The sequence below is a fragment of the Aethina tumida genome, chromosome 3 (genome assembly GCF_024364675.1).
Source record: "Aethina tumida isolate Nest 87 chromosome 3, icAetTumi1.1, whole genome shotgun sequence".
NCBI classification, from domain to species: domain Eukaryota; kingdom Metazoa; phylum Arthropoda; class Insecta; order Coleoptera; family Nitidulidae; genus Aethina; species Aethina tumida.
In genome coordinates, this window is record NC_065437.1 from 1,671,148 (window position 1) to 1,773,436 (window position 102,289).

The 102,289-nt window shown below is 29.2% G+C and overlaps 5 protein-coding genes across 7 annotated transcripts; 1 reads left to right on the plus strand and 4 right to left on the minus strand.

Annotated features, from left to right (window-relative positions):
• The first annotated feature begins 19,089 nt into the window (after positions 1–19,089).
• Positions 19,090–20,007, plus strand: LOC109602691 (myosin light chain alkali-like). Its single transcript, XM_020019117.2, has 6 exons — positions 19,090–19,139; positions 19,243–19,270; positions 19,328–19,462; positions 19,519–19,689; positions 19,743–19,829; positions 19,885–20,007. Exons 1-6 carry the CDS (start codon positions 19,137–19,139, stop codon positions 19,947–19,949), a joined length of 489 nt encoding a protein of 162 aa, XP_019874676.2. The 5' UTR covers positions 19,090–19,136; the 3' UTR covers positions 19,950–20,007.
• Positions 20,008–21,798: 1,791 nt separating this feature from the next.
• Positions 21,799–24,890, minus strand: LOC109602677 (myosin light chain 1). Its single transcript, XM_020019098.2, has 6 exons — positions 24,672–24,890; positions 23,868–23,895; positions 22,438–22,746; positions 22,290–22,376; positions 22,157–22,210; positions 21,799–21,991 (listed from the first exon to the last, which is right to left on the minus strand). Exons 1-5 carry the CDS (start codon positions 24,672–24,674, stop codon positions 22,185–22,187), a joined length of 453 nt encoding a protein of 150 aa, XP_019874657.1. The 5' UTR covers positions 24,675–24,890; the 3' UTR covers positions 21,799–21,991; positions 22,157–22,184.
• Positions 24,891–28,378: 3,488 nt separating this feature from the next.
• LOC109602681 (uncharacterized) lies at positions 28,379–31,589 on the minus strand. Its single transcript, XM_020019102.2, has 4 exons — positions 31,431–31,589; positions 30,959–31,207; positions 30,715–30,908; positions 28,379–28,859 (listed from the first exon to the last, which is right to left on the minus strand). Exons 1-4 carry the CDS (start codon positions 31,474–31,476, stop codon positions 28,476–28,478), a joined length of 873 nt encoding a protein of 290 aa, XP_019874661.1. The 5' UTR covers positions 31,477–31,589; the 3' UTR covers positions 28,379–28,475.
• A 22-nt stretch (positions 31,590–31,611) lies between these two features.
• LOC109602680 (uncharacterized) lies at positions 31,612–33,810 on the minus strand. Its single transcript, XM_020019101.2, has 6 exons — positions 33,373–33,810; positions 32,983–33,322; positions 32,695–32,931; positions 32,298–32,548; positions 31,960–32,244; positions 31,612–31,902 (listed from the first exon to the last, which is right to left on the minus strand). The coding sequence occupies exons 1-6, from the start codon at positions 33,731–33,733 to the stop codon at positions 31,700–31,702; spliced, it is 1,677 nt and encodes a 558-aa protein (XP_019874660.2). The 5' UTR covers positions 33,734–33,810; the 3' UTR covers positions 31,612–31,699.
• A 637-nt stretch (positions 33,811–34,447) lies between these two features.
• LOC109602693 (uncharacterized) lies at positions 34,448–88,982 on the minus strand. 3 transcript variants are annotated; one of them, XM_049965050.1, is made up of 21 exons: positions 88,843–88,982; positions 69,882–71,392; positions 69,636–69,691; positions 66,090–66,274; positions 59,020–59,074; positions 56,919–57,433; positions 56,509–56,806; positions 53,038–53,217; positions 52,603–52,971; positions 52,437–52,550; positions 52,163–52,373; positions 49,945–50,122; positions 45,370–45,499; positions 40,476–40,850; positions 37,275–37,496; positions 36,876–37,216; positions 36,666–36,822; positions 35,721–35,930; positions 35,289–35,629; positions 35,067–35,226; positions 34,448–34,835 (listed from the first exon to the last, which is right to left on the minus strand). In XM_049965050.1, exons 2-21 carry the CDS (start codon positions 71,383–71,385, stop codon positions 34,758–34,760), a joined length of 5,679 nt encoding a protein of 1,892 aa, XP_049821007.1. In that variant the 5' UTR covers positions 71,386–71,392; positions 88,843–88,982; the 3' UTR covers positions 34,448–34,757. The 3 variants fall into 3 exon arrangements, with proteins under 3 accessions (XP_049821007.1, XP_049821006.1, XP_049821005.1); XM_049965049.1 differs by having other exon boundaries at positions 37,275–37,586; XM_049965048.1 differs by having other exon boundaries at positions 37,275–37,640.
• Between the last annotated feature and the right edge of the window lie 13,307 nt (positions 88,983–102,289).

A 102,289-nucleotide genomic window follows, 5' to 3' on the forward strand; every position in this document is an offset into this window, starting at 1 on the left:
TTTAGAAAAGGTTGTAAGCAAACTAAATTTTCAGTAAATGATAAAAAAAGAAACATTTAAATGTATATTTTTAGAGATCCTTAATGTTTTTCTTGTACCAATTTAATTTAAAATTGTTTGTTAAAAACATAATAGATTTGTCTGTTTAAAATAAACTATTAAATCTATATTTATCTGTTTAAAATAAACAATTCTTGAACATTTCTTGAATTTAAAAATGGAGATTTTAGAAAAGGTTGAAAGCAAACTTAATTTTCAGTAAATGGTAAAAAAGGAAATATTTAAATGTATATTTTTAGACATCCTTAATGTTTTTCTTATACCAAATTAATTTAAAATTGCTTGTTAAAAACATAATAGATTTATATGTTTAAAATAAATAATCCTTGAACATTTTTTGAATTTAAAAATGGAGATTTTAGAAAAAGTTGTAAGCTAACTTAATTTTCAGTAAATGGTAAAAAAGGAAATATTTAAATGTATATTTTTAGACCTCCTTAATGTTTATCTTGTACCAATTTAATTTAAAATTGCTTGTTAAAAACATAATAGATTTATATGTTTAAAATAAACAATCCTTGAACATTTCTTGAATTTAAAAATGGAGATTTTAGAAAAGGTTGAAAGCAAACTTAATTTTCAGTAAATGGAAAAAAAGGAAATATTTAAATGTATATTTTTAGACATCCTTAATGTTTTTCTAGTGCCAATTTAATTTAAAATTACTTGTTAAAAACATAATGGATTTATATGTTTCAAATAAACAATCCTTGAACATTTCTTGAATTTAAAAATGAAGAATTTAGAAAAAGTTGTAAGCTAACTTAATTTTCAGTAAATGGAAAAAAAGGAAATATTTAAATGTATATTTTTAGACATCCTTAATGTTTTTCTTGTACCAATTTAATTTAAAATTGCTTGTTAAAAACATAATAGATTTACATGTTTAAAATAAACAATCCTTAAACATTTCTTGAATTTAAAAATGGAGATTTTAGGAAAGGTTGAAAGCAAACTTAATTTTCAGTAAATGGTAAAAAAGGAAATATCTAAATGTATATTTTTAGACATCCTTAATGTTTTTCTTGTACCAATTTAATTTAAAACTGCTTGTTAAAAACATAATAGATTTATATGTTTAAAATAAACAATCCTTGAACATTTCTTGAATTTAAAAATGAAGATTTTAGAAAAGGTTGAAAGCAAACTTAATTTTCAGTAAATGGTAAAAAATGAAATATTTAAATGTATATTTTTAGACAACTTTAATGTTTTTCCTGTACCAATTTAATTTAAAATTGCCTGTTAAAATCATAATAGATTTATATGTTTAAAATAAACAATCCTTGTACATTTCTTGAATTTAAAAATGGAGATTTTAGAAAAGTTTGTAAGCAAACTTAATTTTCAGTAAATGATAAAAAGGGAAATTTTTAAATGTATATTTTTAGACATCCTTAATGTTTTTCTTGTACCAATTTAATTTAAAATTGCTTGTTAAAAACATAATGGATTTGTATGTTGAAAATAAACAATCTTTGAACATTTCTTGAATTTAAAAATGAAGATTTTAGAAAAGGTTGTAAGCTAACTTAATTTTCAGTAAATGGTAAAAAAGGTAATAGTTAAATGTATATTTTTTGTCATCCTTAATGTTTCTCTTGTTCCAATTTAATTTAAAACTGCTTGTTAAAAACATAATAGATTTATATGTTTAAAATAAACAATTCTTGAACATTTTATGAATTTAAAAATGGAAATTTTAGAAAAGGTTGTAAGCTAACTTAATTTTCAGTAAATGGTAAAAAAGGAAATATTTAAATGTATATTTTTAGACATCCTTAATGTTTTTCTTGTACCAAATTAATTTAAAATTGCTTGTTAAAAACATAATAGATTTATATGTTTAAAATAAACAATCCTTGAACATTTCTTGATTTTAAAAATGGATTGTAAGTTTTTAAATATTTTCTATTTAATTAGAATTTAAAAATATAATAATAATTTATTTAAATAATTCATTTGTTTAGTGGGAAGTGTAAACAAATCGATGTTGATTAAGTATCGAAAAATGTAAGATTCCATCGCAATTTACGTGGCGAATACATCAAAAATAAAGCGTACGCATCAACGTCCACCCTCCACCCACTTGACAAGTAACCAAAGGTGCAAATCGTGGTGCTCAAGCCGAGTGAGGGTGCGTACCAAGTCCACTTTGGTGTTCTGTTTATCAGGGTGGTGTAGTGTGTGTGAATTTACCTGTTACCGGTCGCACGAACGAACGAACGAACGGTCTGAGACGTTTTGCGTTGCCGGAATCGCGGCTACTGGCTACTGGGCCGGAGGCCCGGTGCACGGCGTCCACGGCGCCGACGCCCCATCGATCCGTGCGTCCCCGCTGTTTACTCCACTTTTACACCTTTCGAGTCCGGACGTTCCGGATTAATCGGCGGACATTTTTTAATTGCGTCTTGTTATCTGTTTCCACTTAGTTTGACTGTGGGTCAGTCTGACTTAACCCAACCTAACCTAACTTAAGCTAAATTTAAAGCCACCTCAGTAAGTCACTTTACTTATCTAAAATTAATCTGAATTACTAACCAACAATTAATAAATATCATATTATTGAATTTAGATATTTTAAAAAGTAAAAAATAATGGTTACATGTCATTATTAATAAGATACAATAAATCATATTATACACAGGAACACGCAGAACGAAAAGTTAACTCAGTGCCTGTCTATTGTGTTTTACTAAAAAATCGATGACCCATTGACATACAATTATTTCAGTCCAAATGTCACATTGTAACGACGTTTTCATTATTCTAGACTTTATTAATCAAGATCTTTATGATATCTTTGTGTGATTTTTATTTGTTCAAGACAAACACTGACGTGCTACTTTATGGATAATGACCCCTACAAATAAATTAACACATTTAATTTGTCATAATTGTGATGATTCTCTTTATTGTCACCACAGTTGAATAATAATTTGTCTTAAAAAATAATAAATGTTTATAAAAATATTTCTTGTGAATGTTTGAGAGTGTTGCCCATAAATAAGTTAACCCATAGAATTATGAAATAGTGATATTGTGTACCAGCAGCTGATATAAAATAATTTAAACAATTTATTTTATGGTTGATATTATTTTATACATACATTATTAAGATAAAGCCACCATTGTACTTTGGCAAAATTATATTTAATGATTACTTGAAATGCCACTGAGTAATTAATGATTATGTGACTGATACCAATAAATAATATGAGAAATAATATAAATAGGTAATATTAGTAATGTTTACATTTTTTTTAAATCGATTAATTTTATATTTTTTAGTTCAAATTATACAAAACAAATAAACATAAATATTATTAATGAGAAATTGATTAACGAATGTTTATAGGTATAAACAATAAGGTTTTTTATAATAAAAAGGTAGTTTTAGTAGAGAATTTTTAGTTAATTGTTCAAATTTATTTATTTAATTAATTATAAGTTTATTCAATTGAATAATTCTTCAAATTATTCAAATAAATTAATAGTCATTTTTAGTTAATTGATCAGATTTTTTTAAATTGATTAACTATATGTTTCTTTAGTTGAATAATTCTACAAATTACTCAAATAAAAAAAATAAATTCAAATATTATTAATCAGAAATTAAATTAAGTATGTGTATAAATATAAAAAATAAAGTTTTTTATAATAAAAAAGCAGTTTAATTTGTCATTTTTGGTTAATTCATCAGATTTTCTTAAATTGATTAATTATGTGTTCATTTAGTTGAATAATTCTTCAAATTACTCGAATAAAATAAATAAATTCAAATTTTATTAATCACCAATTAAATAAAGAATGTTTATAGATATAAAAAATAAAGTTTTTTATAATAAAAAGGCAGTTTTATTAGTCATTTTTAGTTAATTGATCTGATTTTCTTAAATTGATTAATTATATGTTCATTTAGTTGAATAATTCTTCAAATCACTCAAATAAAATAAATAAATTCAAATATTATTAATCAGAATTGAATAAAGAATGTGCATAGATATAAAAAATAAAGCTTTTTATAATAAAAAGACAGTTTTAGTAGTCATTTTTAGTTAATTGATCTGATTTTCTGAAATTGATTAGTTATATGTTCATTTAGTTGAATAATTCTTCAAATTACTCGAATAAAATAAATAAATTCAAATATTATTAATCAGAAATTGAATAAAGAATGTTTATAGATATAAAAAATAAAGTTTTTTATAATAAAAAGGCAGTTTTATTAGTCATTTTTAGTTAATTGATCTGATTTTCTTAAATTGATTAATTATATGTTCATTTAGTTGAATAATTCTTCAAAATATTCAAATAAAATAAATAAATTCAAATATTATTAATCAGAAATTGAATAAAGAATATTTATAGGTATAAAAAATAAAGTTTTTTATAATAAAAAGGCAGTTTTATTAGTCATTTTTAGTTAATTGATCTGATTTTCTGAAATTGATTAGTTATATGTTCATTTAGTTGAATAATTCTTCAAAATACTCAAATAAAATAAATAAACTCAAATATTATTAATCAGAAATTGAATTAAGTATGTGTATAGATATAAAAAATAAAGTTTTTTATAATAAAAAAGCAGTTTTATTAGTCATTTTTGGTTAATTGATAAGATTTTCTTAAATTGATTAATTATATGTTCATTTAGTTGAATAATTCTTCAAATTACTCAAATAAAATGAATAAATTCAAATATTATTAATCACAAATTGAATAAAAAATGTATATAGATATAAAAAATAAAGTTTTTTTTAATAAGAAGGCAATTTTATTAGTCATTTTTAGTTAATTGATCTGATTTTCTTAAATTGATTAAGTATATGTTTATTTAGTTGAATAATTCTTCAAATCACTCAAATAAAATAAATAAATTCAAATATTATTAATCAGAATTGAATAAAGAATGTGTATAGATATAAAAAATAAAGCTTTTTATAATAAAAAGGCAGTTTTAGTAGTTATATTTTGTTAATTGATCAGATTTTCTTAAATTGATTAATTATATGTTCATTTAGTCATTCAATAAAGAATGTTTATAGATATAAAAAATAAAGTTTTTTATAATAAAAAGATAATTTTATTAGTCATTTTTAGTTAATTGATCAGATTTTCTAAATTGATTTATTAAATATTCATTTAGTTGAATAATTCTTTCAATTATTCAAATAAAATAAAGTTTTTTTTTAATAAAAAGGCAGTTTTAGTGCTTTTTTACATAAATAATTCTTCAAATTGATCAAAGAAATCAAAATAAAAATTATCAATTAGAAATTAAATGTCAGAATATTTATAAATATTATTAACTTTCATAAAGTATATTAAAAAATAAAAAAAAATTAAGACAAAGTAAATTTTAGTAGTCAGTCGTCCTTAATTTACTGCCTCAATTAATAATAATAATAATAATAATAATCTATGGATCATTAGTTGAATAATATTTGAAAGTGTACAAACAAAAAGAAGAAATATTTGAAACATTTAAGACATATTAAGGAATATAACACGAAAATTTTATAATTTATGTTCATAATTGTTTGTTTACTTTTTATTGTTTGAAATTTCATCACTATATAAACAAACTAGTGATAATTCTAAAAAAAAACACAGACTATCTACAGTTTTCACCAATTTCGATAAGTCGCCATTAAAAATTAACATTAAAACTCATTTATAATAAGCTGCATTTAATAATTCACGTAACAACTATTTTTAAACAATTGATCCAGTCCATAAATAACGATGACCTCCCAAACCTTGACCCCAGACATTTTCAATTCCATTCTCTGTGATACATGTCTGTTGACAGTCTTCAATTACCTAATATTCAACTCAGGATTTAGCTCTGATTGTTTTGAAATTTATGTCGTACATTAGTCAAGGAGTATTTTTAACCAAACTAGTCTTGTTTGTTTCAGTTAATATAAACACTATTTTAATACTTTTGTTTGTTGCTAAATTTTAACAAAAGATTGACAATTTCAAGGAAATATTGATTCATAATTTATTCAAATAAATTTTATTACTTTTTTGAACACTTTTTTTCCTGCTTGGTTATTGTTAAACTCAAAAGTGAGGTTAAACTTTTGTTTGTGAAAAGTTAGGTTAGGTTAGGTAGAACTTTGGTTATGTTATTTTCTTTTTTCTATAATAATATTACTGCAAGTCACTTAAAGAAAATAATAATTATGAGTTATTGTAGGGCGTTCTATTTATACAAGGTGTTTTCCTACATTGATACTATTTAAAAGAGTGTTTTGTAATATGCTTAGTCACACTTGTTATATTTAATTGCAAAGGCAATTGATAGTTTGCCAAAAGTGAGGACCGAATCGTTTCTATTTATAATTTGAATGGCTGATTTTTACCTACATAATGATAATGCACTTTTCATTTCAACGATCCACTAATTATCTATTAATAAATTCAATTTCATAAACACAACATTCGATTAAAATTGAAGAAAGTGAGAAATTGTTTTCGTCGTGTCCATTAAAACCGATGAACGCACCGAAGTAAATTACGGTCCGCTGAAAACGCTCCTAAGCAATTATCAAATTTATATTTTATAAACAACAATATCAAGCCTACGATTGTCTCTGGATTCCAGTCTAATCCGTGGCGGCTCTCCCACACCGCACATTATATAATAATGGTTTATTCCGTCATCTTTCTCATATGGCACATTTTTCGGTCAATGGCTCTTCTGGTTTTTATTGTGCCGGGGAGCCGAAGGGAGACGAGTTCCACTTCACTGTTTTCAGATGAAAGGGACAAAGGGGCGAAAACTATAGTACGTTTGTTTTGAACGACAAAGTAAACTTTTCTAACTGATTAAAATTTTATAATATCTATCTTCTTTTTTTATTTAATTTAACTTGTACTAAAACCAGTGTCAAAAATAAAACATTAATAGTCTTGTTCTTGTAACTAATTAACTTGTTTACTCTAATTAGTTTACTAAATGAATCGATTTTTAGTGCTTTATAAGCTTCTTCTTAAATTGAATTGACTATAGTGCTTTATAAACTTGTTTTTAATGTGAATAAAGTATATTTTATGAATTTGCTCTTAAAACTACTTCAATTTGGTGCTTTATAAACTTGTCTTTAAAGTAAATTGTCTGTAGGGCTTTATAAACTTGTTTTTAAATGAATTAACTAAGACAACTTACATTTTATAAACTAGTTCTTTGCATGAAGAGATTTTTAGTGCTTTATAAGCTTCTTCTTAAATTGAATTGACTATAGTGCTTTATAAACTTGTTTTTAATGTGAATAAAGTATATTTTATGAATTTGCTCTTAAAAATTCTTGAATTTGGTACTTTATAAACTTGTCTTTAAAGTAAATTGTCTGTAGGGCTTTATAAACATGACTTTTAAATGGATTAATTATGACAACTTACATTTTATAAACTAGTTCTTTCCATGAAGAGATTTTTAGTGCTTTATAAGCTTCTTCTTAAATTGAATTGACTATAGTGCTTTATAAACTTGTTTTTAATGTGAATAAAGTATATTTTATGAATTTGCTCTTAAAACTTCTTGAATTTGGTGCTTTATAAACTTGTCTTTAAAGTAAATTGTCTGTAGGGCTTTATAAACATGACTTTTAAATGGATTAACTAAGACAACTTACATTTTATAAACTAGTTCTTTGCATGAAGAGATTTTTACAGTTTTGTAAATTTGTTCTTAAGTTGAATTGTTGTAGAGCTTTATAAACTTGTTTTTAATGTGAATAAACTATATATTATGAATTTGCTCTTAAAACTACTTCAATTTGGTGCTTTATAAACTTGTCTTTAAAGTAAATTGTCTGTAGGACTTTATAAACATGACTTTTAAATGGATTAACTATGACAACTTACATTTTATAAACTAGTTCTTTGCATGAAGAGATTTTTAATGTTTTGTAAACTTGCTCTTAAGTTGAATTGATTGTAGAGCTTTATAAACTTGTTTTTAATGTGAATAAAGTATATTTTATGAATTTGCTCTTAAAACTTCTTGAATTTGGTGCTTTATAAACTTGTCTTTAAAGTAAATTGTCTGTAGGGCTTTATAAACATGACTTTTAAATGGATTAACTAAGACAACTTACATTTTATAAACTAGTTCTTTGCATGAAGAGATTTTTAACGTTTTGTAAACTTGCTCTTAAGTTGAATTGATTGTAGAGCTTTATAAACTTGTTTTTAATGTAAATAAAGTATATTTTATGAATTTGCTCTTAAAAATTCTTGAATTTGGTACTTTATAAACTTGTCTTTAAAGTAAATTGTCTGTAGGGCTTTATAAACACGACTTTTAAATGGATTAACTATGACAACTTACATTTTATAAACTAGTTCTTTGCATGAAGAGATTTTTACAGTTTTGTAAATTTGTTCTTAAGTTGAATTGTTGTAGAGCTTTATAAACTTGTTTTTAATGTGAATAAACTATATATTATGAATTTGCTCTTAAAACTACTTCAATTTGGTGCTTTATAAACTTGTCTTTAAAGTAAATTGTCTGTAGGACTTTATAAACATGACTTTTAAATGGATTAACTATGACAACTTACATTTTATAAACTAGTTCTTTGCATGAAGAGATTTTTAATGTTTAGTAAACTTGCTCTTAAGTTGAATTGATTGTAGAGCTTTATAAACTTGTTTTTAATATGAATAAAGTATATTTTATGAATTTGCTCTTAAAACTTCTTGAATTTGGTGCTTTATAAACTTGTCTTTAAAGTAAATTGTTTGTAGGGCTTTATAAACATGACTTTTAAATGGATTAACTATGACAACTTACATTTTATAAACTACTTCTTTGCATGAAGAGATTTTTAATGTTTTGTAAACTTGCTCTTAAGTTGAATTGATTGTAGAGCTTTATAAACTTGTTTTTAATGTGAATAAAGTATATTTTATGAATTTGCTCTTAAGACTTCTTGAATTTGGTGCTTTATAAACTTGTCTTTAAAGTAAATTGTCTGTAGGACTTTATAAACATGACTTTTAAATGGATTAACTATGACAACTTACATTTTATAAACTAGTTCTTTGCCTGAAGAGATTTTTAATAATTTGTAAACTTGCTCATAAGTTGAATTGATTGTAGAGCTTTATAAACTTGTTTTTAATGTGAATAAAGTATATTTTATGAATTTGCTCTTAAAACTTCTTGAATTTAGTGCTTTATAAACTTGTCTTTAAAGTAAATTGTCTGTAGGGCTTTATAAACATGACTTTTAAATGGATTAACTATGACAACTTACATTTTATAAACTAGTTCTTTCCATGAAGAGATTTATAACGTTTTGTAAACTTGCTCTTAAGTTGAATTGATTGTAGAGCTTTATAAACTTGTTTTTAATGTGAATAAAGTATATTTTATGAATTTGCTCTTAAAACTTCTTGAATTTGGTGCTTTATAAAGTTGTCTTTAAAGTAAATTGTCTGTAGGACTTTATAAACATGACTTTTAAATGGATTAACTATGACAACTTACATTTTATAAACTAGTTCTTTGTATGAAGAGATTTTTAATGTTTTGTAAACTTGTTCTTAAGTTGAATTGATTGTAGTGCTTTATAAACTTGTTTTTAATGTGAATAAAGTATATTTTATGAATTTGCTCTTAAAACTTCTTGAATTTGGTGCTTTATAAACTTGTCTTTAAAGTAAATTGTCTGTAGGGCTTTATAAACTTGTTTTTAAATGAATTAACTAAGACAACTTACATTTTATAAACTAGTTCTTTGCATGAAGAGATTTTTAACGTTTTGTAAACTTGCTCTTAAGTTGAATTGATTGTAGGGCTTTATAAACTTGTTTTTAATGTAAATAAAGTATATTTTATGAATTTGCTCTTAAAAATTCTTGAATTTGGTACTTTATAAACTTGTCTTTAAAGTAAATTGTCTGTAGGGCTTTATAAACATGACTTTTAAATGGATTAACTATGACAACTTACATTTTATAAACTAGTTCTTTGCATGAAGAGATTTTTACAGTTTTGTAAATTTGTTCTTAAGTTGAATTGTTGTAGAGCTTTATAAACTTGTTTTTAATGTGAATAAACTATATATTATGAATTTGCTCTTAAAACTACTTCAATTTGGTGCTTTATAAACTTGTCTTTAAAGTAAATTGTCTGTAGGACTTTATAAACATGACTTTTAAATGGATTAACTATGACAACTTACATTTTATAAACTAGTTCTTTGCATGAAGAGATTTTTACAGTTTTGTAAATTTGTTCTTAAGTTGAATTGTTGTAGAGCTTTATAAACTTGTTTTTAATGTGAATAAACTATATATTATGAATTTGCTCTTAAAACTACTTCAATTTGGTGCTTTATAAACTTGTCTTTAAAGTAAATTGTCTGTAGGGCTTTATAAACTTGTTTTTAAATGAATTAACTAAGACAACTTACATTTTATAAACTAGTTCTTTGCATGAAGAGATTTTTAATGTTTTGTAAACTTGCTCTTAAGTTGAATTGATTGTAGAGCTTTATAAACTTGTTTTTAATGTGAATAAAGTATATTTTATGAATTTGCTCTTAAAACTTCTTGAATTTGGTGCTTTATAAACTTGTCTTTAAAGTAAATTGTCTGTAGGGCTTTATAAACATGACTTTTAAATGGATTAACTATGACAACTTACATTTTATAAACTAGTTCTTTGTATGAAGAGATTTTTAATGTTTTGTAAACTTGCTCATAAGTTGAATTGATTGTAGAGCTTTATAAACTTGTTATTAATGTGAATAAAGTACATTTTATGAATTTGCTCTTAAAACTTCTTGAATTTGGTGCTTTATAAACTTGTGTTTAAAGTAAATTGTCTGTAGGGCTTTATAAACATGACTTTTAAATGGATTAACTATGACAACTTACATTTTATAAACTAGTTCTTTGCCTGAAGAGATTTTTAATGATTTGTAAACTTGCTCATAAGTTGAATTGATTGTAGAGCTTTATAAACTTGTTTTTAATGTGAATAAAGTATATTTTATGAATTTGCTCTTAAAACTTCTTGAATTTAGTGCTTTATAAACTTGTCTTTAAAGTAAATTGTCTGTAGGACTTTATAAACATGACTTTTAAATGGATTAACTATGACAACTTACATTTTATAAACTAGTTCTTTGCCTGAAGAGATTTTTAATGATTTGTAAACTTGCTCATAAGTTGAATTGATTGTAGAGCTTTATAAACTTGTTTTTAATGTGAATAAAGTATATTTTATGAATTTGCTCTTAAAACTTCTTGAATTTAGTGCTTTATAAACTTGTTTTTAAAGTAAATTGTCTGTAGGGCTTTATAAACATGACTTTTAAATGGATTAACTATGACAACTTACATTTTATAAACTAGTTCTTTCCATGAAGAGATTTTTAATGTTTTATAAACTTGCTCTTAAGTTGAATTGATTGTAGTGCTTTATAAACTTGTTATTAATGTGAATAAAGTATATTTTATCAATTTGCTCTTAAAACTTCTTGAATTTGGTACATTGTCTGTAGTGCTTTATAAACTTTATTTTAATTGAATTAACTATGACAATTTGTGTTTTATAAACTAGTTCTTTACATGAAATGATTTATAGTCTTTTGCAGCTTTATCAACTTAGTTTTAAAATGAATTAGTTGTAATAGTTTGTAAACTTGTTCCTCAAATGAATTGCTTACTACAGTGCTTAATAAAAATGCATTATTTTGAAAAATTCTCCTTTAAAACTTTGCGACCATGACATATGTAAATGTCACCAACTTTTATTTAGTACAAAATAAGAATGTTATTTCAACTTAAACCTAAATTTATCAATGGAATATTTGCTTGCATAACTAAAGGTTAATAAATTCAATGTGTGCATCAATAAAAAATGAATTTTTCAAGTTTATCTATTATTCATTTGTATTAAATCAACTACAAAAATATAAATCCCAATCACGTGTGCAAAGTCATGTACAGCCGTCCCTTTCAACACCCGTTTACGATTTAATCCACACGATAAACCGTCACATTTATAGAATACTTTATGATGAATAGGTGTTATAATAAAATAAAAATTTATTTTCGTTCGACCTCAGCTGCTAATGGCGAAAATCTCGGTGGCAATAAAATATCTGAGCTATTAAATATTGTACAAGGGTCTAGTTGTTTTAGTGCTCGTTCAACATTAGATGACATCATGTAACATTGAAGCAAATTAACGTAAGCGGTGTGGTGTACGTTATTAATACAAATTAAATTGTTTGGCCGAATAAGTATTTTATTTATATCCACTTCCCAAGTTAATGTCATTGATGTATTACACTATTGTTTTATTAATTTTACTTAATATCCTAATTAATATACATAATGTGTCTTATGATGTAAAAAATACTAAAAATTGTTTTATATAAAAATAAATACGTTATATTCACATAATTATATTAATACCAAATAAATATTGTTCAATATTATAAACATAAAAATATATATTTATCACTCTATTTTAATAAATAATTTTATTGTATAATTATCTATATACGTCTAACTTGTAAAGTCAATAATGTTTTTCCTAAATATAAACTTTAATTATAATAAATTAACATATGCAGTAAGACGTAAAAATAACGATGACATAATGACTTGTTTGTTAACAAATTTGTTACGAACTATTGTTTTTCCTTTAGTCAAATTCATATTTCATTTTAAATACTTAAAATTTAAGCCAATTTATTATATTAATAATTAATAATAATACTAATTGTTTACTGGAAACAAATATAAATTGACAATTTAGTTAATTTTTATGGAATTTATTTCTTAATTTGAGTTTTTTATTAAAATTAGTAGATTAAGTCATACAAATGAATAAAAAAATTCATAACTTTATCAATTAAATTTATAAGAAATTATAATTTAGAAAATTTGTATGTTCAATATTTTTATTATTAATGTCAGTTTTAATATATTTGACAATAGAAGTAAAACAATTCATAATAAAGGAACAATAATTTAGTAATTTTATTAAATTTAAGATTTATTTATTCTAAAATTAATTTAAACTAATAAAAAAGTGAATTTAGAAATCTAAAAGTTTACAAATTAAACTTTTAAAATATTAAACCAAACCTAACTTGAACACACTAAAATTTAAAAAAACTTTATATAAAATAAAATATAAAATTATAAATAAAAAATACAATATTAAATTTGTCAAAATAAAAGTGTTATTTTAATCTAAAATGTGAGATTTAAATTATTAAATTCAGAAATATAACATTTGAGATTTGAAATTTAAATATATAATAAATTTATACAATTTAAAAGATATAAAGACACAATTTTCAATTTTATTAAATCAAAATTATTATTATGAAGTTTCAAAATTAAAAAAAATCTAAAATTATCAATTTAAAAATTACATTCAAAAATATGATTTTAAACATTTCAATGAGTTTAAAATATTAAACCTAACCTAACATTTTCTAACCTAATCTAACCTTTAACATATCCAAATTATCAATCAAGTCAAAAACTTTGTAATCTAATTTTATTTATTGATAGTTTTTTATATAATATAAATTTGTATAAAATTTTAAAATCTAACTCTTCATTTAAAAGTGAAAAATATTAAAATTACTTTTGTGAAATCACAGGTTTATTAAAATATATAAAAAATAAAATTCAATATTTTTAAAGTTAAATTCAATAAACCAAAATTTAAAAAAATGATTAAATAATTTTTATAGTAAAAACTCAATAATTAAAAATGTGAAAATTATAAAAATGTAAATAAAAATATTATTATTAAATCTAAAATGTGTTTCAAATTTGGAAAATATATTATTATTTTATTATATATTAATATTATATATTAATATATATTAATTAAAAAAGGACTTCAAAATTCTGAATTTAAAAAAAATTGTATTTAATATATGTGTGTATATAAAATTAAGAATAAAATATATGAATTTACAAAGAATAAAAAAATAAAATAACTTTATTAAATAAAAATATTATTATTAAGTCTAAAATGTGTTTCAAAATTGGAAAATATAATTAATAAAAAAGCACTTCAAAATTCTGAAATTAAAAAAAATTGTATTTTGTTAATTAATTTATTATATTTAATTTTATTTTCAAAATTTTGAAAAATATAAAATTAAAAAATTCAAAATTTTAACTAAAAATATAAAAATTTTAAAAATTTTGACTTTTATTAACCGAAAGTTTTATTATAATATTTAAATATATTATTAAATATTTCTAAAATTTAAGAATATTAAACTTATAATCATAAAATTAAGAATAAAATATATGAATTTACATAGAATAAAAAAATAAAATAACTTTATTAAATAAAAATATTATTGTTAAATATAAAATTTGTTTCAAAATTGGAAAATATAATTAATAAAAAAGGACTTCAAAATTCTGAATTTAAAAAAAAATGTATTTTGTTAATTAATTTATTATATTTAATTTTTTTCAAAATTTTGAAAAATATAAAATTAAAAAATTCAAAAATTCAAAATTTTAACTAAAAATATAAAAATTTTAAAAATTTTGACTTTTATTAACCGAAAGTTTTTTTATAATATTTAAATATATAATTAAATATTTCTAAAATTTACAAATATTAAACTTATAAATATAAAATTAAGGACAAAATATATGAATTTACAAAGAATAAAATAATAATAATAATTAAATAAATATTAAAAATTCCAAAAATTATATATTTTTTAATTAATTCATAAAATAATATAATACAATTGTTTATTGCAATAATTGGGTTTATAAATAAGTAAACATATAATTTATTTACAATATAATAATAAATACAATGATATAACAAAAAAACATTTATTATACACACATAAAAAGTTATCAAATTAACATATTTGGGTTTAAAGGTATTTTTAACTAAAACAACATCAAATATTTACATGTAAATAAACATCAGCTGAGTTGAAGGACTTGTTTATTGATAAATGATAAAACTTTCATATTATCATTTCAGCCTTTTTTATGACAGGTAAATTTATCACTTAATTACTATACCAACATGTAAATTAATAATGTTTTTATTCATGATTTTATAAAACATTTATAAAAAAAGTAACAGTAGTTAATTTATATAACAAAAATTGTTCTTATTGGATTATTTTTAAGAGTATCCTTATAATAACTAAATTATATAGAAATATAAGAAAGGTCCTCACCTTTATTGGAGGCTGTGTTTCCGGTGATCTTGTCCGGCAAGTGGTTGCCTTCGGTGCACAGGTCCGTCATCCTCTCAGAAACCCGGATCGATCGTTCAGTCCCAAACAAAAATTAAGCCACCAACCCAAAAATCAACCGTTGCTTGTTCGGCGATGCAACGTCGAATTCGACTTGCACACGATTTATCCGTTTCGTTGTCCGGTTCGGACGGCGTAAAAATCTCAGCGACGTCGACGACGACGGACAAATTGGCGAACGCACTTTGGGGTCCGACCGACGGCGCATCAACTCGATCCGGTCCTTTCGCGGTTTCTGGTGAGATGCTGGTTGCAGACGAGAGCGCCGATCGAAATCGCGGGAGATGGGATGAAAGTGGCGCATGCGCATCGCGCGGGGGCCGAAGGCGGAAACGGGTGAAACGTGACGTTTCGTGTCGTTCCGTGACGGCCGATTTTCGAAATTAATTTTGTTTCATGTCCCGATTATGGATTATGGTTCTCTGGAATAATATTTAATTTATTTTTGTCCCACGATTATTATGTTTGATACATCGATTTGGACCTGACATATTTTTTTAGAATTATTCAAATATCTTACTTCTATATATTAATTAAAATTCTTTATTTTTTATTAAATTATTTATTTTGATAAATTAAATTGCTTATTTTTAATTTTGTAAGATAATTAATTAATTTAAATTAAATGTTGAATAAATTTGATTTTGTGATTAATATTTAAAAAATGTAAATTTAAATTAAATATTTTATTTATTAAATTGCTTATTTTATACTATATACTATAGTACTAATTTTTAATTTTAAAATAATATTTTTAGTTAAAATTTTGCGTCAGTTGTTGACACGTTATTTTCATCGTTAGCAATTACTTACCATAAATAACTTAATTACCTTTTGATAGTGTTTTTTTGTCTAAAAATAGTCCTCTATCTAAGATTCACATCCGTACTGCGACAGTCTGGAACTTTTGGCACTGCTGTTTATAATAATGCATCCAACGTGCCAATAGTTGCTGAAATAATGACAAATTTAAGCACATTATTTATTATCAATATAAATAAACACTCTATTTTATTTTAGTGTTAAATGCATTAAAGTAAGACTAAATAAATAATTATAATAAATTATTGTTTAATAATTGGGTCAACTTTTAGTTCCAAAAGATTTTTAATATTAAAAATAAAAAATATATTTAAAATTATTAATTAATAAATTAAGTTAAAAAAAAGTATTTATTTTTATTGTATTTAAAATTTTATAACAGTAATTTAAAAGAAAATTGTTTTTTACATTTAAACATTGTTTTTTAATAAACTAAATTTAAATAAATATTAAATATGTTATTATTATTATTATTATTATTTTTATTCTGTAAATTATTATTGTTATTATATAATAATAAATAAATAACTTAAAATTATTCTTTAATAAACTAAATTTAAATAAATATTAAATATGTTATTATTATTATAATTATTCTGTTAATAATTATTGTCATTATTATTTATAAATAAGCAGAAAATATTTTTTTAATTATTATTCTTTAATAAATTTACATAAATATTAAGTATAATATTAGATATTGTTTAATTAATTGTATATTATTATAATTTTTATTATTATTCTGTTATCTATTACTGTAATTATTAGTACAGAACAATAAATTAATAGAAAATATTTTTTACTTAAAATTATTCTTTAATAAATTAAATTTAAATAAATATTAAATATAATATTATATACTGTATAATTATACATTGTATAATTAATTATATATTATTATAATAATTATTATTAATATTATAATTATTCTGTTAATTATTATTGTGATTATTAGTATATATTAATAAAGAAGCAGAAAATATTTTTTTTTAATTAAAATTATTGTTTAATAATTTAAATTTAAATAAATATTATATAATTTATTTTTTAATTAATTATATATTACTATAATTTTTATTATTATTTTGTTAATTATCATTTTAATTATTAGTATATAACGATAAATTAATAGAAAATATTTTTTTACTTAAAATAAATCTTTAATAAATTAAATTTAAATAAATATTAAAAATAATATTATATATTGAATAATTAATTATCTGTTAATTATTTTTGTGAATATCAGTATACAACAATAAATTATCAGAAAATATGTTTTTATACTTAAAATTATTCTTTAATAAATTAAATTTAAATACATATTAAATATAATTTTATATATTTTAATTATTCTTATAATTCTGTTAATAATTACTGTAATTATTAGTATAGAACAATAAATTAATAGAAATTTTTTTTACTTAAAATTATACTTTAATAAATTAAACTTAAATAAATATTAAATATAATATTATATATTGTATAATTAATTATATATTATAATTATATATTATAATAATTTTTATAATTATTCTATTAATTATTATTGTGATTATTAATATATATTAATAAAGAAGCAGAAAATATTTTTTTAATTAAAATTGTTGTTTAATAGTTTAATTAATTATATATTACTATAATTTTTATTATTTTATTATTATTGTAATTATTAGTATATAACAATAAATTAATAGAAAATATTTTTTACCTAAAATAATTCTTTAATAAATTAAATTTAAAAAAATATTATATATTGTATAATTAATTATCTGTTAATTATTTTTGTGAATATCAGTATATAACAATAAATAAGCAGAAAATATGTTTTTATACTTAAAATTATTCTTTAATAAATTAAATTTAAATAAATATTAAATATAATTTTATATATTTTAATTATTCTTATAATTCTGTTAATAATTATTGTAATTATTAGTATATAACAATAAATTAATAGAAAATATTTTTTTTAATTAAAAATTATTCTTTAATAAATTTAAATTAATTAAATAATAAATATAATATTATTAATATCGTATAATTCATAATATATTATTATAATTTATTTTATTATTATAATTCTGTAAATTATTATTGTAATTATTAGTATGTAACAATAAATTAACAGAATATATTTATTTAAATAAAATTTTTCGTTAATAAATTAAATTTAGACAAATATTAAATATAATTTTAGGTAAAAAATAATTAATAATAATAATAATAATAAATTATTTGTTTAAATTAATTTTTTAATGAAATATGTTTTATATATATTATATTAAAATTTTGAAAGTTGAAAAATTATTTAATACTCCTTTTTCCTAATGAATTGAAATTAATTAAATTAAAATAAAATATTGAATCTAAGAAATTAAATATTAATCTAAACTAAAATTAAAAAAAAAACTACTTAAAACAAAAGACATTTATATGTTGAAGTTCTTATAATGAATGAAAACATTCTGTACAATTTTCAACAATCAGTACTTTACAATTAAGCAAAAATTTAGAGAATGTGTATCAAATTTAAACAAATTAATTATGGAAGAAATACAAAAGTAATAAAAAACCCAATAAAAACTCAAGAATTTTAAAATAATTAATCCAATTCTCTGTTAAATTAAACTTAAAAATTAACCATTATATTTAAATTATCTGAACCAGGATGTGTTGGAGAATTAAAAAAAAAGACTTTCAGCAAATTTCTACGTACATAAAGTATGTATACATGAAAAATAAAATCGCATGAAAGTTTTTGATGCAGTGCAGTGGTATTGAATTGCCGTTTGCGATTTTTATAGATCGACACAGCCAATAGGCTTTGACATGCTTAAGATTTAATTAGATGCACCTTAAATGTGTGACGTGCTATATAAAACCAGAAGGGATCGTCACCGGGGACCTATTTTGTGCAACTCCGTTCCGCCGTCCTGACCGCTACTCAAAATGGTAAGTGCCAAATTTAGGTACTAATACGAACAATTTATCCATAAAATTATTTAATTAGACTATCAAAATTGAATTAATATATTATTAATGGTGTTAATTTCAGACGGATTTGAAACCAAAAGAAATCGAAGGTATGCCCATTTATTTTATTGATTTCTTTTATTTTAACTTATAATTTTTAACTTTAGATGCCGAATTCGCCTACAACGTTTACGGCAGCAAAGGGGTGATGGACGCTTTCTACCTACCGAAGCTCGTGCGATGCTTGAACCTGAACCCAAGTCTGGAAACTCTGGAGAAGCTGGGCGCCACCAAAAAGGAAGGTACCACTCTAAAACCCGATTTAGATTGTTTAATAAACCCTTCCCTTTGTTGTTAGGCGAGAAAGAAATAAAATTCGAAGACTTTCTGCCAATATTCAGCCAGCTGAAGAAGGAGAAGAAGGACCAAGGCTGCTACGAGGATTTCATTGAGTGCTTGAAGCTGTACGACAAACGAGAGGATGGAACTATGCTTTCAGGAGAATTGTACCACTCGTTATCGTCCCTAGGTAAATAATTAAGTAAATGCAAGTCACTCAACTACAAAACGTTTCTAAATTAGGTGAAAAACTGGCAGAAGAAGACATAGACGAACTGATGACCGATTGTCTTGATGAGGAGAATGATGAAGGTGAAATTGAATACACCCGTAAGTATTTATTTCATTTTTTAAATGGATATTTCATTGTTAATTATGTTTACAGCTTTTTTGAGAAGAATGTGTGAATTGGACCCCCCATTGAAACCTAAGAAGGGTGCGAAAAAATAAATTAAACATTGATTGATTGACTCTTACTAAGATATTATTAAATAAAGCAAGTTTAAGATGAATAAGGTTCTTTTATTTATTTTAATATGTTGTATTTTTATTGTGTCTATAATTTGGTATCAGTTTTATTATTTATTATCTGTAAAATAGCTTCTGTAAATTGTATAGAATGTTATTAATGATAGTTTATTACTTCATGATTAGTTTTCTCTTTTCTTAGTCCAACAAACTTTAATAAAACCATTTAGTAACAATTTAAATCAAATTGATAACTGATACAATTATTAAAGATTAAAAGTGTGGATGTAAATTTCAAATATTTGGAATTATTTCCTAATTATGCACTTAATTAATAACTATGAATAAATTTTAGTATTTATAAATCAAATAAATAAAATAAAAGTAGTTAATAACCTAATCTAACCTCAATTTTTTCGTTCTATAATAGTTTTGAGTAGATCACTTCCGTCAAAAACAAAGAAATTATTATTCTTAATGATAAAATATAAAATAAAATTCAATACAATAATTGAAACAATTTAGGAATCATTTAAAAAAATATATTTTTATTATTGTTTTATTGTTAATTAGGATATGTACACCTCCAATTTAATGTAACCAAACTATCTTTTATTTTATTTAAAATATTTATACTATACCTTTCTACAATCATTCATTTTCTATCTGTATGAATAAGGGTTTCTTTACAAAAATATGTTCTTGTATTTCAGTGGTTTTTAATATGTGTTACAAAAATAGCAAAGAAAACAAAAAATGTTCAAATAATTTTTATAGACACAAAATTTGATTTAAATCATTGAAGTATCTTACAAAATGTTTATATTTTTATTTTGAGCTATTTCTCTAGTCCTCCTGTATATTATGTGTTAAAATAATAAATTAATATTAATTTCAAAAATAATACAAAATTTTAATGTACAAAAATCAAATAAATAAAATAAAAATAATTAATAACCTAACCTAACCTCAATTTTTTTCCTTCTACAATAATTTCAGTGTTCATCTTTGACAGAAATAATTATTCTCAATATAAAGGTAAAAAGATAGAAATAATTAAGATAAAAACTAAACTAAACTAAACTATTTTGAGCTTTTGAAAAATAGTAAATAGTGTATAGTAAAAATGATACTAAAACGTCCATAACATGTAAATTATTGGTTGATTTTACTGTTCTTTCATTTAATTTACGTATTTTTATGATTTTGCGTTGTTTTTTCCATTTATTAATAGTAAATCTCGTGTAATTTTGAACTCCAATATGGCTCCTCCCGAAACATAGGCAACCAACATTACTTTTCTGTTTTTAAATATATATTATTTATTAATTTAAACGTATTAAATAAGTGATAATTGATGATTTTTATTAATCTAATTAGATGTTTTAACTATATTTAATAATGTTTCTGCCATAACAAGAATTAAGAACGCAGGAACAACTTAAGTTAAGTAGGCTTAACATCACAAGTATCTTTATGAATATGTTTGTAACTTTAATATCGATTTTATGTAATTTATAAGTGAATAACAAACTTAAATTGACCCAATTCAATAACTCGGTATGTTTTTTTTACTTGTTTTCACTTTATTTCTATAATTAATACTTATTGAAGGCAAAAAGAATTTCATTAGATTGTGTTTATTTTTAATAATAAATATAGTTTCAGGGACAAATTATTTGTTAAGCATATACAGTCTTATATACTTTTTATTTCATTAAAATGGAAATTGTCTCTTATATAAACTTAAAGGTATCAGAATATACATTTATTGAAATTTCTTAAACTGAACATAATATTAGACAATCTATAACGGCAAAGAACAAAAATATCAATTGAACAATTTATTGTTATAAAATAAATTAAATATACATAAATAAATATTCAGCTTTTTAACACTGGTGAATGTACATAGTGTCCTTAGATCTTGTGACTTCAGCATGACTTCTGGTGGTGGTTGCCGCCGATACGTGTGATCGTAAATTAGCCATTAATTAATAATTACGGCGGCGAATATCAGGTAACTGAAAAAACCGTCAAATTAGCCACAACCCCTTAACAACATTAAAACAAACAACGAAAACGAAGCGATTTAGAAAGCAGAAGTATTTTTAAAGAGAAAGCGAACATCAAAGCGGCGCAGTTAGATTGTTGCCAGGAGCTGCTATCTCCAAAAATATTTTACTTACTTAAAAATAAAAATCTAAAATTAACTTCTTACGCCATCAACTTTTTGAGGAATGCTGTAAACGTTTAAAATGGGTGTTTTAACATCTACTGCTACGACTAAATGATGTTGATTAACTACTTAGTGATACTTACGTTCGTAAGGGATGAAACCGTCATCATCTTCTTTGTCCATACAGTCGGCGAGGACTTGTTCGGTTTCTTGGTCTGATAATCTTTCACCTGCAACCCAAAAACGAAAAAGGTCAGCACTGAATTCGAGGTGGGTTGTTTGGGTGTTTACCAAGGGAGAGAAGGGTGTGAGAAAGTTCAGCAGCCATCATCTTGCCGTTCTCTTCTTTGTCGTACAACTTAAGACATTCCAAGAAGTCGTCGAAGTTGCCCTGCTCCTTGTCTTTCTTGCACTGGCTGAAGATGGGCAGGAACTCGTCCAGCTTCAACTTCTTCTCGTTCTTCTTCTTGGTGCCGCCCAGTTTTTCGATCGAGGCGAGGGTTGGGTTCAGGTTGAGGGCGCGGAGCATGTCACCAACGTTGACAGCGTCGACTGTGCCATTGCCCTCGAAGTCGTAGATGGAGAACACGAATGTTGCTCCTGCGGAATGCCATAATTGTGCAATTGTGTAAGCGGGAAATTGGGTCAGTGTTACGGACACCCGAAATTTTATCCCGCATCTAAACTTAGACGCTTTTATTGGCGGCTTTAATTATAGACGAGCCTCGCCATCGCAACCATATAAGTTCCCGCCGTCTAAATTTAGAACGGCCTCTCTCACCGACCATACTTCGGCACAATTAAAAATAACTGTGTTATCGGATATTTTTATCTTTTTGTGTTGCACGTTCAAACTGAAGGAATTTTACTTTAATTATGCCAATTTGGTCTTTCAGAAGACTAATTTCTCTCTGGTGAAGGACAAATATGGGAAGTAATAGAAGCAATGTCTTCTTCCTTTTATGGGAAACTTGATTCTTTTAGTTCCCACATTGTATTCATCAACTTGAATCATCACAAATGTAATTTGGAAGGTTTTGGTGAACAGTGGAGGCAAAGAAATTGATGATTTAATGAATTTTTAATGGAAAACACACCTGTACAATGTTAATTGGGTGTTTTAGAGGAAACTTAAGACGTTCTAAAGCTAGTTTTCACCAAAACACCAAATATGGGAAGTAATAGAAACAATTTAAGGGGTTAAGTCCTCTTCCTTTGATGTGAAATTGATTCTTTTAGTTCCCACACTTTATTCATCAAAAAAATTGCCTTCAATCAACTTGAATCATCTCAAATGTAATTTGGAAGGTGTTGGTGAACAGTGGTGGTAAAGAAATTGATGATTTGATGATGTTTTAATGGGGGAGACACCTGTACAATGTTAATGGGGTGTTTTTAGAGGAGACTTAAGCTAATTTTCACCAAACCAACAAATATGGGAAGTGATAGATGCAATATGAAGGGTTAAGTCTTCTTCCTTTGATGTGAAACTTGATTCTTTTAGTTCCCACATTGTATTCATCAAAAAAATTGCCTTCAAACAACTTGAATCAACTCAAATGTAATTTGGAAGGTGTTGGTGAACAGTTGAGGTAAAGAAATTGATGATTTGATGATGTTTTGATGAAGAATACAGCTGTTCAATGTTAATTAGGTGTTTTGAAGCTATTTTTCACCAACTCCCACCAATTACTTATTGACTGATAAAGACTTGTACTCACTTTCAACGTCTCTAGCTGCCAAATCTGCCTAAAATGATAAAGTTAAATTAGCCAACAATAATCAAGGCAAGATCAATGATTGATAATAAGTTTCATCAATCAGTGATCTTCTGTGACATATATAATAAATATGGACGATCACATAACAAATATAATCTAGAATAGTCCAAACTACTAGATCGGATCACGAGTGCAACAAAAAATTAGATATACAGGTTGGTTATACATCTACGGAGTTGTAAAAAATTAGTGGTAGAAAAAAAAAAGGTTAATAGTCCCAAAAAACAAAAGACACTCAGCTTGTTGAGCGAGACTAACTAATTAAACAAAAAAAAAATGTTAAAAACACAAATGAATGGAATATTGATATGAGGTTTCTGTTTTGGACTTAAGTAGTTGGTTATTGGAATGTTCACTTCACCAAATCACCAAGTCACTGTTACGTAATTGAAATATCGTTGAGCACCCCAATTAATAATTAGAAAAAAGACCATATCAATATTCAGTAAATGGTTATGGACGTTCACAAAATAATACAGGTCACAAAAAAATATCTAATGCACTGCACAAAATCACGAAAAAAACCACCTACATAATTTCGTTTCGGTAACGCGACAAAATGAAATTGAAATTTATTTTTTTTTTTAATAATTTTTTAGTACTATTTTGGCCTGGTTAATTTTACGCTTCCACATGCGGATGCACTTCTCTACCACGGACTCGCCGGGCAATTTTTTCATTTTGTTCATGGCTATCGGCTTTATAAGGTAAACGGGCACACGGTTCGCTGTCGCTTGAACTTACCATTGTGATGCTGCTAAACTTGCCTTCTAGTTTCTCTTGACCAGAAGTGGGGCCAGGAGAGCGATGCCGTGGTTGTTTTATATGAGTAGATGGCGCTGGCGCTGTGGAAACTGAAACCCACCCTGGTTTCAGGCATTTGCTGAAATTTCGGGGCCGCACGCCGCGTTGCCGGATCGTTTCCGTGGTATTTTCGGGCCTGGGTGACGGCGCCGATCGACGATTTAGGTTTTGTTAGGAACGGTGCCGGCCACTAATTATAACTGGAAGGGTATTTTAACTTTTACTTGACAAGGACGGTGCGGCCAAACTATTTTTACGGGTTAAGACAATTAAACAATTATCTACGGTGACTTGGCCAACGATATCATATTTATATCTTAATGTTTATATTAAATTTTCTAATAAACCAAATCTTATTTTTATAATATAATAATATCAATATTTTTTATATATAAAAATAGTTACAAAATGTTAAACATATTTTTAAGGTTAGTGGTTACTAAAATAAACTAATTTTAATAACAAAAATATGATTTCTATATACAATTTACAGAGTTAGAAAACTTCTTAAAGAATTCAGTGTACAGTTAAGTCAGTTGTAGTCTTCTTAAGGAATTCAGTGTACAGTTAAGTCAGTTGTAAGACTTCTTAAGCAATTTTGTGTACAATTAAGACAGTTGAAAAACATTCTAAACGATTTTGAATACAACTAAGACCATTGTAAAAATTCTCAATAGTTCTACATATAATTAACAGAGTTAGAAAACTTCTTAAGGAATTCAGTGTACAGTTAAGTCAGTTGTAAGTCTTCTTAAGCAATTTTAAATACAATTAAGACAGTTGGAAAACATTTTAAACAATTCTGAATACAACTAAGACCATTGTAAAAATTCTCAGCAGTTCTATATACAATTAACAGAGTTAGAAAACTTCTTAAGGAATTCAGTGTATAGTTAAGTCAGTTGTAAGTCTTCTTAAGCAATTGTGTGTACAATTAAGACAGTTGAAAAGCATTCTAAACAATTCTGAATACCATTGTTAAAATTTTCAACAGTTCTACATACAATTAACAGGGTTAGAAAACTTCTTAAGGAATTCAGTGTACAGTTAAGTTAGTTGTTAGTCTTCTTAAGCAATTTTGTGTACAATTAAGACAGTTGGAAAACATTCTAAACAATTCTGAATACAACTAATTCCATTGTATAAATTCTCAACAGTTCTACTTACAACTAACAGAGTTAGAAAACTTCTTAAGGAATTCAGTGTACAGTTAAGTCAGTTATAAGTCTTCTTAAGCAATTTTGTGTACAAATAAGACAGTTGAAAAACATTCTAAACAATTCTGAATACAACTAAGACCATTGTATAAATTCTCAATAGTTCTACATACAACTAACAGAGTTAGAAAACTTCTTAAGGAATTCAGAGTACAGTTAAGTCAATGTAAGTCTTCTTAAGCACTTTTGTGTACATTTAAGACAGTTGGAAAACATTCTAAACAATTCTGAATACAACTAAGACCATTGTATAAATTCTCAATAGTTCTACATACAACTAACAGAGTTAGAAAACTTCTTAAGGAATTCAGTGTACAGTTAAGTCAGTTGTAAGTCTTCTTAAGCAATTTTGTGTACAAATAAGACAGTTGAAAAACATTCTAAACAATTCTGAATACAACTAAGACCATTGTATAAATTCTCAATAGTTCTACATACAACTAACAGAGTTAGAAAACTTCTTAAGGAATTCAGAGTACAGTTAAGTCAATGTAAGTCTTCTTAAGCACTTTTGTGTACATTTAAGACAGTTGGAAAACATTCTAAACAATTCTGAATACAACTAAGACCATTGTATAAATTCTCAATAGTTCTACATACAACTAACAGAGTTAGAAAACTTCTTAAGGAATTCAGTGTACAGTGAAGTCAGTTGTAAGTCTTCTAAAGCAATTTTGTGTACAATTAAGACAGTTGGAAAACATTCTAAACAATTCTGAATACAACTAAGACCATTGTATAAATTCTCAACAGTTCTACATTCAACTAACAGAGTTAGAAAACTTCTTAAGGAATTCAGAGTACAGTTAAGTCAGTTGTAAGTCTTCTTAAGGAATTTTGTGTACAATTAAGACAGTTGGAAAACATTCTAAACAATTCTGAATACAACTAATTCCATTGTATAAATTCTCAACAGTTCTACTTACAACTAACAGAGTTAGAAAACTTCTTAAGGAATTCAGAGTACAGTTAAGTCAGTTGTAAGTCTTCTTAAGCAATTTTGTGTACAAATAAGACAGTTGAAAAACATTCTAAACAATTCTGAATACAACTAAGACCATTGTATAAATTCTCAATAGTTCTACATACAACTAACAGAGTTAGAAAACTTCTTAAGGAATTCAGTGTACAGTTAAGTCAGTTGTAAGTCTTCTTAAGCAATTTTGTGTACAAATAAGACAGTTGGAAAATATTCTAAATAATTCTGAATACAACTAAGACCATTGTATAAATTCTCAACAGTTCTACATACAATTAACAGAGTTAGAAAACTTCTTAAGGAATTCAGTGTAGAGCTAAGTCAGTTGTAACTCTTCTTAAGCAATTTTGTGTACAATTAAGACAGTTGGAAAACATTCTAAACAATTCTGAGTACAACTAAGACCACTGTTAAAATTCTTAAGCAGTTCTATATACAAATAACAAAATTAGAAAACTTCTTAAAGGATTCAGTAGACAGTTAAGTCAGTTGCAAAACTTCTTAAACCATTTGTGAAAATTCTTAAGTAGTTCTAGGTACAATTAATGGTGTTAGAAACCTCCCTAATTAATACAGAATACATTTAAAACAGTTAAAAACTATTTAAGTAATTTGGTATTCAGTTGAGTAAGTTCCCTACTCAAACCAATTTAATTAACCTGTGGCAACAATGTCTGATTTAATTTCCAGCAAACTGTTTTGCTGTTGCTCTGAAAATATCCCATTCTTGAAGGTGGGAGTGGTCAAGAACATGTGAACATAGGAATAGGCATCGCAGTTCGTTCCTGCTTACTTAGTCAGGAATGTTTTCAGGTGCGCTCTATATTTGGTGTAAGGTTTATGAATCATCGTCGTGGTCAGATCGGTTCCAGACGTAATCGTGTGTATATATCAATGATTTATTTTTCTGCTACCATCATTAATAAATTATATTAAATGACATTAAATAAATATAACAATATGAAGTTATATAAACCAGGCAAGTACATTCAGGATCAAATAACAATTGGTGAAGTGAAATTTAAAAATAATAAATGTTATTAAAGGTACTTCTTTTAGTACTGGATTGATGTGGTACTGTCTAAGTTTACTAAAAAAATTTTTACATTAGATTTTTGGACAAATTTCCTGAAATAATACTTTTTAACTACATTTTTAATGTTATAAGTAAAATAAAAGTAGATTACATAAATCCCAATTCCTTATTAGTACATAAAATATTGTTATTTTTAAGTTTAATGAACTGATTTAATTTTTTGGTTTGGACTGTGGCCAATTCATGAACCATTTATGTTTACTATTTTATTTAGACTCCAAAACCTACAAACAATAAAAATAGAATCAGCTAATAATAAACGTATTTTTGCATTTCAGTAATAAAGCCACAAAATAAAAACTGAATGAAGCATGAAGCTTCCACACGTTGTTGTTAATCAATTAAACGAACAAAATTAGAAACTGTATAAAATGTATTATACTAAATTTATAAAAAAAGTCTGTATAAAAATGAAAAGTACAATGAATTTCGTAAAAAAATCGAAACGTAGTTCACTCAGTCTTGGCGTCGACGTTGTCCATCACAGCGACGTCCTTCTTGGCCTTGTGCTTCCTCAAATAGTTCAAGAATTTTGCTCCAATGTTCCACTTCTTCTTCTTGATCTCGCTGGCGGTCATCTTCAGCGTCTTGTACTTGCTGGCCATCGAGAAGCTTTTGGTGCTCGAGCTTCCCGCCATCGGGAACGTCATCGTCTTTTTCATGGTCTCCGTAAGCTCGTCGACCGACTGCTTCTCCAGTTGTATGTCGTCCAGGGAGCCGTCGTCCTCGCTGGACTTGAACGGGTCCTTCGACTCGTCGATTAGGTTTGGGTCTTCGGTCGCACCACCGGGATTTGATAAGTCTGTCTTGGCGCAGCTCTCAGACAGCTCTACAACCTGTTTTAACAGATTATTAATTTAAAAAGTGATATAATTTAATAATAAACTAGTTATTACATGTTTTTATATTAGTTTGTAGAAAAAGTTCTTAATTGATTGTATATCCAATTAAGAAACATGTAAAATTTCTTTGGTAAGTATCAAAAATAGACGTAAACATTTTTTCAGTAACTTTGTATACTGGTGAGATCGTTGTATAACTTTTCCAGCAATTCTGTATATTATACAGTCAAGGCAGCTGTAAAACTTCTTCTGTAATTCTGTATACAAGTAAAACTGTTAAGTACTTTTGTATATAATGAAAAAAAAACTGCTGAATCAATAAAGACAGTTGTAAACCTTCTCAAGAAGTTCTGTATACAATAAAGAGGGTTCTAAAAGTTCTTAAGTTATTGTATATCCAATTAAGAAAGATGTAAAACTTCTTTGGTAAGTCTATAAATAATCAAAAATAGACGTAAACATTTTTTCAGTAACTTTGTATACTGTTGAGATAGTTGTATAACTTTTCCAGCAATTCTGTATAGTATACAGTCAAGGCAGCTGTAAAACTTCTCCTGTAATTCTGTATACAAGTAAAACTGTTAAGTACTTTTGTATATAATGAAAAAAAAAACTTCTGAATCAATAAAGATAGTTGTAAACCTTCCCAAGAAGTTCTATATACAATAAAGGGAGTTTTAAAAGTTCTTAAGGTATTATGTATCCAATTCAGAAAGATGTAAAACTTCTTTGGTAATTCTATAAATAATTAAAAATGGACGTAAACAATTTTTCAGTAACTTTATATACTGTTGAGATAATTGTATAACTTTTTCAGCAATTCTTTATAGTATACAGTCAAGGCAGCTGTAAAATTTCTTCTGTAATTCTGTTTACAAGTAAAACTGTTAAGTAATTTTGTATATAATGAAAAAAAACTTATGAATTAATAAAAATAGTTGTAAATCTTTCCAAGAAGTTCTGTATACAATAAAGGGAGTTTTAAAAGTTCTTAAGGTATTGTATATCCAATTCAGAAAGATGTAAAACTTCTTTGGTAATTCTATAAATAATTAAAAATGGACGTAAACAATTTTTCAGTAACTTTATATACTGTTGAGATAATTGTATAACTTTTTCAGCAATTCTTTATAGTATACAGTCAAGGCAGCTGTAAAATTTCTTCTGTAATTCTGTTTACAAGTAAAACTGTTAAGTAATTTTGTATATAATGAAGATGTAAAACTTCTTTGGTACTTCTATAAATAATTAAAAATGGATGTAAACAATTTTTCAGTAACTTTATATACTGTAGAGATAATTGTATAACTTTTTCAGCAATTCTTTATAGTATACAGTCAAGGCAGCTGTAAAACTTCTTCTGTAATTCTGTATACAAGTAAAACTGTTAAGTAATTTTGTATATAATGAAAAAAAACTTATAAATTAATAAAAATAGTTGTAAATCTTCCCAAGAAGTTCTGTACACAATAAAGGAAGTTCTAAAAGTTCTTAAGGTATTGTATATCCAATTCAGAAAGATGTAAAACTTCTTTGGTAATTCTATAAATAATTAAAAATGGACGTAAACAATTTTTCAGTAACTTTACATAATGTTGTGGTGGTTGTATAACTTTTTCAGCAATTCTTTATAGTATACAGTCAAGGCAGCTGTAAAACTTCTTCTGTAGTTCTGTATACAAGTAAAACAGTTAAGTTATTTTGTAAATAATTGAGAGAAACTTCTGAAGCAATAAAAATAATTGAAGACCTCCCTAAGAAGTGACAGTGTTTCATATAATTAAGACAGTTGTAAAAGCAGTTTGTTGTTCAATTTAGATAAAATTACTTGTAGATATGCTTTTGTTACCTTTAGAACTTTTTCAGCATAGTCGTCTTCAGGATTGTCATGTCTAATGTTGTCGTTTAAAATGTACTTAGAAAGTAGTTGCTTGGAATTCTTGACCAAATCCGTCAGACGGCTCTTCTTCTCAACAGTTGGATGACGCTCCTTCTTATCATCAGGTACAACTTCCTTCGTCGACTCCAATTGGTCTCCAGTACCTGCAAGGTCAGAATTTAAAACCGCCCTTAAATAAAACCTGAGTAGCAACCTTTAATCGGAACCTTAATAGCTTCATTCTTTTTCTTTTCCATTTCATCGTCCGTAACTTTGTCCATGGCGTCGATGATGCAGTCCAGATCGTGGGGACCGGTGACGTTGTCACCGATCTGCGAGTTCTCCTGCATTACCTTGCCCATTGCGTTGTCCAGGATCTCGTTCACCACATCGCTGGCGATGATCTGGGCCAGCTCGTGGTCGTTCCTCGCCTCCGATCCCATGTAGTCACAATCGCCCGTGCCTAAATAATTTTTTTGATGATTTTAGGTGTCACTTTTTTGACAACCCTTTGTTATTTCTCTTATCTACCTCAATTTTTTTCTAGTTACTGGATTTAAGATTTAAGACTTTAAGTTTTAATGGAGGGTTTGGTGATGAATAAGTAAGATTAGTGAAGGGTGAAGTTAAGTTGTGTGGTTATAAAATTGTGTACTTAAAATTGGTGATCTAATTAATGGACTTACCAACTGGACCAACAATCTCGCAATACCCTGTATTAATTGAGGACATGTTTAGTATAACTGTGTATAAATTACAATAAATTCAATATCATGCCACAAATTTTGATGTAATCGGCTTTCTTGTTTAACTCGTTGTTATTGACAATATATGACATCAAAACGTTGACATTTTGACCAAATTGACTTGATTTAATTAAATGTATTTTTATTCAGACGACAGGACAAAACATGCAACACAAGGACAATTTTAGTGTTTTATACAAAACATTTTTTTAAATTAGAAGTTGTTCCAACTCAGCTATTGTGTAATAGAATTCTATTATTCCACCTTTGGAATCATTTTGAGGAATTTGAATAGCTACTCTGTCATTTTTTTTCAAACAATTGGTCATGGCCTGGTTCCAAATTGTGTTCCACAACTTTTTCTTCCCATCACTTTTGGTGTTGTCCAAAATCACTTTGAACCGTTCTTTGCCTGTAACCAAGAAAAGTTAACAAAAGTTCTTTAGTTAGTGACCAAAAGTATAAGTACATAAGTCTTGGTTCATCTGCTCATCCCTGTATCTCTGATAGTATGTGGGGATGGAGTTTTGTGAGTACTCCTGCCACATGTGTATCTTGGGGTTCACGTAGGCAACGTGTATGTTGCTTTGACGTATCCTGTTCAAATGTTCCTTGTCCTGTTTGTAATAGCACGACTCACTCGCCCCTTCATCGGAACCATTCGAAAGGTTCAAGTAGTTTTGGTTCTGGTAGTAGAGGTGTTCCGACAGTACATCCACATAAATCCTAATTTCTTTGTCACTGGTGGTTTGCTCTGAATGTTAACAGTGATTGGCCCAAGGTTAAATTTATATCCCACAGTTATACCTTTGCTTCCTTCACCCAGGACTCCAACAGTTTTTCTAGCCCTCAACCGTTCCTCCACCAAACTAGTGATTTTGTTCTTGAGGTCGATTCCTGGCTTCAGGATGTCCCCACTCCATTTCCAAATGCGTTCACTTTCAGTGTACTCAGATTCTGTGACTGATTCGTAGATCTCCTTGGGGCCTAAGATGTTGTAGTTCTGCTCCGATAGCTTGTCGTTGTTGTTAACAATGAGCACTGGATTAACCTGATACCTTAAATTAACCACCAAATGTTAAATTGCAAGACTCAGTTGGTTGTTGAAGAGAACAAGGAAAAGATTTTACATCTTATCAGCTCCAAAGCCTCTAAACTGATTAGATTTGAGTCTCTTCCTCTGGTTTAAATGACAAACTGGTACCTGGCATCCTCATGGTGGCACCTGTCGTACTTCTTCTCATGCTTATGGGGCTTCACCGCTGTGTTGGTGATTTTAGTAATGTGACTTACAAGCTTCGTAATGATCCTTTTGAAGTAATCCTTGGCAACTGACCGATCCTCCTGAGTACTCAACCTCTCCTCCAACTCCGATATTCGATGTGCCAGCCTCCTGTACTGCAAGTTACAAATCTGATGTTCGCTGTGCCTCCTCCTCATGCTAAATACAGTAAGAAGTTACAAGAGTTAAATCAACCAAGGCACATACAACCGTTCATCGAAACCGCTAGCTTCAATCGGCCCGGCAAACAACGGCGTTTTCTGCGTGTCGGTGATGACCCCCAAGAGGGCGCAGTTCCTGCAGTCGCAAGGCTCCTCCTTTTCGTCGCTCAGCTTGTTCTTGCACGTGAACACCTTGCTGACGTCTCTGTAGGACTTGGCGGTCGTGTAGACTTGGTGCTCCGTCTTTTGGTCGCCGCCCTCGAAGCTGTGGATGCAGTGGTCGACGTCGTTCAACGGTTTGGAGGTGGTCTTGTGCACTGAGACGGTGCACGTGCACTTCTTGGTCAGGAAACAGTTGGCCAAAGGGGGGACCTGTCTTTTCTTCACATCTACGTTCAACCTTTAGTTGGTGTGCTATTACTTGTGGAAGTAGACTTACCTAGGACTTTGCTGAGTGAGGTCGTGGTGGCGTCGAGGTTGTCTGAGGTTTCTGTTGTGGGGTCTATGAGTTTGTTCCTGAAAATCTTGTGCAGGAGCTTGTTTTTGTCTTGAGCCCCCATTTCCATTGACGTAATCAAGTCCCTGACTTGGGAACTGTTCAGGGTGCTGGTCTGGGTGATGAACTTGTGATTGGAGTTGGTTTGGCTGGGTCTTATCACCGTGACGTCCAACAATGACGTGGACTCTTTGGGCTCCACCACTGGCTTGACGGCGACGTCGTCGGCGTTTGGTTCCAGAACATCTTCCTTGGTTGGTTTGTTCTTCTTTTTGTACGAAAAGAGTGACTTGTTCCGAAACATGGCCGATCAATTTTACTTGGAATTTAACGGGGATCACGTCATTTTAAGGTTGTACTTTGCTACCTCGTTTTTGACTTTTAACGGTTGTCAGAATTTTCAAAAAACTTTGCTGTCATGTCAGGTTTATTGGGTTTGTAAATAAAACAATGGCTTTTTCTTAGGATTTATTCATAACAGTATACAAAAATCGAATGTATCACAACACACTGTGAGACGGATCATTTGTAATAGAAATTATCTCTTATACACTCCTTGCAATGGACTGGAGCTACTTAACTACTAGTTCAATAAAGAATTATCTCATAATAAGGAATTATCAATCTAAGTCGATTTTATAAAAAAGTTTTTAACGATCACTTAAGGCTTTTCCGTTATAAAATAAAATTATATATTTAATTAATTAGTGCCATAGTATTTATAAAGCTAAAAGGCAATGCGATAAATAGACTAACCGGAGTGGAGGTGTATTAAGAAGTTTTATTTTAGTAGTCGGCCATTTTGTTGCTGCCACCTAGTCTTAACTTACAACTATGATCAAAAAGGTTTTAGTTCTCTTCCACTTGACTAAAATTTGAAATTTGTCTTAAATTTAATTGGCTTTAACAGTTTTGGTCCAGGACTAGCTCTTTGGAATTGGCAATATGTCACCTCCAAATGGTAATTAACAACTGTCAAAAATTAGTCAAGGTCAATGGAGTTGTGATCAATAAACACTTAAATCTATTTTGTTTTATTAAGGTACTAGTAGATAAAAATACACGTATTAAATTAATTTTGATTTATCTAATTACAACGTTATCCTTTCTATTCTAACCTAACTTTTGTCAACCACTCTTCTACATTCCCAAACAACGTATTAATGGCACAACTGTGACAGCACAACAAATTTCTATCCGTTAATTTCTTAATACACCCAAATTAATTTGGAATTTATTTTACAATTACGAAGTTGGATCGAAGCACTTGTATCACTTGAGGTTGAGCTTATGATTAGACGAGGAATGAGGAAATCTTTGTTGCTAATTTAGGCCGGGATGTTTCCTTTGTGGGTGCTACGACGACGGCTCAGTTGTCTCCAGAAGCGTTTGTCCAACCGTTTATCCTTGAATAGAAAAAAAATACATCAGTTAATCAGGAATTTGACCAGATAGATCAGAAAATGAGTTCAAAGTTTAAAGACTTCTCCTGGTACTAAGACTAATAATGTTTCCTGAGGTGGAGGTCTTCTTTTGGATGTAGTGGAGGTAGACAAAGTGTTGTAAAGACAGTTTAATCAGTTAATGTTGTTGGAGACTGAACATGGACTACTGATATCTACTGTAATACAACTTACTTCTATTCTTCTCGAAGAGATCGGCTTATCCGAGTATTTAACTTGTTGATCATCATCAGTTACACAGTCTTGATCATTAAATAATTTAAGTAAATGTTTATCCTCCGGATAAGTCTCGTAAATCCTTCGTTCTGCCCTACGCACGTTAAAAAATTCGAAACTGTAACAAAATGTCAGTTTCAATTCTTCCTGGCTTCTTTGGTTTATTGAAAAAGGACTTACATTCTGACGCTCCTGGACCTCGGCACCCTCTGGATGTGACCGTAGCTCATCGCCGGCTTAAAACGACTGAAGAAGCAGATGTTGTCCGCGTCGTCGCCTTCTTCCGCCGCCTCGATGATACGTCTGTAGCTGTCCGCCCGATGGATCCTGCCCTGCGCCTCTACCGACGTAGAAGACGCCGGCTTCGGCGTCTCTTGTTGGGGAGGCGGCGTCGGCGTCGTCGTCCGACCGCCAGACGATCCGGTGCCGGTGCCGCTTGCGGTCGGACTTGGAGTGGCTCCACGACGTCTTCCTTCCGCAGCAGTCGAACATGTGTCAGCAACAACGCCAGTTCCGCTGTCCTGCCCACAATATTATTTATTGACTTCATACGAGGATTTACTTCAAGAAAACCGAATGGTGCAGGTGGTGAGGGACGATTTATATCGTTACCTGTTCGGGTGACAGGGAGGGCTCGGTCTGGGATGTGGCGTCGGAGGAGGACGACGTTTCCGAACAGTCTTCCTCGATTAGGGGCTCCAACGTACGTCGGGGCAGCAGGCCACGGATTATGGCGCCTGTTATTGGCGGCGTCATCAGCAGTTCGTCCATCATCAGCTCAGTGTCCTCGCCACCGTCTGACGATATCGATCCGTCATTGGGCTGCATTGGCAAAAATGTCAAGGTCAAGATGTGTGTTAGGAAGAGTCAAACAGTAACAAAACTCTTGATAGTGTCTTCCATAATGAAGAAGTGATAGTTTAAACACATTTTATTTACCAGAGCTAAGTATACATCCAAGAAATTCATGCTCTTTATGATTTACTTAATAATATTTAATGATTCTAACCTATAATCCAATAATTTAACTAACATGCATCTATGATTCTTATCATTTAATAATTAACATGCACATTTTTAATTAAACTATTCTTCAAACTTAACCTAACCTAACCTCTAAGTTTAACATCTAGTTCTTCTATATTTCAGTGACTTAACCTACCTGTCTTCATGTGATTACTTTAATTAAAGACTTAAGCTACAAAAAGGTCCTAATTATAGATAGGAGTTAATGATAATCCAACCTTGAAGCCTTTGAAATATTTACATATTTGAATCATTGCTTAATTCATTGCCTTCATCATACAAATTTAGATGTATTTTAGATTTGAATTATGTTTCTGGAACATCTACAACACTTAACACCTAACTCTGTCATCCGACGTACATTATCTTCACAATCCTCATGATTAAAGGGGCTAAAACCAGCAAAATTTCATCTGACATTGATGTACGTACAGTTGGCAGTCCATGCAAATTGGTTTAAGTCCAAAAAAAGACAGTAAGACAACAACATAGGCCATGCAAAGAAGCGCAGTACTTTTAATCTCGTCTAACCGACTGTTTCCCCTCGTAGTTGGGGGATGTCAAGGAGTCGTCCAGCTCCCCACCACTGGTGGGCGTGCCCCAAATCTCCTCGCCGGATGTGGCGCCGGAAGTCTCCTCCTCCTGGGCGTCGTCGCCGTTCATCTGAGTGTCCGTGGTCTTCAAGTACCTGAACCAACCAAGCCATGTTTGGATAATTAACTTTCTGGATGGGTGACTGACCTTTCGAACAGCCTCCCGCCGGTGTAGTCCTGCCCGAGGCGTTCGAAGAAGGCCATCTTCTCGGCGACGAAGGTGCCGGCCTTCTCCGTCCAGCTCATGGTGTGGTTGAAGGCCTCGTTGTCGATTCCGCCGTGGTCCTCGTCCGATTCGTTGTCGGAGGAGCGTTCGCTGTCGTTCGGGTCGTCGTGGTCTTCGGAGCCGACACGCTCCAGGCTGGCCACGGTGCCGAACCTTCTGAGGGTCGTTACGGAGCTGCTGAGGGATCTGTAGGGGTGCTCTTCGGTTTGGGGTGAGTCGTCCGGTGACACGTCTACTTCGTTACTGAGGTCGATGCTGTTGATCTAGCCAAACACAACATTGACACAACAAGTTGACGAATTAGTGAGGGGTGGTACTTACCTGGGGTTTGGAGTTTCTCATTTGGCACTTGCAGGAGGTGGGCTGCTCATCCTTGACCCTCTCCGAGGTCATGGTTTTGACGGAGCTCTCCGGCGTGGCGGGCATCACCGATATTTTGGGCACCGTTTCGAACGGGTCCCTTTGCAACAGGGTGGCGGCGGGGCACATGCCCAACAGGAACATCTGTTGCCAATCGTCGACCACGTCTTCCGGATTTTGATTCTGAAACTCGTCCATTTGATGCGAATGGGGCCGATTGTCATTGGGATCGAGGCCTTTGACGTTCCCGTTTGGCAGGCAGTTTTTGTGGCACTGGCGACAAAATTGTATACTTTCGGGTAGGAGGGGGCTCGACCGTACGGTCACCTAAGTGGATGAGGATGAAGCTCACTTTTTGTGGATGATGCAGTGGGGTGCATTCTTTTTTAAGACGACCATCTCCTTGGGGTTCCACAAGGTTTGGCACAAAGATTGGGACTCCAAAGTGTATCGAATTTAAGATAAATATTTCTACTTACCTTCAGTATCTGAAACTGTCACTAAACTCTGTAAAATTCGTTTTTGCCTATAGTAAATAAAATAAAATATGTGAATGAAATATGAACATGTATGAAGAAATACGTGTATGAAACATGAAGAAATATGGAAAATGAAAGACTATGAAATATGAAATATGAAGAAATATGAAATGTGAAGCAATATGAAACATGAAGAAATATGAAATATAAAGAAAAATAAAAAATGTGAATGAAATATGAAGGTGTATGCAATATGAAGTATGAAGAAATACGTGTATGAAACATGAAGAAATATGGAAAATGAAGAACTATGAAATATGAAATGTAAAGAAATATGAAGTGTGAAGCAATATGAAACATAAAGAAATATGAAATATGAAGAAAAATAAAAAAATGTGAATGAAATATGAAGATGTATGCAATATGAAGAATGAAGAAATACGTGTATGAAAAATGAAGAACTATGAAATATGAAATGTGAAGAAATATGAAATATAAAGCAATATGAAACATGAAGAAATATGAAATATGAAAAAAGATTAAATATGAAGAAATGTGAAAAAATGAGGAACTATGAAATATGAAGAAATATAACATATGAAGGACTTTAAAATATGAAGAAATGTGACATATAAAGAACTATGATATATGAAGAAATATGAAAAGTAAGGATATATGAAATATGAAGAAATATGACATGAATAAATATGAAATATTAAATAGAAGTAATATATACGAAGAATTATGAAATACATAATTAATTACTATTAAACAAATTCTAAGAATAAGTTGGTCATGTTAAAAGTAATTTACTTTATCCTCTATTAGATCCATTTTTAACAAATACTATTTAATTTTTTTTAATTAATCAGCAAAGTAACCTTTAAAATACTATAAAAAATACGTTTTTGATGTTTAATAAATGTTTAAACATCGTGAATGCGCAAACAAATTGTATAATTACAACTACATCCAAAAGGCAATTAATTTTATGTTTTCAAATATCTTATCCTAATTCATTTGAATATTTTAATTAAGTTTTTAGTTGCGCATCCACCATTTTTAAAACTGTTGTTAAAAATGGCGAATGCGCCATCAATCCAATAATTAATTACTGTTAAACAATTTCTAAGAATAAGTTGATTATATTAAAAGTAATTTATTTTATCCATTGTTAGATCCATTTTTAACAGATACTATTTAAATTTTTTTAATTAATCAGCAAAGTAACCTTTAAAACACTATAAAAAATACGTTTTTGATGTTTAATAAATGTTTAAACATCGTGAATGCGCAAACAAATTGTATAATTACAACTACATCCAAAAGGCAATTAATTTTATGTTTTCAAATATCTTATCCTAATTCATTTGAATATTTTAATTAAGTTTTTAGTTGCGCATTCACCATTTTTACAACTGTTGTTAAAAATGGCGAATGCGCCACAAATTCAATAATTAATTACTGTTAAACAATTTCTAAGAATAAGTTGATTATATTAAAAGTAATTTATTTTATCCACAGTTAGATCCCTTTTTAACAGGTACTATTTAATTTTTTTTTAATTAATCAGTAAAGTAATCTTTAAAATACTATAAAAAATGTGATTTTGATGTTTAATAAATGTTTAAACATCGTGAATGCGCAAACAAATTGTATAATTACAACTACATTCAAAAGGCAATTAATTTTATGTTTTCAAATATATTATCCTAATTCATTTGAATATTTTAATTAAGTTTTTAGTTGCGCATTCACCATTTTTACAACTGTTGTTAAAATGGCGAATGCGCCACAAATTCAATAATTAATTACTGTTAAACAATTTCTAAGAATAAGTTGATTATATTAAAAGTAATTTATTTTATCCACTGTTAGATCCATTTTTAATAGGTACTATTTATTTTTTATTTAATTAATCAGTAAAGTAACCTTTAAAATACTATAAAATATATGATTTTTATGTTTAATAAATGTTTAAACATCGTGAATATACAAACAAATTGTATAATTACAACTGCATCCAAAAGGCAATTAATTTTATATTTTCAAATATATTATCCTAATTCATTTGAATATTTTAATTAAGTTTTTAGTTGCGCATCCACCATTTTTAAAACTGTTGTTAAAAATGGCGAATGCGCAACCAATTCAATATGTATGAATAAATATAAAATATATAATATGAGGAACAAAAAAAAGACGTAAAGAATATGAAGTACTATAAAATATGAAGAAATATGAAGAATGTGACATATGAAGAGCTATGAATTATGAAGAAATATGATAAATGAATGCATATGAAACAATGAAGAAATATGGAAAATGAAGTAATATGGTAAATAAACAGATATAGAAAATGAAGAATTATGAATTATGAAGAAACATGAAATATAAAAAATATGACATGAATATAAAGAAATATGAAACACAAAAGAAATATGGAACATGAAAAATATGAAAGATGATGAAATATGGAAAATGAAGAAATATGACATTTAAAGAACAATGAAATATGAAGAAACATCAAATATGAAGAAATATGGAAATTATGAAATATTAAATATATGAATCAATAAATAAAAAATAGTTCTTAAAACAACAAATGACAATTTGACAGCGTCTCTTTGTGAAACCCCAACAAGAGATCGTCCCACCATACCCATCGAACCGACCAACTCACCTGACTCTCGGTGGTGGTACTCTTGGACGGACTGTGCTCGGACACCGTGTACTCCTCGCACCTGGTCTCCGATCGTCTGCACGTCTCACCGCCGTGCGCCATCACCAAATTACCTTGACAATCGAGCAGGTTCAGTTCCCTGCTCCTGTTCATCACCATCTCCTCCGTCCACTCTTCCACGCCGTCCGGCTCGTCGGGCTCGACATAGGGTGGTTCCAATAGCTCCCCCTTCATCCATTTCTCTAAATGGATCGCGTTGCACTTACTGTTAAAACTACTTTTGCTTAACTGTTTACATTTCATCTCGATTAGGCAGTCGAGCTCTTTTTGTATCTCCTTAGTTTCGTTTTGTATTTGGATTAGGTTTTGCGGCGTCTGAAACACGGGGTTGTTTAGTCACTATTACTATATTTATTGACTAAATCATTTTATAGTATTGTATTGTAACTATCATTTTTTAACATTAATTAAAACTAAACTAAATATTGAATTAGTTAGCTCCTATAATATTTGTATTACTAAATAATATGGATTTAAATTAATTAATTAACATGCAAACTTTAACACAAATATTAAGGGACGTTCCTATTTTAATTTTACTTACTTCCCTGGATTAATTACTTAAAAAATTTTAAAAAACTGTTGTGACTTAACAACTAAATTAACTGGCCAAGGTTTATTAAAAAGCGTGTTTAATAACTAAAGCATTTATTTGCAAATATATAATCGTATAAATTACAGTTCTTTTTACAATATAAATAATCCTCTAATTAACTGAACCTTAATATATTCAATCTGACTTAATAAGTAAATAAAATATATTTTCGTGTCGAATTGGGACAATAACTTGGGGGTGTCAAGTATTGCGTCGACTCATTCGAAAAAGGTACTTTATGAAAGAGGCAGTTGGTTTGGTACGAGTGCTTTGACATAAACGGGGGTAACACTGATGGCACACACATTAACTTCATTTAGATTGCTTCAAAACCAAATACAGTGATCGAAATAATTAATTCAAAATGGCTTTTGGTAATGCTGGATGTTTTGGGAGAATGTGCACCAAACTTTCAACAATTGTTTAAGAACTGCATTATTTAATTATATACAGAGATGAAAGCACAGTTAATTTAATTATTAATTAATTAATTAGTCACCTGTTTTGAATGTAATTAAGAGTGAATCATGCAGGTAAAAGTAAAACAACTAATAAAATAAATCCTCCCAAATCATTCGTTTTATCAAAAGTTAACCTGTTGATCCATATTAAGAAGCAATACAAAAATATACATATATTTGGTAATTAACTATAAAAAATTAGATCACTTTACAGTCGGTTATTAATTCGTTAATCCGTTTAAAATTGGAGTGGCTCTCAATTACGGATTGTTTCAGATTCAAGTCTTGTGGTTTTCATGTTCTTTTAATTTAATTTTAAAAATTCGGTGGGACTTAACTAAACAAAAAAAAATAATAATCTAATCCACATTTATACAGGGTTACTAATCTAATTGACTAACCCTACTAATATCTAATGAAAATTAATCTGATTTCAATTCACACCAAAACTAGCTTTATTATAAATTTTGTACTTTTAAAATCATAAAACGTTGTGAAGGAAATAACTACTTTTTGGCACTTTTAAGCGTTTTGCAGTAATCTAAGTCTATTATTTAGCTAATTTCTGCTAAAATCATGATTGGCCACGTTGATTTTGACAAGTTACATCTATTACAGTTCTATTAATTGATATTTTTTTATAGATATGAAATTATTAATTGTTTTTACTTTGTTGGCAGTTATTTAACTAGCTTTCAATGCGTTTGGGCTAATGAAGCTTTGATTTAATTATATTTTACTATATTGCTTAATAAATTATTGTTTATTGTCACTTAAATCTATATAAAAGATTTGTCATTTATTCAAAAATATAATATATACACAGTGGTCCATATAAAATAGAAACAGCCTCGAATCTGACACTAGCAGAGGTAAAGTAGATTCCTAACTTTGTTCACTAAATATTATACTCAGAGGAAACAATTCCTGTGCCATGTATGGAGTTTCCTAATAAATCAAAGAAGTTATGCATTTGTTTGTCTCAACTTCTCAGTTTTTGGATAATTTTGACATTTAGGAATGTTTATTTGTAGATAAATTTAAGAAATTTTTAGGTTAAGTATTAGTGGAAGCAACAAAATGTTTGATTACTTGTATCAATAACTTTTTAATGCACCTTCACTCTTAACCTTCAAACAAATGATACACCTTTATCAGAAAGACAACAAGATATTTCAAGAATCTGACAGTAGTAGAGGTAAAGTAGATTCCTAACTTTGTTCATTAAAAATTATACACACAGGAAACAATTCCTGTGCCATGTTTGAAGTTTTCTAATAAATCAAAGAAGTTTATGCGTTTATTTGTCTCAACTTCTTAGTTTTTGGGTAATTTTGACATTTAAGAATGATCATTTGTAGATAAATTTAAGAAAATTTTAGGTTAATTATTAGTGGGAGCAACAAAATGACTAATTACTTATATTAATAACATCTTAATACATCTCCACTCTTAACCTTCAAACAAATGAAACAACTTTGCCAGAAACACAAGAAGATATTTAATGAATTTGACGTAGCAGAGGTAAAGTAGATTCCTAACTTTGTTCACAAAAAATTATGCTCAAAGGAAACAATTTCTGTGCCATGTATGAAGTTTCTTAATAAATCAAAGAAGTTTAAGCGTTTAGTCGTCTTAACTTCTTTGTTTTTGGATAATTTTGACATTTAGGAATGTTCATTTATTGATAAATTTAAGGAAATTTTAAGTTAAGTATTAGTGGGAGCAACAAAATGACTGATTATTTGTATCAATTACTTTTTAATACATCTTCACTCTTAATCTTCAAACAAATGAAACAACTTTGCCAGAAACACAAGAAGATGTTTAAAGAATCTGACAGTAGTAGAGGTAAAGTAGATTCCTAACTTTGTTCATTAAAAATTATACACACAGGAAGCAATTCCTGTGCCATATTTGAAGTTTCTTAATAAATAAAAAAAGTTTATGCGTTTCTTTGTCTCAACTTCTTAGTTTTTGGGTAATTTTGACATTTAGGAATGTTCATTTGTTAATAAATTTAAGGAAATTTTAAGTTAAGTATTAGTGGGAACAACAAAATGTCTGATTACTTGTATCAATAACTTTTTAATACACCTTCACTCTTAACCTTCAAACAAATTAAACAACTTTATCAGAAAGACAAGAAGATATTTAAAGAATCTGACAGTTGCAGAGGTAAAGTAGATTCCTAACTTTGTTCACTAAAAATTATACTCAGAGGAACAATTCCTGTGGCATGTATGGAGTTTCATAATAAATCAAAGAAGTTTAAGCGTTTAGTCGTCTCAACTTCTTTGTTTTTGGGTAATTTTGACATTTAGGAATGTTCATTTGTTGATAAATTTAAGGAAATTTTAAGTTAAGTATTAGTGGGAGCAACAAAATGACTAATTACTTATATTAATAACTTCTTAATACACCTCCACTCTTAACCTTCAAACAAATTAAATAACTATCAGAAATACAAAAAGCTATTTAAAGAATCTGACAGTTGCAGAGGTAAAGTAGATTCCTAACTTTGTTCATTAAAAATTATACAGACAGGAAACAATTCCTGTGCCATGTTTGAAGTTTCCTAATAAATCAAAGAAGTTTAAGTATTTAGTCGTCTCAACTTCTTTGTTTTTGGGTAATTTTAACGTTTAGGAATGTCCATTTGTAGATAAATATAAAGAAATTTTAAGTTAAGTATTAGTGGGAACAACAAAATGACTGATTACTTGTATCTATAACTTTTTAATACACCTTCACTCTTAACCCTCAAACAAATTAAACAACTTTATCAAAAAGACAAGAAGATATTTAAAGAATCTGACAATTGCAGAGGTAAAGTAGATGCCTAACTTTGTTCATTAAAAATTATACACACAGGAAACAATTCCTGTGCCATGTTTGAAGTTTCCTAATAAATCAAAGAAGTTTAGAGGTTTATTCGTCACAACTCCTCTGTTTTTGGGTAATTTTGACATTTGTGAACAAATTAAGACAAGTATTTGACAGTAGCGAAGGCAAAGTAGATACCTAATTTCTGTAACATGTATACAGTTTAATAAGTGTTTATTAAGAAAAGTTAAAGAGGAGTTTCCATGTTAAATGGGCCACACTGTATATAAAAGATTGTAATTTGAATCTATAAAAACTTTAGTTAACAATATTTTTAATAATTGAAACGTAATGTGAAAGTGTCAAGTTAGAAACGAAGATTAGATTAGCACATCAATCTTGGAAGACGTACAAAAACTAGCGCCCCCGACCGTTGATATTAGTTAACAGTTAACATGAGGTAGTTGAGTGCGGTGACCGCAAAAGGAGCCACTCCAACGTTAGACGGCGGAACGCGCGTGTGGCAGTCTTCTCAAAACGACTGACAGCTCTTGATCGACAGTCCGTCGATGTTCATGATGCTCAGGTCATAATCGAAGTTGCTGCTGTCCCACACTTCGTCGCCGAAATTGAAATAGTCATCGAATGTCTGGCCATCAGTCTCGTCGGAGACCTGAGTCGACGGCGTCAGCACGGCCGACGGGGTGGGATTCTCCCGCTTGTTGGGCAGAAGGGAGCTTTCGGATGTGAAGTGCGAGGTGAAGGCCTGCGAGAGGCCGGAGGAGGAGTGCGGGGATATGTTCGCGGACGGCGTGTCCGGCGTTTTGGTAAGCGACATCTGATTCGGCACGACGTTCGGTCGTTGCGTGGTCGGCACGCCGTCGTACGGTACGTACGGTTCGTACGGTTTGTGTGGGGTGTTTTCGTTGCAGTGAACAGAAAGTGGACGCACCTGCCGTTGACGGGGCGACAGCGACTCGGCCGATTGCAGGGTCACGATGGACGAGGTGATCGGGGCGTCGGTCGGGGATTCGATCGGGCTGCTGTACGAGCTACCGTCCATGCCCGCGTTTATATGGAAGCTGCGTGCGCAACATTGTCTAAATCAGTCTAAAAAAACTAATGGATCACCGCTTTTCCTTTTTACTTCTCCCTTTAGCCTTTTTCGTTATCAATTTCTTTTAAATGCTACAAAAACCTTTTCGTTGATTATATAAATAACTTTTTAATGTCCCCTTTCAAATTTATGGATATCATTGGAATACTATATTGTATGTAATCCCGGCGCATTCACCAATTCTTTAAATTGATAATAGATTAGGAGAAGATTCATCCAAATTTGATTAAACAATTGTGATAATAATTTTGTTACTTATGTAACTATTGAACCTTCAGTCTACATTAAGATATGTGGTAAACTAAAGTTTCTGCAGATGTTAGTGAACGAAGAACTTCAAATCCTCTTCCTTTTAGTTTTGACATTAATTTTGTTTATTAATTAATAGGCTACAACAATTTTAAACTATGAAACCTTCAATGTACATTAAGATATGTAATAAATAAAAGTTTCTTTAGATATTAGTGAACGAAGTACTTAAAATCCTCTTCTTTTTAGTTTTGACATTAATTTTATGTATTAATTAATGGGCTACAATAATTTTAAACTATGAAACCTTCAATGTACATTAAGATATGTAATAAATAAAAGTTTCTGTAGATATTAGTCAACGAAGTACTTCAAATCCTCTTCCTTTTAGTTTTGACATTAATTTTGTTTATTAATTAATACGCTACAACAATTTTAAACTATGAAACCTTCAATCTACATTAAGATATGTAATAAATAAAAGTTTCTGTAGATATTAGTGAACGAAGTACTTCAAATCCTTTTCCGTTTAGTTCTGACATTAATTTTGTGTATTAATTAATAGGCTACAACAATTTAAATTATGAAACCTTCAGGCTACATTAAGATATGTAATAAATAAAAATTTCTGTAAATATTAGTGAACGAAGTACTTCAAATCCTTTTCCTTTTAGTTTTGACATTAATTTTGTGTATTAATTAATAGGCTACAACAATTTAAATTATGAAACCTTCAATCTACATTAAGATATGTAATAAATAAAAGTTTCTGTAGATATTAGTGAATGAAGTACTTCAAATCCTTTTCCTTTTAGTTTTGACATTAATTTTGTTTATTAATTAATAGGCTACAACAATTTTAAGCTATGAAACTTTCAATCTACATTAAGATATGTAATAAATAAAAGTTTTTGTTGATATTAGTGAACGAAGTACTTCAAACCCTCATCCTTTTAGCTTTGACATTAATTTTATGTATTAATTAATAGGCTACAACAATTTTAAACTATGAAACCTTCAATGTACATTAAGATATGTAATAAATAAAAGTTTCTGTAGATATTAGTCAACGAAGTACTTCAAATCCTCTTCCTTTTAGTTTTGACATTAATTTTGTTTATTAATTAATAGGCTACAATAATTTTAAGCTATGAAACTTTCAATCTACATTAAGATATGTAATAAATAAAAGTTTCTGTAGATATTAGTGAACGAAGTACTTCAAATCCTTTTCCTTTTAGTTTTGACATTAATTTGTGTATTAATTAATAGGCTACAACAATTTAAATTATAAAAACCTTCAATCTACATTAAGATATGTAATAAATAAAAGTTTTTGTTGATATTAGTGAACGAAGTACTTCAAACCCTCATCCTTTTAGTTTTGACACTAATTTTGTGTATTAATTAATAAGCTACAACAATTTTAAAATATGAAATCTTCAATCTACATTAAGATATGTAATAAATAAAAGTTTCTGTAGATATTAGTGAACGAAGTACTTCAAATCCTTTTCCGTTTAGTTTTGACATTAATTTTCTTTATTAATTAATAGGCTACAAGAATTTTAAGCTATGAAACTTTCAATTTATATTAAGATATGTAATAAATAAGAGTTTCTGTAGATATTAGTGAACGAAGTACTTTAAATCCTTTTCCTTTTAGTTTTGACATTAATTTTGTGTATTAATTAATAGGCTGCAAGAATTTTAAACTATGAAACCTTCAATCTACATTAAGATATGTAATAAATAAAAGTTTTTGTAGATATTAGTGAACGAAGTACTTAAAATCCTCTTCCTTTTAGTTTTGACATTAATTTTGTGTATTAATTAATAGGCTACAACAATTTTAAACTATGAAACCTTCAATGTACATTAAGATATGTATAAATAAAAGTTTCTGTAGATATTAGTGAACGAAGTACTTCAAATCCTTTTCCTTTTAGTTCTGACATTAATTTTGTATATTAATTAATAGGCTACAATAATTTTAAACTATGAAACCTTCCATGTACATTAAGATATGTAATAAATAAAAGTTTCTGTAGATATTAGTGAACGAAGTACTTCAAATTCTTCCCCTTTTAGTTTTGACATTAATTTTGTGTATTAATTAATAGGCTACAACAATTTAAATTATGAAACCTTCAATCTACATTAAGATATGTAATAAATAAAAGTTTCTGTAGATATTAATGAACGAAGTACTTCAAATCCTCTTCCTTTTAGTTTTGACATTAATTTTGTTTATTAATTAATAGGCTACAACAATTTTAAGCTATGAAACTTTCAATTTACATTAAGATATGTAATAAATAAAAGTTTCTGTAGATATTAGTGAACGAAGTACTTCAAATCCTCTTCCTTTTAGTTTTGACATTAATTTTGTGTATTAATTAATAGGCTACAACAATTTAAATTATGAAACCTTCAATCTACATTAAGATATGTAATAAATAAAAGTTTCTGTAGATATTAATGAACGAAGTACTTCAAATCCTCTTCCTTTTAGTTTTGACATTAATTTTGTGTATTAATTAATAGGCTACAACAATTTTAAACTATGAAACCTTCAATCTACATTAAGATATGTATAAATAAAAGTTTCTGTTGATATTAGTGAACGAAGTACTTCAAATCCTTCTCCTTTTAGCTTTGACATTAATTTTATGTATTAATTAATAGGCTACAACAATTTTAAACTATGAAACCTTCAATGTACATTAAGATATGTAATAAGTAAAAGTTTCTGTAGATATTAGTGAACGAAGTTCTTCAAATCCTTTTCCTTTTAATTTTGCCATTAATTTTGTGAGTTAATTAAGAGGCTACAACAATTTTAAACTATTAATTCTTTAATCTACATTAAGAGAAGTCATAAATAAAAGTTTCTATAAATTTTAGTGATGTTCATAAATTACACTTTCAATTTTGGTGAATACGCAAGTTTTAAAAATATTAAGTTGTATTTTTAATATATATTGTGGGCTTTCTTACAACAAATAATTATTCTAGTTTGTAGTTAATTTAAATATATTTTATAAATACCGATGTATTGAGAAAGCCTATATTCAATCTGATTACTAAAAATAGGCAATATTTCTTCACATTTTGTTTTCTGGGTTGCCTATTTAAATTTATTTGAAATTTGGTGAATGCGCCAGTTTTATTTGCTTTATTTTATGTGTATTTTGTTTTATTATCACCAAATGTAAAATTAATAAATTTTTACAATTTATTTGATATCTGATTACTGATGTATTGAAAAAGCTTTTGTAGCAAAATTAAGACAATTTTGACTAAACATACATGTTTTTATTAACAAGAATTAATACTGAATGGTTAATTGAGTTAATTTGTTACACTGGCACTTTAATTAGTTTTCGACGTTCCGTATAATCTCCGTAAAGTTTCACATTAATGACTTTATTAATATACGGTTGTATTTTAATTGATACTAAATTATAATAATTAAATACCTACTAGGAGTTCCACTCTAACATTTATTAAAGCTCAAAGTCAATTAATTAATATTGAAATTCCGTAATAAATCAATTAGTTAAATTAATTGGACTAAGCCGGAGAATTTAATTTTAAGCCAGTGTAACAGCGGTTTTTTTGATCCATTTCACTACTTCTATATTTTAATCTAAAGAAAACAATTACTAAAACATTTAGGTTGCAAAATCACTGAAATTTACTTTAATATTTCGTCATTTCTTTTGATATTTAACTGAGGTGAATAACATCAAAATGGAACAGACACAAATCATGCAAAAGGTTCGTGATTCAAGGAAAGTGTGACTGTTTAATTAATTAAGAATGAACCATTTCATTACCTAGTTAAATGTAATGAATTTAAGTATACGGTTGGAAGGAGGTGGTAATTTTATTGATATCACTCCTGTAATAGAAAGAAAATGTGTTATCAGCAATAATATTTAACAACTTAATGTCCTGTTGCCTTAAATACATATTTTTTTTTATTTTTTTAATTATTTGCAACCTATATGTGCTATTTTTTTGTTTTACTGTCTAACTATCTATCTATTCTAAATGACAATATTAAATTACATGCACTTTTTTAAAGAAGTAGATCCTAAAATACGTAGTTTTATCGTAAATAAGGGTCTATGGGTTGTAAAGGTGTCGACTCACATTTGCCTTTGGAGTAGGTTCTGCCAAACGGCTTTGAGTTCGGCGGTCGGTGCACGTAGAATCACAGTTCTTTTGTTGGCGTTCTTGCGCGGCGTCCGAGACAAATCGGGGCCGCAGTGGACAGTCGGACTCGTGGCGTTCCTCCCTTCCGGCGATATCGTTATCCTGAATTCCGTTTCTGCAACAAAGATAACATTACTAAACTGCTGAGGTGGTGTACTGTTTATTTGAAACGTATGAATTAACTTATTAAACAGTTTCTTTGTTTTCTTACTGTTTATAGTATTGTAAACTATTTAAATGAGTTTAAAAATTGGTGGATGCGCCAATACACTTATGAAATAATTATTTAGTATACTTGATAATTTAATAATGTTTAAACCTTTGTTAAAGGTAAAATATAAAATTTAATTTTATTAACAATTTAACAACTACTTAAAATTTGTTTGAAATTTGGTGAATGCGCCAGTTTAAATAAATCAAATTGTTAAAAATTTGAAATGTCTCTGTTTTTCTGTTTTACCCATAAATATTCACTTAATATGTGCTGATTAATTTAGTATTTATAAATCTTCTTCTTTTTAATAAGCTCTTTTATTTGGTTTCAAGCTTATTTTATTTTATTAAGTTTAATAAAATTTTCTGTAAATAAATTTATAAATTTTAAATAAAAATGTGGAATACTCTCTTTGTTTTCTTTTTTCTAATAGTTGTATATAAGAACTTGTTTTAAATTTGGTGAACAACCTTGTTTTTAAAAAACTTTATTATCAATTTTCATTACATGTCCTCAAATTTATTTTATTTTATTAAATTTATATTTCTTTTGTCTTTAAATGATTTTTGTATACTTTATTTGAAATATATAAATTGATTTGAATCATTAAAAATAATGAAATATTTCTTGTTTTCTGGGTTGCCTATGTAAATTTATTTGAAATTTGGTGAATTCGCCAGTTTTATTTGGTTTATTTTATGTTTATTTTGATTTATTATTACCAAATGTAAAATATATAAATTTTAACAGTTTATTTGATATTTATTGTATTAATAAATATAATTATTAGAAATATATAGGTCTATATAAGTTTGTTTTAATTTGGGGAATAACTTTTTTATAAATCTCTGTAATCAGTTTTCTTTCCATGTGTTCAAGCATATTATATTTTATGTTACTGTTGTCTTTAAACAATTAATTAATCAATATTAATTGTTTAATTAATACTTCTTCACATTCTCTGTTTCATGGGTTGCCTATTTAAATTGGTTTGGAATTTGGTGAATGTTTTTTAGTTTTTATAAATTTCATTTTTGACCAGTTTTCTTTGTCTTGTTTTATGTCTACTTTGTTTTATTAGTATAACTGTATAAATTTTAACAGTTTATGTGATACCTATTGTATTAATAATAGTATTTATAAAATTTTTGTTCAATTTTTTTTGCATGTGTTCAAGCTTATTGTATTTAATTAAATTTATGTTACATTTGTCTTTAAATAATGTTTGTCAATATATATGAAGTGTACAAATTAATCTAATCTAATTTTAAAAAAATTGAAATACTATTTCACACTCTTTGCTTTATGGGTTGCCTATTTAAATTGGTTTAGAATTTGGTGAATGCGCAAGTTTCTATAAAATCATTTCTGGGTAGTTATCTTTGCCTTGTTTCACGTTTACTTTGTTTTATTATTATCAAATATAAACTGTATACATTTTAACACTTCAATTGATATCTAAAAAAATAATATATTAATAAATAAAACTAATTATTAAAAGCCTTAAATATTAGTTTTCTTTCCTTGTTTAAATTGTTTCCTATATAAATTTGGAGAATAAACTGGTATATTAATACCTTTTCTCTAAATAAAATTGTAGGGTATATTTAAAGTGTAGAAATTAATTAATTAATGACATCTTTGTTTTCCGGGTTGCCTACTTAAACTGTTAGAAATTTGGTGAATACACCTGTTTATATGAATCAAATTGCTATTGACCACTTTACTTTGTATTGTTTCAAGTTTGTTTTATTAAATTTACTATTTTTATCTTTAAATAAAATCAAATAGTTCATTTAGAACGTAGAAATTAATTTCTTAGTGAATAATACATCTAATTATTAAAAACTTCTTGTATAATGGGTTGCCTATATCAGTTTAAGAATTGGTGAATGCGCCAGTTTCCATTTACATTATTATATTTTACATTAAATTTATTACCTTTTTTCCTAACGTTGAAGAACATGTCGGTGACATGCGACAAAGGTAGCGGCTCCTCGATAATGAATAGGACACGATCCCGTGAAACTTTCGCGAACAACAACAAATCACTGAACAACAAAGTCCAGTATTGCCGGACGTTCCTACCCTCCACCCTGCCCAGGTCACCGCCGAAAATCCATTGCCGACCCGGTTTGCTCAGCACAAAAGGCTGAAAATAGAAATTACCAACGTTACGCAATTGCACCAATTTAAATCCATGTTCAATACTCACTTTACATTTGGTGAAGACTAATCTATTTTCTAAGTCTTGTACTGTAAGAAGCGGTCTTCCTTCTCCGGTGGGTTCCATCAAACCAGCTTCGGAGCAAATCTCCCTGTAGGTTGTCTGAGAATTGGACGCATTAATTTAGTCACCAATTTTTACTTAGTATACACACCTGTAGGTCGTGGATGATTTGATTTATCACAGCGTAATCGTCGTGCGAAGGCTTAGTCGAACTTTGGACCATGGTGAGCATCTTGAGCACCTCCCTGTAATGTTCCAACGGTTTGTGTATGAACAACGTGATGTCCGGCCTCCGCCTCGGCACCGCCGGTGTCTGCACAACTCTTGTGAACTCCGAATTGGCGTTCTTCATTTTGCCAGCCAACACGCAATCGGCACGTTTGATGCCGGTGCAGTAGCGTTTGTAGGCTGTTGTGATTTCGTGCACTTTCGATTGGTACGTCGGTATGACGGCCAGAACAGATGGTTCGCCGTCTTCGCCGATCACGTGGTCCAGTATGTCTTCGGTCAGTCGCAAGATCTGGAAGAAGATGGAGAAACGGAGAAGGATGGAAGGAAGTTTTAGTAAATTTGTTTCACTACTTACGTCTTCGACGTTTTGGAAAAGTTGTTTATGTTCTTGTGCCGTCAATAGATCTTTTCTCTCCGCCAGTGCGGAGACAAATCTTGTAACGCCAAATTGCAGTGCTGTAGAATAAGTTTGTTCTTTGCTTATCAGTTGATAAATTATTTTGTCCCGATGCTCTTCAGGATTATTTACTTGTTTCTGGAATAAACATATTAATCTTGAAAACAATATTTATCTGCAATGCGACTGCAGAACTTTATTAAGATTGTTTATTTATTTAAAATCCAATAATGAAACATTTTAATTTTAATTATTTTAATTAATTTAAATAAATATTATTTACAGATTTTTCAGAAAATAAATAAAATAGAGGATAAAAAATACATCACTTGTTTGACATTCAAGTAGGTAAGGTAGATTTCTAATTCTACATGTATACTTTACATTCTCATAGGCTGAATATAGTTGTTAAAAGCTTTCTTGTTTTCTTGGTTGCCTACTTAAATTTGTTTAGAATATGGTGCATGCGCCAGTTTAGATTAATAAACTCTTTGGACAGTTTATTTGATATACATAAATCAATTTATTAGTGAATGAATGTGTATAAGTAACAAATTTCATTTATGTTAATTCAGAAATTTAGAATTGGTGAGGTGGAACAGAATAGCACTAATTTGACATTAGAATGGGTAAAGTAGATACCTAATTTTAGAAATTACAACATGTCATACAAAACCATTTTTTGTTTATTTAAAAGTCAGTAACTAAATATGCCAATAAAGTTGGGAAAGTTTTTGCTTTGAAATACGATGATCAAAAGAAAACACTGCGATTTATGTTCGTATCAGTTACACGTCACCTAATTAAAATTTTTAAACAAGTTGCATCGCAAAATACCAGTGGCAACACTATCGAGTCACCTTAATTAAAATATGGCGTTAATTACACAAGCCATACAAAGAACTCGTCTGTTTCCACTCGATTACGTTTTTGTCTGATGCATTTTATGCACCACTGCAATTTAATACGGATGCACGTTTATTTCATAAAGCGTTTCCGGTAAATAAAAACAAAGAACGTGCTTAATTGGTCGTTTTTGGTTGTAATTGTTCTGTGCACGATATTGAAATTCGAATTTGTTACATTGGTAACTCTTTTTTTTCATTTTATAATTTTCTATTGTAGTTGACTGGACAAAAGCTGAAATGTGAGGCCAAAATTAGCTTTTTGTATCTCGTATCATCAAAAATAAAATTACAAACAAAAGTTGTACCATATGTATTATGTTAATAATAAACATGGAATAGTTAGTTGAATTTAACCCAAGCACTTGTACCAAACTTCCTGGACTAATAAGGAAGTAATTAGCACACGATTTTGAACACAATTCAGCCTGGAAAATATGAATTTCTAAGATAATTCTGTGTAAAGAAATAGAACGAAAGTTTGTGGTAATGGGGGAGTTTAATTAATAAGACGTCAATATCAGGGATAGACAAATTTCGCTTTAAAATTATGAAGGTATTTGTGGATAAAATTACTAGACCTCAAAGGTTTCATTAAATTCTATCACGCTGAATTTAGAGTGGTTTCAATCAAGAATTTAAGATGGAATCATAATAAACTTGCATTTTAACTACGCCTCGGAAATAATTTCTGACACACAAAATTAATTTGACATTAGAGTAGATAAAGTAGATACCTAATTTTATAAATCTACTTTACATTACAACCCAATAAATTTTAACAGATGATTACTGTATGTAATGAGTTTAATTTTGATAAAATAAAGTAAATCAGTTTTTCATAGAAAATTTATAAATCAGAAAGTAATTCATCTATTCATTTAGGATAAAATTATAAACACATGTTTGAGAGTAAATCAATTAAAATTTATGACCTACAAACAAATTAATATCTACAAAAAATGTTATTTATCCTTTTTTGTGGTAAAATTATATGTAAGTTTATTAATAACTTAATATTAATAAACTTATTAATTACTTTATAATTAATAAATAATTAGTTTTCTTAAAAAAATATATAGACAAGAAAAAACACAATTATTTGACACTAGAATAGATAAAGTAGATATCTAATCCTACAAATCTATTCAGACTACTTCAAAATGAATATATTCAATTAAAATTATTTAAATAAGTTTAATTATGTACATTAAGATTATAATATTGATTGGTTAAATCAATAAAACGTGACATTAAACAAATTAATATTTAAAAAAATAATATTAATTTATTTTGTTGAATAATACGTATCAATAAACTAATGTATTAATAATACATTTTTCTTTAAATAATGTTATAGGGTATATTTGAAACGTAGAAATTAATTTATTAATGACTTCTATGTTTTACTGGTTGCCTACTTAAAGTCTTTGAAATTTGGTGAATACCCAGTTTATATGAATAAAATTGGGTTTGACCATTTTTCTTTGAATTGAGTTTGTTTTTATTAATTATAGACAAGATAAAACACAATTATTTGATATTAGAATAGATAAATTAGAAATCTAATTAAAATTATTGCATATAAGTTTAATAATGTATATCAAAATCAGAATATTGATTGGTTAAATTAATAAAATATGTCATTATACAAATGAATATTTAAAAAATAATAATTTATTTAGTTGGATAATACATTTCAATTTTTATTTTGAAACAGAAATTATTAACTGATTACTTGAAAAAAATATAAGGACATTATAAAACATAATTATATAACAATAAAGTAGATAAAGCAGATATCTAATTCTACAATTCTACTTAGGTTATAGCAGAAAGAATTTAATCAATTAAAAATATAGTAAATAAGTAAATTAATCAAATTAATATATAAAATAAAATAAATTAATATAGGGATAAAAGTATAAACATAAAAATATATGTTTGACATTAGAGTTGGTAAAGTAGATATTTAATTCTATAAAATGTTCAGTATGTATGTAAGTAACTAAATGAATCAACATATTAAAACCATTATAACCATAATTTTAATGTTTTAAAATTAAATAAATTAATGAAAAACAAAATATTCATTCATTAATTTCTGTAAAATAATAAAATATAACTTCTTTAATACTAATATTTGTAAATGATGTCCATGAAAACAGGATAAAAAAATATAAACACAGGATAAAAAATACAGCACTGGTTTATTAAAAAAAAAACATGTATTCGTACAAACATAAAAATGTAACAAAATAAAAGTTGTGTGAAATAAAAGATTCGTGACATAAATAATATTAAAAACTAAATAAACAATGACAATAATAAATTAAAATAAAAAAACAAACAAATAACTAAACCTAACATTGAATAACTTGATAAAAATTTGGCATTAATTAAAACATTTACTGGCCTTAAGTAATTACACGTGGGTACAATCAAGTAAATAAAATAATAAACTAACAAAAAATATACATGGTGGTGGTGGTGGTGATAATCAAACTATGACCCCGCTACCAACCTCAGAGCTGAAGGTGACTTGGGGCAGGTGCAGCTTCCTCCTGCTGTAATCCACGGAGGTGGTGTTCGTCGAACACACCGTGGAGGGTCGGCGCTGGGTGACCGACAGTTGAGGTAGCGTGGCATTGCTGCCCATCAAAGCCAGGTTGATGTTGGTGGTGGTGTTGGCGTTGGTGGACGTGGTGGATGAATGGGTGCTTGTCGTCGATGGGGTCACCAGTCTCTTCACGCTTGGCACCGAACCGTTTTTCGAGGAGCTTCGCCGGAATATTTCCAAGGTTAATTGACACTTGCATGCTCTGCAACAAAAACAATAACCAATTTAGTTTACGACCAGATATTATCGTCGGGATCTTGCGGAAGTAGCTACTACTATCAAATGTCAAGGCTCCCACCAATCGATACACTTACCTAATTAAGTTTAAAATATCGATCTCGGGCGTCATCACAACGTTATGCTTGTCGACGAAGATGATGTAGTCGCCGGGCAGGATGCCGGCCTTGTCGGCCGGCAAGCCCTTCTCCACCCTCTCGACCCTAGGCGGGTGCGTCCACACCACCGAGAACCCGAACCCCGCCTTCGGCTGTCTGATCAGTCTCTTCGTCTGCGTGAACGGCGTCCTGCCGCATTTGTTGCCCGACGCCTTCCTCTGGGTGGCGGCCGGGATGGCGTCCGGCCCTTCGGTCGGATCGAGTTCGAGATAGCGCAGGAACAGGTTCTCGTCGGCGTGCTTCTGCTGCTCCACGAGCACCGTCTTGTTCGTCGGTTTCTTCAGCTCAGGGTCGAGGTCGTCTAGCTGGATGACCTCCTCGACGCTGGACTGACTCTCGCACATTGTTGGGCTGGCTGTTGGGGGATGTGTTATCGGGACATTGTGCTGGCGGCCCGTCGACTGCGGCAGAAGGCGATACGAACCGCTGATGCCCTGGAAAATTGAAAAAAAAACAACGTCTGATGAGTGTTGCATGCAACTGGAAGTAGTTCATCGATTGGACATCCACGTTATCAGATTTAGACCGCGTCCAGCCATGAAATTGGAGGGAACTGGATATTGATCCGACCTTCAAGAAATGCATTGTCCCATCTTTTATAAATTGTGTCACTTTTCGAATATTAAATGGCGCAGCTTGTGGCAATTAATTCGTGATATACGGATGCAGTTTTTGAAAGGTCGAGGACGAAATTCTACCTGGGTTTTTCACACCTATGGGTGCTTGCTTAGGGTGTGGGACAATTTAAATGGTACAATGGACACAATGGTCACCAAAACTAACAAAACCTTGATGCATTATATATTTAAAACTTGTTGCAGAATATTCATGAACAGTTCAAAAATTTCAATGGGGAAGCTATTAGCACAGAGTAATCTGGAAACTATGAAATTCTAAGACAATTTTACACAAATAAGTAGAGGGGGAGTTGTGGTGATGGAGGAACTTAATTAGTAAGACGTCAATTTCAAGCATGACTTTAATATTAGGAAGGTATTTGTGGATAAAACTATTCAATCTCAAAGGTTTTATTAAATTCTATCAGGGTTAATTTATTAAGTGATTTCAATCAAGAATTTAAGATCAAATCGTAGTAAACTTCTATTTTAACTTAGAAATATGCTATGAAATTAAATTGACATTAAAGTAGGTAAAGTAGATATCTAACTCCTAATTTGTAACACATCCAGTTTAATCAAGAAATCAATTAAAATTACTGTAAATTTGCTTAATCTGATGATTAGAACTGATATATGGATTGACAAAATGTATATAAGAAACAAAATATTCGTTTAAATATTCTTATTTATTTGAATATTTGCTTTATATTGTGACAGGCAGAATTTAGTGAAGAAATTAATTAAAATTATTGTAAATAAGATTAATTTTTATGTTATAGAATGAGTATATTGGTTGAGTAAATCATTTGTTTGACATTAAAGTAGGTAAAGTAGATATCTAAAGCTACATATGTACTTTACACCGTGACAGGCTAAATTTAATCAAGAAATTAATTAAAATTATTTAAATAAGTTTAATTTTAATGTTCTAGAATTAGAATAATGATTGAGTAAATCACACAAACAAGTTTATCATATGAAACACTTTAATAAATGTATGTAACAAATGAAATATTCGGTTAATTATTAAAATTTTAATTTAAAACAAATATTAGTGACAGATTTTCCAGAAAAAAGGTTAAAAAATATCAACACTGGATAAAAAATACATCACTTGTTTGACACTAGAGTAGGTAAAGTAGATATCTAAGGCTACATATGTACTTTACACTGTGACAGAAAGAAATTAATTAAAATTATATAAATAAGTTTAATTTTAATTAATAAATCAATTAATTTTGTTTTTATTCGACATTTATCTTGAAAATAACCTAAAAAATGTATAAACTGTTTGACATAAGGGTGGATAAAGTAGATATCTAACTTTACATGCTTAATATTAAGAGTACATTGAATTAATTGATTCTTGAACGAATATAAGAAACAAAAACACCACTTACCGCTCTACAAGCATCTCCAACGTCAAAGCTCATGCACCCGAGCAGCTCGCTGGTTCTGCAACAATAAAACAAAACGTGTAGTCGAACAATTGACGTCTATTAAAACGGCATTTACGTATCGAATTAAGTAACATGTAGTGCAAACACATGTTCGACTCAATGGCGACGTGATTGCCATTGATTTTTCGAGGGTACATAGCTGTACAGGCAACAATAACTGTCGAAGGGGTGAAAAGGGCCCACCCGCATGGGTGGCACGTATGCAGCCGCAGAATCAGCTGATGCGGGGCCGAAAGTTTCTATAAGACCACGGTCGGATTTCGTGTTCAGGTAAAACACGTGTTTACGACCCCGATTTTCCCTCCCTTAACGGACTTTAAACGGCGAATATTCAAATTCAAATCTCAAATCGGAGGTGTGATGGTTTTTTTGCGTGTTTTTTTATTTTTATTGGCAAACGTTTGATTCGTGTGGTCACGGTGCCCCCATACATTATCGGTAATTGAATTAGCCCTTATCTGGTTGTGCCATCAAATCTGCTGGTCAATTGATACTAGTTACCTTCATGTTTGCATTATATCTATTGTGTTCAGTGTGCAAATATTCATGTCGATATTATTGTCAGCAAATAACGGTCGATTTAACTCAATTTGGGGGGTTAAAAACACTATTGTAACTCTCAGTAGTGTAACAATAAAATATTATTTGAACTGATTTATTAAAATTTTACTAATTTATCATGAAACGAATAAACTAGTTATGAATATTTTAAAGTTCTTAAAGAATATGTCTGATAAAAGTACAATTTTGACTAATTTTCTGTAAAATACAGCATGAAATTCAAATTGTTTTTTCGAAAATTTGTATTTTTGGTTCAAAAACATCTAAGCACCAACATTAATCATGAAACGAATGGACTAGTTATGAATATTTTAAAGTACTAAAAGAATATGCCTGATAAAAGTACAATTTTGACTAATTTTCTGTAAAATACAGCATGAAATTCAAATTGTTTTTTCGAAAATTTGTATTTTTGGTTCAAAAACATCTAAGCACTAACATTAATCATGAAACGAATGGACTAGTTATGAATATTTTAAAGTACTTAAAGAATATGTCTGATAAAAGTACAATTTTGACTAATTTTCTGTAAAATACAACATGAAATTCAAATTGTTTTTTCGAAAATTTGTATTTTTGGTCCAAAAACATCTAAGTACCAACATTAATCATGAAACGAATGGACTAGTTATGAATATTTTAAAGTACTTAATGAATATGTCTGATAAAAGTACAATTTTGACTAATTTTCTGTAAAATACAACATGAAATTCAAATTGTTTTTTCGAAAATTTGTATTTTTGGTCCAAAAACATCTAAGTACCAACATTAATCATGAAACGAATGGACTAGTTATGAATATTTTAAAGTACTTAATGAATATGTCTGATAAAAGTACAATTTTGACTAATTTTCTGTAAAATACAGCATGAAATTCAAATTGTCTTTTCGAAAATTTGTATTTTTGGTTCAAAAACATCTAAGCACTAACATTAATCATGAAACGAATGGACTAGTTATGAATATTTTAAAGTACTTAAAGAATATGTCTGATAAAAGTACAATTTTGACTAATTTTCTGTAAAATACAGCATGAAATTCAAATTGTTTTTTCGAAAATTTGTATTTTTGGTTCAAAAACATCTAAGTACTAACATTAATCATGAAACGAATGGACTAGTTATGAATATTTTAAAGTACTAAAAGAATATGTCTGATAAAAGTACAATTTTGACTAATTTTCTGTAAAATACAGCATGAAATTCAAATTGTTTTTTCAAAAATTTGTATTTTTGATCCAAAAACATCTAAGTACCAACATTAATCATGAAACGAATGGACTAGTTATGAATATTTTAAAGTACTTAAAGAATATGTCTGATAAAAGTACAATTTTGACTAATTTTCTGTAATATACAGCATGAAATTCAAATTGTTTTTTCGAAAATTTGTATTTTTGGGCCAAAAACATCTAAGTACCAACATTAATCGTGAAACGAATGGACTAGTTATGAATATTTTAAAGTACTTAATGAATATGTCTGATAAAAGTACAATTTTGACTAATTTTCTGTAATATACAGCATGAAATTCAAATTGTTTTTTCGAAAATTTGTATTTTTGGTTCAAAAACATCTAAGTACCAACATTAATCATGAAACGAATGGACTAGTTATGAATATTTTAAAGTACTTAAAGAATATGTCTGATAAAAGTACAATTTTGACTAATTTTCTGTAATATACAGCATGAAATTCAAATTGTCTTTTCGAAAATTTGTATTTTTGGTTCAAAAACATCTAAGTACCAACATTAATCATGAAACGAATGGACTAGTTATGAATATTTTAAAGTACTTAATGAATATGTCTGATAAAAGTACAATTTTGACTAATTTTCTGTAAAATACACCATGAAATTCAAATTATTTTTTCGAAAATTTGTATTTTTGGTCCAAAAACATCTAAGTACCAACATTAATCATGAAACGAATGGACTAGTTATGAATATTTTAAAGTACTAAAAGAATATGTCTGATAAAAATACAATTTTGACATTAAATTACTGTAAATTATAACAAACAAATACAAATAGCATCTTAGCACGTTGGTGCTAAGGAGTTGTTGCTTAAATTTGTTTGTAAATTGATAAATAATTGATTTACTGTGATTAATGAAATTTTGATGAGTTTATAGTACCCAGAGAAACATGAAATTATGCTCCAATGACTGCAATAATGATACAAACAACCCTTGTAAGTCTTTCCCTTATCTCCAGATATGTTCCTTTTCCTTCCCCTTAATCAGATTTCTTATGCGGTTCGATGCATCCGAAAATCCACGTTGACAAAACCATAATTAATGTTAATAACAGGTCAGAAAAACGCTTCGTGCCTCCATTGTGTGGGAAAAGTTTAAAAAGGTCCCAACCATTAATCTTGCGTTAGGAAATTGGCGCGATCTTAATTTACAACAACCCTCACAGCAAGAAATTTAAAAAAAAAAGTCATTAAGCAAAAACTAATCGACTAGTTTCTGGAAGCAATGACTTACCAATTCGTGGTCTTGAGTGCTTTGCAGTAACATCTTGTGTGTGTTTTCACAACTAATTAATTTAATTAAAGTCCGAGTGGATTTTTACACGAATGGCACAATGGTTAAAATGCGGACCGTAATTTGTTGGTGAGTCCCCTAAATTTCACGCCACGCCCCCTACAATGACCTTGAGTATTATTACATACTAGTGCGGTTGGAGGGATGAAAAATGAAAGTGGCCAAAAGTTGAAATCATATTAATTAAGGCCATATAAATTAATGAAGTTATTTGTTGGTTGTAAAATGATGTGATGGTGGAAAATATAACCTCAAATTATGGATGTTAGTTGTTGTTAATGGGGGTTGTAAGAATTATGAACGGTAAACGTGACAATTAAAATGTGTGAAGGTGTAATTATGTAACTGACACACAAACACACACACGCACCGTACCGATTGTCCACTTAATAAACAGTCGGGGTCACCGATGAGTACTATCACCAAAATAAAAAATAATAAAGCTGCACGATTCGCGTAACCTGCAGGTGTCGGTGCCCGAATCGTGAGTGTCTGCGATTCCCGTCGAGGAATCTGAGCTCCTAGGATCCGCCGTGGGATCCTGGCGATAATTTCCCACCACGTCGCCACCGGCACCGACCGGACCCCGTACAATGGCGATGAGGGAGAGGCCGCCGATAACGTGGAGACAGCTACTCGAGGTTTGGGGGGCGGCACATCGATCGTCGGCGATTTTGCGTGGTGGCGTCCTGCGCGGACGTCCGTCGCCGACAGACGACGGATATTTGTGTAAGGAATGTGCAACGAATACAGGTCAACCGATACCCGCGTCCATAAAACGTCTTTTTATGTTTCAATTCCTCCACATCTTCGACTCTTGCTTGCCACCTCGTGTGACGTGCCCTTTTGCTGGTGGCTCTTCTATTTATCCGACAGATTCAATACCTACGTACGTTTTCGTGAACAGATGGTCTGCACGTTTCGAATGTGTTTCTTACAGAAATGCATCGGTTAATTGAACGGAGCTGCAGGAAAAAAACCAGTTCGGTTTATTCAATACGTGAAAAGATATCAAAGGCGAAAGATTAGCCTAACAAAGGGCTATTGCTAAAATGCAATTACGACCACTTGCCCAGGGACGGAATGAATTGTGATGGGTTTCAACTTGATGTGGATGTAGCTTGTTTGTTGTATCAATGAGAGAATTATTGCAGATGGTGCCTTGGAGGCTTTGACCTTTCAAAATTACTGAAGGCAACTGCTAATATTCCAATTACCAGTTCATAAGAATCTGTTTCAAAATTACTGAAGGCAATTAATTAATTTTTTAGTTCCAAGTCAAATGTATCTGTTTGACAGAAACTTCAGGAAACCAGGAAATATATAGCTGTAGTTTGTCTTTTACATCAATAAGAGAATTAATGCAGATGGCACCAAGAAGTCTTTGACGTTTCAAAATAGCTGAAGACAATTAGGTAATCTTCTAGGTCCAGTTCACATGTATCTGTTGGCTAGAAGATTAATAGTTATCCAGTAAATTTGTTTCCATAGTTTGCCTTTTGTATCAATAAGATAATTAATGCAGATGGCACCAAGAAGTCTTTGACGTTTCAAAATTGCTGAAGACAATTAGTTAATCTTCTAGGTCCAGTTCACATGTATCTGTTGGCTAGAAGATTAATAGTCATCCAGCAAATTTGTTGTTATAGTTTACCTTTTGTATCAATAAGAGAATTAATACAAATGACACCAAGAAGTCTTTGACGTTTCAAAATTGCTGAAGACAATTAGGTAATCTTCTAGGTCCAGTTCACATGTATCTGTTGGCTAGAAGATTAATAGTCATCCAGCAAATTTGTTGCTATAGTTTGCCTTTTGTATCAATAAGAGAATTAATGCAGATGGTACCAATAAGTCTTTGACGTTTCAAAATTGCTGAAGACAATTAGGTAATCTTCTAGGTCCAGTTCACATGTATCTGTTGGCTAGAAGATTAATAGTTATCCAGTAAATTTGTTTCCGTAGTTTGCCTTTTGTATCAATAAGATAATTAATGCAGATGGCACCAAGAAGTCTTTGACGTTTCAAAATTGCTGAAGACAATTAGTTAATCTTCTAGGTCCAGTTCACATGTATCTGTTGCTAGAAGATTAATAATCATCCAGCAAATTTGTTGCTATAGTTTGCCTTTTGTATCAATAAGAGAATTAATGCAGATAGTACCAAGAAGTCTTTGACGTTTCAAAATTGCTGAAGACAATTAGGTAATCTTCTAGGTCCAGTTCACATGTATCTGTTGGCTAGAAGATTAATAGTTATCCAGTAAATTTGTTTCCATAGTTTGCCTTTTGTATCAATAAGATAATTAATGCAGATGGCACCAAGAAGTCTTTGACGTTTCAAAATTGCTGAAGACAATTAGTTAATCTTCTAGGTCCAGTTCACATGTATCTGTTGCTAGAAGATTAATAATCATCCAGTAAATTTGTTGCTATAGTTTGCCTTTTGTATCAATAAGATAATTAATGCAGATGGCACCAAGAAGTCTTTGACGTTTCAAAATTGCTGAAGATAATTAGGTAATCTTCTAGGTCCAGTTCACATGTATCTGTTGGCTAGAAGATTAATAGTCATCCAGCAAATTTGTTGCCATAGTTTGCCTTTTGTATCAATAAGATAATTAATGCAGATGGCACCAAGATGTCTTTGACGTTTCAAAATTGCTGAAGACAATTAGGTTATCTTCTAGGTCCAGTTCACATGTATCTGTTGGCTAGAAGATTAATAGTCATCCAACAAATTTGTTGTTATAGTTTGCCTTTTGTATCAATAAGAGAATTAATGCAAATGACACCAAGAAGTCTTTGACGTTTCAAAATTGCTGAAGACAATTAGGTAATCTTCTAGGTCCAGTTCACATGTATCTTTTGGCTAGAAGATTAATAGTCATCCAGCAAATTTGTTGCTATAGTTTGCCTTTTGTATCAATAAGAGAATTAATGCAAATGACACCAAGAAGTCTTTGACGTTTCAAAATTGCTGAAGACAATTAGGTAATCTTCTAGGTCCAGTTCACATGTATCTTTTGGCTAGAAGATTAATAGTCATCCAGCAAATTTGTTGCTATAGTTTGCCTTTTGTATCAATAAGAGAATTAATGCAAATGACACCAAGAAGTCTTTGACGTTTCAAAATTGCTGAAGACAATTAGGTAATCTTCTAGGTCCAGTTCACATGTATCTTTTGGCTAGAAGATTAATAGTCATCCAGCAAATTTGTTGCTATAGTTTGCCTTTTGTATCAATAAGAGAATTAATGCAAATGACACCAAGAAGTCTTTGACGTTTCAAAATTGCTGAAGACAATTAGGTAATCTTCTAGGTCCAGTTCACATGTATCTTTTGGCTAGAAGATTAATAGTCATCCAGCAAATTTGTTGCTATAGTTTGCCTTTTGTATCAATAAGAGAATTAATGCAAATGACACCAAGAAGTCTTTGACGTTTCAAAATTGCTGAAGACAATTAGGTAATCTTCTAGGTCCAGTTCACATGTATCTGTTGGCTAAAAGATTAATAGTCATCCAGCAAATTTGTTGCTATAGTTTGCATTTTATATCAGTAAGAGATTTTTAGTTCTATTCCAAAAAAGTTCCAAAAAACATTGGTTTAAATAAAAATTATTTAATGAAAGTTAAACTAAAGAAAGTTTAATAACTTCTATATTATTTGTTATTATTGAGTTTTGAATCAGACAAGTTTGGCTAAATGCCAGATCATAAATTAAGTACTTAACAATGGGACACTCCGAATCAAAATCGATATTTAAAGAAATATAAATCAGAATTATTGTAAAACAAAGTCACTTGCACGTTACGAGCGAATATTTTTAGCAAACACTCGTTATGTAAAACGTGCAGTTTCGGCCCTGCACCCGGTCTGCCTAGTTAGATGCTTACCTTGAAGTTCTGTCGCGGTGCCAGACCTCGATGTGGACGCGTCTGTTCTGTTGGTCGGGGGGCCTGAGAAACCTGAAGGTGTGATTGAAGAGGGGCCTCGTCGAGTCGGCTTGCACCGCCGTCCTTTGCAACGTGCCGCCCGACAACTTTCGACGGCTCGAGCCCAAGTTATCGCCGATTGCCGCCTGTTAACAACAACATTTTATGTTTTACTAAGGAAAACAGTCTTGCAGTAGTACTTACATTGAAAGTACTGACGTGCAAATAATAAACTTGATAGCAATAAGCCATTTCGAAAGTGTACGAACGACTGAGGCTCAAATTAATCATGCACTAATTAAAATTAAACGAGAAACAAGGTCTAATTACTCAAATGACCACAACAAATATGTTCCCAGTGCTCCAAAGATTTAAAAATAAATATTACTAAAGGACACATTGTTGTGAAACATTTAATTACCACTTTAGATCTGTAACTAATAAAAAAATGTCGGCACATGTTTCAAATTAAATGGCAGATCGTCCCGAGGATAAAGATACAAAACTGATGAACGACAAAACGGAGCGTAAAGATCAGATGACTGTAACCCACACGCCCCGTCAACATCAATTGGATTTTCTGAAGTAAACGTGCCCAACGAAATCCGATCATCGGCTAAATTTAACTTTTCCATATTGAAATCGTTAGTTTTGCATGTTTCATACGTTTTAAACTGTAATTATGATTGACTTATTCAAACCAAACGATATTTATGTGTGTCAAATGTATTTTCAATATTAGATTTTAGTTTTTTTTAAGTAAATTTATTATTTTAAATGAATCAAGACTATATATGTTAGGTTATATTAGGTTAAATAGGATTGTGAGGTTAGGTTAGAATGGATTAAATGAGGTTATGTTTTCAAGGTTGTTAAAAATGTTGAAGTTAGTTAAAAACAGACTTTTAGAGACATATGTTATCATATTATGTGAGGTTAGGTTAGATGAGGTTAAGTATTCAAACTTAAGTTAGTTAAAAACACACTTTTAGAGACATTACTTATCAAAATTAATAGTTTTTTAGGTTAGGTTAGGTTGTATTAACTAATCTACAATTAAATTGTCTTAACACAATATAGGTTAGGTTACATTACATTAAATTAGGGTTAGGTTAAATGAGTTTTCACTACAATTGTTAATGAGGGTAGTTAAAATTAAAGTTTCAAGGACAATATCCATTCTTATGTTAACAACTAAATTACTAAGATGTCACAGCCATGATAACCTAATCTAACCTAACATACCCTAACCTAACAAAATTGTGACACATTTAATTTAATAAAGTTTGAAACTTTTGAGCTAAGTAGTCACGTTTCGTGCTGCTAATTAGCCTGTAAGAGTCGACAATCCGCATTACATCCAAAATCATGAATTAAACACTAAAACGACGGCACAAAATGTAAATTATCGGCGTGGAGATTAATCGATTGCGATGGCGGTAATAAATGGAGCGTGGTGGTTGTAAAAATATAAAATATAAGACAGACATAAAATATATTAGACGGAAAGGAGAGATTTTTTCCGGCCACAGATCCAACCCCGGAATTATTTAAATGCACTCACCGAAATTACTACTACACGCCTGCGGGAGATGTTTTACAATGAAAACCTTAAAACCCCGACCCGAATCGATAACTCATTAAAATTGAAACGTTTCAACGATTAAATATTAATAAGATAGTTTAGAACGGGCTGAAAAACAACTGCGGGAATCCGAAGAAGAAGGGAGGACGAAAGGGAATAAGTCATTTTGTTGCCGTACAAACAACTACTCCATCCAGAACCGGAAAGGCTTTCATAAATCCACTTTCCGGCATCTCGTTTCAATATCTTGCCTCGCAAACACACACGTCTTGGTCGTCGTCTTTCTGTTGGGGGATCTTTGGACGTATCTCCGTTCGGACGATGACGCCACTCCGCTGCCGTCGTGACGCACTAATAATATTGATCCGTTTTTGCACTGGCCTACTGCTCTAACGGCCTATTGCCTTCGCGGAAGGGTTTTAAGGGAACTTGCCAGGAGTGCAGGGCGATTAACTTTTGATTGATCCGTATTTTGTCTTTGTTACATTCTAATGACTATCCCTAGTCTCTTATTTGAACAAATATTTTCTAATTGTTAATGTTTAAACTATGTAAAAACTGATTTTTAAGACATTTTATATTAAATTTACCCATGATTTTAATAATCCATATTAGATATGTTAAGTTGTGTTGAATTTTGTTAGGTTATATTAGGTTAGGTGAAATTATGTGAGGTTAGGTATTAGATATTACTTATCAAATTTAATGATGATCAGACGAGATATGTCAAGTTGAGTTGAATTATGTTAAGTTACATTAGGGTAGATGAGATTTTGTGAGGTTAAGTTAGGTAAGGCTAAGTTTTCAAGGTTTACTGTGAATTTTACTATTTAAATTATGTAAACACAGACTTTTTAGAGACATTATTTATCAAACTTAATGATGATTTTAGTAGATCAGATGAGATATGTTAAATTGTGTTAGATTATGTTAGGTTAAATTTGGTTAGATGGAATTTTGTGAGTTTAGGTTAGGTAAAGTTAAGTTTTCAAGGTTTTCTGTGAATGTTCTGTGTGAACAGACTTTTAGATACATTATTTATCAAATTTAATCATAATTTTAGTAGATTAGATAAAATATGTTAAGTTGTGTTGGATTATTGTAGATTACATCATGTTATATGAGATTTTGCAAGGCTAAGTTAGGCAAAGCTAAGTTTTAGAGACATTATTTATCAAATTTAATGATGATTTTAATATATGAGACATGTTAAATTGTATTGGATTATATTAGGTTACATTAGGTTAAGTGGGATTATGTGAGGTTAGGTTAGGTGGAGGAAAGTTTTCAAGGTTGTTACAAAAGTTAATGTTTAAGTTATTTAAAAGAAACCTTTAGAGACATTAAATTATAATCCTCTTGTACCAATTAATTGACTTTATAACAAAGTTATAACTTTATATTGTTTCAATGTAGATTTTGTTGCTTTTTATATTGTTATTTGAACAAAAAGTAAAGTTTCTGGGTTATAATTTTTATTCCACAACTAAAATTACTTAAAAATTATACAATATTACATTAACAAGAAATTAAAAGAAGAAACAAAACACTAAAATGGTTGTGTGAGTTGTATTCTCAGGAACTGTCATCTGTAAGCGTTTCTGTTTGATATTTCAGTGAGACTTGCTCATCTGCAATAAAAAACAAAAACGTTAGTTTATTTAAAACTGGCCCAACGAAGTAAAATATATTATAACAACATAATTGTTTCCATTTAGAGAACCGGAAGGGATCTAGTTTAGCACCCACAAATGTAATCAAAACATTTCCAATCGACCAGCTGACATAATTGCTACCATTAATATTTACCCACTGTCGTCCATTAGACATTTATCAATTATGTTCCACACTTTTAAGCTGTTACGTTCCTTTCATAATAGTAATAACCGTTAAAAGATTGGATAATTTGATCAGATTCTTACCTTAACGTAAGCGTTAACCTTCCCGTTCGGCCTGAACAAGTCCTTGCATCTTATAACTGAAAAAGAAATATGTGTCATAAGTACGGCTTCGAACAATAAATCCGCCTTGAATCATAAATTAGGTTCAAGACTGTAATGTGTTGTTTTGATAATTCAACCCTCCATAAACCGTAGTCTTACAAGGACCGCAGGTATTTTTTCTAAGGGTCGCACAAAAAAAAAAAACACGTAGATTTGAATACGTACTGTGCACGACCAGCGCGTCGCCCTCCTCATGAATATTCAGGTCGAGGGAGCCCCTCACATCTGTGATGGCGGTCGAATTGTCCGACAGACAGGAGGAGTCGTCCAGCTTTGGGGAGTCGAAGAGCAAACATCTACGTATCCGGTTGCCGTCCTGGACTTGGATCTCCTTGTTCTCCATGTAGCAGTTGTTGAAGGACTCGTCGTGGACTATGGCGTCCCTGGTTAGGAAAGGCTTCAGCTTCCTACGTATGCACTTTTGCCTCTTGAGGCTGAAGCTGCCCTCTACTGATTGGTCCAGGTTGAGCCTCTTGGAGGGTTGCTCGTACTCGATGGTGGTGTCCGACGAGCGTTTCCTCAGCCTGCTCTCGTCGTCCACGCAGCGCTCGTTGAAGGTCTCGTTCACGTTGATGATGGTCTTATCACATACAATATTGCCACTAGATAACGAATTCTTGTTGTTGTTGTTGCACTTGCACAAATAGTTGCTGTCCAGCTGGTGCGAGTTTTCGGCGGTGCTGCTGCGGAATCCGGAGTCGGTGGACGAGCCGTCGAAGGAGTTGCGCCTCTGACGTTCGTGCTCTATGTTGATCATGTTCTCTTCGTGCGTCTCGTTCAGGTCGTTCTCCTTCTCCGTTTCGTTGGGGTTCACCATTATGCTGGTGTTCAGCGACGGCTCTTTGGGGGCGCTGTCGTAGCTCGTCTCCAGGATGGCGTCCACGATTTGATCCAAGGATAAATCATTGATGTAGGACGAGTCCTCGTGGACGTTGTTGTTCTGCTTTTGCTTGGGGCACAAACTTATCTTGCTAAACCTTAAATCTATGAACTTTTTGACTAGAGGAGACATTTTGACTTCGTTGTGGAATATGTTTTTGGTCGATTTTAAACCGGGGAAGTGTGACTTGTCCTCTGACGACGTGACCAGCGAGATTTGACTTAAAAAGTCGTTGACGTGGTCGATTTTGGCCTTCTTATTGGCGTGTTCTTCATTGACTTCGTTTAGACTAGCTCTGTTTAAGCACTGCGTACTTTTTAAGGGGCAAACTGGAAGAGTTGGGGCCTTAGGAACGTCAGCCAAGATCCCTTCGATGTGGGAGTCGACAGCCTCAAATGGTCTGAAGAAGTTGCTGCACTGACTGTCAACATTTATCTGATTGTGCACGTTCAGGCAGGTCTTTTTCTTCTTCAACAACCTACAGCTGGGACTCTTCCTCTCGCTCTTGCACTTCTTGGCCGACAGTTCCCTCCGGTTGTCGTCCGTCGGGGTCAGATTGCTGACGTCTCTGAGCACGTCGAACGGCACGAGGCCCTCCGAAGATTTGATGGGGGTGGAGGTGAACTGATTCTCCTTGTTCTCCTCCATGCTGTCGCGTCTGATGCTCGAACGGCGTCTGGCGACGCTCGAGCGTCTCCGTTTGGATTTTCGCGGTGTCGTCGCCCCGGACGGCCTCGGCTCCGCTTTGTCCGTCGATTCGCGCTTCGCCATCGCGGTCCACTTGAGCATTTTCGGGCTGGAAAATTGGAACAGAGCGTCATCTCACGGTGTCTAACGAAACGAGGTGGGTGGGAAATAGGTTTTCTTTGATGGAACGGGGAATTCTGGATGTGAGGGAGTAACAATCACGTTGGGATTGGTTTAAGGATAACATTATTTGTTTTTTAATATTGATTTGTATAATTAGCACTTGAAACACTGATTATTGTTTAATTTTTATTTAAATCTTTAAAAAACTAATAATTACAATGATGTAACAGTTATAAATTAGGTAAAAGTCAAAATTGAAGAAAACTATTACACTTTGAATACAGTAATAGTTATAATAAAATGGTGTTTATAAGTTTTATAAGATTACTCTTTGAATAAATCTCATACAATCATAAAAGATTAAGGAATACGATGAAATAACTGTTATATTTCGACCAAAATTCAATTTGAAATAGGATATTACACCTCGAAAACAATATCTGTTATAATAAAATAGTGGTTACAAGTTTTATAAGATTACTCTTTGAATAAATCTCATACAATCTTTAAAAGATTAATGATTACGATGAAATAACTGTTATATTTCGACAAAAATTCAATTTGAAGAAGGTTATTACACTTTGAAAATGATAACAGTTATAATAAAATAGTGGTTACAAGTTTTATAAAATTACCCTTTGAAGAAATCTCCTAAAATCTTTAAAAGAATAATAATTACAATGAAATAATGGTTATAATTTCAATAAAAGTCCAATTTGTCGAATACTAGTACACGTTCAAAGATGTAATAGTTATAATAAAGTAGTAGTTACAAGTTTTGTAAGATTGCTCTTTGGAAAAACGTCCTAAAATCTTTAAAAGAATAATAATTACAATGAAATAATGGTTATAATTTCAATAAAAGTCCAATTTGTCGAAGACTAGTACACGTTCAAAGATGTAATAGTTATAATAAAGTAGTAGTTACAAGTTTTATAAGATTGCTCTTTGGAAAAATCTCCTAAAATCTTTAAAAGAATAATAATTACAATGAAATAATGGTTATAATTTCAATAAAAGTCCAATTTTTCGAAGACTAGTACACGTTCAAAGATGTAATAGTTATAATAAAGTAGTAGTTACAAGTTTTATAAGATTGCTCTTTGGAAAAATCTCCTAAAATCTTTAAAAGAATAATAATTACAATGAAATAATGGTTATAATTTCAATAAAAGTCCAGTTTGTCGAAGACTAGTACACGTTCAAAGATGTAATAGTTATAATAAAGTAGAAGGTACAAGTTTTATAATATTGCTCTTTGGAAAAACCTCCTAAAATCTTTAAAATAATAATAATTACAATGAAATAGTAGTTACAATTCCTATAAAAGTCCAATTTGTCGAAGACTATTACACGTTCAAAGATGTAATAGTTATAATAAAGTAGTAGTTACAAGTTTTATATGTATTGCTTTTTGAAGTATGACAATTACTTTAAAATAACTGTTATAATTTCGATAAAATTTGAATGAGATAATAGTTACAGCCATTATTTTAAAACCAAAGTTAATTTATACATCATAACTATAATTATTCATAATTAAATGCACATATCAGTGTGTCTGTGTCACGCACAAAACGTCAAAAAGTGCATTACATTAACCTTTTTCGTTATTTCGATATTTGGGGGCGATATGATTAAAATAAAAAGGCAGTTGAAAAGGTGTAATGCAAATTAGGCCGACTGGTGTTCGTTAATTGACCAAATTATTCATGATTTTTTGTGGGTGCCCCGCACGCAATCACGATAATAAAATATGGGGTTGTGTGTAATTCTCGAAATGGGGGATTTAAATACAAATAAATAACGTTTTGTGCGGGTGACAAGTGAAAAATTGCGAATCTTAGGTTAAGTAAGGTGGGGGAGTGGGACCATTAGCTCAACCCCAGGAATTAGAAAACGATTATGCAGCTGACTGGCATAAATTTTTTGGGGGAAACACCTGCCGCGACAGAGAACTTCCGATTTTATTATTTAATGTGTTTTATTGCTTGATTGTTATTCAAACGATATAACAGGAATTCAAAACGGCTGTTTTTGTTAACAGTTTAATTGTTACGATCCTTTAAGTCTTAAGTACTAATCACCTAAACAAACTGCTTACAGGTGAACAACATCCAACACCTGTGATTAATTTTTAAGTGATTTAAATGTGTTTTTAATTGTTACTAATTAGGCAACACAGTCTACACTATAAAAGTGTGGTTACATTAGGTTGTTATTATTATTCACCAATAAACAAACTCCATTAATCCCATTATTTTCTATAATCAGATTAAAAAAGATGTGCTTGTTAAGCCAGTGAGGATAAAATGACTCCCCTTCCTTGCTAAGCATCCCTTGAAAATAAAAAACGGGTTGCGGAAATGTCGTGCTGATTTTTATTCATCGGGTATTAGCGGATTGTAAATTAGATATTGTCGTGCTGTTATCAAATTAAAATCGCCAAGTTTATGGCCCCGGGGCGTGCGTGGTGGTTGAGCCGTACTTGCGGATTATCTGGGGTGGAACAAAAGCGTTGTTAATAATCGAATTTACGACCTCAGTACGAGAAAGAAAAAATTAAGGGTCGTTTTTATGTAAATACTTTAAATTGCAGTCGCTTATCTTATAATATATATTCGGTAAACAACACCAAGGTATCAATTATTGCTTTCAGCAGTTTCGGCCCGTATGGCTTGTATGACGGTCATAAAATAGGGTTGTCACATGCGGTGGATGTCGCACAACTTAATGCACAGGACACTTAATTTTATGTAAATTTGGTGCACGGCCAAAATGCGTTATCGTTTGAACATGTGGAAGACGTTGCTTGGTGCTCAAACGTCTTGAAAATTTATTCAGAAACATGAAGAAGGTGAAGGGTTGGCTCGTGTCGACAGTACATTGTTTAAATTCAACGCCCTTATCAATAATAACTGAGTATTGTTGTTATTAATTGTTCTCAGCATATGACGTGTGAACTATGCATGTATGACGATTTTATCTCTTGGCATAAATTAATGGACAATTGTTGAGAAATATTATTTTAACGCTCTGTACATATGTCAATTTTCAAGAATATGATTTGCATATGCCATAAAATAACGGTCACCCCATTAATTTTATTCTTACTTACAATTAAAAAAGACTTTACTGGTTATCCTTCAATTTTGTATGGCAGCATATGTTGGGTACCACTTAATTATCTCATTTCTGAAGTATCTAAAAATTATAAGAATAAATTGACAATCAAGTTTTATTTTTACTGCACCTTAGAACAATTTCTATTAATTTTTAACATTGGAACTTCTTCTTTAATGTTGTATGACAGAAAAACCTTTGGTGACATCTAAAGTTGCTTCAAAACATTATTATATCCTATCTAAAGTATTTAAAGGTCATAAAATCAAATTAATGGTCATATTTTAGAGTTATTTTGTCTTAAAATAATTGAAAAATACTGATTTTTAACATTAGAGATTCTTCTTCAGTTTTGTATGGCAGCAAATGTTGGGTACCACTTTAATTATCTCATTTCTGAAGTATATAAAAGTTATAAGAATAAATTGACAATCAAGTTTTAATTTTACTGCACCTTAGAACAATTTATATTAATTCTTAACATTAGAAGTTCTTCTTTAATGTTGTATGGCAGAAAAACCTTTGGTGACATATAAGGTTGATTCAAAACATTATTAAATCATTTCTAAAGTATTTAAAGATCATAAAATCAAATTAATGGTCATATTTTAGAGTTATTTTGTCTTAAAATAATTGAAAAATACTGATTTTTAACATTAGAGATACTTCTTCAGTTTTGTATGGCAACAAATGTTGGGTACCACTTTAATTATCTCATTTCTGAAGTATATAAAAGTTATAAGAATAAATTGACAATCAAGTTTTAATTTTACTGCACCTTAGAACAATTTCCATTAATTTTTAACATTAGAAGTTCTTCTTCAATGTTGTATGTCATAAAAACCTTTGGTGACATATAAGGTTGCTTCAAAACATTATTATTTCATTTCTTAAAGTACTTAAAGGTCATAAAATCAAATTAATAGTCAAGTTCCACTAAATTTTAACATTAGAATCTCTTCTTTAATGTTGTATGACAGAAAAATCTTTGGTGACATCTTTCACTAACTAAAGTTCTTCTTCAAATTCATATGATAGAAAAGGTATTTGGTAACACTTAAGCTTGTTTCAAAAGTTAATTATTTGGTTCTAAACGTGTTTAAAACGGTTAATGATGTGATAAAATATAAAATATCTTCAGCATTGGTGACTTGAACGATACATCCCTACAGAAACCCCACAAACTAAAAAGAAAAAAAAATATATAAAACAAATGTCACCGCTTTATAAAATGACACAATGGCCAACATTAATGGCATTTAAATTAACTGTAATGTTAATAATACAAAAGCTGACCTAATAGCCGTTTAACATAACAAAATGAATCGGTCCATTTATCCGGAATGGCTTTTGCCAGATGAACATAAACGATGATAACGAAACAAATTAGTTTCCACTACGTTTGAATTTAAATCTGTCATTGTTTAGGAGATGGGTGGACTTGATGTCACCGTGACGCGAGGTCAAAGATCAAAAGGGGGTGGCCGGTGCGATGGGGTTGGGGTTGCGCTTACAGGAAACCCAATATTTGTTTAGTTCGATGCGTCCTAACTACAAAACGTTAAAAGTACACAAGTAAAACAGTAAAAAACTAGTTTTTGTGGGCGTGATTTTGATCTGTCACATTTAATACAACCAAAGATTTGATCTTTGGACATTTTAAAAAAATTAGTATTGTTAATTTGGACGATTAGACATAAAGGGAAAGGTTTTTGTGTGGCCCAGTTCACACTAATAATACCGACTGCTGTTGTCTCAATAAAAATCGTCAAAGGGGGTGGAAACGACCGCCAGATTTCCATTGTAAAGAAATTAGTCACGGTCGCGTTGGCACCGTCGACTAAAAATTTAAATGTACGTGCACACGCTCCCGCAATTGTCGGATAAACTTTTCGCGTGACAGTCCCGAAATGACACACATTGATTCCGGCCGCTTTTTAGCATATGTCAATCAAAGGGTGCTCTATGGACGTACGGACATATGGCCGGTACTGCCCACCGAGTGCACCGTCGATTTAGTAACTGTACCATATGCTAATGGGGTGGATGGTAATTACTTTGCACTGACGGAGTAATTAGTCGATTCGATGTTCATGTTTAATGGTAGTTTTTAAGTCAAACTGTTGCCTTGCAAATTGATAGTTGAGTGGGATTATTACAATTAACCATAAGGCCTCTATTAACTCTTCAACGTTTACCGAATTTTTTTTTTGTAGGTTCTTCCATTATGTTTTTAAAATCATCCCTCCTTCTTTGGCTGACATTTAAAGATAATTATTGTTATCAATAATGATGGAATAATTCTCTTGTCTTATGTTTTTATAATCACTTTTTCTTTGGTTTTTGAGTCAAATTATTCACTCTGAAAGTTCTTTAAGAGAAATTACTAATTGTTGTCAATTTTGAGGTCTTCCAAGCCTTTATTCCTTCCAAAGTGTTGCTTAATTTAAATACAGAACTAAACATTTTTAATTAGATTCTTGTCTTATGTTTTTATAATCACTTCTCCTTTGGTTTTTGAGTCAATTTTTTCACTTTGGAAGTTCTTCAAGAGAAATTACTAATTGTTGTCAATTTTGAGGTCTGCCAAGCCTTTATTCCTTTCAAAGTGTTGCTTAATTTAAATACAGAACTAGAAATTTTTAATTAGATTCTTATTTTATGTTTTTATAATCATCTCTCCTTTGGTTTTTGAGTCAAATTGTTCACTTTGGAAGTTCTTTAAGAGAAATTACTAATCGTCGTCAATTTTGAGGTCTTCTAAGTCTTTATTCCATTCAAAGTGTTGCTTAATTTAAGTACAGAACTAAAAATTTTTAATTAGATTCTTGTCTTATGTTTTTATAATCACCTCTCCTTTGATTTTTGAGTCAAATTGTTCACATTGGAAGTTTTTTAAGAGGAATTACTAATTGTTGTCAATTTTGAGGTTTGCCAAGCCTTTATTCCTTTCAAAGTGTTGCTTAATTTAAATACAGAACTAGAAATTTTTAATTAGATTCTTGTCTTATGTTTTTATAATCACCTCTCCTTTGATTTTTGAGTCAAATTGTTCACTTTGGAAGTTCTTTAAGAGAAATTACTAATTGTTGTCAATTTTGAGGTCTTCCAAGCCTTTATTCCTTTCAAAGTGTTGCTTAATTTAAACACAGAACTAGAAATTTTTAATTAGATTCTTATTTTATGTTTTTATAATCATCTCTCCTTTGGTTTTTGAGTCAAATTGTTCACTTTGGAAGTTCTTTAAGAGAAATTACTAATTGTTGTCAATTTTGAGGTCTTCCAAGCCTTTATTCCTTTCAAAGTGTTGCTTAATTTAAATACAGAACTAAAAATTTTTAATTAGATTCTTGTCTTATGTTTTTATAATCACCTCTCCTTTGATTTTTGAGTCAAATTGTTCACTTTGGAAGTTCTTTAAAAGAAATTACTAATTGTTGTCAATTTTGAGGTCTGCCAAGCCTTTATTCCTTTTAAAGTGTTGCTTAATTTAAACACAGAACAAGAAATTTTTAATTAGATTCTTGTCTTATGTTTTTATAATCACCTCTCCTTTGATTTTTGAGTCAAATTGTTCACTTTGGAAGTTCTTTAAGAGAAATTACTAATTGTTGTCAATTTTGAGGTCTGCCAAGCCTTTATTCCTTTCAAAGTGTTGCTTAATTTAAACACAGAACTAGAAATTTTTAATTAGATTCTTATTTTATGTTTTTATAATCATCTCTCCTTTGGTTTTTGAGTCAAATTGTTCACTTTGGAAGTTCTTTAAGAGAAATTACTAATTGTTGTCAATTTTGAGGTCTTCCAAGCCTTTATTCCTTTCAAAGTGTTGCTTAATTTAAATACAGAACTAAAAATTTTTAATTAGATTCTTGTCTTATGTTTTTATAATCACCTCTCCTTTGATTTTTGAGTCAAATTGTTCACTTTGGAAGTTCTTTAAAAGAAATTACTAATTGTTGTCAATTTTGAGGTCTGCCAAGCCTTTATTCCTTTTAAAGTGTTGCTTAATTTAAACACAGAACAAGAAATTTTTAATTAGATTCTTGTCTTATGTTTTTATAATCACCTCTCCTTTGATTTTTGAGTCAAATTGTTCACTTTGGAAGTTCTTTAAGAGAAATTACTAATTGTTGTCAATTTTGAGGTCTGCCAAGCCTTTATTCCTTTCAAAGTGTTGCTTAATTTAAACACAGAACTAGAAATTTTTAATTAGATTCTTATTTTATGTTTTTATAATCATCTCTCCTTTGGTTTTTGAGTCAAATTGTTCACTTTGGAAGTTCTTTAAGAGAAATTACTAATTGTTGTCAATTTTGAGGTCTTCCAAGCCTTTATTCCTTTCAAAGTGTTGCTTAATTTAAATACAGAACTAGAAATTTTTAATTAGATTCTTATTTTATGTTTTTATAATCATCTCTCCTTTGGTTTTTGAGTCAAATTGTTCACTTTGGAAGTTCTTTAAGAAAAATTACTAATTGTTGTCAATTTTGAGGTCTTCCAAGCCTTTATTCCTTTTAAAGTGTTGCTTAATTTAAACACAGAACAAGAAATTTTTAATTAGATTCTTGTCTTATGTTTTTATAATCACCTCTCCTTTGATTTTTGAGTCAAATTGTTCACTTTGGAAGTTCTTTAAGAGAAATTACTAATTGTTGTCAATTTTGAGGTCTGCCAAGCCTTTATTCCTTTCAAAGTGTTGCTTAATTTAAACACAGAACTAGAAATTTTTAATTAGATTCTTATTTTATGTTTTTATAATCATCTCTCCTTTGGTTTTTGAGTCAAATTGTTCACTTTGGAAGTTCTTTAAGAGAAATTACTAATTGTTGTCAATTTTGAGGTCTTCCAAGCCTTTATTCCTTTCAAAGTGTTGCTTAATTTAAACATAGAACTAGAAATTTTTAATTAGATTCTTGTCTTATGTTGTTACAATCATCTTTCCTTTGGTTTTTGAGTCAAATTGTTCACTTTGGAAGTTCTTTAAGAGAAATTACTAATTGTTGTCAATTTTGAGGTCTGCCAAGCCTTTATTCCTTTCAAAGTGTTGCTTAATTTAAACACAGAACAAGAAATTTTTAATTAGATTCTTGTCTTATGTTTTTATAATCACCTCTCCTTTAATTTTTGAGTCAAATTGTTCACTTTGGAAGTTCTTTAAGAGATATAACTAATTGTTGTCAATTTTGAGGTCTTCCAAGCCCTTTTATTCCTTCCAAAGTGGTGCTTAATTTAAATACAGAACTAGAAATTTTTAATTAGATTCTTGTCTTATGTTTTTATAATCACCTTTCCTTTGGTTTTTGAGTCAAATTGTTCACTTTGGAAGTTCTTTAAGAGAAATTACTAATTGTTGTCAATTTTGAGGACTTCCAAGCCTTTATTCCTTTCAAAGTGTTGCTTAATTTAAATACAGAACTAAAAATTTTTAATTAGATTCTTGTCTTATGTTTTTATAATCACCTCTCCTTTAGTTTTTGAGTCAAATTGTTCACATTGGAAGTTCTTTAAGAGAAATTAAATAATTGTTGTCAATTTTGAGGTCTTCCAAGCCTTTATTCCTTTCAAAGTGTTGCTTAATTTAAATACAGAACTAGAAATTTTTAATTAGATTCTTATCTTATGTTTTTATAATCACCTCTCCTTTGTTTTTTGAGCCAAATTGTTCACATTGGAAGTTCTTAAAGAGAAATTACTAATTGTCATCAATTTTAAGGTCTTCTAAGTACTCCTATCCATCCCTTTTAATCTGTGTTTTAAATTAAATTATTTACTCTTCATCTTTATCCTCTTCTCAATATTAGAAAGATTTAAGTACCCAACCAGAACTTTGGTGGTATGGGATTTAGTACTACACGTTTGAAAATTAGATATCCTTTCATCTCCAAAGCTGCGAACACGAAAGCAAAAAAGAAAAAGGATTAGAAGAGACGAAATCCATCCAATCAATAGATAGATTATTGCCTCATCATTTCAGTTGAACGAGCCCACGTCCGTGAGAATTGGCCTGCAACGTTTTATGCGTCACGAAAATTAGATCGCGTATTGTTAAAAACCAGGAGGGTAAGACGTAGGTAGAAGTAGTTCCTAGACTGGTATATCACCTGGCCGTGGGGTCCCCTTCCACGGCAGCCGTCACGGAAGTGCACGTCGAGGAGGCTGCGTCGCAAAAAAAAGCTCAACAATCGCGAAAAGATGCTCTCGCTCTTGCGGAACTGACAACTGATGAATTTCCGTTGGGTCAACCCGATTACGGCCTAGTAACATGCACCCCGTGAGTGTGTGCGTGTCCTGGGGGGGTCCTTCAAGATGATACTGTGGCACCGGGGACTTAATTTCAATGCTCCCAAAGAGTTCACATCAATGGTCCAAATTAAATTATGGTTTTTATAATGGAGGGCTGAACACTTGAATCCACATCAAGTGCTTGTAAGCATAATGGTTGTTCGGTATGTAACTGATACAAGATGTGTCCTTTTTTTATGCCTTCCATTTTGTGTCTACTAACTTCTAATTTACCCTCTTCCTTTCTACAATTTTTGTGTGTATTAACTGCCCCAACATGCTTTTCAAGCTTTAAACACCTCGAAAATTAGGAACATTTGAAACTTATTGACTCTAGTACTTCGGTACTGTCTTTGGTTTAAATCTTCCCCCTTTTTTTCTTAGTTGCACAACTTAATTGAAGGTTTAAACATCTAAACCAGACTTCTTCCTTTAGTTTAAGCCTTTCTTTGATCATTTTCTAGATACAAAGCTTGCTTGTCTGGTGCCTAATGGGGTTGTAAAGATAAAATTTCTTGCCCATCGTAAACCACGACACCGTTAGTGCCAAAAACAAGTCACCAAACCCTTACATTAATTTATAGCCGAAGATAAGAACTCCAACACTTGCTCCATCGATTTTCGCAGTACCAAGTCACTTGCCCGTCCGTCGACGGCCCAAATACGGTCCCTTGGGGCAGCCGTCCGGGGTCGCCGAGGTACCCGTACCCGGGCCGACTTTCCCACAATGTCTTTCGACCGCGAAAAAGGGTCCCATGTCGGAATCCTAGATCTAGTTTTGATTGCGTGTATCGCCGATGACTAAGTAATTTTCGTCCCACCCTTTTTACGGCGACGCGCCGGACGCTAACCCCTTTTTAATTTTAACGATCGACTTCGTGTGTGTGTGTGTGTGTGTAGCCCGTTTTTTCTGCCCATAACAAAAAGCGATTTTCCTTTGGGGATACTTGAATTTATGCGTTTCGTATTTATGAGGATTTAGGCACGGTGGTCAGTGTGTATGTGGAAAGTGAATGGTGATTTCTATTCATTGCCTCGGTGCGGACAATGATGGGTGATTTATGGCGAATATATACTTTTGGTAGAAGATTTAGCGTAACTGGAAATTAGTTCTAGTTTTCACAACATTCATTGTTATGTTTCACTTTTTATAACTCTTTTTAAACATAGTTACACGTTGGTACACCTCCCTTTCTTCTTTCCTCTCTTTTCATCATTGCTGGATTGAATCAATGTGATTGAGGAAGATAATGAGCAAAAGTGTTTTATATACTAATTAATTTTATAATTATGTGACTAATTATCTTCGTCTATAGAAGTACAAACGTCAGTTTAGGTGAATGACCATTCTACCTCAATTTCTAGATGTGCAGATCAATTTTGATGAAGATAAATTTGTAATTTCTTTTAGAAACATAATACAGGATAACATTTTTACTTCAATGAGGCAACAAAGTGGTTTTATATTCTAATTATCTACATAGTTAAATGGCAATTCACTCTTCAATTCTAGAAGTAGTGCAAGAGAATAATTTTGATAATGATAACTCTGTAATTCCTTTTACAAACAGTATAAGATGATATTTTTACATCAATGAAACAATGAGGAAACATGACTTTGTATTCTAATTAGTGTGACACTTAAATGACAATTCTATCCCAAATTCTAGAAGTACAGAAGCATTTTGATGATGATAAATTTGTAATTTCTTTTAGAAACATAATACAGGATAACATTTTTACTTCAATGAGACAACAAATTGGTTTTATATTCTAATTATCTTCAAAGTTAAATGGCAATTCACTCTTCAATTCTAGAAGTAGTGCAAGAGAATAATTTTGATAATGATAACTCTGTAATTCCTTTTACAAACAGTATAAGATGATATTTTTACATCAGTGAAACAATAAGGAAACATGACTTTGTATTCTAATTAGTGTGACACTTAAATGACAATTCTATCCCAAATTCTAGAAGTACAGAAGCATTTTGATGATGATAAATTTGTAATTTCTTTTAGAAACATAATACAGGATAACATTTTTACTTCAATGAGGCAACAAATTGGTTTTATATTCTAATTATCTTCAAAGTTAAATGACAATTCACTCTTCAATTCTAGAAGTAGTGCAAGAGAATAATTTTGATAATGATAACTCTGTAATTCCTTTTACAAACAGTATAAGATGATATTTTTACATCAATGAAACAATGAGAAACATGACTTTGTATTCTAATTAGTGTGACACTTAAATGACAATTCTATCCCAAATTCTAGAAGTACAGAAGCATTTTGATGATGATAAATTTGTAATTTCTTTTAGAAACATAATACAGGATAACATTTTTACTTCAATGAGACAACAAATTGGTTTTATATTCTAATTATCTTCAAAGTTAAATGACAATTCACTCTTCAATTCTAGAAGTAGTGCAAGAGAATAATTTTGATAATGATAACTCTGTAATTCCTTTTACAAACAGTATAAGATGATATTTTTACATCAATGAAACAATGAGGAAACATGACTTTGTATTCTAATTAGTGTGACACTTAAATGACAATTCTATCCCAAATTCTAGAAGTACAGAAGCATTTTGATGATGATAAATTTGTAATTTCTTTTAGAAACATAATACAGGATAACATTTTTACTTCAATGAGGCAACAAATTGGTTTTATATTCTAATTATCTTCAAAGTTAAATGACAATTCACTCCTCAATTCTAGAAGTAGTGCAAGAGAATAATTTTAATAATGATAACTCTGTAATTCCTTTTACAAACAGTATAAGATGATATTTTTACATCAATGAAACAATGAGGAAACATGACTTTTTATTCTAATTAGTGTGGCACTTAAATGACAATTCTATCCCAAATTCTAGAAGTACAGAAGCATTTTGATGATGATAAATTTATAATTTCTTTTAGAAACATAATACAGGATAACATTTTTACTTCAATGAGGCAACAAATTGGTTTTATATTCTAATTATCTTCAAAGTTAAATGACAATTCACTCTTCAATTCTAGAAGTAGTGCAAGAGAATAATTTTGATAATGATAACTCTGTAATTCCTTATACAAACAGTACCAGAAGATCTTTTTACATCAATGAAACAATGAGGAAACATGACTTTGTATTCTAATTAATGTGACACTTAAATGACAATTCTATCCCAAATTCTAGAAGTACAAAAGCACTTTGATGATGATAAATTTGTAATTTCTTTTAGAAACATAATACAGGATAACATTTTTACTTCAGTGAGACAACAAATTGGTTTTATATTCTAATTATCTTCAAAGTTAAATGACAATTCACTCTTCAATTCTAGAAGTAGTACAAGAGAATAATTTTGATAAAGATAACGGTGTAATTCCTTTTACAAACAGTATAAGATGATATTTTTACATCAATGAAACAATGAGGAAACATGACTTTGTATTCTAATTAGTGTGACACTTAAATGACAATTCTATCCCAAATTCTAGAAGTACAGAAGCATTTTGATGATGATAAATTTGTAATTTCTTTTAGAAACATAATACAGGATAACATTTTTACTTCAATGAGGCAACAAATTGGTTTTATATTCTAATTATCTTCAAAGTTAAATGACAATTCACTCCTCAGTTCTAGAAGTAGTGCAAGAGAATAATTTTAATAATGATAACTCTGTAATTCCTTTTACAAACAGTATAAGATGATATTTTTACATTAATGAAACAATGAGGAAACATGACTTTTTATTCTAATTAGTGTGACACTTAAATGACAATTCTATCCCAAATTCTAGAAGTACAGAAGCATTTTGATCATGATAAATTTGTAATTTCTTTTAGAAACATAATACAGGATAACATTTTTACTTCAGTGAGACAACAAATTGGTTTTATATTCTAATTATCTTCAAAGTTAAATGATAATTCATTCTTCAATTCTAGAAGTAGTACAAGAGAATAATTTTGACAATGATAACTCTGTAATTCCTTTTACAAACAGTATAAGATTATATTTTTACATTAATGAAACAATGAGGAAACATAACTTTGTATTCTAATTAGTGTGACACTTAAATGACAATTCTATCCTAAATTCTAGAAGTACAGAAGCATTTTGATGATGATAAACTTGTAATTCCTTTTAGAAACAAAATACAGGATAACATTTTTAGATCAATGAGGCAATAAAATGGTTTTATGTTCTGATTATCTTCACCATTAAGTGTCAATTTTTTCTGTTCAGGATAAACTAAATATGGTTTTTAGAAAATTTGGAAAACCTATGTCATCACTTAATGACTCAACTATGTTGTAGCAAAATTCGTGAAAGAGTGAATTAATTCAGCTTTTTATTGTATTTTTTCACCAATCAAAGGATCATGACTATGCAACTTTGTCCATCACACCCCATACGAAAAATATCCCATTATACTGAACAACATGATAACACACAACCCTCGACAGTACACAGTTTAATTGAGTCAGTTTCGGTTTCGTGCCATTGTTGGGTGAATGATTCGCGGATTTGTCCCGCGCAAATAATGGATGATGGACGCGTGCAATATGGTGGTCATACCACCTCATGCTGCGCCTTTCAACTTACCCCGCACTGGACAACAACAACAACAACCCCACGCGTATCACCAACACCCCCTTCAATACGTGAAATATTCTTATTATAATTTGATCTAATTAACGACTCACATTAGTATTTAATTACGTTACTAACTAACGAGGGTGGTCTTTCATGCATTTACGCTTTTTTAAAGCGGGACGGGGTCAATTCGTCCGGGTCCATTGTAGTTTTACGGTTGGCAAAATAAAATTATCATGGATTTTGGAGATTATCACGGTCCTAAGCAAATATTTAGGCTGACGTGCCAATAAAGCATCGGATGGGACTGTTTCCCGAAAGGATTACCAGTTTATTACCTCCGGGTCTTCATAAACTGGGCGAATTAGATGTGCAAACAGTATCGAACTCGTCAATGGGGCTTAAGGCTTTCTAATGGCAACGGCCTCTAAAAAGTGAAAAGGGGGAAACGATTTTCTGGTAATACAGTTAGTTTATTTACAACCGTGGTGTTACGTAAAACTGTAACTAACAGGTGATGGAATGGTCGTAACATCTGTCTTAATGCTGGTGATGTGGAAGATACGTATCTTAAAGCACAGCTGATTTAACAAAATACCAGGCATTTCTTTCCACCGGGCACGGGTGCAATGACAAAAGGGGCAGGAAGCATTATATAATATTTCGGGAGGAAACTACGAATTGTGCAATTTTTTACAAACGGTTTTCTGTAGTAAATTAAATTATTGTAATTTGGAGTTGTAATCATTTGGTTAAATTATTATAATTTTTCTCTTCTTATTGTCATTGAAGATAAATAAGTGTACAATTTTAACTTGACATCTTCTTCCATAAAAGTTAGGTTAGATTAGGTTAAATTTATTGTAAATTGTCAATTTTAACCTTAAATTCACAGAGTAGAAAAAGATTTTTTCTATGTAACAACTGACAGAACACATAATTCATTTTTTATACTATCTTATTATTTTTAATAGTTTTTTTTTTGTCTTTTTAAAAAACAAACTTAAATCTGTGAAGAATTTTAACTTGACATCTTCCTCCATAAAAGTTAGGTTAAGTTAGGTTAAATTTATTGTCAATTGTCAAATTTAACCTTAAATTGACAACATAGAAGAAGGTTTATTCTATGTAAAAAGTGACAACACATAATTCATATTTTCTACAATTCAAATTTAATTTTAAAATAGTTTTTTTGTGTACTTAAAGTCGTTGAAGTAGAACATAAAAGAAAAAATATTCGTTGTAAAATGTCCCTTTTAAATAATATGAATTTTGAAAAGAGGATTATATGAAACTTTTATTTGTGTGTGAATGGACATTGGACCTTTAACAATTTAAATAAAGTTCTTCCGGATACCATTGAGGTCCTAAATAAACGAAGGTTTCAATTAGCATCTCTTTGTGATAAATGAACTAAGAAGGTCTTATTTTGCACCTCAGTTATTAAAGTATCTTAACTTGACACATTTTTGTATTTACTTCTTTGATCACTCAGCAACTCTGCAGTTAAAATTGAAGTGTTTGATGATGTGGCATTAAAAATACTAAATACTTTAATATGACATTAAGAAGCCTCTCTCAAAGTTCCCATTGTCAAAACTACAGATAATTTTATGGAATATACATATTAAGGACTTTTAAACATTATAAAAGTCTTTTTGGGAGTAATTGAAGAACTAAATAGAGGAAGATTTCAATTATCATCTCTTTAAAATAAATAAACTGGAAATATTTTGCAACTTCAGTCATTAAAACCTCTTAACTTGACACCTTCCTCCATTTATGTCTTCAATTTATTGAATCAACTGCCAATTGATGTCTCATCATGTTTTGGTCAATCAAATTATCATTTTGAAAATGTTTTTCCCTTTTTGTTATTGTTAAAATAGTTCTTTTGAAGTATCTGTCAAAACTGGAGATAAATTTATATGTGAAGGAATTATAAACATCATAAAGTTCTTTAAAGGAGTCTTTTGATGGTAATTGAAGACCTATATAGAAGAAGACTTCAATGCCCATCTCTTTAAAACAAATAAACTGGAAATATTTAGGCCTTCAGTCATTAAAAAGTCTTAACTTCCTCCATTTGTGTCTTCAATTTATTGAATCTTGTTCTACATCATTTTATATTTCTACCAAGTGCCAATTTTGATCACTAATCATGTTTTGGTTAATCAAATTAACATTTTGAAAAAGCTTTTCCCTTTTTATTGTTGTTAAAACAGAAGTATTTATCAAAACTGAAGATAATTTTATATGTGAAGGAATTATAAACACCATAAAGGTCTTTAAAGGAGTCTTTTGATGGTAATTGAAGACCTAAACAGAAGAAGACTTCAATGACCTTCTCTTTAAAACAAATAAATTGGAAATATTTAGGCCTTCAGTCATTAAAAAGTCTTAACTTCCTCCATTTGTGTCTTCAATTTATTGAATCTTGTTCTACATCATTTTATATTTCTACCAAGTGCCAATTTTGATCACTAATCATGTTTTGGTTAATCAAATTATCATTTTGAAAAAGCTTTTCCCTTTTTATTGTTGTTAAGACAGAAGTATCTGTCAAAACTGGAGATAATTTTATATGTGAAGGAATTATAAACATCATAAAGGTCTTTAAAGGAGTCTTTTGGTGACAATTGAAGACCTAAATAGAAGAAGACTTCAATGACCATCTCTTTAAAACAAATAAATTGGAAATATTTAGGCCTTCAGTCATTAAAAAGTCTTAACTTCCTCTATTTATGTCTTCAATTTATTGAATTTTGTTCTACATCATTTTATATTTCTACCAAGTGCCAATTTTGATCACTAATCATGTTTTGGTTAATCAAATTATCATTTTGAAAAAGCTTTTCCCTTTTTATTGTTGTTAAGACAGAAGTATCTATCAAAACTGGAGATAATTTTATATGTGAAGGAATTATAAACATCAAAAAGATCTTTAAACGAGTCTTTTGAAGACTTAAATAGAAGAAGACTTCAATGATCATCTCTTTAAAGCTAATAAACTTTACACCTTCAAACATTAAAACTTCTTAACTTGACACCTTCCTCCATTTACATCCTCAATTTTGATGATTTATAATTTTTTGATCAAGTTGAAATAGTTTCTTTCTCTTCTGAATGTCATCAGTGACAAATGAAGACCTAAATAGATGAAGGTTTCAATGATGATAAGTAAATTAAGAAAATTTTGTCTTCCACTTTGAGTAATTTATAAATCTTAATTTGACACCTTCATCCTTTTAAGTCTTCAATTATTAATGGTTGTTCCACACCATTTCATAAATTTTGGCAATTGCCAATTGACCAAAGTATTGGAGGAGTTCCAATTTTGATGAGGTGATGACATTGGATCAAACATTGGCAACTTTGGTAGCAAAAACCTTTCGTGACACACCATGAGAATCAGCCCACTTACCACTGGATGAACGAAACAAATTATCCAAATCGAAATAAATCAACCACCACACTAAACACCTTCGCACAGTTCGTGTAATCCAAGAGTCCTCCTCATAGTAGCAACACGCGACAATCACCAACACCACGTCCTTAGCTAGACTGACACGTTGGCGCGCAGTGCCTGACTGGTCGTTAAAGTTACCTGGCCTTACCTGGCCAACCTCGTGGCGGTGCGCGTGGTGGGGGACGCGAAGGGGATGCCCCCACCGCCGCTCTCGCCTCCGGGCGGGATGGACCGGTGCAGACGTCCTTGGCGGATTTCTTTGCCGCGCGACCGGACCGGACCCGCCAAGGGTGTGGCGGTACCGATCGCACCGGGATTTGAATTTGAATGGCGGAGTGCGACCAGAAGTGGTCCACGAGCCGGAAGTGGAGCTTCTTCCAAATTTCCTCGTTAACCTCATCAAGACGTCACCATCAAGAATCATTTATATTTTATTTATTTAATGTTGGAGTGAGTTGGCTAATTTTGGAAGAGGAAATTAAGGGGATGCACTTCCCATGACCGGGGCTGAGAAATGGCCCCGTTTTGGCTTATCTCGAAGGACGATCTTAGATTGGTCTTTTAACTAAACTTGTAATGTGATATATTATTTTTATAGCCCATATCTACAACTTCCATCTCTGATTTAATGTGCAGATATTTATTGACGGTGATATAATTAAGCTATAATTTATTTGGATCACGTGCTGAAATATTATTTATTTAATTTATCAATTCGAAAAAAGCATAAACAGATCGTTTCTGCGCAATAATTCTCACGATGATACAAATAAGATGAAGTGACAGATGACAAGATCTTCTTTGTATTTCATACTTAGATAAGAAATTTTGGCTCAGCTGCATTTATTTTAAATACAATATAAATGGCATGTGTATTTTTTAAATATTTGCACATGAAGGAGTGTATAAATGTATCCAATTTAATCTTATGTATTTTTTGTAGACTAAATAAATAAATATTATTAAATGTTGGTTTCAATTTTATTAAAAATAAAGACCATATTTATCATTCATTTAGATTCTTCAGAGTCTTTAAATTTTATTTTCTTGTATTCTTTAATTTATTCAAACAGTTGATTCTTTATTTTCATTGATATTTAAATTCAATAAAATCTTTTTTATTATTAATTATTAATTTATCACTTTAAATCCCTGAAAATATATTTTTTTTAAATTATTCCTATTTTTGGTTTCTTTAAATCTTTAAACTGAAAGAAATCTTAAGTTTCATCAGACTTCGTATTCTATCTTTGAGACTATTTAGAGATCCTTTTGTATCTTTAAATTAATGAGTTTCTTCAAGTTCTTCAGATTCTTTCAGTTGTTTCTACTTTTAAAGATATTTTAATTTGTCGTGTTCTTTAAATTCAGTTAAGATATTTGACTTTTTAGTTTTCTGAAACTTTTCATATTCTTTAGATTGTTTCCATATTGATTTTTATTATATTTATCAATTTATTAGAATCTTTAGTTTTTCTAGATACTTTATTCTCTTTAAATTCTTCAGATTCTATTGAATCTTTAACTTAATGAGTTTCTTCAAATTCTTCAGATTCTTTCAGCTGTTTCTACTTTCAAAGATATTTTAATTTGTCGAGTTCTTTAATTCAGTTAAGATATTTGACTTTTTAGTTTTCTGAAACTTTTCATATTCGTTAGATTGTTTCCATTTTGTTTTTTTTTATATTTATGAATTTATTAGAATCTTTAGTTTTTCTAGATACTTTATTCTCTTTAAATTCTTCAGATTCTATTGTACCTTTAAATTAACGAGATTCTTCAGGTTCTTCAGATTCTTTCAGTTGTTTCTACTTTTAAAGATATTTTAATTTGTCGAGTTCTTTAAATCAGTTAAGATATTTGACTTTTTAGTTTTCTGAAACTTTTCATATTCGTTAGATTGTTTCCATTTTGTTTTTTTTTTATATTTATGAATTTATTAGAATCTTTAGTTTTTCTAGATACTTTATTCTCTTTAAATTCTTCAGATTCTATTGTACCTTTAAATTAACGAGATTCTTCAGGTTCTTCAGATTCTTTCAGTTGTTTCTACTTTTAAAGATATTTTAATTTGCCAAGTTCTTTAATTCAGTTAAGATATTTGACTTTTTAGTTTTCTGAAACTTTTCATATTCTTCAGATTGTTTCCATTTTGATTTTTATTATATTTATAAATTTATTAGAATCCCTAGTTTTTCTAGATACTTTATTCTCTTTAAATTCTTCAGATCCTATTGTATTTTTAAATTAATGAGTTTCTTCAAGTTCTTCAGATTCTTTCAGTTGTTTCTACTTTTAAAGATATTTTAATTTGTCGAGTTCTTTAAATCAGTTAAGATATTTGACTTTTTAGTTTTCTGAAACTTTTCATATTCGTTAGATTGTTTCCATTTTGTTTTTTTTTTATATTTATGAATTTATTAGAATCTTTAGTTTTTCTAGATACTTTATTCTCTTTAAATTCTTCAGATTCTATTGTACCTTTAAATTAACGAGATTCTTCAGGTTCTTCAGATTCTTTCAGTTGTTTCTACTTTTAAAGATATTTTAATTTGCCAAGTTCTTTAATTCAGTTAAGATATTTGACTTTTTAGTTTTCTGAAACTTTTCATATTCTTCAGATTGTTTCCATTTTGATTTTTATTATATTTATAAATTTATTAGAATCCCTAGTTTTTCTAGATACTTTATTCTCTTTAAATTCTTCAGATCCTATTGTATTTTTAAATTAATGAGTTTCTTCAAGTTCTTCAGATTCTTTCAGTTGTTTCTACTTTTAAAGATATTTTAATTTGTCGAGTTCTTTAAATCAGTTAAGATATTTGACTTTTTAGTTTTCTGAAACTTTTCATATTCGTTAGATTGTTTCCATTTTGTTTTTTTTTTATATTTATGAATTTATTAGAATCTTTAGTTTTTCTAGATACTTTATTCTCTTTAAATTCTTCAGATTCTATTGTACCTTTAAATTAACGAGATTCTTCAGGTTCTTCAGATTCTTTCAGTTGTTTCTACTTTTAAAGATATTTTAATTTGCCAAGTTCTTTAATTCAGTTAAGATATTTGACTTTTTAGTTTTCTGAAACTTTTCATATTCTTCAGATTGTTTCCATTTTGATTTTTATTATATTTATAAATTTATTAGAATCCCTAGTTTTTCTAGATACTTTATTCTCTTTAAATTCTTCAGATCCTATTGTATTTTTAAATTAATGAGTTTCTTCAAGTTCTTCAGATTCTTTCAGTTGTTTCTACTTTTAAAGATATTTTAATTTGTCGAGTTCTTTAAATCAGTTAAGATATTTGACTTTTTAGTTTTCTGAAACTTTTCATATTCGTTAGATTGTTTCCATTTTGTTTTTTTTTATATTTATGAATTTATTAGAATCTTTAGTTTTTCTAGATACTTTATTCTCTTTAAATTCTTCAGATTCTATTGTACCTTTAAATTAACGAGATTCTTCAGGTTCTTCAGATTCTTTCAGTTGTTTCTACTTTTAAAGATATTTTAATTTGCCAAGTTCTTTAATTCAGTTAAGATATTTGACTTTTTAGTTTTCTGAAACTTTTCATATTCTTCAGATTGTTTCCATTTTGATTTTTATTATATTTATAAATTTATTAGAATCCCTAGTTTTTCTAGATACTTTATTCTCTTTAAATTCTTCAGATCCTATTGTATTTTTAAATTAATGAGTTTCTTCAAGTTCTTCAGATTCTTTCAGTTGTTTCTACTTTTAAAGATATTTTAATTTGTCGAGTTCTTTAAATCAGTTAAGATATTTGACTTTTTAGTTTTCTGAAACTTTTCATATTCGTTAGATTGTTTCCATTTTGTTTTTTTTTTATATTTATGAATTTATTAGAATCTTTAGTTTTTCTAGATACTTTATTCTCTTTAAATTCTTCAGATTCTATTGTACCTTTAAATTAACGAGATTCTTCAGGTTCTTCAGATTCTTTCAGTTGTTTCTACTTTTAAAGATATTTTAATTTGCCAAGTTCTTTAATTCAGTTAAGATATTTGACTTTTTAGTTTTCTGAAACTTTTCATATTCTTCAGATTGTTTCCATTTTGATTTTTATTATATTTATAAATTTATTAGAATCTTTAGTTTTTCTAGATACTTTATTCTCTTTAAATTCTTCAGATCCTATTGTATTTTTAAATTAATGAGTTTCTTCAAGTTCTTCAGATTCTTTCAGTTGTTTCTACTTTTAAAGATATTTTAATTTGTCAAGTTCTTTAATTCAGTTAAGATATTTAACTCTTTAGTTTTCTGAAACTTTTCATATTCTTTAGATTGTTTCCATTTTGATTTTTATTATATTTATGAATTTATTAGAATCTTTAGTTTTTCTATATACTTTATTCTCTTTAAATTCTTCAGAATCTATTGTACCTTTAAATTAACGAGATTCTTCAGGTTCTTCAGATTCTTTCAGTTGTTTCTACTTTTAAAGATATTTTAATTTGTCAAGTTCTTTAATTCAGTTAAGATATTTAACTCTTTAGTTTTCTGAAACTTTTCATATTCTTTAGATTGTTTCCATTTTGATTTTTATTATATTTATGAATTTATTAGAATCTTTAGTTTTTCTATATACTTTATTCTCTTTAAATTCTTCAGAATCTATTGTATCTTTAAATTAACGAGATTCTTCTGGTTCTTCAGATTCTTTCAGTTGTTTCTACTTTTAAAGATATTTTAATTTGTCGAGTTCTTTAATTCAGTTAAGATATTTAACTCTTTAGTTTTCTGAAACTTTTCATATTCTTTAGATTGTTTCCATTTTGATTTTTATTATATTTATGAATTTATTAAAATCTTTAATTTTTCTAGATACTTTATTCTCTTTAAATTCTTCAGATCCTATTGTATCTTTAAATTACTGAGTTTCTTCAAGTTCTTCAGATTCTCTCAGTTGTTTCTACTTTTAAAGATATTTTAATTTGTCAGATTCTTAATTTAATTAACATATTTAACTTTTTCTATTATATCTTTAAACTAATGAGATTCTTCAGGTTTCTATTTTTTAGATATTTTAATTTCGTGTCTACTTTAAAATATTTGACTTTTTAGATTTCTCATATTTTTCATTTTCTTTAGAATGATTTTATTTTGTTTTTTCTTAGATTTCTAAATCCATTAGATTCTTTATTCTCTTTAAATTCTTGAGAATATACTGTCTCTTTAAATTAAACAGATTCTTCTTATTTTAACATTCTCTTTAAATTCTTAATCAACAGTTACAATTAGACTTTTCAGGACCTTTAAATTCTTCAAATGATTTAAATTTAATTTTACGATGATGCGCCCCATTTTATTGCCAGTGTCGTCTAATAAATCCGCCAATAACAATGTCTTTCGGACGTCAGATAATAGAAAAAATTGCGCACCACCTTGTGCCAATTACTTCCGGCATTGTGAGTTCCCATTTTCCTAAAATATGTGAAAGAATTTACTAACGCATGGATGGTTTGCAATTACCGAAGTCTTACACAATCCGGAGATAATTCCCTTAACCACCCTTATTTTTCTGTATTCGGCACCCATGGCATGTGAAATGCGGAGCGGGACGATTATCATTGATTGGAATGTATGCCCCAATAAATACGGCCGTGCACAGTCATGTTTACTGTCGCCATTTATTTAGTTTCTTTCAAAAAATTTCGCAAAATAGGGGAGACACATTGGTAGAATGGGTGTCTGTGAAAAATCCGCTTTTATTCAATAATTTGACTCAATTTTTAGTACCAAAATTAAATAAACAAAAATGTGATATTTTATGATAATTAAGGGGGCAAATAAGTCGAAAACATGTTTTTTTAATTAAAGGGGGTGATTGTTTTCATAAAACCCGCATATATAAGTTTTTAAAATGAAATAAATATAACGTAATCAAAGATTAATGATGGTCGACATACCTTACATTAGTTTCACCAGTTCTTGATACATGACCCTCTTTACTTTTGAACTTTTGGAATAATTAATTACAGCCTTTTACTCATGAGGGGACACTTAATTATCACTATTGTTACGCATAAGATGTTACCAAGAAGAGTTATTAATTATAAAGTGGAGTAACCGTTATATTAAAATGTATTTTAATAAAATTAAAGATAATACTGATTTAAAAAATCTTTAATTAAATAATTATTTCAATAAATTTATACTGAAATGTTATTTCATTTATTTGTATAAAAATTCAATTAGTTATTTTTCAAAATATATTTCCCACATAATGTAAATAAAATGAAGATTCTAAAGATTTTAAAGAGTCTAATAAACTAAATAGTGAATTTAAAATAAATAAATTAAAGTGTCTGAAATGTGCAATAGAAATAATCTAAAAAATATAAAAAATCTTAAAGATTTAAAGAGAATAAAGGGACTAAAGAGTTTAATAATACTGAAAACTAAAAAATAAATAAATAAATGAAAGTGTCCAAAGACAAGACGAAAGAATTTAAAGAGTTTAAAGATACTAATTAATTTAAAGTATTTCTAAATTCCCTAAAATATAAAAGAATAAAGAGTCTGATGGAACTAAAAAGTAGAGAATTTAAATAAATTAAAGATTTCACAATTTAAAGAGTGTTAATCTAAATAAAGAAGTATTTGAAGGTAATAAAGAAACTAAAGATTTTAAAGAAATAAAAAATTCAAAGAAGAAAAAAAAAAAGTAAAAACAATGTATAAAATTCTTTAGACTGTTTAAATTGTTTCTATTTTTTAGACTCTTTAATTTAATTTGTTTACTTTTTAGTTTTATTAGGCTTTTTAGTCCCTTTCTTCTATTCGAATTTTTGATAATCTATAGTTTCTTTAGATTAATAAGATTTTTTAAAGTCTGTAAATTATTTTTTCTACTTTTTGAATTCTTTAATTAATGAATTATTTATACATTAATGATATGTTTGATATCACATTTCTTTTCATAACACCCTATTCTCTAAAATCTTGTGAATTTTAGATTCTTTAAATTATTTCTTTATTTTGTATTATTTACTTTGTTTAATTTTGTTTCTTCTTTTTCCTTTAAATTTTTTAGACCCTCTATTCTTTCAAATTCTTAAGAATTTCTTTAGATTGATGAGTTACTTTGGACTCTTTACTTCATATTTTAAAGATTAATTTCACTGTTAAACTTTTGTAATGTTTTGTAGTTTTTTAGACTCTTTAATTTTCTTCAATTCTTTAATTTTCTTAAAGATTTCTTACATTATTGTCATCTTCTGTCTCTACATTTTCTTTAATTATATTAAGATATCTTAATTTGTTTCTATTTTTTGTACTCTTTAATTTATTTATTTATTTATTTATTTATTACTTTTATTAAACTCTTTAGTTTCTTTATTCTTTTTAAATTTTCAAAAATCTATTGTTTGTTTAGATTAATAAGATTCTTTAGACTTTTTAGAATCTCTAAATTATTTCTATTTTTCAAAATATATTTCCCACATAATGTAAATTCCCAAAGATTTAAAGAGAATAAAGATTCTAAAGATTTTAAAGAGTCGAATAAACTAAAAAGTGAACTTAAAATAAATAAATTAAAGTGTCTGAAATGTGCAATAGAAATAATCTAAAAAATATAAAAAATCTTAAAGATTTAAAGTGAATAAAGGGACTAAAGAGTTTAATAATACTTAAAACTAAAAAATAAATAAATAAATGAAAGTGTCCAAAGACAAGACGAAAGAATTTAAAGAGTTTAAAGAAACTGATTAATTTAAAGTATTTCTAAATTCCCTAAAATATAAAAGAATAAAGAGTCTGATGGAACTAAAAAGTAGAGAATTTAAATAAATTAAATAATTCACAATTTAAAGAGTGTTAATCTAAATAAAGAAGTATTTGAAGGTAATAAAGAAACTAAAGATTTTAAAGAAATAAAAAATTCAAAGAAGAAAAAAAAAAGTAAAAACAATGTATAGAATGTCAAGAGTCTAATTGTTGTAGGAAGTTATCCGAAGGTGCTCATTATTTACGAATTTATTACGCGACTTACCACCAATAAAACGGGGCGCATCCTCGTAAAATGAAATTTATGTGCACGAACATTTCGCCCCCTTAGTTGCGTACCTGAAATCTTAACCCTTCCCAACGTGCTCACGATTGGTGTACGCACCCTTAAAGAATTAGGAATCGCGACGATTTCACACTCGAACGGGGTTCGATCAATTTTTGATATTTATGACGTACTAAATAACGTAAATGACGTACTCAACGTAAAAATCGATGTAATAAAATATCGGCGTGAAATTAGCGGGTTACGTAGAAAATTTGACGATGGGTTAAATTATTGCTTTACTGTTTAACGGTAATAAGGAACTTGGTTTCATGGGACTTTAAATGGGGGTTGTAGTCTTAAAATAATATTTAAATGTAACTATTTAATCATTCATCTATATCAATATTACTTTAACTGATAATTATTAGTTAGTCACCGTTATTTTCTTTAAATATTTGTGAATTTCACCTTCAGACTCTAATTTGTTTCTAATTATTTAATTTATTTATATTTTTAATTTATTCAAAATTTCTTTAAACTCTTTATAATCTTTATATTTATCTTCCTATGTATTCTCTTTATATTTTTGTAAATCTTAAAGAGAATAGAGAGATTCTCTTTAAGTTTTTAGAAATCTGTCGTTTATATATACTAAAAAGATTCTTTATATACAATATTCTTTATATGGTGACTATTTTTGGACATTCAAAGATCTTTAGTCTTATAGTTTCTTCAAACAAGTAATATTCTTTACATTTCTAAACTTTTCAAACTGTCTCTAATTTTTAAGCTTTTTAAAATTATATTCTTGGAAATCATCATTTCTTTAGATTAATAAGATTTTTTAGACTTTAAATTCCATAAATTATTTCTATCTTTTGGACTTTTAGTCCAGATTCTTTAAAACACTCTATTCTCTTTATATTTTTGGAAATCTATCATTTCTATAGATTAGTAAGATTCTTTAGACTCTTTAAATTGATTCTACTTTTTAGACTCTTTAATACATTTAAACTTTAATCTAATTTAGAATCTTTATACACTCCATTCCTTTTATATTCCGGATAATTTAGAATCTATTTCAATTAATAACTCTTTAAATTCTTCAATTTTTTTTTCTTTTTGTACTTTTTAATTTATTTTTTGTTATACTTTTAGTTTTATTAAACTCTTTAGTCCCTTTACTCTCATATTCACTTTAGACTGACTAAATTGTTTATACTTTTTAGACCCTTTAATTTATTTAAACTTATTTACTATTTAGTTCCATTAAACTCTTTATTGTAGAATTTTTATACACACTATTCGTTTTATATTCTGAAGAATTTAGATTTTCTTTAAATTAATGAGTTTTACTCCTTAAATTCTTCTATTGTTTCTACTTTGTGAACTATTTATTTTATTGTTTCTTTACTTTTTAGTTTCATTGGACTCTTTAGTCCCTTTATTCTCTTTAAATTTTTGAAAATCTATAGTTTCTTTAGATTAATAAAATTCTTTAAATATTTTTTGAAATTTTTAATTTATTTCCAACTTTTGGACTCTTTAATTAAATTTCTTTTTTTTTTTCTTTTTAGTTTCTCTATTCTTTTTATATTATTGGGAATCTCTTATTTCTTTAGATGAATAAAATTCTTTAGACTGTTTAAATTGTTTCTATTTTTTAGGCTCTTTAATTTAATTTGTTTACTTTTTAGTTTTTTTAGGCTCTTTAGTCCCTTTCTACTATTCGAATTTTTGAAAATCTATAGTTTCTTTAGATTAATAACATTTTTTAAACTCTGTAAATTATTTCTACTTTTTGAATTCTTTAATTAATGAATTATTTATACATTAATGATATGTTTGATATCACATTTCTTTTCATAACACCCTATTCTCTAAAATCTTGTGAATTTTAGATTCTTTAAATTATTTCTTTATTTTGTATTATTTACTTTGTTTAATTTTGTTTCTTCTTTTTTCATTAAATTTTTTACACCCTCTATTCTTTCAAATTTTTAAGAATTTCCTTAGATTGATGAGTTACTTTGGACTCTTTACTTCATATTTTAAAGTTTAATTTCACTATTAAACTTTTGTAATGTTTTGTAGTTTTTTAGACTCTTTAATTTCCTTCAATTCTTTAATTTTCTTAAAGATTTCTTACATTATTGTCATCTTCTGTCTCTACATTTTCTTTAATTATATTAAGATATCTTAATTTGTTTCTATTTTTTGTACTCTTTAATTTATTTATTTAATTATTTATTTATTACTTTTATTAAACTCTTTACTCTTTTTAAATTTTTGAAAATCTATTGTTTCTTTAGGTTAATAAGATTCTTTAGACTTTTTAGAATCTCTAAATTATTTCTACCTTTTGGACTGTTCAATTAATGAATTATTTAGACACCTTATTCTCTATAAATTTATGTAAATCTATTGTTTTTTTCAAATTAATAAGATTCTTTCGACACTTTAGATTCTTTAAATTATTTCTATTTTTTAGACTTTTAATTTGTTTAATTTTGTTTCTGTCTTTAATTATTTTCATATATCTTAAATTGTTTCTTTTTTTCATACTCTTTAATTTATTTATTTATTTATTTATTTATTACTGTTTAGTTTTATTAAACTCTTTAAGTTTCTTTACCCTTTTTAAATTTTTGAAAATCTATTGTTTTATTAGATTAATAAGATTCTTTAGACCTTTTAGAATCTCTAAATTATTTCTACCTTTTGGACTGTTTAATTAATAAATTATTTATACATTAACATCATGTTGGACTCCACATTTATTTTTAAACTCCTTAAAATCCTCAATAAGATTCTTTCGACTCTTTAATCATCTACGTCTTTAATTTTTTGTCAAATTATCTTAAATTATTTCTCTTTTTTTTTAGAGCCTCATTCGTTCAAATTCCTTAAATTATTACATTAATTATATCCTTCATTTCAAATTGTTTAAATTAATTTAGATAGTTCGAAATTTTTGGATTCTTTTGAACTATTAGACTTAAATCTCTTTAGTTTTTTTAAATTAATCAACATATTCGAAGTTTTTGAGGACTTATTTTTTATAATTTGGAGATTTGTTAAATAATAAACTATTATATTAATTGTTTTGGCAAATTTGTTTAATATTTTTTGTATTTTTTCTGTGTCAATTAATTTTTTATTAGTAAAACATAATATAATATAGATAATAACAGTCTGTGACACAACATTCCGTTATGCTATTTAGCATTAACACGATAAAATCTAAATTTCGTCTGTCTGATATTCATAGTAAAATTTATACGTTTTAATCGAACAACAGGTGTACACCAAATAAACCGTTGCATTTGTTTTTTCACCACCCCGTATCCACCACGCACCTATCTTGTCGTATTGTTTCACGGCCTTATTAAGAGGGTGTCGATTCCCACAAAAACAACCACTAGTGCTAATTAATAACAGTCATTACGACCGTAATAAGGGCTCGAAAACCACCGCCGTAAATTGGTGCATTTAACACACCGATAAAAAAAACAATTGCGACTGAATTAAACGAAAATAATTCGTCGGCGGAGCAGCTGAACCATAAATTAAGTTTTGGAGAGTGTGTCGATTGAAAGATTCCTGTTCCCACAATTACAAATTTCCGTTGTCCATCGGTCCATCCCACGCATCCCCTTTGTTTAATTCGTCCACTGAGCAAATAAGGATTTAAACGTCGTCCGACTTAAGGGCAGTTCAATGGCAGCTTTTTATTGACGCACCGGGAAGCTTCGTCGACGTTCGTTCCGGTGGTGCCGCTGCTGCTTGGGGTTGGCCATTGTGACGCGACAATGGACCTCTTGCAGACGTAGCAATTATTCGAGTTCACGATAATTAAGATTCGGGCGTTCAGCTTTCGGATTTCTTTGCACATAATTCGTGTTCTATGGGCTAATTATGTTTGTGTAAAGAGTATGGTGGGTTGTTTTGTGAAGTCGATGCTTTATTTAAACCAAAAAATGTCCAAAGAGTAAATAATAATTTTGATGGCGATTTAATAATACGTTTTACATGGGAAAATGGTACAAAATTTGACAACAATAATCTACTTACTTACTTATTTATTTATGCACGATGAAACTACACTTTGAAGATTTTATCTTAAATGATATTTAGACCTTTTAAAACTTGTGCAAATTCACAGGTAATATTATATTTTTTCACACCCTAAATCAAACCAGAAATGTGCCCCCTTTAAAACTCCAATTAAAGGGTTGGTCCTGAAATTTGATCATTTATTTTATGTTTCCTTATTTTGGAATAAAAAGTTACTATTTAAATTAGATAATTATTAATTTTGGGGCCTTCAGTATAATGTGACTAATTCTTTTGATGAATAATAATATTAATAATAATATTCTATTTTGATCCTTACATTTAGTACTTATAAATCCTTTAAATTTGCTTCTTTAAGTTCTTTAGACTCTTTAAATTATAGATTTTATCTTAAATTATATTTATACCTTTTAAAGCCTGTGTAAATTCACAGGTAATTTAATATTTTTTTCACACCCTAAATCAAATCAGAAATGTGCCCTCTTTAATATTTCAATTAAAGGGTGTTTTCTTTAATTTATATTTATATACCATATTGATTTTGTGTACTTACAAATTCTTTAAATTCATTAAATTCCTTTAGTATCTTTAAATTTTATACAATCTTTATATTCCCTCGAACCTTTTTATACTTCAGATTCCTTTAAATTGAAATTTTTTTTCCAGATTTACACCTTTTTTAAATTTTTAAACTCACTTTCAGGTTCTTTAAGCTCTTTAAACTCTTTAACTTATTTAGATTCTTTAAATATTATACATTCTTTACATTATCTGAATATTTCTAAAAGCTTTACATCCATTAAATTGAAAACTTTTTCCAGATTTACATTTTTTTAGATTTTTAAACTCTCTGTCAGGTTTTTTTAAATTGTTTAAACTCTTTAAACTCTTAAACTTGTTCAGATTCTTTAAATGTTATACATTCATTATATTATCTAAAATAATTTTAAAGGTTTTTTTAATACTTTACATTCCTTAAATTGAAAAATTTTTCCAGATTTACATTTTTTTAGATTTTTAAACTCTCTGTCAGGTTTTTTTAAATTGTTTAAACTCTTTAAACTCTTAAACTTGTTCAAATTCTTTAAATGTTATACATTCATTATATTATCTAAAATAATTTTAAAGGTTTTTTTAATACTTTACATTCCTTAAATTGAAAAATTTTTCCAGATTTACATTTTTTTAGATTTTTAAACTCTCTGTCAGGTTTTTTTAAATTGTTTAAACTCTTTAAACTCTTAAACTTGTTTAGATTCTTTAAATATTATACATTCATTATATTATCTAAAATAATTTTAAAGGT

Coding starts and splice junctions, on each gene's coding strand:
- LOC109602680 (XM_020019101.2), bottom strand. CDS start 33,733: ATGTTTCGGAACAAGTCACTCTTTTCGTACAAAAAGAAGAACAAACCA. Junction 33,323..33,372: donor CTCACTCAGCAAAGTCCTAG/GTAAGTCTACTT, acceptor GGTTGAACGTAG/ATGTGAAGAAAAGACAGGTC. Junction 32,549..32,694: donor TGCCACCATGAGGATGCCAG/GTACCAGTTTGT, acceptor GGTTAATTTAAG/GTATCAGGTTAATCCAGTGC.
- LOC109602681 (XM_020019102.2), bottom strand. CDS start 31,476: ATGTCCTCAATTAATACAGGGTATTGCGAGATTGTTGGTCCAGTTG. Junction 31,208..31,430: donor CGAGATTGTTGGTCCAGTTG/GTAAGTCCATTA, acceptor AAAATTATTTAG/GCACGGGCGATTGTGACTAC. Junction 28,860..30,714: donor ATGCTGAAAAAGTTCTAAAG/GTAACAAAAGCA, acceptor CTGTTAAAACAG/GTTGTAGAGCTGTCTGAGAG.
- LOC109602691 (XM_020019117.2), top strand. Junction 19,271..19,327: donor GAAACCAAAAGAAATCGAAG/GTATGCCCATTT, acceptor TTTTAACTTTAG/ATGCCGAATTCGCCTACAAC. Junction 19,690..19,742: donor CCACTCGTTATCGTCCCTAG/GTAAATAATTAA, acceptor TTTCTAAATTAG/GTGAAAAACTGGCAGAAGAA.
- LOC109602693 (XM_049965048.1), bottom strand. CDS start 71,385: ATGCTCAAGTGGACCGCGATGGCGAAGCGCGAATCGACGGACAAAGCG. Junction 50,123..52,162: donor CTTCAACGTTAGGAAAAAAG/GTAATAAATTTA, acceptor TCTTTGTTGCAG/AAACGGAATTCAGGATAACG. Junction 36,823..36,875: donor GGCGGGAGGCTGTTCGAAAG/GTCAGTCACCCA, acceptor TGGTTGGTTCAG/GTACTTGAAGACCACGGACA.
- LOC109602677 (XM_020019098.2), bottom strand. Junction 22,747..23,867: donor GGCAGCTAGAGACGTTGAAA/GTGAGTACAAGT, acceptor GGCATTCCGCAG/GAGCAACATTCGTGTTCTCC. Junction 22,377..22,437: donor TCACACCCTTCTCTCCCTTG/GTAAACACCCAA, acceptor TTTGGGTTGCAG/GTGAAAGATTATCAGACCAA.